This window comes from Neolamprologus multifasciatus, chromosome 20 (genome assembly GCF_963576455.1).
Source record: "Neolamprologus multifasciatus chromosome 20, fNeoMul1.2, whole genome shotgun sequence".
Lineage (NCBI taxonomy): Eukaryota > Metazoa > Chordata > Actinopteri > Cichliformes > Cichlidae > Neolamprologus > Neolamprologus multifasciatus.
This window is the reverse complement of record NC_140458.1, coordinates 32,243,080-32,356,261: the sequence shown is the minus strand read 5'-3', so window position 1 is coordinate 32,356,261 and position 113,182 is coordinate 32,243,080. Positions and strand designations below refer to the sequence as shown.

Genomic DNA, 113,182 nt, shown 5'->3' with positions numbered 1-113,182 from the left:
TCCAGATAACCGGTGCTGCTAAGTCTGGAAATGGATAAACAGCACGCAGAAAGCAATGTCAAGTAGGCTCTAACACGAGTTTCAAAAATATGTAGGTCTAAATAAAATAGTTTTTAAAATGCATATGCAAAACCTGACGATGACAAACGGAAGCATAAACATGTGACATTGAAATAAAATCGCTGCTTTAATACAGAACTCCAAAATTGATTTTTAGAGACGTTTTTTATATTCATCATTTCTTTGAAGAAGCCATTAAAACGTATTTTCTCACGTGTACAAACGTCTGCTTTAGATATTAAAAAAATATTTATGGTATAAGTTGTATTTTTAAAAGAAAATCGGTAATAGAAAGAAGAAAACGGTTTATTTTTTTTCCTTTTTTAAAAACACGTTTTCGTTGCGCAATAATGAATTGTAACATAATCAAAGAAATACAATTTATTTCTATTTGTTTATTGAGTTCGATTTTTGTAAAGAAGTAGAATAATATATATGTAAAAAATGCCAAATACATTTCAACGAACGAATCAGATATTTACACTGTGACGCTGAAATTTAGTGACATTAATTATGAACTGCACGAAAAGAAAATAGAAGTTATTCTGCAACCACTTGATGGTCAAGTGTGTGCAGATTAAAACATCGAAAACATGTCTTATTATTTATTACATAATTTTTAAATTTAAATCAATATAACAGATTTGCAGCTCTATTTGACGGAGAACGTCAAATAGCTGCGTTGTTGAGTTAATGTTCCTCGTCTCATCTTCTTCTTCTTCTTTTTCAAGATCGCAGCTTCCATTTTACCGTGTGACAGTCTGTATGATTTGTCTGGCACTGGCACAGATAAACAGACGCACACAGGTCTGTAATCCTGAGGCTCCAGACAGGACCTGCGGGTTTGGCAGCGGCTTCCGTCTCCAACGCATCAAATGAGAAAACTCCTGACGCACAGGAGGTCTCCGGTAGCCCAAAACCTTTCAGCTATATATTCTTGACAAATACTTGTAAAAGTCTCCAGAAGAAGAACAATTTTTTTTTTTTAAATTTGTACTTTTTTCACGGAGTGTCTCTCAATAAATCAGCCTGTTTGGGGAGTTCAGGGAAGGGTTGACAGCTGCAAAAATGATAACCAGTTAAACGTGATAATATTTCTCTGTTGCTGTGATAGACTATAATAGCAGACTTAAAGAGGTGATAGATAGATAGATAGGAATTGTTGCCTGATAATAAACATTCAAATTGATAAAAAATAAAAAAAACACATTTTTTATCAATTTTTTCATGTAACCTTTTTTTTTTAATCAATTCATAATAATCACATTAGAGAGCACAGATCGCTGCCTTGATGAAATATATATATTATACTGATGAAATATTGATGAAAATATAGTTCTGATTCAAATCAGAAAACAATCAGTTCCTATCTGCTGAATTCCAAACCCCCTGGTGCAGCACAGCCCTTTGTTCCTGTCCAATCAGATACAGCTGTACAAGCCAAACTCCACAGGGATAGCGGAGGTCAAGCTCCCAGCGGATGCTCTGGCCCATCCTGCTACTGGTGCCCCGAGGGCCTGGGCACAGTGCACGACCCCCAAGACAGCCACCCAGACACACCATTCAACCACTGAGTTCATTGAAGCCAACATGGTGGCTCAGCTCTGACTCAAACACTTCACATTTGCTTTTATTGTGAGTCAGAAGATGCTGCAGATCAACATCCATGACATGCAGTGGACACAGAGATTCACACTTTTACATTTTCCCTTCTCCAACCTGGAAAAGATTACTTAAGACGGGATCTTTTTCCATAAATGCACAAAGTCGTCACTGTGTGACCTGAAAGGCTTCACGCAGGTGAAAGTGTTCCAGTTTTTTTCTCAACAGATGGCTTCCAGAGAAGGATGAGTCGGTAAATGAAAAGAACTGTGACACATCTGAATCAGACTGTCACAGCTCTGCTGGGGAAGAACAGACCAGCGTGGCAAATTAGACTGAGTGGAGTTCCACCAAAAAGGACATCTGAGAATTCTGCCTGTTTATAAAGAGAAAAAGCAAATGACCTTGGGGGCTGAAGTGGCTGCATAGAAAATAAACTGTTTGGAATTACTCTGCACATTGAGGAATAGAAAGCAGCTGCAAAAATCTGAACTTACTCACTTGATTTCTCAGTGATTTGGAAAAGCTTTCAGCGGGCATATTACACTAACCTCTAGGCTTAAAGTGCAAAAGCATGAATCGTAATGTTTTCAACATGTTCTCCACATTCTTAAAGCATATAAATTGTGCTGCTGGTGTTCCGAGCTATGCTCAAATAGGGTTTTTTTGCATCGAAATGTAGGGAAACAGCCCTGCTACAGACAAAAATAAAATAAAACTAGCTTGTTGCAAACTCAGATAAGTTGAGTTACGTGACAATGGAGCAGCAAAGTTTAAGGGGTTTAGGTAATGGTAATGAAAGCTGCCGTGGGTGAGTGGTGCTCGAGCAGTCCAGTGAATGACACACTGGAGGCTACGCTTGCACCAAGTTTCAGAAAATCTAATTTATGGCCACTTCGCAGCAGCTGGATTTGCACTTCCGACCAGGGGATACTATTACCAAACACCACGGAGAAGGCTGATGGATATGCAGGGCGTTGGAGTCTTGGTCTTGTTATTTTGCCTTTTTCTGACACACTAATACACTGTATATTTACAGAGACGTTCACTCAAGCAGATATGCGCTCACAAAAGTGCACGCTCGTCTAAAGGTTATCACACCTCAACATATTGTGTGCCCTTGATTTGATTTGAATTTTTCCCATTAAATATCCTTGCTCTTACTTTCCCCACTATGTGTAATTAAATTCTCAGTAAGTGGGTGGCACTGAAAAGGAAATAGCACATATTTATATGCAACGTGTCTCACTGAGTAATTTAGAACTAAGTAACCTAGAAAGACTTAAAGCCTGACAGCTACAACATTAGTAACACTTAGATCTGTGCTCTGGGGCTACCCTAATGTCTATAAATTGAAGACTGACTTTGAAGTCTGAAACGTACTAAAAACTATCACTGTTTAGTGCTATTTGGTGAAGAATCCGATCTTTTTCCCTTCCTCCATTCATTATTCAGGGAAATTTGACAGTGCTGATTATAGGTATGAGTACTTTTTAGTCCAGTCCATAAAATATTGACTCTGTGCACAGAAAAGTAAGGATTTTAAGCCCTGCCATGGAAAGTCTAGTCAGCTGTGACCATAATTATTCCCCAAGATCCACCGGTCACTGCCTCTGTGAGAGTGTAATCTTACAATAGACCTTTCTACGTTTGACAGTGTTGTTCTCCAAGAATAATTATGTATCACCGACACTAAATTTATTATCCGATGTGCTGAGGTTTATAAGTTTGTTGATCAGATAATCCCCAAAAAGACATGTACAGTCATTTAGTCTCAAATTTCAAATGTTCAAACAATTTCACTCCTCAAAGCAACAGTTGTTGCAGTTTTGGACTGGTTAATCCTCGGTGTCTTCAGTGGTACTTTTAGTCTGATGGTTTGTTGGTGTAGCGTGGAAAACAAACCCGCTACACTACATATTTGTCAAAGGTCATTTGACGAATGCTAGGCTAGTGGAAATGGCCACTATGCTCTCGGTTTGGAGACCTGACAATGAACTCGGAAAGGTCAACCACCCCCCAGACTGCTTCCCCTCTGGCCTCCAGTCTCCACTATCCAGTCATTGCCTGGGGACCAATCACCCCGGCTGCCCTCTCTGTCTCTCTTTCCCCCTTTCCCTTCTTGTTCGCTATCTGTCTCCCTCACTCTCACTCTTGCAGTCCCTCTTTCTCTCATTTTCTCTCTCTCCAGGCTCTCTTCACTTAGTCCTTTCAAGAGCTCCCTGTGTCACCAGACTGATTAAAACAAACACTGACCCTATTTTGCTATCTAATCCAATTGTGCTCTTTTTCTTCTCACCGGCCCTGGAGCACGCAGAGTATTAAGTGTCCTGGGAGCCACAGGGCCCCCTTCTGTGACTGATCTTAGATTTCAAACACTCAGGAACATCACATATGGTGGGCAAAGAGTAAATAAAGTCTTATTAAAATCAATTTTAGCACTCGTGCAAACAGGATTTCGCGTGTATCTTGAGTAGGATTCTTCAATTGTTGTCGTTGGTGAAACTGTGCCTGACTGTATACATTTGGATAGTTAGTTGTGAACTGAGGTAAAAGTAATGAGCTTCAAGCCTTGGTTTGAGCCCTGCTGGTGAGGTTTGTTGAGAAAAGACTGCTGCTTATTGTTTTATTAATAAGGGCATGTTGGTCTCAGGTCAGGGCTTTACCTTTGACCCTAAGGAAAAGACTACAGAGAACCAGCTTTTGAGAGTCAAACAGGCCACTGTGCTTATTGAAGTCTGTGTGTGTCCACGAGCTTTAACAAACCATTACATTTTTAGGACACTATTAATTCTTATTGCCTTACTTCTAGGACTTCATGTATAAATTTGCTACTTGTCCTGTCGAGTTCCTCGCTCTTTAACTGTGGTGTCAGAAAATATTTCTTGCACATGAAAGCCATTTGACTTTTTTTTAGTTAAATTAATTTTATGCTATAGAGACAGCCTATGAGTGTTGTTTGTTTTGTTTGGCTAGCTTCAGCACTATTGTAGATATTAGATATCGCTGTGGATTTTAATCATCATGCTCTGAAACACAAAACGAGTCTTCGCAGTCGGCCTGAGCATTAAGAGCCACGTCGCAGTAAAGTAAAACAGGGTTTATGTGCATGGAAATGCTGCGGGATGACGGTAGTCCATCTCACGGAGCAGCATACGGCTTGTCTCCAACTGTTGGGAGCCGGCAGCAACATGCTGACACTTTAAAATGGGTGGACTCTCAAGCTTCAATTTCATTACATCAGATCATCATCCACAGTGACATTAATGATACCATCTAGTGGCGATCAACAGTTATGTCAACTATAATTTAATGTCTTTTCATTTCACCGTTCATTCTGTGCTTGAGGGCTAACATAAGGTACTGCACTTTACCTTAGTTTAGAATATAAACATTGGACTTTTGAGTTTATTGCATTGATTCAGGAGCTTTACTTAGACATTACATTACATATTAAAAGGTTACATGGCTTAATGCTTCACAATGACTCTTTTCTGAAATATGTTTAGTCTCACTGGTAATGTTTTATTACGTTTTCAGATCAGCCCTGTTACTAGTAATGAAGTGATTTTTTTTAAATCACTCTACTGTATCTTTATTTTGTGTCTTTTACACATTCGTATCCAGTAAATATGTATAACATAGTTGTGTTAAATGTTAAACACAGAATGTGCCTTTACACACTTAAGTAACGATGAAATTATATCATCAAAATTCTGCAACTCCAAATTATTTTTGCTCTTAAGGTTGGCTCATATATCGAGAGCTGAGAGTGTAACAAGCAGGCAGCCAGACAAATGGCCTGTCAAACAGGCACCTTCACTGTATGGAAACCAGCTTTGATTATAGCCAGAAAGTCTTTCGTGGGCTTTGTGAATTATGGCCAATTACCTTTACTCTCTTATAATAATCATTTGTTTTCCCTACTGTCACAAGCAGGACCTTGGAGTTGCTATTACCTAAAGCTTCAGTGGGCGACTACAGGTTGAAATATATGGCCATAATCATTCCCACTAATGGTCGTGCAGCTCAAAGCAAAGGCAGTATTTTTTTTTTCTTACAGAACCCAGAACTGTACATCAAACTCAGAGACCAGCGGGATTTTATGGCCAGGTCATTTCTCCCTTTACTCTGTTGTTTATGGTTTTAATGGCAGACTGTTGCCAGCTTTCATGGCTGCAGTGGGTGATTTTAACTCAAAGGCAAAGTGCTGCTGACCCCAAAGTTAAGCATCTTTACAGCAGGAATGACACTCTTGCTTAATCACTTGAATCATTCTGTCAAAGCAGCAGCTTGTGGATATAACAGAGTTATAACCAGCATTCAGCTTGGTAAATGAACTGGTACTTATCTGGTGCCTTTCTACTCAATTTGAGCACTCAAAGCTCCTTTACCCAATCAAACACATTCATACAGTGCTTTTATCTTTATCTAAGCGCTTTTATCGAGCATTCACGCATGCATCAGGGGCAACATGGGGTTCAGGTTCTTGCTCAAGGATGAAAGGAGGAACCGGAGAACGATCCACTGACCCTCTGATTGGTAGACAAGCTGCTCTACTGCCTGAGCCACATCCACCTTCTTGTTTATTGTTGGTCAAGATGCTAAATAGGAGGAACACTTATCAGTGAGTACTGGTATTCTAATCGATTTCTTCTTTACGATCATATCCATTATGTTATTTAACATTTGGTATTGAGGGCACTATTTGTCTTCACTTTATAACAGTGTGCATATGTGTGTGCTTGTGTGTGTGTGTGTGTGTATCTTCATGTCAAAATGGGCTGCTAGAGACACCTACTGTGGCAGAAAATTACTGCAAATATGGTTTTAATTAATTTGTCAGGTGTTAATATGTGTGTCTGTGACTTTGTCAATTTCATGGTGCAGCATCAGCATCATCAGCAACAACAGTCACAACGATTTTCAGGTCTGTAGTTGAGATCACAATAAACACTGAGTTTCAAGGTAAGAGTGGTCTGACCTGTGAAAATGGAGTGAACGTTAAAGTGAACTCACCCCCACCTTATGAAATTCTCAGCACACCAGCTTTCTTTAAAAAGCATAGATTACGTTTATAGACTCTGTAAAGAAAACTGGTGAGAGAGAGATGTATCTAAAGACCCCGGAACAACTGCTAAGACACTCATGAACAGTGTTGGTCAAGTTACTTGAAAAAATTAATCAGTTACTAATTACTGATTACTTCCCCAAAAAAGTAATCCCGTTACTTTACTGATTACTTATTTTCAAAAGTAATTAATTACTTAGTTACTTTTTAAAAAACACAATTTACAACCTGAATAGGTGATAAAACAATCGATCTTTCAGCCCAATTCTACTTTTTCTACATAATCATCATACAAAATGTAATCAAATGGAAAAGTCTCTTTTTAAAACTTGTTTTATTAGTTTTAATCTTTTAACTTTATGCATCAAGCAAAAATTTAATTATATGCACCATTCTCTGACTGGAAGAAATTTGTTTAATATTTAAACCTATTTTCTGCACATTCCAGCACATAAAATAATAAATTTTGTGTGTGTTTACACTCAGTCTTTCAAATAGATGCAAGTAAAACACAGCAGAAAATAAATAAAGTCAAAGACTAGCGGTCCTGTTGCTCTATTTTCACGTGTAAAGCAGGAGTAAGTTAGGCGGAGGTTTACCCTGGTGCAGGTGTGCCGCAGCGGTCAGTGGAAGAATCCGCGAGTTTCTCTGTGAATTTCCCATTACGTCGTAGCTACTCGGTGCTTGCTTGGAAGTTTAGGGGTTTTTTTTTCGCTGTAAAAAGAAGTTTTCTTCCCACGCACAACGGACACTTATGGTCGTGTCCAAATTCATGGGCTGCTTCCTCCTGAGGCCGCATTTGTAGACCGATTACGTCACAGCGACGCGCCAAAGGCTGTCCAAATTCGTAGACTCCTCCGAATGCAGCCGACAAATGCGTCCCCCTTTTCCCCGAATTTGAAGGATGGGTCGGGTGTGTCCTTCTTGGCCCACCATATCCCAGAATTCATAGCCCAGCCAAACTCCAGTTTCCGGCAATGGCGGCCGCTACTAAGTTTTAAAATTACTCTTACTAATCTTTCTGGGCCACAAAATAAACTTTAAACATATTTTCAGGCGAGAATGTGGGTTAGCTCGTTGATAATTACAAATGAACACAAAAAACGGAGAAAGATTTCGGGGTCCATTTTCGATTTTCGTGCCGTGGCGCTGACAACCGGAAATACTCTGAATAAAGGGCGGGAGTAGATCGAGAAGGCTAGACCGTCCAATTGGACCCGGCCCACGTAGACCGCGAAGGCCGGGTCCTCAGGAGGATGCAGCCCATGAATTTGGACACGACCAATGTTTTTGTCAGTTTTTATGGAATCAAACTCAAAGTAAGGTCAGTACTTCCACGCTTTAAACGCTGCACGCTCATACTCTCTCCTGCACTCGATATATAATCCATTGTTGAGCTGCACACAGCTGTTGTCACTAATGTCGCACTCGCTTACGTCACTGTCATGAGACATTCTCGCAAAAAAATCACGGTTTTAGTAACGCAGTAACGCAGCGTTCCTACGTGAAAGTAACGGTAATCTAATTACCGTTTTTGCAATAGTAATCCCTTACTTTACTCGTTACTTGAAAAAAGTAATCAGATTACGCGTTACTGCCCATCTCTGCTCATGAATGACAAACGAAGAAAAACAGTTCTGCTGAAGAGACACCTTGTAACCAAGCTGAAGCGTGCTAAGATTATAGAGAAAGATTATGCATACAGGAAGCATGTCCTTTGGTGAGTAAACTAAACTAAAACTCGAGCTCTTTTGCCACAGAAACATCGCTTGTGTTTAGAAAAAGGATGGGAGAGGCATACAACAGCGTCCCCACAGTGAAGAACAGCGGTACACTGTAATGTAATGTAATATAAAAGTATTTTACTGTGTATTTTACAGTTTTGTACTGTTCTTCTAGCATATCATTAAATTTACATAAATAGACTGTGATTTTACATTTCAAATGTAAATAAACGTAAAATCACTGTAAATGTAATAAAACATAATTTTCTTGTTTGTTAAATGTATTTGTCTGTACATATGCACATTTAGATTGTTAAAATAAAATACATTCACAAATGTATCATAATTTCACAAATATTTGTCCATTATTTGAAAGATTGAACTGTTAAATTCAAATGTAATGCTATGGAAAAATATATAAAATGATTCTTATAAACTTTTTTTACATCAAATAATTATTATTGTTATTGTTATTTAGGGCGATCGTGGCTCAAGAGTTGGGAGTTCGCCTTGTAATCAGAAGGTTGCCGGTTCGAGCCCCGGCTCGGACACTCTCGGTTGTTGTGTCCTTGGGCAAGAAACTTCACCTACTGGTGATGGCCAGAGGGGAATTGTAAAGCGCTATATGAATGCAATCCATTATTATTTAAGTTAACTGTATATTTCTGTACATTTAAGTATTATTATTCATATTGCCGCATTCATTGACCTTTTTTATAGGTAATTTCATTGTTTAATCACATTAAAATGTTCCTAATTTAATGTTTAAAAGCACTTGAAAAAGGCAAAATCCCATGTAACATTAGGGTGGCTGTAGCTCAGGTGGCAGAGCAGATCAGCCACTAATCAGAAGGTTGCTGGTTCGATCCCAGGCTGCCTCCTGGCTCCTTGGGCAAGATACTAACCCCATGTTTGCCTACTACTCGCCTCTGTCAGTGCGCCCCAGGGCAGCTGTGGCTACAATGTAGCTTGCCATTGCCAGTGTGTGAATGAATGAATGAATGTAGCGTAAAGTGCTTTAGCTGTGTTGTCATTACTGAAAATAACCATATTTTCATGGGAAAGTTATTTTATGGTATTATTTTGGCGCCCCAGCTGCTGGAATATTACTGTTTTTTTAGGATTTTTTTTACAGTGTAGGAGTATTATACTATGGGGCTGAAACTGGGAATCTCATCAGTGTGGAAGGAATGATGAAGAAAAAAGGTAGGTGAAGATTTTGAAAGAAAACTTCAAGCAGGCAACAGCAAAACTGGGTCTGGATGATCCCTTTGACTCAAAACATACTTTGCTTCTGGTCAAGAACTACCTGCAGAGGACCAAAGTGAACATTGTTGACCAGCCTGCACAAAACACTGACTTGAATCACATTAAAAATCTGTGGTGTGAACTTTTTCCAGTCACCTTTCTCACTCACTATGTATTAACAGACCTCTCTGCATTGAATCATATCTGTTATTAACCTCTGTCTCTCTTCCACAGCATGTCTTTTATCCTGTCTTCCTTCTCTCACCCCAACCAATCACAGCAGATGGCCCCGCCCCTCCCTGAGCCTGGTTCTGCCAGAGGTTTCTTCCTGTTAAAAGGGAGTTTTTCCTTCCCACTGTCGCCAAAGTGCTTGCTCATAGGGGGTCATATGATTGTTGGGTTTTTCTCTGTATCTATGAAGCGCCTTGAGGCGACTTTTGTTGTGATTTGGCGCTATATAAATAAAATTGAATTGAATTGAATTGAATTGAACTGCAGACCAAAGTTCATGCCAGAAGACCCTCAGATCTGGAGGAGCTCGAGAGACTCACCAAAGAAGAATGCACCTGAACTGCCCAGGATGTGTGAAAGACTTCATAAGAAGGTACAACTGCTACAAATGTAGCCTGTTATCAGGAAAAAGGGTACACTATTAGGGTCAGGGTGACTAATATATTCTGAACCTGGCAGTTTTTGGCTTTTGTGCAACTTTTTTGTTTCTGTGTGCAAAATAAAATAATGTAAGCATAAAAACAAACAAACAAACAAACAAACTCAGATGTTTGGAATTTGAAAGTACGTTTTAAAAATGAAAATTTCTGCCTAATAATTATGTCCTCATTTGTAACTTGTAACTCTTCATGTGAAGCATCTTAACCTGGCACAGACTTGTGTGTGTGGTCTGTGAGCTCATTGACTTCTCATTGCTCCATTATCTTTGCTTTTAACCTTTGCAATGACTTTAAGGTCCAACTACAAAAGAAACACCAGACTGCAGTAGAGACATCACGATTTTGCCACCCTGCATTCCAATCAATAAGGCAACAAGGGGTGAAGAAAACAAATTAAATGAGGTATAAGAAGAGGGTGGGGTGAAGGGAGAGCGAGACGGGAGCGGTCATAATCGATGGCGGCCGCGGTTGGATGACAGCGATGAGGTCGTTTATCTTTGTGAGAGGGAGAGAGAGCGGCACGCAGAGAGGGAGGGGCTAATAGACCAACCTGTCTGCTGAGAGAGCTGGCAGCTGGCCAAGCTTTGTATGAGGGCATCTGAACAACTGCGCTATTTGTCACAGTGACTGTTGGCCTTGTTACTGATGAAGACATGCATCTGAACAAGGACAGCGAATCAAGCCGAAGAGGCGGGTACGTCAGACATATTCTTGGCTAAAATATTCAGATGAAGCAGCCAGTAAAAAAAAAACAAAACCAAAAAACATTTGTTCATTTCCTATTGCAACTGTATATGCCTCATTTGTGTGCACACAGATTTGCTCATTAGTGTCACAGCAGATCATGGAACAACGCTTTGCTGTAGCCTTCTCTCCTATTTGAGAATCATTGGTTTTGGTTCTTGTTTTCTGATCATATTACCATATTAATTCCCCTCTAATCCAAGCTTTTTCAGATGCACTCTTTTTGGTCACCAGCAGTAAACACATCCCTGATTCGAGCTGTAACATGCTATAATCCCAGAACAGTTTGCAAAAAGGCCTTGAAGCTGGATACTCTGCAAAGCCTGGCATCTAAAGCTTTCTTTTAAAGTACTGGTTTTGTTGTAACTGCAAATGGTTTTAGAGATGATGTCTTTGATTTATGCTATGGCCATACCTACATGCCATCTTGGTTATTTTGATGGCTTTAAATTTTTTTCTTTGTCCTTTCCGATTATCCTCAGTTCTAAGCTCTGCAGACTTGGAAATACAGGCTTTTATTCACCCATATCTGGGCTACATTTGCTGGTGCTGTCTTGGTTGCCACTCCCTGCTGCAGCCCAGATGGCAGTGAAGCCCTCCCTCCACAGCAGAGGTCTCACCAGCCTGCCTCGACAGCCGGAGAGGAGATGGAGGGAGGAGCGAGGATTACGATGGTAATCGTTCTGAGACATGAGGAGAATTGCGCAAACCTGTGGAAAAACACCAATCAATATTTGAACATTTCTGATGTTGTTGAACAGCAGACTCAATAAAACACTTGTTAAAATCATCTTTTGATGATATTGCATTAATATGTGTAATATTTTCTCCATTCACCCTCCCATTTATTCAACAATGCAGACATAACAGGACACTAGCTGTATTGTAGTTATTTAATTACCTAGTTTATCTTTTCACATTGCATGGTGCTTTCACAATTTTAACCAACAGAGGGCACAACAATATCACAGTGGATCTCCCAGAATCATAGAGAACACACTGGTCACTGGTCACTGGTCACTTAATTAAGTAAAACGTCTCAACTGTGTGTTAAGGCAAATATCTAATCAGCCAATCACATGGCAGCAATCCAGTGCATTTAGGTATGTAGACATTGTCAAGACAGATAGCCAAAGTTCAAACCGAGTTGGGAAGTAAGGTGATTCTGGTGGCTTGTTTGTTGGTGCCAGATGTGCTGGTCGGAGTATTTCAGAAACTGCTGGTGTGATCTACTGGGATTGTTCACGCACAGCAATCTCAAGAATTTACAGAGGATGAAAGGAAGAAAATATCCAGTGAGTGGCAAAAATGAAAATCCTGAAAAATTGATGTCAGGTGTCAGGAGGAGTATGATCAAACTGCTTCGAGCTGATAGGAAGTCAACACAAGAACATATCTCAATACATCTCAGTAGATGGGCTACAGCAGGGGAAGATTACACCTGGTGCAACTTTTGTCAGCTAAGAACAGAAAACTGAGGCTCCAATTTACCAAGGCTCAACAATCTTTTGACGGAAGTCTGGAAAAACATTAGATGGGCTAATGACCCTTGAATTCTGCAGCAACATTCAGGTAACAAGTAAAATGTTGATGTAAAGAACGTGAAAGTATGGCTCCATCCTGGACTGTATTAATGGTTCAGGTTGCTGGTGGTGTTCTAATGTGTGGAGGATATTTTCAGAGCATAGAATCAGCTAATCATAGTATCATTTATATGTCACATCCTAGCTTAGTATTTTTACTAACCATATCTATTCCTTTGTGACCAGAGTGTACCCATCTGATGCTTCCAAAAGGATAGTGCACCATGTAACAAAGCTCAAAATTATCATTACACAGCTAAAATCAAGGAGAGCAGAATGATGGCACAAAAACTATGACTTAATTGATAAGAGACAATACTGCACAATGTATTTTAATAATTTAAGGTATTGCCCATTGAGTAAATATTGCACTTGGCTGGAACATTACACCGGAGAGAAATTATTGCAGGAAGAGGAAGTGGAGGTAGTGGTAGTGGTGATGGGGAGGAAGAAGTGAGGGTTTCATTATTGTTATGGCACTTGAGAACAGCCTGTTTCAGTCTGCTGTCCTTTATTTTAGGAGCCTGTAGTGCAACAAGGGGGCAGCAAGTTGAGCAGGTGAGAGCCATGCTTTCTATGGAGGAGTGGAAAAAGGTGACCAGCAGCTTTTCGCAGGTTATTCTTCCTGAGCTCTCAGGAAGTGAAGTCACTGTTGAGCAGAGATGGGCGCGTTACTGTAATCCGATTACTTTTTTAAAGTAACGAGTAAAGTAAGGGATTACTATTGCAAAAACGGTAATTAGATTACCGTTACTTTCCCGTAGGAACGCTGCGTTACTGCGTTACTAAAACCGTGATTTTTTTGCGAGAATGTCTCATGACAGTGACGTAAGCGAGTGCGACGTTCCTGACAACAGCTGTGTGCAGATCAACAATGGATCATATATCGAGTGCAGAGAGAGTATGAGCGTGCAGCGTTTAAAGCGTGGAAGTACTGACCTTACTTTGAGTTTGATTCCATAAAAAGTGACAAAAACATTAGTGTCCGTTGTGCGTGGGAAGAAAACTTCTTTTTACAGCGAAAAAACCCCCCTAAATTTCCAAACAAGCACCGAGTGCGCTATGACGTAATGGGAAATTCACAGAGAAACTCGCGGATTCTTCCACTGACCGCTGCGGCACACCTGCACCAGGGTAAACCTCCGCCTGCTTTACAGGTGAAAATAGAGCAACAGGAGCGCTAGTCTTTGACTTTATTTATTTTCTGCTGTGTTTTACTTGCATCTATTTGAAAGAGGGAGTGTAAACACACACAAAAAAAATATTTTATGTGCTGGAATGTGCAGAAAATAGGTTTAAATGTTAAACAAATTTCTTCCAGTCAGAGAATGTTGCGTATAATTAAATTTTTGCTTGATGCATAAAGTTAAAAGATTAAAACTAATAAAACAAGTTTTAAAAAGAGACTTTTCCATTTGATTACATTTTGTATGATGGATTATGCAGAAAAAGTAGAATTGGGCTGAAAGATCTATCACTTTATCACCTATTCAGGTTGTAAATCGTGTTTTTAAAAAGTAACTAAGTAATTAATTACTTTTGAAAATAAGTAATCAGTAAAGTAACGGGATTACTTTTGGGGGGAAGTAATCAGTAATTAGTTACTGATTACTTTTATCAAGTAACTTGACCAACACTGCTGCTGAGCTTTTTCAGTTACTGCTGAGGTGTTTGCAGTCCAGCAGAGATGAAGATAGCCCAGAATTTGTTGGTTGGGTCCCAGTCTGCAGCGTTCGTCCTTAACTTTGCTTTCCTGATGTTCAGTGTCAGGTTGTTCTCTGAACACCAAGCTGACAATTTTAGGATCTCTGTGAGCAATCTCGCATTCTAGGTCACTCGGTGCACTGGAGAGTTATGGCAATGGCATCCTCAGGAATATGTGTTGAATGTGGTTGTTGAAGACAGGAGGTTTGATATGATGTGAAACCAGCCTTTCAAAGCACTTCATCACCAGAGATGTAAGTGCTATTGGGGTTTAGTCACTGACATTGTCATTTTTTTTATTTTACAGAAATTATTTTTGCAGTCTTTTGTTGGTGAAGATGTGATAGTTGGTCAGCACACACTTTTAGCACCTTCTCCTGTCAGGACCGGTCTTCTTTGTGTTCCCTAACCTGACCTGGCTCATTTAATGTTGTAATTGTATAGAGAGTCTGGGCTCTGGAGTGTGGAAGGGGCTGAAGGAACGAGACTGGGTGCTGCTGTGATTCTCTCAGTGTCTAAAACAGTAGTTCAGCTCCTCTGTCAGTGGGGTTGCCGAATCCACGGATGTTGTGTTGCAGCCACTGTGCGATATCCTCCCTTCCCTCCCACAATCACCTCCATTCAAATTGCCTCCACAGGACCAGATCTCAGTCCAACAGAGTGTGTTTGGGATGTGATGGAATGGAGATTTACATATAATCTGACAAATGTGCATTTTTAAGCATTGCTCTGAAACAGCACTGGCTTTACATAAGCTTAGAGTATTACCCACCACAGTCGACGCAAATAAGAGCCTGGACTGTGAAGCTGAGGAGAAAAATGAGGATTTCTTATATTGAGCCAATCCAAAAATCCTTTAGGACTTTGAATAATAATGCCTGATGAATTTAAAAGAAACACACTATTATCTGTAATAATAGTAAAACAACTTCCTGTTTTTGTGACATCTTTACTTGACAGCTCATTTAAAGCACTGTCGGCCATGCAGACCAGAGGCAGAGAATCATGAATCACCCTGTTTGTGAGCAGTGACCTTTAAAACAGGTCCATTAGGTGTTTATTCATGAACAAAATAAGCCATAGGTTTTGACGCTAGAATTGAGTAAATTAATGCCATGAAAAGCTGAATTCATATTACTGATGTGACATATTGACAGCACAGGAAGTTGATTATGAAACCTTGATAGAATAAACAGTTGGTATGACATTAATCCATTTGGGTATATGAGCTTACTGCAGCTTACATTCTTAATTGTCCTACAGCATTTACTGTGGTTTAGGCTGGTTAACCAAGACAGACATTAGCAGCACGGGGAGTTTAGTTAATACCGCTGTACAAAGCATCTCCAACAGTATCCAGACACACCGCACACCCACAACACAGTGCACGTACATACACTCACAATCTCCCCAGGGAGTATAGTTGTTTGACATGAATGCAGTGGACACGGTGCCAACATTTTCTCCAGTCTTTTTTGTTACAAAAAAACAAAAACGATGCATTTTCTGCTCCTTTAAGTACTGCAGTGCCCTCCTGGCACACATCACCATGGATTAATCATTGTGAGGTGGCATAGAAGTGTCAGTACAGTCAGAGGTGGACTTTTCACAGGCCACTGACTGGGTCAAGATGGTTTTCATATCATAGTCCCTGTTTACAGTGATCCTCTGGTTAAAATGGTTAATATAGTAGTGCTGCAGCTGTAGAAATGGTTCTGTATTATGTGATGTTGCATAATAAAGCAATAGGCAACCATCACAAAAGTAACATGGGTTAATATTTTGCCTTTTAGTAAGACTGTTCTGTTTGTAGTCTTTTTTTAAAATTTAGGAGGAACAACCCTGGACCTAAAGTTTTGTTGTTTCTATCCAGGCAACAAGCTCATGCGTATTAAAATCAACAAGGGCCAATAGGTTTCCTGATGATAAGGCTCAGTGTACAAGTTGGATGTTTTCCCTGTTTTTATATTTCTTTTAGTGTAAAGCAGGCGTCCCCAATCCCAGTCCACGGGGGCCGGTGTCCCTGCAGGTTTTAGATGTGTCCTTGATCCATCACAGCTGATTTAAATGGATAAATTGCCTTCTCAACATGTCTTGAAGTTCTCCAGAGGCCTGGTAATGAATTAATCATGTGATTCAGGTGTGTTGACCCAGGGTGAGATCTAAAACCTGCAGGGACACCGGCCCTCGTGGACTGGGATTGGGGACCCCTGGTGTAAAGCCCGAAACAGTGAGGCTAACTGTCTATTGGAGAACCAAACAAGGAGGATAAGTGTTTACATAAAATTGTTGCTGTGAGCGCGTTGTGCTGCTGAAAGAGGCCACAGCTATCAGAGAATACTGTTTCCATTAAAGGGTGTACATGGTTTGCAACAATGCTTAGCTTGGTGGTACATTGCAAAGTAATATCCACCTGGATGTTGCTGTTAGTGTCCCAGGTGAACATAGGTGAAAGCTGCATCTTTGGAGATGCTCTGAGTCATCTAGCTCAGCGGTCCCCAACCTTTTTTGCGCCACGGACCGGTTTATGCCCGACAATATTTTCATGGACCGGCCTTTAAGGTGTCTCGGTGTAACGTTAGACCCAAGAAACATATGCTGGAGCGAATATGTTGACAGCAGAACTTTTATTTGATGCTGTGGTTTTATTGACTGGGACACAGACACTCCCGCTCTCTCTCTGCTGTCACGTCCGCTCCTCCTCCGACTGTCACTGCCAACATATAAAGACACACAATCACTGTCAGATCCCAGCACACCTGTTCACCCCGCCCCTGCGCCGCCCCGGGAGCTCACTGTGTCACCCCTCCTCTGCAGCTGGCCAGAGACCACACCCACGCCACACTGGGATAAATACAACAAAATAAAACTAGTACCAGTACCGAAAAAAAGAAAATTTATTCATAACACACGTGAAAAGACCAAGGGAAACAGAGTAAACGATAAAAACGATAACAAAATAACGCTGAAAACCGATAAAAACCCTGAAAACTATACATTTCACACCTGAGCCTCAACTCTCGCGGCCTGGTACCAAACGACTCACGGACCGGTACAGGTCCAAGGCCCGGGGGTTGGGGACCGCTGATCTAGCTGTCACAGTTAGGCCCTTGCAAAACTCATTCAGATCCTTGGGCTTTTTGTCGTGCTTGAAGCAATTGTTCAGCTGTGATGTTGCTTTCTGTTTGATCTCAGTAGGTCTAAAGATCACCTTTGGTGGAAGTTTGTATGGTGTAAAAAATATGAAATCTATATTAAAAAGGTTGAGTTCCACTAGAACATCATTTTTCAAAATTACATGTATGTTGTAAAAATTTAGTGCATCAATGAAGAACAAGTTTGGCCCACTGGTGGAGCTTAAATGCTGAAGCAGCTTACATGAAACTTGTGAAAAGACTTAGGGGACTTGTGCCATGTTCTGCTTTTTTTTTGTATTACTGTTCTTGGTATGGCCATTGGCACCAATAGAAGACTAAAGTGATGTATGAAAAGGTAGAAACATTAGATGCCCATACAGCTTCACTGCTTGGCTTCTAATTAGGCCATAATACTATACTGCCGATTGGCTCAAACACCCTTCACACAACTTGCACAACATATTCGACAGAGAATACAAGGGTTGATGCAGTAATCCTGCTGACATGATAAGCTGTTTGATCTATTTTCAGCAACCCCTGCTTTCCACACACCCACAGACATGCTATGTTATAGGATACCACAGAGAATAAGGCATGCATGGTAGATGCACTAGAGCCATAATCTATGAAGTAACTGTTGTGAGCGAGTGCAGGGGAAAAAAATCACAAAAGAATTCAAGCAATATGAAACTATCGCTGCATTTTAAACAAGCAAAGGGCAGCACATAAGGACCTGCAATCATCAACAGCATGAAGCAGTGGAAAAACGAACAGGCGTGATTTTTCCTTACAGCTGAAGGTTTCTCTTGACAAGAGGTTGTTTTCATTGTCTATTTATATCATGTATTCTTCTGGGAAGCAGCAAGGCTTCTTCATATACGCGAAAGAAAAAGAGCCTCAAATCCAAGCTTCTATTTGAGCAAACATAAATTGTCAAATGATCATGCACCATCATGAAACATCAGAATGAATCTGTCTCACAGCTAAATCACTGCAATTGATTTTTCCTCCCCACATTCATCACAATACTCATGCCTGTCCTCTTGTGGTCATGACTTTGGTGTATTTTTCTTTATCTCTGGAAGAGCAGTGAAGCTTTAGCAGAGTGCTAATGAGCCTCTTGTCACCTGAATAACACGGACAGGTGATTAAAGGGAAATAGGCAGAGGCAGGTGAGGAATACAAATGAGTTATTTTTCCTCAACAGTGTGGTGATGTTGGACGAAAAAGGCTTTACTGCAGAGTACAGTTGCCCTGCAGTACACTTCTTTCAACCTTTTCACAGACAGAAAGGCAGCAGTTCAGTCAGACTGGCTGAATTATCCATCCCTCCTCATTTGCTCACCTCTTTCCAGTGTCTGCACTCTCACACCCAAAGGGGAGTAGGAAAGGTGTCAGCACACTAGCAGAGTTGAGACTGCACCATCAACAGCAAAAAAAAAGGGGGGAGAGCAAAGAGACAAAATTGAATCGTAAGTCCCGACGAGGCTGAGCTGCACAGAAACACCCCCGGAGACGTGGATCACATTTTACCCGCTGGTGCTCGTCAGCATGTTTAATTTGTGACCTGGCAACTTGGTTCTCCTGAGGGTGGAGGAAAGGAAAGGGCTGGTGCTCCACTCACAATACTATCTATTATATAAACGTCACCTTCATTCACAATTATCGTTCAAGCTGAACAAAACCAGTACACCTAATTGAGCAGTGGAGTGGGTAAGCGGGTTATCTATCACTTGCTCAATCCTATATTCACATTCAGAATAAAATCAATATTTGATGGGGCGCTCTTTGTAATTTAGTACAAGAGCACTGAGATGAAATTGCAGACGGTCTCTGCTTCAGTGTGTCTCAATTTTCTGGGTGTTTAGCAGTTCATCTCCACAGAACTAAACCCTTATAAATGATCTTAAAAGGCTCAGTAAATCACAGTCCAATCAGGTGGCTCATTACCCCTCTGTTCTGTGCTCTAACTTAACAACATGTGAAATATTAAGGCCGTATCCATCGGTCTCGCCGCAGCTTGTCCCTCACCTGCTGTCTGTGCTGTACATAAAAATAACCCGGCGCAGGGTTGACATGTTTGAGATCAGAGCTGTAGTGATGGCGAGTCACGTTCATGCCCATAACATAAATTTCTCCTTTGCCACTATTCGTCACATATGAAATGTGATTTTCATCTAGTTATTTAAAGCCATCACTGAGAGTTATAGCTTGTGTTTATTCATGAAGCTTTAGGGGATTAATGCTGCACTAGAATTGCAGCTACGACAGGATGCGGGAGGACACTGTGTCTTCTGTTGCATAATTTAAAGGTGTGATAAACTCTATATTTACGAGTCGAGTCACACATCAGAAGCAATGAAGCACAAGCAGGAAAATCAGTCCTGCAATAAGTTTTTATTTTGTAAAGTGGAGGGATGTTATACTATACTTTAGCGGGTCATTCACTGCCGTGGTGCAGAATGCCAGTAGGTACTCGAGAGGAGGAGGCTGGAAAAAAAGAGAAAAGAAATGAAAATGCTCACAGGGTGAGTAACCATCATATGATCAGTTGTTGCTATGGCAACTGATCCCAGCAGCCAGCCCTTGGAAAGTGAGTCACATGAGTGAATTGAAGGAGACAGGAAGCATACTGTGCATACATGTTGCCAGTTAGATGCGGTATACTTGTGAGTGAGAGAGGGAGGAGAGGGAAGGGTGTGTTTTGTGTGAGTCTTGTGATGGAAGCAGAGATTATCCCGAGGTTAGCACGTACAGAAGGGTTAGACTGTCCTCCACGTTTATTCCTTTTAAGGTTTCTAATCATAGGGTGGACTATGGTGCATGTAGTAGCATCTGAGAATAAACACCTGAACTGTGAAAACCCAACATATATCTGGCTCTATGGGCGTATTTTGGGTTTGTGATAGTTAATAAACTGTAACTGTATCCTTGTTTAACTCACAACTCCCAGACACAGGAGACGATGTTACCAAGAGCATCTACCCGACCATGTTGTCATCATCCAGCAAACTACTGGAATGAAAACTAGATGGTTGTGCAGCAGACCTGTCTACTGTATATGTGGTGGTGGGGGGCGAGCCACCCAGTGAGGCAGAATAAATTACTAGTGTCAGAGAGAAAAATGACTCTGCCATCGTTTCACACCTATTTTAATTGTGGGTACACATTGACACGCCTGTTAGGTAAGGACCAAAGACAACTGAGCAGTGAACTGTGCCAGTTAACTTTAAAGAGTGTGGGGAAAAATCTGGCCCTATGCATTAATAATAATAATAATAATAATAATAATAATAATAATAATAATAATAATAATAATAATAATATGAAGACGAAGGCAATTTGCACATTAGCATATTCAGTCAGTTCCTTTGATCCATCTGATTAAAGGCTACCTGTGTGACGCCCCTATTATTAACATCCCGGGACCACTGCAGATGTTCGGATCAACTGCTGACGTGCGCACGAGCGGATGAGTCAAACCTGCGTCAGACACCGTCGTGACTTACCATAGTAATTTCTCCATCCTATTGGGGGGGTGATTTATTCCACAACACAGTCATAACCACGTGGAAACCAGAAGCGTGAGCGGGTGTGTTTTTTCAGATCTAGAGAACATTACATAGAGAGACAAACGGTTGCAATAAATTGTTACCTGCTCAAGTTAATGTGATTATAGGAGCCCAAACTTGTGGCAGGCGCCGAGCTCCTGCGTCAGACTTTACGCACCATGCGCCCTATGTGACTGGAAGCTGTGATTTTGCATTTCTTTACGCACAGAGATGGTGCATACGGAGACCGTGCCTGAATGAAGCTAGTTTATCGTACGTTGGATGTATGTTATCACAGTGAGTCGTTCTAACCGATTCTACACACAGCAAAAGGTAAGAAACGCAGTCCGGTAACCATTTTCGTGTTATTTATTAATGCATTCATGGTGTAGCTCTGAGACGAGTAAATGGTTTTGTATTGTCGCGATGCACTTGCACAGTTGCAAAAACATCCTACTTGAAGTCATTTAACAGAGAAGAGCGACAGCTTTCAACACATCACCTGACAAATGGTGGCTTCGCCGCGCCATTCACGGTGTGCGTCGTTTATTAATCCCCTGCGCTTGACGCTGTCGCGCCATGTGTGTCCAAATTTGACTCAAATATAACAAATTCTGCGGGGAGGCGGATCATCTGCTGACTTACATCGGTGCCTTTTGCAATTCCGCATTTTTATTATAAGGTGGCTGGTTTGACCTTGACAAGGTATCAGAGGTTATACCCACTCGTTTACTCGTGCTTATGACCACGGGCCTGTGTAAAACGTGCCAGAAGGATGCTTGAACATGGCCACACAGGTGATGTTCTGATCCCACCTTCTGCCTCTTTGTTGTTCAGGAGCGATGGCATCGTGCCATCTAACCAAATGCAACAGTGACACCATCTTCTATCCAGAAATGACTCAAATCTAAGATCTGCAAGTGAGACAGTTTGTGATTGCTGCCTGATTGACAGTGCAACAGATCCCACCACAAACTGTCACCTTCAGTATTCCCACTCTCTCCTCCCCTCTGTTCTGTCACAGTAGCTCTGTGTTATTTGCAGCCGTCCTTCAGGGCATATTATGTCTGTCCATTTGAGATGGTGAGAGGAGAGGCAGGCAACCACTGATGCTGCAGGGATGGGATTTCAATTTTGCAGGAAGAGCCATTGCTTAGCAACCACACTAGATAAAAGTGGAGCATATCTTTGTAGAGAACCTGCGCTGTTACATCATCAACACAAAACTGTCTGAGGAGAGTTGGGAATACAGTTCCAGGAAGAAGAAGCAGGAACAAGCATCTGCCTCTGAGGAGGCAGCCACACACACGAGCCACAGGGGTCTATTTCCATCACTCCTTTGGAAAGCAAATGCTTTAAAGTCTGCAGCACATTATCCTTTGCATGAATGTTCTGTTTTCTCTGCAAGCACAATCATTTTTCAAAGTATTCTGAAAGAAGCAAAAACACTTCTTGTCACTTTGTTTCCCTCAGATGGTGATTGACGACTGAGTCATAATCTGTAACAGTGTCTTGCACTGTATGTGAAGCCCTGCTGTCTCTGTAATGCACCATCTGTGTCAGCACATACTGTGAAACCCAGAAAATTGCTGTGTACTGCTACAACAACATCGAAAACTTTCACCACACGCTATTAGTAGGTCACAGTGGCAATCCTATCTGCCATTCGTGTCTAACAGACCACCATCATCCCAACCCATAAGTAGAAATTAGGCCAGTTTGTTACTAACTATACCAATGTTTCCATTCGTTTGGAAAATAGGGCAAAAACATCATGTGGACATTCTTGCAGGGCTCCAGGTTGCAAGTGCCAAAGCTGCAGCTGAGTCAAAAAATAATTTTGTTTTGCAAACATGCACACTGTTGTTTCACACCTCATTCAGAGAGTGTGTGGTGATGAGTCAGTATTGTGCAGTTGTAGACCGCTGTGGGAAAGGTCACCGCTGTTCTGGGATCTGTTTCGAGCACTCCGAGCTGCTGCGTGTCGTGACTGCAGTTGAGGAATTTGATGTGCGTGCTACTGGTTCAGACTTTGGATGGGCTTAAGAGTCTGGCCGGCTGGCAACTATTCTTTGAGAAGTCGCTGTGAGAACAGGACCGGCTCTGATTTCAGTCGAGTGCATCTGTTTTTTAAGATTAGACGTTTTGTCTTCAGATCAAACACCTCTGGCTTCTATTCTCTGTTCTTGAACTGCCAGAGTGAAAAGTCAGATCAAACTCATCCCACACAGCGAAACAACAGCAAAAGAGGGGGTAGGAGACAGGGGGTCTGCCTTCAAGGTCTGTTTTCATTCATCCACTACTCCTTTAGCAGCTCTTTTGGCATTTACAGCAAAGAGTAACTTTCTCACAGTGTCTTCACGTGATTTTCACACCAGTCTTTGAAGGTCAAGCATGTCAGTTTGAGCTTTCATGCTTGCAACCACAAATTTACATTTTAATTTTAAAAGAATTAGGTTGCTGGTGTTTACTGGGTTTCCCACTGTGTTTTATAGCAGGAGTAGGTCACCGACACAAAGACCAGCCCTCGTCATGTGCAGTGCAGCTATTTCACTCAACACATTCGGTATAGTTTAAGGCAGATCTTCACTTATTTTACTCCCTTTTTTAAATTTTCATGATTTTTAGTCATTTTTCCGATTGAATATCTGACTAAACTGCGGTCAGTTTAGGTGAAGGTAAACAAATGTTTGTGGGCAAGACCAGACTAACCATACCACTAATACTCAGACGCTTGAATCATCAGTGACTTATTATAACATACATACAAGCTGTTTTTTTGTTTGTTTTTTACTTTAGCCTCAGTTGATTACAAATGTAGCTGAGTTGCTTGAGCTGAGTTTTTCATTGTCAAAAAAGCTCAGGACATAATTACAGTAAAACAAGTGCTTGCCCTGTTACACAGTGTCTTTGTGGGGCTAACTGTGGAAAGATGACCCCACTAGATTTCAGACTAGTTCTGCTGCAAGCAAAGGTGTTGCAGGAATATGCAACAGTGGGCAAGTATTCCTGCTCTTGTTTGGTGGATGTGTCTGAAGTGTTAATGATACTGCTTCTGCTTCCATAGAAAACCAAAACATGAAGTAAACAGGATGTTTAGTGCATAAATGTCCATCGTTGCATATGAGAGTGTAATGCTAAATTTGGGTTTGTTATTAAATTACTTAATATTTATAATAATGTGACAGCTGGGATAGGCTAGGACCCTTGTATGGATGGATGGATAGGCTAATATTAGCGCAATTCCAAGAGACTCACATCTTCTGGAAAAAAGTAATGGGCCTCTGAAAAATTAACACAAGAATTTATTACAGCTACACTGTGCTCGATCAGCATCAAAAATGTTCAAATAACATGTAGACAAGATTTTGAAGTTGTGCAATAAGAAGAAAAGTATACAGACACTAATAACTGATGAAATTTGCTCAGAGGCCTTAGTTTTACTGCTTTTTCTTGAAACCAGTAGTCACACAGACAGGCTTTATGCTGCTGGTCATCCTATTCACATGACCCAACTTTAGTAAAATGGGCCCTGCTGTGAAATGGATTGTGTTTCAATCTTTGTACCTCATTCACTATAATGAATTGGATTACTGAAATGCCTCATGGCTCTGAAGTGCTGCTGTTTTTAGAAACGTTTTGAGTTCTGGAAACTAGTTGAAGCAACATGCTTTATGTCACGTTCCATTAGTGTGGCTCCTGAATTGGGCTTGTGATGCTTTATAGGCCTGAAATTAGCTATTTTTTAACAGTAATTTTTCTTCTTTATATTCTTGAATTAATTGCATTTTTTTTAAAAAAGAAAACCATGATGCCAGTTTTAGCTTGATTCTGGCTGCAGTTCTGTACTGTATGATTTTCCTTCTGTAAAATCTTCATTGTGCAAAATTCACAAAAAACATTGCTTTAAAAAAAAAGAAGAAATAATGATGGCTGAACAATTACCAGAAGGATTTTTGTACATAAAATATCATCATATCAATCATAATGAAAGGTTAGATTAAAACTTTGGGTTTTTTTCTCTTTGCAGACCTACTAAACCACAAAGGTCATCCCCTGGAAACTTGCCAGCCTCCATCCATTCTCTCTCCTGGCTCTCATCTTCTTGCTTCTGTCAACGCCCTGGTCTCGCAGCCATGCCAAAGAATACCAAGGTTACTCAGCGGGAGCACAGCAATGAGCCGGTCACTGAGTCAGTGGCCGACCTGCTGTCTCTGGAGCACCCCATGGACTATAAGAGCAGTCAGATGAGTATGGGTCTAAGTCCTGGCTCTACTGCGCCAGTAAAGGCCCTGCTGCCATCTCCTGACCCAGATGCAGAGGATGGCCGACCAGCATGGAACAACAAGTTGGAGTACATCCTGGCCCAGGTGGGCTTCTCTGTGGGTCTGGGGAACGTCTGGAGGTTTCCCTACTTGTGCCAGAAAAATGGTGGAGGTAAGTGGATGAATACGTGAATTTGGTTTGTGTAACTACAGGGTGGGCCATTTATATGGATACACTGTAATAACATGGGAATGGTTGGTGATATTAAAGTCCTGTTTGTGGTACATTAGTATATGTGAGGGGGCAAACTCCTCAAGATGGGTGGTGACCATGGTGGCCATTTAGAAGTCGGCCATCTTGGATACAACGTTTGTTTTTTCAATAGGAAGAGGGCCATGTGACACATCAAACTTATTGGTAATGTCACAAGAAAAACAATGCTGTGCTTGGTTTCAACGTAACTTTATTCTCTCATGAGTTATTTACAAGTTTCTGACCAGTTATAAAATGTGTTCAATGTGCTGCCCATTGCGTTGGATTGTCAATGCAACCCTCTTCTCCCACTCTTCACACACTGATAGCAACACCACAGGAGAAATGCCAGCACAGGCATCCAGTATCCATAGTTTCAGGTGCTGCACATCTCGTATCTTCACACCATTGACAATTGCCTTCAGATGACCCCAAAGATAAAAGTCTAAGGGGGTCAGATCGGGAGACCTTGGGGGCCATTCAACCGGCCCACGACGACCAATCCACTTTCCAGGAAACTGTTGATCTAGGAATGCTCGGACCTGGCACCCATAATGTGGTGGTGCACCATCTTGCTGGAAGAACTCAGGGAGCGTGCCAGCTTCAGTACATAAAGAGGGAAACACATCATCATGTAGCAATTTCAAATATCCAGTGGCCTTGAGGTTTCCACTGATGAAGAATGGACCCACTATCGTTGTACCTCATATACCACACCAAACCATCACTTTTGTTGTTCCAACAGTCTTGGAGGGATCCATCCAATGTGGGTTAGTGTCAGACCAATAGGGTTGGTTTTGTTTATTAACTTCACCATTCACATAAACGTTTGCCTCATCACTGAACAAAATCTTCTGTGTGAACTAAGGGTCCTGTTCCAATTTTTGTTTTGCCCATTCTGCAAATTCTGTGCACCAATCTGGGTCATCCTCGCTGAGATGCTGCAGTAGCTGGAGTTTGTAAGGGTGCCATTTGTGAGTATCTAATATCCACCGAAGGGATGTTCGACTAATGCCACTCTCCAGTGACATGCGGCGAGTGCTACGCTGTGGGCTCTTGCTGAATGAAGCTAGGACAGCCACTGATGTTTCTTCATCAGTGACAGTTTTCTTGCGTCCACATTTTTGGCAAATCCAACACTGAACCAGTTTCACAAAACTTAGCAAGCAGTTTGCTAACTGTAGCATGGCAGATGGGTGGTCTCGTAGGGTGTCTTGCATTGAAATCTGCTGCAATGACCCGGTTACTGCGTTCACCAGATATCAACACAATTTCAATCCGCTCCTCACGTGTTAACCTCTTCGACATGCTGTGAACAAAGAGAAACTTGTAAATAACTGATGAGAGAATAAAGTTACGTGGAAACCAAGCACACCATTGTTTTTCTTGTGACATTACCAATAAGTTTGATGTGTCACATGAGCCTCTTCCTATTGAAAAAACGAAAGTTTTATCCAAGATGGCCGACTTCTAAATGGACACCATGGTCACCACACATCTTGAGGAGTTTACCCCCTCATATATGCTAATGTGCCACAAACAGGACTTTAATATCACCAACCATTCCCATGTTATTACGGTGTATCCATATAAATGGCCCACCCTGTAGTTTGCTGTCTCATAGAACTGGAATAAGTGGCCAGATGGGAGCAGTTAACAGCACTCACTGTTTTTATATTTCATCCTTTCCTTAAGCATGGTATTTGTTTCCACTCCACAGTCCTGCCTGGAAACTATTTGCTCAAATATGAGTTGAGTAACAATGTTCACATTTAGTGATTGCCATAAAAGTTAATTTCCATCACATCACAGACAGAAAAATGTGAGTGATTTCAGCTAATTTAAGTCCCACCTAGTTAGGTAAGTTTATTTATTCAAGAAGTCTCATTAAGGTTAAGCTCTCTATTACAAGAGAGCTAAGAATAAATTACATGTACACAAGATCACAGTAATTAATCCCGTCACTCAAAACAGTCTCCACATTCAGACGCACGAACACAACAATCAAAAGTCTCGTAAATATTGTTGAAGCTTTGAAGTCCCTGTGAGGAGTGGATGTCTCTGTCTTTCAGGTGTGTTGTAGCTTAATCCTGTGTACTCAGCACTAGAAAAAGTGTGGGTAGGTGGATGGATATGTGTGCATGAATTTGGTCTGGCTGTCTGATAGAAGCAGAAAAACCTTTTTTGTGACCAAAGTTGGAGTAAATAATATTTGCTGGGTTTGGGTTTCACTTCCTATAAACAGGCCACCCATGGTGAACATGTATCCTTCAGGGTGCTGAGTAATGTTAACAGGAGGTGCCAAGCCAAGGCTGTTAAAGTGATTTTTTTTTATTAGTTCTGTAAAATATTTCATTAAATAAGTGGCCAGATGGGAGTAGTTAACTTAACAGCACTCACTGATTTTTTTTAACCTTTAAGCATTTGTTTGCTCTCCTCACTCCTGTCCGTAACCCGGTGTGTGCCTGGAAACTATTTGCTCAAATATGCTCACGTTTGATGATTGACATAAATAATAATTCTACTTTATTTGCTGTCATAAATCCCTCATTTCCATCACATCACAGAACGAAATATGCGAGTAATTTCAACTAATTTATCTCCTGTTTTTACACTTAATTGGTTGAGTTTGTTCATTCAATAAATATCATTGAGTCTAAGATAAAGAGCGCTGAGAAAAATTGCACAAGATCACAGCAATAAAATTCATCCACATAACCACAATAATTAAAACTGTCATAAATGTTATTAATGCTTTAATGTGTCTCCGAGTAGTGAGTGTCTCTAACTTCAAGGTTTGCTGCAGCTCAGGCCTGCAATAAGGTGCAAGAAATAGTCCAAGTACAAGAATTCAGTCCAGAGCATAAGGTGTCAGAGTCATTTGTTGTGGTTGCCTTGTTTTGGTTTAACTGCCTAGTTAGAAATTACCATTGCTGAGCAAGATATTCAGCATAAAGTGATGTAGGTCAAGCCACAGCTCTTCAGCAGATTTTAAGATTTTAATGCTGAGTGACAACTTAGTAGAGGTGGGAATCACCATACATCCCACGATACGATGTTATCACAATACTTAACGCACAATACGATATTATTGCAATTTTTAAAAATATTTTGCGATATTCAGATTCTGTACATAAAGGTAAACTTCATCAATATTCATTTTATCTAACATCAAAGTCTCACACTCAGTCTTTCTCTCATTTCAGTTTTATTGTTGACAAACTGAACGGTTTGTATTACAGTCTAGTCCAACTTAACTGAATCAACCATCTGGTACAATTATAGCTATTCTGAACCATGCAGTTTATGAAAACTACTATAAAAAAGTTTTAAACTTAATTAAAATAAAACATGTCTTAAATTAAAATAAGTAAACTGTCATGTTTATTGCTGCCAAAAAAAAAGTTAAACACATTTGGACAGTGAAGGAATGTCAGGATTCTTGCTCAGAAAAAGGATCAACATGCTCTGAAGTCAGAGTTTTTTGTAACAAAATATCGATTTCTGCTGTCCCTGTATCGATACATTATTAGCAAACAAAATATCACGATACTACACAGTATCGATTTTTCCCCACCCCTACAATTTAGCACATGGATAGGTCTTGTCACATCATATTTTTATATTATTTACAGATTTTTATATATATATAATCATTATTGAATTTAATTGAATTCAATGTTATTTCTATAGCACTGATTCACAACAACAGTCACCGTATGACACTTTATGTTGTAGGGTTAAGACCCTAAAAAGCCAAAATGTAAAAAAAAACTAGTGGTTGGATGTGGTGGTGTATATGCACACAGAGAGTGAAAAAGTGAAGAAGACATGCTCAGTGCATCCTGGGCAGACTAAGCCTATCACAGCATAACTAGGGGAAGGTTCAGGGTCACCTGATACAGTCAAAACTATAAACTTTATCAAAAAGGAAAGTAAGCTTAAAAGTAGAGAGGGTGTCTGTCTCTTGAATCCAAACTGGGAGATGAGGGGAATGAAAGTCAAATGCTCTGTTTCCCATTCTTCTTTTAGAAACTCGAGGAAAAACCTACAGTGTAAGAACAAGGTGCTCTATTAGGATAATTACGGTATTGTGAGGTCTTTAACATATGATGATGCCTGATTATTCAAAAGTTTGCATGTGAGGAGATGGATACAACACACTCTCTCTGGTCCCAGTTACTACCCTCGCTGTAGTGTTCTGGACTTTTCAGAGAGCTTTTAGAGCAAACATTGTAACAGTCCAGCCTAAAAAGTATCGACTAAATGAAGGATAGACGTTTATTGGTCAAAATGTGCTTGTAATGTCGAGCTGAGCTGGACAGTAAAAATATTGATGCACAGAGTAAATAGTGTGCCTAATATTGAGCTTTGAGGGACACCATATAAGTCATCTGGGGAAGTGATTAAAAACAATTAGCAGCAAGAGTTTGAACACACAGACAAATGTGATTTTAATGAGCCGTTTGCAGTGACGATTGAAGCACCGTGTTGCTTTTCATCTCGTGAACAGCAGCAGTTGTAACAGTTATTGTGTAAAGCTTTGCTGTTGACTGATACATTTTATTATCTTATTATAGGTTAGCTTCCAGGACTTGGGACAGACAAGACAGCAGCAGTGTTTCCTGTTGCATCTGACACACACACAGACGACATTAACCCAGTTCCTCTGCTGTAGTCAGAGGGACAGTCTCGTCAGTGTTTCTCAGATTTAGCCAACGCGCGCTGTCAGCAGCTACAAGACGAGGTCGTCTCCTCACCGAGACGAGGGAGCTCCGAGAGGTCTGGCATAATGTTGCGAGATCCTCCACTTTAGGCTTTGTTTGCTTTTGTAGCAGATTTCTCAGCCTTGTCTCTCAGGTGATTTACTGGTATTATGATGAGATGAGATGGTGGCGATGACTGAAATGGAGGAAGTCGAAGAGTAAATATTAATTTCCTTGGCTTTCAGGCATCGTGAGTGCTTTGTGTGGGAGGTGTGTGTAGAGAGGGTATTTGAAACGTGTGATAACAAAGCGAAATCTGAGTATGCGTGCATTTGCTCATATTAATCAGAGTGTGTGCATATTTGAGCACATTAATGAGTATCTGTCGCCGCTGACGCTTGACTTGGTGGGAGGTGCTGCATTGTCTTGTCTGGGCTTGTTCCCATGATAATGACAAGCTGTCTCTAATTCTTTTTATCAAGTTTTCCATCACTTTCTTCATATTTTGAGTCAAGCCTTTCATGACAAAGACACATTTTAGGCTTACGTATTTCACCTGGTGTTTTAAAACGAAATAATATTCATAATTAATTTGTGTTGTTGAGCTCATGCCTCATGGTGAAACCTACTATTTGCAATATGCTTGAGTTTGTCTTTACAGAAAAAAAGAATAAAACAACTCGAGTTTTAAATAATGTTTTGAATGCAGTCATACTTGGATTCATTTCAACACAATTTAACTGTTTTCTCTTATAATCAAATGCAGGATAAACTCATATCATCGCCGCAGTGTTCAGCAAATATCACTCATTTCTTTAAATTTGCAAATAGGGACTACCATTTGCCAACACACTTAAATATATACGAGACACAGGAAAATACATTTGTAACAAATTTAAAAAAGGTTCAGTAAAGCATAAGTTTTACTACTAGACTATTAAAACTTATGCTTTAGTGTACCTTGGCACTGATTCTCAGAGTCTCTTGAACTCTACAGGAGGCGTGAAACACTTCCGAAAGACATTTCCTCCTTTGGCGTTGTGATGATGTGGAGCAAAGTGCAGGCTGGCGAGTCGATTTAAAGTCTCCCACAGGTGGTCATACAAAACCAGCATTCATTGTGTTTAGCTTTTACTTCAAACTGTTTCTCTTTTTAAATTAAGAAAGAAATCGGTACCATATTATCTGACCAAGAACCTGCTCATGAAGTCCTGTATCCCTAAATATGGGGTTTCTAGTGTGTTCTTCATATATAGTGGTTTGATATCTTGTCAAAAGCATATAAATAGTGTGGATTATCACTGGTTTGGCTCAGGTGAAATGTATGTAAGGAAAAACAAAAGCTAAAGCAGTCATCTCGGCTGTTTTTGTTTTTATCTCGCCACATTTTCCTTGTTCGTGTGTCTGCTGCCCGACGTAGACATCAAAAAGAGCTCAGCACATTAGCCACTTCTCCACGCCACTGTGTAACACGACACTGTGTTCTTGTCTTTGTTCCCTTTGTCTGCTGCTACCTCTAATAGCCACTTCCGATGTTATCAGAAATTTTATTTGAGTCAAACGTCACCGGCGTTTGTTTTTAGTCTGAAAACAGGCGTCTCTCTCTAGCTTTCCATCGCTAACCCATCCTTTGAGTGGTTTTGTCACCATGGTGCCCCTTCATTTCTTGACGTAAGCATGACTGGACGTGACTTGTTTTCTGTGAGTGCCTGCTGCTCTCCCCGCATCGCTCCCCCTTTGTGAAAATGGACATGGAGATATCAGACAGAATGAATGGAAGTTAAAAATGAGGAGTGAGAGGAAGAAAAAGAAATTGTGAGGGGCATTGAAGACGAAAAGAATAGATTCCAAAAATAGGATCCGAGAAAAGAAGAGAGAAAAATTTAACAACATCCCCTCTGCTGCTTTGAGCTTTTGTCCTTCGCTGTGCATAGATTTAAAACACACAAAAGAATCTGTGCATGTTGCAGCCAATTATCCTCCCCCTGCTCCTTCTCTGTCTCTCTCAGGTGCATACCTGGTGCCATACTTGATTCTTCTCATCCTCATTGGCATCCCACTGTTCTTCCTTGAGCTGGCGGTGGGTCAGAGGATCAGGCGTGGCAGCATTGGTGTGTGGAACTACGTCTACCCAAGGCTGGGCGGCATCGGGGTTTCCAGCCTGATGGTAAGTGGGTTATGTCGCTTAACGTGACCTCCGATTCACACTCAGTTTACATGTGATAAGCAATGACTTCACTGATGCCTGTCACTTTTAACTTGCAACCATGTTAGTGGCTCTGTGAGGACATATTGACGTCAACAACACCTCCCTAGAAATGTTTCTGCATGTAGGGTTGACGCAGGCCACAAATATTGTGATTGGTGTGTTGGTGATTCCTTCTGTGCTTTTACCCTTTCACCGCAGTTTTTGAATTTATCAGTGAGAGACTAACAACCAAAGCCTCATTACAAAGATTAATAATCATAGTAGCAAAATAACAACAACAACAACAACAATCTTTATTTATAGAGCACATTTAAAAACCAGCGGTATACCAAAGTGCTTAACATAAGAGACAGAGAAGTAACACGAGTATTATAATGCCTTAGCAAAGTATCAAATATCCTCACAGGTCAATGCCACTAATACACAGGGGTAATATAAAATGCATATCAAAATAAAAACATAATAAAAGCACAAGCCATAAAAATATGTATAAGAAAAAATAGAATATGTCTAAAAGTCAGGTGCGAGCATTAACAAGCAGGAAAGGCGAGATTAAACAAATAGGTTTTTAACCGTGATTTAAAAGATTGGATGGAATCAGACGCCCGGATCACAATCGGAAGGTTATTCCGGTTATTTACTCTGGTAAATAAAGACTCACAAATGTCAGCAAAGGTTGCTGAAACAGGATGGATGTGTGGAAAAACATTCCAGCGTTTTATTTGTTTCATGTCTGGCACTGCAAATAAAACATGACCACAGACTAATTAACATATAATGCACCGGGGGCGATGACGTCGGCCACTGAAATCGGTTACGTTGTAGGCTTTGCAAAGATACCCCTCAGAAGTCAAAATCGGGACTTAGTGGTGATCCATCCAGTAATGATGTGGACATTTCAGGTCAAACCACAAATGTCTCTGTCACGGTGGCAATAAAAGAAAAATCAGAGGGGCCGTTCTGGTGAGTTCATGAATGCCTGTATGAAATTTCATGAATTATTCATTTTTATTAAATTCACAAGGTCGTGATTTTCTCAGTTTTGCATGACGTTCACTCTATTAAAATAAATAAATATAAATAGATAATACTTGTGCTTCTCTCTCTAAATTAACCCAGTTAAATAAACATTTAGCTGCCTAACCACTGGACCAATGCAAATTTATTTATGAGCGACTAAGATTTGACGTTTTACTGTTAGTGGAAAATTTGGTGACATATTTTTTCCACCTCGTAGTGAATCACCGGACTGTAAAACAATAAATAACAGATGATGTTCCAATCTAATGGTCATTTTATGATATCTGAGTTGATCTTTTTTTTAATTATTATTAATTTTACTCAATTATACATCCATAAAAAACCAATGATTAATAAAAGTAGTGAGCCTTATTTATGGCTGCTTTATTTAAATGCAGTTGAGTATTGTGCTTCTTTTGCATCATGATTGAAACAGCCTGTGAAGACATACAAATGCGTTTAAGACCAAGATCCACTTTATACAACTGTGTTAAAGAATGATTTTCATCACTTTAAATGCTCATTGTTCTCTAAGACTACAGACATGCTGTGCCGGACTCCCTTTGCCTGCTCATATTACTTCCTTTTGTTGCATTAAAGAGAGCAACATGCAAAGATCAGCGCCGATCGCTGTCACAAACTATTCCCAGCAGCAGCAGAAGTAGTGACCCATCAGTGCTACCAGCTTAAAATATAGCCAGTCAGCAAATGAGTCTGTCGGTCTTTCAGTTTGACTCTCTTCCTGATAGTGATTTCATCCATCCAGTGCAAAGCCGGAGATGGAAAGACCTGGCCCGGGGCAATGAGGCGTGTGGCAGCTCGGATATGGCAGAGTGAGATCAGGAGCTATAAATACCTCCTCATAGAGGACCCGAGCTTTAGCTGCTGAGAGCAAACAGCTCAATAATTTATATGCACTCTAATTTAAACTGTGTGCTTTGCATCTACGCCATGACTCAAGAAAAAGAGTCATGGCATAAACAATCTGGGTTTGTGTGATTTGTTTTTCACAATGTTAAGTGTTGCTGTTTTCCTCTTATTTTTCTTCAGGTTTGCGGCTTTGTGGGCCTCTATTATAACGTGATTATTGGCTGGAGTATCTTCTACTTCTTCCAGTCTTTTCAGTATCCACTGCCTTGGGCTGAATGCCCCATCCACAGAAATGGAACTCAAGCCGGTGAGTGAACACCACAGTCCACTAAATCACTAAACAGCTGCAAAAGGTTGAACATAAACGCACAGCAGAAAACAAACGTCCACATGAATGCGATTTTGTTTTATGCCCCATGACACCGAGTACAGAAAAATAAATAAATACGAGGTTTCCAACGAGGTAATTTCACATTCAGTAATTATAGCAGGAGATGCAGACGCGGCACTTAGCAGGATGCCTTTGCATTGAAGCAGCTTTCTGCTGCGGCTCTGTGATCAAGCAGGAGTGTTTCGGCAGACATCTAGCAAATAAGTGTTTGCGCTGTCTCTACTGCTGGGCCGGCCCTGCGCTTCATGCTACATGACAGCTCGGTTGCGGCACTTGTCAGACCGCATGACCCGTCTGAGGGTCAGTAGCTCTAATGGCTGGCAGCTGGTAGTCTTTGGGGCACACGCAGGTTCTGGCAGAACAAAAGGCATCAACTTTCATTAGCCTGAGAGGGCAGGATCCTGACTCTGCTCATGGTTGTAAAATCAGTGGGCATGTAGTGATGTTAACTATTTCCAAAGGTGGAAAGCATTGTAACTAAGCAGGTTTACATAAATAAATGCGATTTAATTTATTTCTACTTTATTTTCCATTTTACTGCAACAGAGTATCAACATAGCTATATTTAAATATTCTGTAAAAAAGGAAAATTATAAACATATAGTGATGATTTTCACTGTCAAATAATCTCCTGATTATTATTTTCTAAATGACCCATTTTGTTCTCAAAGTGCGAAGAAAGAGGTTTTAATAGGTTTTCATAGTTTTGAACAGCTGGAACCTGTAAATGTTTTCTGTTCTTTAAGCAGTTGCTAATTAATTTTATGCCAGCTGACTAATCATTACCTTACAGGTTTTTTTTCACTCCTGTTCCTAATTAACAGGCCATTTTAAAACACTTTTTGTCACTTTTTGCATGTACTTGAGAACGTGAGATGTGTGTGTTTGTGTGGTTTGTTTGTGGGGGGATGAAACAAAGGTCAGCTGGCCAGGAATCAAACGGCAGACACCACAGTTATGTGGCGTGTGCACATAAACCATTAGGCTATTGGCATCTTCAATTTATTTTTTTGAGTTGTTTTCATTCGAAACAGTGGGAGCGCCGCCTTTCAGCTTGTAAGTGCAAATTCATTCATTAAAAGAGTTTTGCCATGAAATAAAACCAAAAACTTGAAATATTTGCCTGTAAATTATGAAGAAATTGCTTATTTTGGAAAATGCATTTTCTCCTCAAGGAAGTAAAGAATTTCCTTCAAAGTAATTATAAAAATCATGAAAATACTTCTTATGTAAATGCATTATTTATAAGATTAAGACTAACAATAATTTTCATACTGTGTTATTTTTTTGTAGCTACTGCTACTAAATTTCCATTTCTGGCCTTTTGCAAATGATTTTATTTAAGATAAAACATCTGTCAGGTTTTCTGTTCTAAAAGTACACTGGATGCATTTAATTATCGGTGTGCTTTTCCCTCCCCGTCTTCCCGTTTGTTGTTGTTACAGTTGTGGAGCCAGAATGTGAGAAGAGCTCAGCCACCACTTACTTCTGGTACCGCCAGGCTCTTAACATCACCAGTAGCATCGACGACACTGGAGGTCTGAATTGGAAAATGACCCTGTCCCTGCTGGTGGCCTGGATCATGGTCTGCCTGGCTGTCATTAAGGGCATCCAGTCCTCTGGAAAGGTACAGGGTTCCACTGAGTTAACAAAACAAGGCTTAAACCTGCTAACTATTGAAATTAGGATTCTGATTTCAGTCATACGCAACACAGACCCAGAATAAAGCCCACAAATAATTTGGAAAAAACAACAACTTGAAATTTCTATTTTTATTCAGTGATTCATCCTCATCAGAGAATGTTTGGGGTTGTTTTTTAGGCGAAGGTAAGATGCTAAGCCTCTTGTCTGCACTTGTCTGTTTTGGGATCTCATCCATATTATGGAAGAAAGGAACATGCAACATTAATAAACTTAAACTGAACCAAACAGAAAGTGTTTCAGGATGCAGATGGAAAATTCTTAGTTTGGCAACAACTGCAACAACATCCTGTAATCTTGATCCAGGGAATGAGTCATACGCAACAGCAGCATCCAGCTCAGCGTCTCAGTAGGAAAAAGCACAACAAAGAGCTGATCGCCAAGTTCTGACACACTATTTTAAACTCTAAACTTGGTGATCTAATTATCATAGTTCTGTAGCGATTCCCTGAAATGCTGCAGGGAGAAATATTTTACTTTAGGAATTCATCTTCATGTTTCAGTCCACAGATTCAGTGCCAAGCAAACACAAAACACTGTGTGTGTGTGTGTGTCTTTGCACATCTTCCTCTATGTGTAAGACCTCTTAATGCATATCCATGGAAACACAGTGTTAAAGTACTTGACTTTCTCTCTTAGGTGATGTACTTCAGCTCTCTTTTCCCGTATGTGGTGCTGTTCTGTTTCCTGGTGCGAGGTTTGATGCTGAAGGGAGCAGTGGATGGCATCGCTCACATGTTCACCCCTAAGGTGAGGGACCGTCAGAGTTCATTTGACCACAGAAAAAAAAGGGAGCATTTTCAGAACGTATTTATGTTGGACTACAGACTAAAATCTGAAGCCTTCTCCTCTCACGCTGCTGACAAGTGACACTCTAAGTGACATTTGGTCCACCAGGCTGTTCAGCCATGTGTGGCTGATGGTTTTAGCATCACGTACTCAGATCCTCTCACAGGAAAATGTCACGAATGCCCATCACTTGTTCTGTGTTGGGTTGATAGCTCCCTCTAGTGGTGAAAGTTTATGACAGCAAAGTGCTTTGTAGTACAGGCAGTTTGGTGTTGATAAAATTATTCAAAAAAAAGCCAGATTAGGTAGTGGAAAAGGAAAAGTGAAAAGTAAGATCAGCATCCTGACTTATTGTGAAAGAAAATGCATTTACATTATTATGTCAATTCAATTCAATTCAATTTTATTTATATAGCGCCAAATCACAACAAAAGTCGCCTCAAGGCGCTTCATAGATACAGAGAAAAACCCAACAATCATATGACCCCCTATGAGCAGCACTTTGGCGACAGTGGGACGGAAAAACTCCCTTTTAACAGGAAGAAACCTCCGGCAGAACCAGGCTCAGGGAGGGGCGGGGCCATCTGCTGTGATTGGTTGGGGTGAGAGAAGGAAGACAGGATAAAGACATGCTGTGAAAGAGAGACAGAGGTTAATAACAGATATGTCCTTTGTAGGATCACGTAATGTGCATTAATTTGGGGACTGATTAGCTTCAAAATGAATATTATAGTAGAGCTGAGATGAAGTTTAAGTTTTCCACTTACAGTGAACAGGACTAAATGGTAAATCAACTGGTTCTTATATGGCACTTTTCTACTAAAGCACTCAAAGAGCTGCATGCAGCATTCACCCATTCATACACGTACATTCACGGCTTTCTATCTGACATTCACACACGTTCATACTCCAATCAACAAATGAGTATCATTCCCAAGGACGCTTATTCATTCACTGGAGGACATGCAGCAGGGATCAAACCACTAACCTTCAATTAGTAGATGACCTGCTTCTGATTTATAGCCGCCTCACACATAAGCACATCCACTTTTCTCAAACTATGGCAACAGATACGTACAACTGATTTAAGAAAACTCTCTGTAGAGGTTTCCCTTAGTGTTCAAGTACAGTGTGGCTGCTGTGTTAACTTTTTGAATGGCCAATTTAGACTTAAACCCACATAACATGGTCAAAAATCTGGGATAAAAAACTCCAAGCAGACTTCATATTCATCATGGAAAAGATGGAAAAGATAGTGTAGTCAGTTCATGTATTTATCTTATGGTGCTGGACATGTTCATTTAAATCATCCAATGAAAACACGTGATATGTTAAATATATGAAATAATAATATTCTGGAGATTTTTAGAATAAATATGAAATATTATCTAAACTCTTTTTGTCTGTCCAGCTGGAGAAGATGTTGGAACCACAGGTGTGGAGAGAAGCAGCTACGCAGGTCTTCTTTGCGCTCGGACTGGGCTTTGGCGGCGTCATCGCTTTCTCCAGTTACAACAAGCGAGACAATAACTGCCACTTTGATGCCGCACTGGTTTCCATCATCAACTTTCTCACCTCCATCCTGGCCACTTTGGTAGTGTTCGCTGTGCTGGGGTTCAAGGCCAACGTCATGAACGAGAAGTGTGTCGTCGAGTAAGTGCGTCGCGCCGAAGCAAACGCAACCTCGGCGATCTCAGATAGAAAACTAACATGTTTTTCTTCTTTGCATCTCCAACCCACGTGCAGGAATGCAGAGAAGATCCTGGGCTACTTAAACACAGGTGTGCTGAGCAGAGAGCTCATCCCTCCTCACATCAACTTCTCCCACCTGTCTTCCCAGGACTACGCAGAAATGTACGCAGTTATAAAGACAGTGAAGGAGGACAACTTTGCCCAGCTGGGCCTGGACCCCTGTATCCTGGAGGATGAACTGAACAAGGTCAGCGGGAATAAATCTTCGAGGCAGAGATGATAATCTGATTGTATATCTGAATGAAATACACGAAGGATAGTTTAGAGATTAGAGAAAAGTGGCTGCAGGTAAAGCTAAATTATTATTAAGGAGACCAAAGGATCCTTTTATGTTGTTAGCCAGAGACAAATTTGCGTTAGCGTTACCAATGAGAGTAAATGTACTTTATTATATTATTATATAATGAGTATAAAGTAGCTGGGTTGTTATGAGCTGCTTAATAACCTTCAGGTTGGGATTTTATTTCATGATCAGTGACTGTTGTGATTAACTCTCTTTTTGGTGCCAAACCCTTTTAAAGTGACCATAACTCCATTGCCATTTGTGCTAGAGACAAAATGCAGCAATATTCAATGTATCATCGTAGCTCAAAGCATTCATAAGGTACTGCTGTCTTCAAATGGTTCCCTAAATATGAGAATTGTTTTGTAATTTTACAGCCAAAAATGACAAAATAAGTTCAGGCAGTCTGTATGATACTTGGGTGATAAAGCGTACAGAATACAGCAGATTATTTCGTTTCGTTGGATCATTGTGGGTTTTCAGGTCTCTACGGGCATTTATTTGGTGTAAGTGGATAAAAATGAATATTGCTATGCAGCTAGTTTAGGCTATGAGTTGCACTCTGGAGAGTACCCTGATGCCACTACATGGTTACCTGTGAATCACTGGTTTAGCCTGATCCCCTGAGCTCAAACTAGTATGTTACTTTGCCTCCCCAGCTACATCAGTTTAATTTAAACCCTCAAATTCATCTTGCTACTCCTTACTTTACAGATGATTTCCGCGCTAGCTTGAAAATGACCTTGTTAGATTGAGTCCAGAGGCGATAACTCATCTCTGTGTTATGCTAATATGCTCATAACCTGCCTGGCTACCTCTGTGTAGTCTCTAATGTTGTTAAAGCTTTCCAGTGTGCCTCTTACTAGTTAAGATCACTGAGTGGCCCCTGGAAATATTGTCAAGAGCAATTGCCTTGCATAATTTGATTGTTGGTCTCTGTTATGTTGTAATTTTAAGCTTAGTGCACTATCCCGCTCAAAGTGCATCTTTATGAACTCTTTATAAATCGCCTCCGTGGCTACACTGCATAAATAATGTTAAGTGGGCGATATCTCTCCATCTTCTAGGCAGTTCAGGGCACCGGTCTGGCGTTCATCGCCTTCACAGAGGCCATGACTCACTTCCCTGCCAGTCCCTTTTGGTCCGTCATGTTCTTTTTCATGCTGATCAACTTGGGCCTGGGAAGCATGATCGGCACCATGACCGGCATCACCACACCCATACTGGATGCCTTCAAGATCCGCAAAGAGATTCTGTGTGGTAGGTGCTGATTCTGCTTATATTCTTCTTCTGTCCTTTGATGATTCTAACTCAATATTTCCTCTCGCCTCCCTCAGTGGTTTGTTGTATCATAGCCTTCCTGTTGGGGTTGCTGTTCGTGCTGCGTTCAGGGAATTACTTTGTGGCAATGTTTGATGACTACTCTGCTGGTTTGCCCCTCATTGTGGTGGTGATCCTGGAGAACATCTCTGTAGCCTGGATCTATGGAACTAAGAGGTAATTTGCGCAGATGTGCAAAATGATGACTAGACCCTCATACTGCAGCATAGTCATTCTTTCATTCACAAGAAAACATTGACCAAAAAACTCCCCGTTTTACTCAGAGTATATTTGTTGAGACATCGTTTCTACCTTGCTACAGGTTTATGCAGGACCTGGAGGACATGCTTGGGTTCAGGCCATACTCCTTCTACTTCTACATGTGGAAGTTTGTGTCCCCTGCTGTCTTGGTGTTGCTCATCTGTGCCACTGTTATCGAGATGGCCGTTAGTCCTGCAGGATACAATGCCTGGGTAGAAGCTGAGGTCAGTAATCAGAAGCACTGAAGTTGCTTGACTGAGAAACATTTGACCAAATCCTCCCTTCTTGCAATTCATCTAATTTTCTCTCCTCACCTCTTCTCATCTCTCCCTTCGTTTCATTTGATTTTGTCGGCCATCCTCATTGAATTCTTTTGCTTTCAGGGCTCGGACCGTTTCCAAAGTTATCCTCCCTGGGCTTTAGCCATGGCCTATGCCCTCATTGTCGTTGCCATGCTGCCTTTACCCATCGTCTTCATCGCCCGCCACTTCAGCTTAATCTCAGATGGCTCCAACAAGCTCTCCGTCTCCTACCGTAAAGGTATGATGAAGGACATCTCCAACCTGGAAGAGCAGGACGAACAGCGTTTCATCCTCAGCAAGAACCCCAGCGAGGCTCCTTCTCCCATGCCTGCCCACCGCGCTTACCTGGGCCCCGGTGGCACCCAAGAGATGACCAACACCAACTACGGCACCAGCACCAAGACGGGCTACCAAAACATCGGCTCGCCCGAGTCTGAGCTATGATCCACTGACGTAAAAAGTCCCTCCTTTAAACCCCGGCCCTGCTTACAGAGAGGGAGGCAGTGGGTGTGAAAAAGGGAGAGAAAATTCACTTGCAGCATTCATCACACCTTAACCCCCAGAGCAAAATCCCTCTATTCCCCTCATTCTGCTCCATTACCCTTCACCTATGTTTCTCATCGTCTTGTGCTGCTAATTGCACGTCAGTCTCATCCATGATGAAGAGCTCATGGGAACGTGAGACCAAACAGATATGACAACCATCTCTATCTGCCAGGAGATGGGGCGGAAAAAGAGCCAAATGAAATATAGAAGAGTCCAAAGGCTTTGTCGGGTAACGAGCTCTGGTTGAGGTTAAGGTTTTTTGTAATGCTAACATAATTTACATTGTAGTGAACTGTAATGTGTGCTCATCAGTTCGTGCTTCTTTTAGTTCACCTGGAAAGGATTGTTATGTGTGGGGATAGGATGGAAGGAGATGGAAGAAAAGCACTCATCTTGTCCTGATCTGCATCACGGTATGAGACGATTTCTTATCTAGAAAATGTGTCAATAAAAAAACAGTATCTAACAATTGATTCAAATAGCGTAAACAGTGTTACAAGCACATTATATCTTTAAGTTTATTGTGCCTATCACACATCAGCAATAATAACCAGTCACAATAGTGTCTTCATTCAAATGTGGATCTCCTTCTATCTTGTTTTTCCCCCACTGATGTAGAATACTGTACATATATGTCGTGCAATAGTTTGAGATGTCACCGTAAATTGTGCATATACACTGCAATAGTGCAAGTCAAGGGGCGGCGTTTCGCCTCTTCACGCCATGAACACAGAAGCACAGGCGCCTGCTATCGTTAGAGCATCTCTGAGCCTTAACACAGAGCAGCACTTTCCTTTCAAAGGATCCTTCCCCTCAGCAAGCACTTCCCACTGTCTCTGTGCAGCTCCAGACCTAGATGGCAAAGACAAAGCTTTTCCATTTTAATCAATTGTTTTAATCATGCTGTTTTAATTAAAGCCTTAGAAGGGCAGCAGCGGCAATGCACGAGCAAGAATAAGCACGGCGACGTGTGTTTGATCAGAAGGCAGCTTCATGCTTGTCTGTCTCATTGTCAGAAAAGCAAAATGCAGAGGAGGAATTGGAAATGTGAGTTTCGTATCCGTGGGCACGTCCAGATGCGCAGGTGTAATTGTGCATGCGCAAATGTGTTGTCTGCCACTGAATGAGAGCTGCTGGTGACCCTGCCTGTTTAAAAATAGAGCTGCGTTGCCCAGGGGAAGCCGTGGCAACACACCATAGATACAGATCCTCTTGTGATGTGGAGGAGGAAGAGGAGAGCAGACACCTCGCTCTGTCTGCTCCACCTGCACGGCTGTTTGCTCGGTTACACAGACGAGACATTTTACGGTTGATGCCCTTCAAGAATATGTTTCTGATGTTATACCTGTACATTGAATAACAGGTTCACTGCCATGCTGTGCTGTGGATTAATCATATGTCATCCCTGAGTGGATGGTATTTTATGTTCCGACTCAATTGTACATTCCTCGAATTGTGACCACTCTATAGAGATATAATTTCACAAGCACCATAAACTACACCTCGATGTCTTTTTCTGTGATCTGAGGTGTGAGAGTGAAACCTTTTTTTATTTATTTTATTGTGTAATCTCAAATCATAGCATATTTTTAGAATTATAATGTGGATATGTACTCTGATATAAATGTTTGCAGTGAGTGGTAATACGTGGTTTAACCACTGGGTGACTCTGCTGGCCAGCAGAGGAGCCAATGACACTGTCCTGTGGCCCCTCCCTGAAACAACACCAGTACTTGAGACTGAACAGATGTAGTGTGAAGCACAGTCAGCCACATTGTTCGGTGCCTGAACAGATTCTGTGTTGTCTGTTTGCCTTAGGCTTTATGAGGGTTTTTTTCTCCTTGATTATTTTATTATTTTATCATGTAGAGTTTTCACCAATGTTCCATCATATTAATTTGCACTTTAATTAGGGGGAGACCCTGGAGTTGTTTGTTAAGCACACGTGTAAACAAGAAAAGAGAGCAAAGTAAATATAGGGGCCAAATAGTTTAAGATGGCTCAACAGAAATGCATGACAAGGCAAAAACATCTAGTCCGCTGTATCTTCTAAAAGACATTTATCTTTCAGTGCAAAATGATAGTATTTTAAATCTCATCATCTTGTCAAAAGTACTATGTAAAAAATTGCCCTGTCATCCCTTTGTGGTAGCCAGTAGCAGAGAGGTCGTATCACCCTGCATCCTATTTTGCTAAGCAATCCCTATGATACGATGGGCAGTACCCCCTACAGCATGGCTCTTGCTTTTAGTTGATGACCTACAATGGCTGTGATGCATTGCTGACTGGTATTAAGACAATACAGCTCAAATCTATTGCCCTGTCTCTCAAATGATGCTTCGTCTTTCATTCATAGAAACCATGAAAATGAAAGAGTTTAATGAGTGAAAGTCTGCATTAAAGGAAACATGATATAGGGGATAAAAAGTTACAAAAGAGTAGTATTAACATCTGTAGATGCAACTTAACTTTGCTAAAATGCAGCTGACAGGGCCTCCTGTAAAAACTGTGCATGAGAACTATTTGTGATGCAAATGGCACTTAAGCTGAGGTAAAGACACTTAACCTGTATTTAAAAAAAAATAAGTTTTGGTTTGGATAAAGCACATTTTGGGTAAGCACAAAATAATTTTATGTCAAAATAAGCAACAAAATCATTGTGAATGAAAGGGGCGATGAAACGTAAACATCATGTCAGTAATATAGCTGTGATTGCTGCATCCTGCAAGACTCCACTAAAGCATAAAGCTGCACACTGAAATAAATCCTCATAAAAAATTAAACTGCACCATAAGTCTACAAAAGCACCTGAAGCTACAAAGTGATATGCACAATGCATAGATAACAATGTTGAACTAATGCTAATGCAGTGGGTCCTATATGAAGAAAGCACAACAGCAGGCAAGCTTATATTTTTCTCTACAATTAGCAGCGATCGGCGCTACTGGCTGCAGAGTGGCCGTAATATGACAAAGCACAGCTGAGATTCCCTCTAACAATAAAAATCACCGAAACTCTGCAGCAAAGTGGGAAAATATCTTCTCTGGTCCAAACCGTATCGATTTCTTACCGAAAACAAAGATTCCAACTCCAGGGTCTCTTTTGTCTACGTGTTAACGAGGTTAAGTCAGTTCAGTTACTAAGATGAACTTCCCAATAGCAACGTAAAAGTACATTTATTTAACCGTGCAGATAATCTTTATGTGACCAGCCATAGTTATATTTATAGTATTTAAGACAGTGTATTTACTCTGTACATATCGATGTACATTCTGATAAATTCACACTGAATATCTATAGTAAGAGTGACAGGGTGTATACTTGAGCTGTAAATAATAAATGTATATTTTGAGATATTTTTTGATTTTTTGTACTGTCAGTGGTGTCACTTTGGTGTCTGTTGGTTTCTGGTGTTTGTGTGTGGTCGTTCTCGAAACTTAGCCGAGTGCCTGTGCATACGTGTATGTATATATCAGCGTGTGTATGTGAGTGTACGTGAGCGAGTGAGCGTGTTTAAAGTAAAGGTATATGTAGCTTTTTGGTGTTTAAATGTGTGTTTTTCGCCTCTCTCAGTGTTGTGTGCTGCTGACCTAATCCAGTAGATAAAATCCTGATGTTACAGTCAGCTGGGACCACTGATGTAAGCAATCTCTAGTCTGTGTTTCTCACTGGAACTGCGGTGGCTTCCAGCACTAAACTGGCAAAACACAAATCAAGATGAAATGTCTGTCTACAAGAAAGAAGACAGAAACTTTCATTTGTTGGTTGAAGAGCATTCAGATCTGTACAAACATGATGGAGGGAACAGGAAATTAAAATAACCACTTTTATTAAACAGACCATGACGTGCGTCTCATTTGTTCTGTTGTTTATGCTGAAATGACTTAACACATTATGTTTATAATCTATAGATTCAATAACGGCAAAAGGTTTGTTCAGAATAAATTAGATTGTAGTGATGGGTGAAGGAAAAAACAATATTATAGACTTGTGAGGCTGCTATCTGTCGAAATGCATATCCTGTGTCATTGATCATCCCCACCACGCATTTAAAAGTTAATATATGCATATCGAGGTCGATTTTTTCCCATCCGTGTACAGTTACTGTGGCTTAAATGAGGACGTTAATGCCAAAACTGTGTGAGAATGAGGAGCAATGACGCTTTTACCGTGTTTTTAGGGGATGAACTTGTTTACTTGGTAGTAATGCCACAATATTAAGCAGTTTTAGAAATAATTATCCTTTAGGAAAGATGAATAACTTACTAAAAATGTCAAAATCAAATGCATACGGTTCGTAGACTGTTCTTGTATCTGCCAACCCCATGATAAATAATCGTATTAGTTTTCTGTAACCTGGAATGTTTTATAGTTTATTGCCCTGGCTAACCTCGAAGCTTTTCTCATGTGGCTTCATCTTCCTGCAACTAAACTCACTTCCAGCTTTGGCAGACATTTGCCTTGAAATGGACCCCAATCTGTGATCTCACACATACACGTGAAGAATGGTCTACCAGGCCAGGCTGTGCAAAGGAGTAATAAGCCAGCACTGACATAAGATTCTCCCACTGCCATGATGAAGGCTGCTCCCACTTGTAAATCCATCATATGATAGACTTATAACAGCGTGTCAACAAGGACTTTTCACCTGCTGTTTCCTGCCGTCGCTTTACAGCTGCTCAAACAGATTCAGAGTTTATATAGCAGTGCAGTCAGATGGGACAGAGACACATCATCAAACCAGCAGGAGTCACACAGGTATTAAAATGTTCTTGCTCCTATTTCTAACACATGGCTCTTGATGCATTCTCATAAAGTCCTCACTGCTTGAAAAACAATCTAAAAAGGAGTATAGAGTCTAATTGTTGCTGCCATTCTGCTGAGTAGTGGATTCAATAATATGCCACTCCAAGCCCAGGGGCCACTTTGAAGTCTACAGAGAGACATTACTTTAATTGATATTGGCTAGCATGTACTTTGTGTCACGATAAAGCAGGGACTGATGTTTCTGCAGCTGTTATGTTTTTGGCCACACTCGCTGTGTGCGTGAAAGTCAAGCTGTTTGCCTTCCACACTCAGTCACACGCTTCCTTCCTTGGCTTTCCAGTGCACTTTGAAGAACGTCTTCCCATTCTGTCATGTCGTAAACAGATCATTTCCCGCCACAGTGTAACACGGGAGACCCACAAATAGGCTGTGATGACTTAATAATGCACATACAGAGAAACTGTACGTGCACGCGCATTGATGGGAATTACACCAGCAGAAGATGTTTATCTAAAATCAGCGCACAAAGCCAAGACGCTACTTCCCATTTTCCCACTGCCACCTGATCCGGGAAAAGACTGTCTACGGACATTTTTCACACTTCAACCGGCATTTTCCTGGCAGACTGAGTTTGCGTGGGCAGAGATCCATCAGTCATATTCTAACAGGCGCTTTCAGCTACTGTCAGCTTCCACCGCAGAGGCCAAATGGTCCTGTGCAAGGCCTGTTAAGAGGACCGGCCGAGGGGCCATGACGGCTCATTAGTGTTTGACCAGCTCGTTGCACTGCAAACAACGCTGAGCTTTAGCAACACTGACAGTAAAGAAGGCTACACAGGCAGTATTTTCATCCAGTGGAGGTTTTTATTTCTTACTTTCTTTGAATTCAGCCTCTTAAGAGGTTTTTAGAGACCTCCAGCTTAGAACAATTGTATTATTTAAGCTACACATATTACTAGAATCTATTTCACACACTTATTTCTTCTCTGTTGTAACAAAATCTTAAAATGATTCACAATTTGTTGCTACAATGAGGTCAGTGAGAGATAAAGCCACATGTATTCTTCAATCTAACAGTAATGTTCAAAGCTGAAAATTTAAACCTGTAAGGTGTAATTTATAATTGGTGATGACCCCAACCCAAGCCCTAAGCCTTTGAAATCAGAATGTCAGTTTTGCTATTTTTTAATTGTCTCAAATCTTGACAAACAGGAAGTAAAGGAAATAATCGTCGTTACCTGCACAAATCTAAAGCATTTACTGTTTTTCCAAAAAGAAAAGTCAGTTCTGCTTTTCTTGGCTTGGACATCATAGTGAGCCAATAAAAAAAGTGGAAGAATTTGCAGCTCTTTGATTGTCCACCTCAGACTGGGTTAAATAAAAAATAAAATAAAATAAAATAAAATAAAATAAAATAAAATAAAATAAAATAAAATAAAATCCTCACAAACAGTCACGTTAAAATGTCCAGCTCCACAGCAGCCATAATCAGGTTTGCAAAGAACTGTTGGGTTTCCTTTGCTCGTCCCACCCTTTATAACAACTGTGACGGTGGCTTTTTTTCTCACTGTGAAACTTTTCTTAACGTTTGAATCATCATCATCACCACACCCATGCCCAATGGACTCTAAATTGGACGCCTGTTAGGCTTAGCCTCCATTAATTCAAATAATTTACCCTTTGATAGGGTTGATATACTTACACACACACCAAAAAGTTGTGTTTTGGTACTTTAGTTATTGTATCCCTATTATCAGCGCCTGTGTGACAGCCATAGTTTCTGAATTCACCTATCCAAGCTCCATAGTCAGCTAGCGACATGTTAATCCAGCCTTTCACCCAGTACTGTGTACCTTCAGGCTCTGCAGAGATCCAAAAAACAGTTGCTGATATCCATCCTCTATATACAGGGTGTGGGACTTTATAACTAATGTGATGGTAAGGAAAAAGGGGTGGCTGTGGCTCAGGTGGTAGAGCAGATCAGCTACTGATTACAAGGTTGGTGGTTCGATTCCTTGCTCCTCCAGTCTGCATGCCAAATATCCTTGGGCAAGATACTAACCCCAAATTGCCCTCCGATGCGTTCATCGGAGTGTGAATGTGTGTGAATGCTTATTAGTTGCACTTGAGTTTAGACGTGATTGGGTGAATGAGGCATGTTGTATAGAGTGCTTTGAGTACTCCAGGAGAGTAGAAAAGCGCTATATAAGAATCAGTCCATTTACCATAAGAAGAACGCAGAGTAGCACACACTCTCAAAATGTAATACTTTGATATATTTTATGCACCTCTCCTGCCAAATCGCTGTCTTGTTTTCATACAACTGTGTTGGAAATAATTTGTTCTATAACTTTTTTTAAACTTGTCAGTCTAATTTCATCATATTTAGCTGACAGGCGCAGTTAGCTTCAAGCCAACACTACACAGACTAATAACAATAATAATAATAACAACAACAATAATAATAATAATAATAATAATAAACACTTTATTGATCCCGTGGGGAAATTAATCTCTCTGCATTTGACCCATTCACTCAGTGAAGCAGTGGGCAGCCACTAAGCAGGCGCACGGGGGAGCAGTGTGTAGGTAGCACTCTGAGCTGTCCCTGCCACTGATTGAGGATATTTGGAAAATTCTGCCTTCTGGGTTGTTTATCTTTTAGCCAAACACATGATTGACAGTTTTTAAAAAAGCAGAGATTATACTGATGCTGAATTTAACCTCTTCGCACCTGCAGTGCTGTTTCAACAACTAAGTAGGAAACGTAGCCTCAGACAGAGATTAGGAGCAAGTTACAGAGTTCACTTCTTTCTGACATCTTTCACAAAGCATTCTTCAACACCTGAAAAAAGACTTTTATGTTGGAAATCAATGGAATCCCCCTTCAGTTATAAGGGAATAAATAAATACAGTGTTACAAAGTCAGGAAATCAGTTTCAGTTACCGGTTTGATGTCTGGAGAATTATAATGCTTTAACTGATGTCTACCAAGTAAATTGGTTTACAGCAACACTTAAAACTGATGTCTAAATATATGCATATATGTATATAAAGTGATGAAGGATAACAGTCATAATTAGCTGTGAGACTATTTGGACACAAAGAAACAGGTAGAGCAGGTCACAAGAGGCAGCTGTTTCCACTCCGTTTGTTTTTTCCTGTTGGATGAGCAGCAAGTTGAGTACAAGGCTTCGTGCTTTGGTGGGAGAGTTGGAGAGGTCAGTTATCTGACGCAGATAGAAGGGAAGCAGGAAGTAAGGGGAGAGGTTTAAGAAACACCCAAATTTAATGTGCATCACACCAAATAATTTAATGAGATAAAGGCAGACATGTGGAGAGGGAGAAGGATGAAAGAAATAAAGGCAGAAACTATGAAGAAATGTTAATGTAATGTTGTTAAGCAAAAGATCTCATAGACGATGCCTCTCAGAAAAACCTCAGAGCTGTGGGGACAGGAGCCGTTATCTCGATGCACACTCAATCACCACGATGCTTGAGACCTGGACACCAACTGAAAACCAACTTTCCTCAATAGCAGCATCATCAGCCCCAACTGTGAAGAGAAGAACAATTCATATTTACCTTTGCACAGAAGCCACAAATATCTCGAGATGAACAATCAGAGGGCTGTTTTTTCAACTACAGCATTGTAGCAACGCAAGGCAGAATGTCCTGCAAAAGCTGCGAGGTGCATATAGAAAGCTTAACATGTAAACACGGGAAGTTAAAAACAAAAACAACACTCAAGTACTGAGAAATTTCTCCCATACAGTTTCCTTTTTTAGCATTTATGCTCACATTCATCTTCGCATAAAAGCTATCTGTATCTGTGGGGTTGAAAGGTTAGAGGTAAACAGGAAGAGTCTTTGAATAGCACCAGGAAGCAAGAGCGAGTGTAGAGGTGCCAGGATCCATCAGAGGCATAAACAAACAAGCCCATAAACCAACACTGGAGTGGTCAAATCAACAATCTGGTACATTTTGTAAAAAGAAGGAATGACACTGGTCAGCCCCACCACATCAAAAAGCTGGAAGACCACAGAAGACAGATCCGAGAATTATTTCCAGGTTAGGAAAAACAGCTTCACAACATCTGCACCAGGTAAACAGCACTCTGGAGGTCAGTGTCAAAGTCTTAAATCAAGTAACACCTTTGTGAATAGAAATACAGCAATTTTACAACAAGGTAAAAAACACTGTTTACACTCAATTATAAAAAACCCAGATTAGACTAAAAGAGTTTGCACTGTTCTGGAAAACAATCTTTTTGAGGCTCATAAAACGGGAGACTTTGTGCAAAAATGGTTGTAAGTCATAAACATTTAATGTAACGCACTTATGATAAACCCTTTGATTTAAAGCTGAAAGTCTGAGCTTTAATCACATGTTAGTCGTTTGATTTAAAATCCACTGTAGTGGTGCAGAGAGGAAAAACTACAAAAATGTTTTATTGTCAACAAAAACGTAGATTGTATGATGCATACTTTCATTTCTTTGCATACTTTAATTTCTATGCAAAGAAATTCTTTCTTTTAATTTCTTTGCATACTTTAATTTATTTGTAGTCCAATAGGACTACAAATAGACACCCCATTGTGTCTATTTGTAGTCCTATTGGATTTTCTCTCAGGCAGCTTGATTTCTGTTTAACAGATTGCTGTGAAGTTGATCAACATTTGAGATATTCCTCTCGAGGAACATTTCCCTGGTAAGTTATTTTTAGAAACAGCATCCAGCTTTCGGTCTTTTTGTCGTCTTTTTTTTAACATTAAAGAAATACGATAATCTGTGGAGAGCGCAGTTGAAATTGCATTAACAAAGACTGTATTCAGCTCTAGTCTAATGTATTCTACGGGGGCTCCGGTCCATGACCCTAACTGAATAAGCTGTTAAGAAAACGAATGGACGATATCTAAAATTGGTTGCAATTTGCGCAGACGTTTGTGGTTCTTAAACGATGCGTCCTAAAGGATTTTGATAAAGTTTTCTTCCACAACCAGCTGAAGGTTAGCGGAACCAATGATTTATATTCCTGAATCACTGGATTAAAATTCGAATTTCTCTAACTGAAAGCTAATCAGCCTCAGCGTTTCTTTGTGTTCACCAGACCGGTGAACAGAACACGATGACAATGTGAGCATCTAAAACCCTCTAGGTCTCTTCAAACACAGCTTCAAGTCACATAATCCACAATCAAAGCAGGATACCTGACATAACTACGATCAGAAAACTAACAATTCTTTGACAACTCGTTAAGAATTTGAAGGTAACACAGCAGTTCATAAAAGGACGATGTTGATGCCTCAATGACTCTCTAGCTACCTGTGAGTGGGTGGGGATGGGTGGGGTGGGGTAGGAGGTTATCACTAATGCATTAGGCATTTAATGGCCCAGTCAAGAGGGATAATTGCACCGATTCAGCCATTGTGTTGGAGTGCAGCTCTGAAACACCCCATCTTTAATGCTGAAGAGCAGTGGGCACTGATTAGAGCGCCGCGAGAGAAAGAGTGTATGTTCTCATTCTCTAACTCCTCATTGATTTCAGAATACAATAAAAGCTTCATTATGCATTCCTAATGATGTACTTTGTACTTTGAGGCTGAAAGTACAAAGCGTTTTAACAAAACTTTGCAATATGTGAAAAAGAAAGATTTTCGAGGAGCGATAAATATTCATACGCTCCAAGTGTTTACTTCTATTATCCATTTGTTTAATTCTTTCCTTTCAGAAATTCAGGAAGTGTTTGCATGGGAATAAATCGATCCAGCATTTCAAACACTTGACAAGGCAAATGCACATGCTAATAGCAAAGTTATTTCCCGCCTGTCTTTTGATGTAATAATGGTCGAGCTCTTACAGAAGACATCCATCCTCTCTGAGAGGAATCTCATCTCCAGTGACATGAATTTACTAATTGGCAGCATAGAGCTTTAAGCTGTCCAGCAAACACTCAAACTTCTAGAAACTTCCCCCTTAGTTAAGCCGACTTAGATTCACAAGAAAAAGTCTTCTTGGAAACAAACTATTGTCAAACTGTTTACAAGGACAGTCCGACAGCTAAGACGAGGGTGGGCTTCTCAGAAAAGCATTAAGAAGAAGCAGGGTTGTTTTTTTTGTTTCTGTTTGTTTTGTTTTGTGTTTTTTTTTTTAACCAGCTGGCGCAAATCCAACCAAGCCATTTGTTGAAGGCACATTATTGAGACGTCATCCTTTTCCAGGGCAGGAACATGACCAGCATGTTTGATTGTCAGGAAACGTGAGGGGTGAAAGGCTGAGTACACACAGTGTGTTGTTTTCTCATGTAACAACTACTAATGTGTGCACGCTTTTTTGTACTTTACGTAGTGATTCTTTTTTCACAAATATCTAAAAGCTAAATATGTTAAGTCTATATTTTTAATATTCTAATATTTAATATAATATCTTTTAAAGAGACATCCTGTGTTTGATAACTATGCTTATTTCCATTCTTCCTGACAGTTGACAGACTGTGTGCCACTCCCATTTACGAACACACATATATAACACCATGCATCTAGCCCCTAATGCATGTAAACTGGCACCTTCATTATTCACCATTTATTTATTTTTCCATATAATGAAGATGATCCTTGATGAGCTTGTAATGAATGCCCGGGCCTTGCTCTGGCTCCATGACTCATAAGCTGCAACTTGATCACTTATTAAGATGTGAATGCACAACATCTGAGCCTCGGGGGAAATAGAAAATAGCAATTATAACTTCTGTGATATAGTGGATGTACGAGGACACATGCTAAGCAACAGCGATAAAACCACACTGATCAAACCTTTTGTTTTGGTATTATTTCAGTCACATGCTGTTAGCGACTAACTTAGCTGTTAGTCGCCCTTCCTTTTGAAGCTACATCCAGTAAACTTCATCTCTGTTAGTGCTCAGTCATAACACATTACATCCACCCCCAGCTGAGGATAAGTTGAGCCTTAATCAGGCTTGAAAGCCTGCCAGCTAGAATTCAAGTACCAATTTAAATCAAATATAATGTCGTTTCTGATTACAGAGGGTGTTCAGAGGGTTTGTTGCTGATGGTTTGAGCCATGTTTGTTGCGGTTAGAATAAGAAAAAGACATAAAAAAAATTTAAAAAGAGCCGTGGCAAGAGTGGGAGTCTGATTTACAGTCCGCCAGGGTCAGCACTGATGGAGCTGTAGATTCAAAGGCCAATATAAATGTTCTTTCATTCCTGGTTCTACTTTTTACACTAACGCACACGCGCACAAACACACACATAGACACAGGAGAGCAGGGAATGCTGTCCATTAGTGACCTACAAGTGGCCGGCCTTCTGCCAAACATAATGCTTCTGTTGTGGGGCTGAACTCCCTTTAGGGTAGTTGACTGAGAAATAATTCTCCTGCTCTTCACAGATCATTACTTCTTCATCCCTGCTCACATGGTTGGACTGCTTTTACTTAATATTTAGCATTTTGTTCTTGTGGCTTTTCAGTTTAAGGCTATTATGATAGTAACACATATATTTGGTCTGTGAGGTTAGACTCCAACCCCCTCGTGACCTGAAATATGATAAGTGGAAGAAAATAGATGGATTGATGGCATCACAGCTGAAGACAGATCTGATCATCCTGATAATTGTGTTTTATTACAGTCTGGCTCATGTTTCTTACACCATCATCTCTATTCATCAACAGTCGAACACTAGTTTATCACGAGCTAGCTTTATAGCTTAAAAGTTATTTATTCTTACTAGCCTAATTGGAGAAGATGTCTCAAAAAATACTCATTTTTAAAAGCGCTACAGAAAAATAAGGATATCTTTAAGTAATTGACATATGACACGCATCTTTTCCTTTAGTATTTACTAGAGATAGACCGATCCGATATTACGTATTGGTATCGGTCCGATACTGACCTAAATTACTGGATCGGATATCGGAGAGAAATAAAAAATGTAGTGATCCATTAAATATCAAAAAAGCACCTCACAAAACTTGCGACATGGCGTAAGGAGCAGTATAGAGGCTGTGGCCTGCGGGACCTGTCGGGGGTCTGGTTGAGTATTTGTAGCCTCGCTACCAAACCAGCATTTCATCTCCGAGAAAGTTATCCCAGAGAGAAGTAAAGCAAGTGTGTAAGTTCATCTCTGAATGTTTGCAAAGCATTTCAGCGTTAAGCTTAACAACCGATATATGGAGTGACTGCCTCTTCTCTCTCCCTCCCTCTCCTGCTGCTACTTCAATCATGAAACTGATTAATTATCAGCTGATCGTCTTTTCTGTCGCCAGTCCGTCTCTCTTGCTTGTTTTTGTCCCACTTCATGCCAGAAAGAGGAAACCAGCTGCTGAACAACAGCAGCACGTTTAAGCTTGATAATCTGTTGTTAGAATTTATTTAATATTACTTTCTACACCAGGATCTTTTTCTATGTAGCTGAGGCTGGTAACTGTGCAGGGGCGGATCTAGCAAAGTTATGCAGGGGGGCCGATAGGGCATGAACAGGGAAAAGGGGGCACAAAGACATACTTTTCTTTCTTATTCTCATTTAAAATGTCTCGCTTTTAATAAATGATTATCTGAATCTAACACCCAAAGTTTTAATCTTGTGTAAAATATATAGAAGTCCATTACTGTATATAGTAACTATTAAGTCTAATATACCCTAGTAAGCTATAGTACTTTTTCCTTTGGGAAGGTACCATCTGTGCAGTCTGCAATTCTGTTGAAGAAAGATGTTGAATCTATTTAAATATTGTAGAAAAATAATTGATTTCTGTGCATTTTTTCACACTGCATCAAATTAAAGTTGATTACATCGATTAAGCATCATGAGGTGGAGGGTGGTTCCCTTTTTTTTTTGCTGGGAGTTTGCAACCCTATTAGTTAGGTTGCTTACTCTTTAAAATACCAGAATAGGGAGGATGGAGCAGGTTTAGGTTTATTAGATTGATCAGTATTGCTGAACTATGAAATATTTTGGGTGCAGTGTATTTTTTGCATACAGGTGTAACAGAATAGCTTTAGTGTTTGTTTGTTTTTAAACTTGAGTATGAACTTATACAAAATGCAGCAAGATATTTAAAAAGTAGTTTTATTGATTAAAAAACACTATATCGGATTCATATCGGTATCGGCCGATATCCAAATTTATGATATCGGTATCGGTATCGGACATAAAACAGTGGTATCGTGCCATCTGTAGTATTTACTGTGCTACTATATACCAAGATACCATTCTAAAAGCCATTTTATTCTTTCGAATATAAGATAATTTATAGGAAAAGACAGTGTGATAAGTTGTGTCTTTGTGTCCTCAGTGTCACAACCGTACTGTGACCTAAAATAAAGATGTTAGTAATTTTATTTCATTAAGATTTTAATTTCAAACCAAGCACTAAAGAAGCAGCAGATGATAATGATGATGGCGTCTCTTGGGCGGATGTGTAGCTTTACTGTGCATCTGCTCGAGCTCTGAAAGGCAATTTTGAGGTTGTTTTTAAAGTGGCATGATGCTTGAACTCAGAAAGTAGAGAGAGAAACGTTGAAAAAAGAAAGCTGAGCCCCAAAGCGCCATCTGCATAGCAACCATAACCTCAATACCAACCCTCTGAGTGTGGTGCAGCTGCTTTGGATTCTGATGTGTTTGATATGGCATCGTTGCAGACATTCAAAGCTGCTTCAACTGTTTTTGACAAAAGAACTGAAACAATAATTACAACATGCACTTGTGATCTTAAATTGCAGAGATAGGTAAAAGTATCTTCTGAGCCTGGAAACATTTTGTCACTCAGAACAGAAAAGCAAACGCTTGATGTCTCGTAACCTGAATAAATTCTGCAAAGGTCAGTTCAATCAATTGATCCAGTCCTAACTTTTCACATGCTTTAGTAATGATAAATGGCCTGTATTTGTATAGTGCTTTACTAGTCCCTAAGGACCCCAAAGCGCTTTACACATCCAGTCATCCACCCATTCACACACACATTCACACACCAAAGAGCTTTTAGAATTGCTGGACCACCATATGCCAATAATGATGCATAATTTAAACATATGGCAAAAGAGCCTTCAAATAACATTAGTAGTCACCCTCTGCATTACATACACGTAAAGCCACATAAAAAAGAAGAAGTATATTATGCCTCCAGGCAAAATAAGTCAGGATGGTTTCTTTTCCACGGTCTTGCACCAGTGAATCAAACTGTGAAATGGCTCAGGCTCAGCCTCTCTCCATGGAAACTGGGCTCAATATTGTCATGACAACCTTCAACAAAGGAGGAAAAAAATCATGGAAGTAACAAGGGGAAACAGTAAAAAGGCCTAATCAAGGGTGACAGGACAAAGCCCAGTTTCCATCTCTGACTGGTTTTCCTCTACTGAGCTCATCTTATTTCATGAATCACATCCTGATACATGTCACTCATCTTTCTCCAAGCCCCCCTCCAATGCTGCATCACTAACGTAGTTATTCAGGTACGGGAAAACTATCAGTTACTAGCAGGTGACTGCTTAGTGTGAATATAGTCATCAAAATGCAGCATTCAGCAAATGTTCCAGCTGGGCAATAGAGACATAAAACATAAATTTACAGAGGGCTGTTAAAGTGATATTTCCCCATGGAGTAAGTGAGATCATTTGTGTTGTATGTTGTAAGCATGTGGCTTTTGCGCTGGTGCAGTGACTCCAGTTGTAATATATGAACAGTACATTCTAATATGAAGCAAAAATTACCAGCTCTTACAGACAGTAACTAGAAACAAATAACATTCATGCATCAGTCACCCCATGCACCTCATTCGCCCACAATATAAAAAGCTTAACAGCATCTTAGAAATAAACTGAATTCTGGTGCTTCTTTAAATTGTGCAACTGGCAGCAGTGAAAAAAAAATCTAAAATGTTTAAACAAGCAAAAATGCATCTAGTTGGCACAGAACCAGCCAATCTCTTCTCTTTAATATTTAAAATGTGGAGTCCATTAATAAATCCCATTTTCTCTGGGAGGCAGTGGTTTTAATAAATATAATGTAAAAGCCGGCCTCAATCCCACATAAACAGGAAATCAGGAAAATTGGTTGACTGGAATCTGCTGTATTTACTAAAACACAGTTTACAGGAAAGTATCTTCTCTAAGTGTTTTTGAACCTATTTCAGTTTCTTTTGTCTCTTCTATGTAACATATTAGCTACTGTTACCACTTCCTTTCTTACCTGCACTGTATCACTGGCTTATTCTGCATTTTAACAGTCACTCAAAATCTGAGCACTGGTCAAAAGTGATTTCACCATCAGAAGGCTTACTTCAAGTTACGTATGCAGTATAAATGTAAACAGCTCAGAAATGTTCTTTAGCTGAACTAAACTACCGGCTGGGTTTCCTGCCAGACTGGTTTGTCAGTGTGGTTATCTAGTTTTTTTCTGGTTGGGTGGTTGGTTGTTTTTATACTTGTACTGTGCTTTTCTCTTCCTTTACTTGCTGAGTTGGCTGTGACTCAGGGAGTGGAGTAGGTTGTCTGCCAATCAGAACGTTGGTTGTCCAACCCCCTATCCTCCAACCTGTACCTCAAAGTATCCTTGGGCAAGATTCCAAGTTGTCCCTCAATGCATCAATCCAAGTATGTGTGTGGGAACATTAAGTTTTTTTTAAAAAAGTGTTGTATGCATGGGGCTTGTAGTAAGAAAGCACTTGCTCAAGTGAGCTCAAATTGAATAGAAAAGTATTATAAAAGTAGTAGTCTATTTACTAGAGCAGGGCGATATGACCAAAAATATTTATCACGATATACATTTGAAAATTTGCGATAACGATATAACTGACAATATAACTGACACTAGACAAAATGCTTTACAACTCCACAACTTTATTAGTGTAAAAAAAAAAATCAATGTATTTTCACTTAAACAAGCAGCTGTTTTATGTGCATTAAAGTCATATAAAAATTTAACAGTGCAAATGCAAATTCCTTGCAGACAGTTTAACCAAAAGGCATTTCCAGTGGAAACTGACCGACATATCCTCAGCATAACCATGTATAATATCCACAAAACTTAAAAAGAGGTTATACACACACAATACCATAATATTATGTTGAAGCACAGTACTATCACTCCGCGAGGCTCCGCCTACGATAGCCGTAATGCTCAGACAATCCATTAAGCGGTGCGGGTTCGTAGCTTAGCAAAGTCGTACTAAAACATTTGACAGATTTTCGAGCGCCGTGTACCACAGAAAATCGTTTCGACGTCAGTAAACACAACCAGAGTTCATGCATAAGGCACACGGGATTATAAAGGGCAATGTCGATTTTCGGAAAAATCAAAGGATTTATTTTAAGTGTGCTGTATTTTCCAAAACTTACGGTAATAATGACGGCCCGCTAGCATGCGCTACCAAAAATAGTGCTTTGTTATGTATCTGACAGACGAAAGCTAAACCAGTTCCACACCACTGGAGTTGCAGCATTTTTACAAACCAGTTCTGGTTCATCTGTTTCATTCTACGATCCGCTTTCGCCCTTCTCATTCTCCGTCTCCGGCACGCTTTTTCCACCATGTGCGAAAACAAAGGCACTGCTCATGCGCGTTTTACCCATGTTCTATCGCGATGTTTCATTTTCTTCTCGTTGCCCGATATGGCCCAGCCCTACTATTTACCTTGCACTTTTAGAGTATCTTAGTCTCTCTCTTCTCACACATAGCAGGAACACACACATGAACAACAGGAAACTTGCAAGCTAAGAAACATTCAACCACACTTTGCAGCTAAACACCACTATAAACAACTTTCTAACGAACAAGCAGACTCAAAAAAAATTTCTTTGATTTCTCTTTCGATCTCGTTATCTCAGTCTCACCATTTCATCTCTCATTTCTATGTCAGTTTTATTCAAAATAATTGATCGTTTTCGCAATATTTTTAACAAAATCCTCCAAACCACAGCAAATGGAAAATTGTTTATATGACTGCATGTTTCTAGTCACAAATGTTGTTTAAATAACTGGAACTCATTTCAGTCACATCCAGTAGTCGTGCAAGTGTACGTAACTTCCACACTTTTTAATTTCTGTAAAACTGAGATTAGGAAACATAATAACAGCATCATCTTCATTTTGTCATGCTTCTTATCTCAGTCTAACCAGTCTCTCAGTCCTCAGAGCTTTTAGTAAAAGACGGTGTGTACCTTTTTTATGAATACATGCCTTCTTGTTTTACACTTACCCATGACAACTTGCCATCCTCCCTTCCTTTGTTGCCACAGTGCTTTGCATTGCATTGCCAAGCATCAGTATGTTTCCCATGTGCAACGACAGTAATGACGATCATGCTGGGCTGAGGTGGATGCATGTGTGTCTGTGAGGATGTGTGTGATAGAAAGAGTGGCGCTTCTTGCATGTGGCACACAGAGAGAGTTGGAGATGAAGGCAGCCGAGCAGTAATTAGCGTTGCCTGTCATACCAAATCTCCATGGAGACGTGTTCTGTAAGTCATCTACACCTTTGGTACATAATCGTGGAAGCTCAGGAGAGCAGGAAGCACAGCTGTGACTGCCGTTACACCACTCTGAACAAGCACAGCATCAACCTGTATAGTCTGGTGTTCGCTCTATAAATAGCCATACAGTAGAGGTGCTGTGATGACACAAACTTTGCAATGTGCAGTGGGAAGAATATGTGGATGCAATGCAAGCTGTGAATGAAAATAACAACGCACGACGCTCAGTTTATCTTCAACATCTGGGAAGAAATTGATTTTATTTGATTTTCTGCATATAAATGCATGCCTACATGGTTAAACATCACACCCACACACTCAAACAGGCACGCACACATACACACATGACATCTTACCGGGTTAAAAACCATCACGGTCACCTATACAGTGCATACCGTGGAAATGTTAAACCAGTCGACTGTAATTGACCGTCATATTTGAGTACACGGAACAGGGAAAACAGGAAATGAGGCTTAAAAGGTGAATTATTAAAATAAGCTTTCATTGGTCAACAGCAATTTTAACGTTGCATCCACATGAACAGACAAGAAAAGAGCTTAATGACCTAGAGTATTGCACTGTGCTACATACATACAGCTGTGCTTATATATTACAAACATCTGCATCAGCATAGAAAGATTCTAATGAAGGTAAAATGAGCTTTCCCTTTGTTTATTTAACATAAGGCCACTATGGTAGACCATGAGGACTAGATTATAAGTCTTGAAAAAAGATATGTAACAAATATGTAACAGAGTTTTTACAATACAAGTAGAAGTGTTAACTTACCAATTGAATTACACTACTGCACACATTTAAACTCCATTACTCAACATGAGGCACAAGTGGAGATGATGATATTGTACTGTATGTATCTTTACCAACATGTACTGAAAGTCTTTTACCATCTAATCTAATTGAGTCTACATTTGGTCCTCACTCAACCAGTAATGATACATCAATTGTGTATAGCTAATGTAACAGACAGACAATACTGCTCCATTGATTTTCTTTTCTTTTGTTAAACTCTTATTGTACAAGGATTTACAAACAATGTGTTTCCTGGCCGGGTTCGTATCACGTCTAGTCCCTGGCAAAGTATCTGCATGTTTCCATGTGGTTGGTTCTAAAAAGCAGCAGAACAGAGACCACATAATAAAATAAAATAAAAAAATGTGGGTCTAATTTGTTGACATCGATCAGTGACTTCAAGTTTCCATCTTGTCCTTTTTCACAGTAGGTGTTTTGCTGTACAAACCTATATTCACAAGCAGATTTTCTCACTCCTTATACAATGTAGAGGTTTTGCTGATGTGTGTTGACTCCCAAAATAGACACACGATAATAGAAAGTAACATGGTAACGAATGTAATAACACATAAAAAAGGATGTTTACAACAGACTCACAAAAGCCCCTGAAAACTTTCTTTAAGTTTTAGGTCTGTAAAATTTAATATTCACAATTACATTTTTTTTTTTAATCCAAGTTGACTAAGAGTGTCTTTCTTGAAAACCCAGATTATCGAGTGTGTGGCTTCAATTTGAATTATAGTGACCGAACGCCAGATTCAGATTCAACTGGTGCACGGAAGAATGTGATATCACACTTTCTCGACTTCAAATCAGGCAGAGAAGTGACCTTAACGTCACTTTGGAATAAATCTGTGATGTTTTTTTCAGAGCCTTGGAGTCAAGCTATGACATATCCACTAAATAAAATGCATATGAATGGTAGCCATTTTTTGGAGTATCATACAATGCTTGAGCATGCAGTACATGTAAAATGCTCTCTAACATGTAAGTAAGTGTACATGTGATAAATGTGCTATGCAACTTAAAACAAAAGTTCTCATCCTGAATTCAAAGAATCTCTTCAGCAGTTCATTCAGGAAGGGACGTGTACGCCACTGAGGAAATCACGTTCTTTCTCCTTTTCATAGCCAATCAGCATCAGGTCAGAGTGGTGACCTCCGGCTGAGCATAGTTTCCCGTGGCAGCAAGGATGTCTTTACAGCTCTCTGTCAGGAAACACAAAGGACAGAATGACAATGAAATATAGTGACTTAGCATAAAAAACACTGAAACTGACCCAAGCGAGTGTGCTATAACCTAACAACAACGGGGTCACCACCCTTCCCTCCATTATTAATTAATCCTAGGAAAGAAGAAGCCCTAAATGTTGATACATATAATAATAAAAATAAACGTATTTCTTGACTAGGGATGCACCGATACGATACTGGTATCGGGTATCGGGGCCAATACTGTAAAATGTGTGTGTACTCATACTCGTAAAAGTTAACCGATACCATGAACCGATACCAACTTATTTCATTAATCAGAGGGTGGCTTGTCATTTCTGTTGTAGTTTTTTAGATTGGCCACTAGGGGGCCAATTATTATTTTATTTATTATTTATTTAATAATAATTATTTATTTATGTATGTATTTATTTTATTCCAAACAGAAGTGTTTATTTATTATTCTGAAAGCTCGAGACAGTGCCAATAGTTCAGTGATATTTTGTAAAATTACAATGAGGAGACTCTGCAATAATTTAACAGAAGTGCTTATTTTTCACTTGAAATTTTTTTGTGGTCATTTTTATTAAGATTTTATTTTTTATCGGCAGGGAATATAATAAAACCTGTCTTCCAATTCATTGCATTTGTGTGTGTGTGTGTGTGTGTGTGGTAGAAGTATCGTTTTTTGTACTCTGTATCGGCAAGTACTCAGATCCAAGTATCGGTATCGTATCGGTTTGAAAAAATTGGTATCGTTGCATCCCTATTCTTGACTATTAAAATCTTTATTTTCAACAACCAACAAATCAGTTAATATTTTAACTCTATTTCACAGACAAAAACAATACTTTTGTTTGAACTTCACATGGGAGCCAGATGTTTCACTGTGACCATCCGTGTTGTTAATGGAAACCTATTAGTGGGAATCATATCTGAGGAATCACTTGGGAATATGGCGGCTCGCTTGAGCTTGGAAAACCTTCCTCTTCTCATCTATATAGCTTCCTGCCACTTCCTCTTGCAGCACTTGAACTGTTTGCTACACTATTATGCACACAAACGGGTGGTTATCTCATCACAAATACACAAATACAATGTGCTTTTGAATCCCTGTGATGACCTTAGTCGCTGCAACAGCGCTGTCTTTTTGTCCTGTTCCTGATAACCATCCAGGCATCTTCAGGCCTGCATCCATCTATCTATTCCTCTAATTACAGCCACACTGCCCTAGTGAAATATTAGATGTACCTTTATATCCTGTAACCCTGTAATTCACCAAAACCATCTCCCTTTACCACATAGCTTTAAAAAGCGACTTTCAAATGTTGGCTAACAAATGAGTTTTTTTATTTTTAATTCTGCACTGAGCACTAAACACTGAGCACTTCTTGCAGATAATGTGCACTAAAATGTGTTGTGTACGTGTGACATAATCCACTGTAACAGACTGGGATATCATTATGTACATACTCACCAGATACCAGGCTAAGAATTGAATTAACCCCCCCTCCCCTCCTCTCTCTCACACACAGATTTGTATTAAGGTGTTCTGGCTTTTCTCAGCTTCCTATTGTTTTTGTCTCTGTGACCAGAATAGCGCTTACATGGTGACCTCATGAGCTGACCAGACAATTTTCCATTATTAGAAAGCTCAGTATGAAACCGAGGTCGGACAGTTTCACCCCATTTGTGTCATTTTCATTGTGTTTGTGAGGCTGTACATTTATATAGTGACAGATTACTTCGTCCCCTGAGTAAACCTGTCCACAAACATCACTTCTTCTCGTTTAGGACAGATTTAATTGTGCATGCCATTATAACTAGCACCAATTTACATCAACATCTTCAGGCACTGACAAGTTATTCAGGAACATTTCTGTATAATGAGCTGTTAAAAAAATACATGGGGTGTACTCTCCTAGGAGAAAAGCTACCATAAGTGCCCCAGTTATGATAAACCCTGGTAGTGAAATAAACCTCAGCAAAGTGCAGGGTTTCAGCAAAACACCTTCAGCAATGTTGGACTGTTTGCACACAATTGTCAGGATGTTGACTGGATAGTGCTCAGGGTGTCAGGAATCAATCCACGGCTGCCAAATATAGAGCCTCTTCTCATAAGAGGCTTTTGGGTAGTTTGGAAAGCTCATGAGATGCAGCGGTCATTTAAGCAGACAGAGATGGCAGGGTGACAGCAGAATTACAGCAACTTTGTCTCACCCTCACCCCCCATCTTCTGTTTAAGAATAATAGCGCTGCATTCAAATGTGTAGCTTACACGGTTATGTGTGCTGATGTGATCTAGAAGTCAATAAATAAATAAATAAACAATTCAAGATTTTCATCTTGTGTCTTTAACTGTATCATTTTTTCCTCACATGCTAGGCTTGGTACCTTGCGAACACTTGTGCACTAATCCTAACCTGAGGACTAACCGTGCACACAGAGAGATTGATGATGCAATTAGAGCTCAATTGATTTTCTATTGATCTGAGTGGTAAATAATGGTTAAAACAGGATTTACTCCCTTAGAGGTGAAAGACAGGTGTTTGAAGGGTCCTGTGAAACATTCGTTGTGCTGTTCATCTCTCTGTTCTTTTTGTTAGATCAACTAAAAGCACAATTTATGATGATTATTGAAACTTTGCTACAAGTAACTACTGATGTTTTACATTTCTTAAACATTTGTGTTTTTGTGTGTAATTTTTTACAGGTATTCATATCTTGCACGCAATGCACACTCCATGTACTGTAGGTATGAAGTTTAGAATAGCTTATAAGCACCACTGAAAGCATCTTAGCATCTTAGCCTTGCTAGCAGCAGGAAACTGTGATGGCATTATCTGTCAATCACTCTGTCAATCAAACTCACACTTCAGGTGAGACAAAAACATTCATCCCACAACTGTACAACATCTTTCCCAAAAAAATGGTAAAGATATTCATGTTCCCCTCAGGGCTAAATATTTTATAAAAGAAAAAAGAAAACATTGCTCCTCTTTTTCCCCCCCTGTATGTCATGGATCCTGGGCTGTTTCCTGAGCTTTGAATTTCTGTTTTGTACAGTCTTTGTTTAGCACATGTTTCCTACATGATTCAAGATTAGTTGTTCAATCCAGTCTTTCGGTTTCTTACTATTATTTTTGCTTTATTTTGCAATCTAGTTTCTGTTTGTCGGCATGGTTACAGTTTAACTTTAATTCCTGCCCCATGTCCCCTCATATCTTGTTGTTAAGCCTCTCTATGTCAGGCGTTTCCCATTTGTTACTTATTTTGGTTGCTGTTGTGTTCTTGTTGTTGTGTTTTGTTCCTGCTTGACTTCCATTGTCTCATTATCTTTAAATAGCTTCAGCTGTGTTTAGTTCCCCACCTGTTTCCCCTTCCCTCGTTGCCTCTTGCATATTTAAACTCTTTGATCTTTAGTAATTATACTTACTATCATAGCTAATTTATAATATAAGGTTTAATTTTAACATATAAGGTCATAATTTTACATATTAGCATAAAACCAGGAGTTACGTATGGATGCAAAAAATTGGTATTGTTAAAATTTTAGCATGACGATGTTGAAAATAGTCAATTGTCTCCATATTTTAGAATAAACTGTGTAGAAAAATATACATGCATGTACTCCATAAGTGAAGTTAAGGCTAAAGCCAGCAAGGGGTAATGCTAGTCATTGCAAAGGAAAGTGGAATTGTTTGTGAAAATGATCCTACTTTTCTTTTGATTTTTTTTTTTACCCCAGTTAACACTTTTCCAACAACTTTACTTTGTCAGTTGATGCTTTAACATATCTTGAATATGGCAACAGGGGTCCAATTTAGAGTAAAACAGATACTGACAGATAGAAGTTATTTCTGTGTGAGTATGCAGCATCCCTCAGCTTGTCAGTCATATCCAACCCGCACTTATTTTTTCAAATCAACAAGGTAGTGACAGCCAAAATGCTAAACTTGGAGCTTCATATCTGGCTCAAATGCAGCATGTACTCACCAGTTTGAACGCTGGGGTTCTCTGAGGTTAGGAGGAAGCAGGTGCCCTCTTTCTTATTCTTGTCTCGGCCTCGGGAACACCGCAATGTCCACTTTTCGCTGGGGGACAGCGGCTGGGTCAAACTACAGCCTTCCTCATCTGAAAGGGCCACATTTGCATCCCCGTTCTGTTTGGAGTCTGGACAGGAAGACAAAAATACATGCCAACATAAATGGCAAAGTTGATACAGACCCGAGGGCCCACACAAAGGCAGACAGAGGTATATTGCACAAAACTGGTATTTTTCTGTGATGAAATCCAATTTGACTCAGATGCTAGCAGAGGTAATTTAATCCCGGTACGTTGCTGTCATTGAGACTAAGTGCAGTTCATCTGTCAAGCAAACTCTACAAAACCTACAAAGTACAAGACTTGAAACACGATAGCTCTTTGTACTACTACTACAGTGCAACTTAAGATTAAAAGGTCAGTTTTCATGGTTCACACATGATGCATAAGTTTGTCCTCCAACCTACTGCAAGTGAATGGATGGGGTTTTTTGGTGCTGCCAAGAACAATTTTAAGTAATAAAATAATCTCTCTAGACTGAAACACTTTTTTGCCCCCACTACTCTTAGTGAGGGCACAAAGAGAACATTTGTCAGGAAGCATCTCCAGTGAAACCATGTTACTGCTTAAGGTTAAATAGTGTGTGCTTCAAAAACAAAACTGCCCCAGAAAACCTGAGCACGTGAAACACCGTCACATGCATGGTAGCCACAACAAATGGTTAGTGAGAAAACATACCTCTGACATTTTAGAGAGTTTAAAAATTGTACTGTAGCCTCACCTGAGCGGTTCCTACTGATGTTCTCCTCAGGAGCCAGTGGACACGTGTCACTCTGAGTACTGTCTCTGTGCGAGTTTGTTTCTGACTTCCCAAACGAGGCTGAGTCAGTTGGAGCATCAGGGTTTGGGTTGTGCTTCTTCTTCTTTTTTGGCAGCTTCTGTTTTGCCATAGCCAGCGAGTAGTACATCCCAAAGTTATTGACGATGACGGGAACCGGCATAGCAATGGTCAGCACCCCAGCCAGTGCACAAAGCGCCCCTACCATCATGCCGAGCCACGTCTGTGGATACATGTCTCCATAGCCCAGTGTGGTCATAGTGACCACTGCCCACCAAAAGCTGATGGGGATATTCTTGAAGTGTGTGTGATTGCAGCCTGTGGGGTCATTAGGCTGGATTCCAATACGCTCAGCATAGTAAATCATGGTGGCAAAGATTAGCACACCTAGCGCCAAGAAGATAATAAGCAAGAGGAATTCATTGACGCTAGCCCTCAACGTGTGACCCAGGACACGCAGGCCTACAAAGTGGCGCGTCAGCTTGAAAATCCGGAGGATTCGAACAAACCGGACCACACGGAGGAAGTTTAGCACGTCATTGGCAGCTTTGGATGACAGACTTTTCAGAGCCAACTCCAGGTAGAATGGTAGAATGGCCACAAAGTCAATGATGTTGAGCATGTTTCTGATGAACACTACTTTGTCTGGGCAGGATATTATGCGCACCAGAAATTCAAACGTGAACCAGACTACACAGATGCCCTCCACGGTGAAGAGGATTGGGTTGGTCACTATTTCGTTCCTTGTGATGTTCTTTGTCATGTTGCCCTGTACAACATGCTCCGTCCAGTTTTGCACTTCGTAGAAGGCATCGTGGGTCTCCAGGCAGAATGTGGTGATCGACACCAGGATGAAGAAGAGAGAGGCAAGTGCAACTCCCTGGAGGAGAAAGATAATGACTGTTAATCAATACAATGTTATGTCAACCCACAATTAGTGAACAGCCAGTATAGGGTTTCTAAAGCTCAAACCACCGTCTGCATGATGTGTCCGTGCTAGAAACGAGTTTTCAATTAACACGATATATAATAAGACCTCTTTTATCTTCAAACTTCAAAGTTTAAAAAAAAAGGATGTGCCAATCAACTCTCGTGTGTTGAAGGATTTTATTACTGGGGGAGGTAATGAGCGTCAGTTGACTGACAGTATGCAAACACTGTATTTATGTATCACTGGAAAACTTAATGATTTAAGTTTGTTGTGACTGATCATTGCCTGTGAAGCGGTTTCACATAGGAGGATAAAAATGAGCCCTCAGTATCCCCAACTATACTGACTGAATGCAAAAAAGCAGGAAAAAAATAAAGAAAAAAGCAATATGACACATACTAACAACCAAATTATATCTGGAATCATTTCCAGAGGAATATTTGTCCAGTAGCTTGACTAATGCAGCAGCAAGATAGCTGTGAATTAATAAAGTTAACATTTATACTCAAACAATTTCCCACATTTAACAAACGCAATTTTTTAAACATGTCTCCATGTAAAATTTTGCCAAGTAAACTAAACCCGAATCCAAAACATTCACAATCATCCACTAATCATCTGTGTAACTGAGATATGTGAAAGCAAAGGTCCTAATGAGTTCACGTATGGCTTGCTGGCATGTGCTTTGATAATTACTTACAAGTATTTTTTGAACCAAATGCAAGCACATGCAGTGTTGGGAAGTAACGGAATACATGTACCGCCGTTACGTATTTACAATACAAAATATGAGTAACTGTATTCCGTTACAGTTACCGTTTAAAAAGGTGGTATTTAGAATACAGTTACTTTGTTTAAATAAATGGATTACACGGCGGTACTTCCCTGTTTCATATTGTGGCGGGTCAGGACTGTTTGGGTTTTGTTTGACAGCTACGTTCTGTAGTTCCAGGCGGCAGCGTTAGGGTTGCCATGGTTACAGGGTGACGCTCTCTCTCTGCGTGTTTCCTGGGTGAGAGAGGCCTTTTTGTTGTTGTTGTGCTAAGCTAATAGGCAGAATGCTACCGGCATAGCTCTAAAGAATGTAGCATCATAGGCAGTGTAGTCCGTGCTGCAGGGAGAATGGACTGCCATACCTGTTAAGCCAAGAAGAGTGCCTGACGAGCCCAGTTGTAAGTAAGCTATTAAGACTCGACTGTACACCGTGTTCGTGTTTTCCTCCAAAAACAATAAGTTCCGTTGGAGCAGCCTTTCAACGCCTCTCTCTGTCTCTCGCTAGCAAAGTTGACCCAGACAACAAAGTAAAGCTAGTTTTCGGCTACGAGCCGACACAGAACCCACCATATTAGCCAGAGGTCCCTTTACTACGGTTCGGAGCCGCGGACCTTCAGTAACAGTAATAAATCACAGCAATAGTACATTCATGTAGTTCTAAACAGCATGATAATATATTAAGTAATCCAAAGTATTCAGAATACGTTACAGAATACATTTTGGGGCATGTATTCTGTATTCTGTAATGGAATACATTTTAAAAGTAACCTTCCCAACACTGAGCACATGTTATGAATAGTTAAGCTCAAAAAATAAAAGCTCACAGTTAGTCATCCAGTCCAAGTGAAACCCTCCCTCAGAAACATCAGACTCATTATTCTACCACTTTGCCTCCTCAGGGCATGCTATTTACCTGTCAGGAAATAATGGTTCAGAGGTGGCATTTTCTTTATGCTTATTTGAAAATGCTCTTTGTCTGTGGGAGAGCGAGGACAATGTTCTCAGAGAAAACAGACCAATTTAACACCAATTACTTTCCATGAACGCATAGACTGAACCATGCTGACAGAAGACGTGATTCTAATAACGCTGGCTGAGACGGGCACAAACAGCAGGGGGCGATAATACAGTAACAACACCACTACCTGCAAAAATAATATGAACAGTCTTTAACATATCATTTTATTTATTTATTTTTTACAACACAAATCACTCTATGACTCACAAAGGAAACAGAAAGGGAAAAACAAGCAGAGTGTCCTGATGCAAAACTGAGAGGAGAGAAAGCTGAACGCTTTACAGCCTCCACACGTGTTTTAGAGCATGTGTTCTGCATGCAAGCCCTCCCTTATGTGAAAAATAGGGTCAAATAGCTTTTATGGTTGCTGACAGGCAAAATGAACAACAGCATTCACCTGGCCCAGCACAATGGCTGTGCGCGTCTATGTTTGTGTTAACGCTGTGTGCTTACTCATACATGATATGTCTTTATTGTTTACTGATACCTGGGTAAATTGTGGTGCCTCTCCAGCCTTTCTAACCTTCCAGCTGGATAAATATGTAACTGGAACTCGCATGCACTTTGCCATTTTTTCTCCCTTGAGGGAATCTCACATATGAGTCAGCTAAATCACATGTGGAAAAGAACAAATACTGCACTGAAAGGCTCAATGGGGACATTAATTCACAGTGGAATTAGACTAAAACAATAAGAAGTGGACATCTGATGGAGTTGGAGTAAACTTGATACTGCACACTTAAAAAAAACAAACCCTAAATAGATAAATCAACATGCATAACACATTGTGTAGCTTGTAACCACTAAAACCTTTATATTTGTCCCTGTAGAACACTGAGGTGCTCACTGCTTTGATCCCCTGGGAAGATGACGCCTGAGGCACAGGACTATTGGGAAGGCGGTAAAAGCAAAACTGCGCCCCAGGAGGATCTCCTGCTCTGCAGGCACGTTTTCCCCAAACATCATCAGCACTAACAGTGCTCATTATGTGAGAGTCACATCGCAGATCGCAATGAGACAAAAATGATGTTTAACAATTATTTTCTTTTAGTGACTGAAACTAAGGGGTGTAACCATGTCAACATAGACTCCAATAATAAAAGCTTTTAATTTCTAGAGGACATTAATTAAGCGCTAATTTATCTCCATTCATTGTATCTAGCTCACAGACATGCATACTCATATAAAATATATTTTCAATGTGTCGTCTCTTCAGTGCTTTCCTATTAGAAAGCTTTTGCAGACAAGGGCCAGATTTAAAGCCGGCACCAAATAATTAAGCTTCTCTTCCACTTTTACAGCACCTCATTTTCCAGGCTCAATTAATAAAACATGGTGCCAGCATTTCATCAACCCCCTCTGGACTTCCCATTGTCCCAGTCCCTCTTCACGTGCTGTATGAGGGTCTCAAATGTTAACCCTGAAAGGTGGAGCTCCGAGTAAACACCAGACGAAACCTGTTATAGGACAACAGCGCAAGAACTGATTATAGGTATAAGTGTCAAGATAAAAAGGCCTAATAATTTTTGATACCAACACCATAATTATATGATAAAGCTAAAAAAAAATACCCCGATAGCTATACATTTGCCGGAGCTAAAAGTAGCTTTTCAGATGCTGCTAGTTTGTTTGAATGTCTCATAAAAGGCTCTCACTAGTCATCTCCTTTCATCTGTCAGCAGTGAATTATATCAAGAGGATGTTGGAGTGGTGGTGTTTGTGGTAGCTCAACCAAATTGAAACCCTGGCTTCCCGCCTGAATACAAAGTTAGCTTTGCATAATGGAAAGGCAACAGAGCTTACTCCAGTTTCTTTAGTGGGGGGTAGAAAACTTGCACAAGATCTATGCTTTGTAATTACACATTTACACAAGCTGCTGTACAATAACTCTACCTAAATACAGCAGAATACCAAACTGAATAATATCAACCCGTTCTCACTCCCGAGGCGTAACACGCAGACGTTTTGTCACTTCCCGCGGCGTTCCTGAGGAACGCAAAAGGAGACCTTCGGCGTTCTTATGGTACGCGGCGGGTTATGGCTGAAATCCAGTGCAATGACACTCCCGCGGTAATAGACGTTCCAGCCCTGTATTCCAGCCCTAAACCTAACCTTATCCCTAGCCCTAACCATAACCTTTTTCCTGATCTTAACCAGGACTTTAATGATGTTAAATAGCGTGTTTCTAAGCGATTTGAAGAAAAAGAGTGAACATGTGTAGATTGAGTCCACACGGTTCTCATATTTCCTCATTTTTCCAAGGTCGTCATTTAGGAACGTGGTGGGTAGCCGAAAACGTAATATGTTGACGATTTGTCACCTAGCGTAAAATGTTACGCTTTGGGAGTGAGAACGTGTTGATAATATCCAATCGATCTAACTTTAAGTAAACGAGAGTAACAGGGCTTCCAAACCATTACCTTATCTCATTGCTCTCTATTCCCATCTATTCATCCTTTCTTCCCTCCTCTCATCTCCTCTTATTCAATCATGGGCATCCCTCTCTTCTCTTTCTTTTTCCAGGTACTCTCTGGGGGCCGTAATCAGCTCAGGTGACACAACACCTGCCCCCATATTGAGCCTCCTCCTCCCATTAACTCCAACAACTTCCTCCTCCTATGTTAATTCCCTTCCCTTCATCCATCCATCCATCCTCAACATTCAATACTTTGTCATTTCACAAAAACCTTTAATGACACATTGTTAGTATAATTGAGTGAGGAGTAGAAGACCATTATTTGTAATGAGGAAAGAGGCTGCACTCTCCCAAGCAGCTGTGGAAGTCATAATGGAACAAACTACGCAGAATTTCCACCAGGTTGTACAGAAAATATCTAACTGACTAAAGACAGGCTTGTGACAGTGAACATTTAAAGATCCTTTCAAGATCTGTTGGAAGGATCTGCTTTGAATAATAGCTGCTGTCTGATGGTTTCATAAAAGTTCAATTACCTGGTTATAAATTCTTAAAACTACATCTACGTCTCTTCCCTCACCGAAAGACCCAGAATATATAATGTGAAAAGCTCTTCTCAAAATAAGAAGCCGACAGACTTAACTACATATTCATTACTTCCATGCTAATTAATCTTTTGTGATATCTATCTATAGATATAAATAGATTCTAGATGCTATTCTTTATTTAATCTGAGGGTAGAAAACACACATCACACATCAGCTGCTGTATCAGGTCATTCCTGAGTTCTGAAATTTGTTCCTTTATGCACATTTTCATGCCGCACAGTGTTACCAAAGACATCTTCTACCCAGCAGTAGAATTTAAAATCTGTACGTGTCAAACTGCAGGTACAAACTAATCACCACAGTGAAACTCCATCATTAACACCAATCATCACGCTTTTAAGTGTGGAGGTAGTTTCATTTTGTGTGACTCTAAATTCACGTTAAAGCACAGAAATATTCAGATGTCCCAGAAGCGTTAATACATCTTGTTGGTGCCATTCCTGAACCTGTTGAAAACGGGGAAAAATTATTCCTCCTTATTTATCCTCACTTGCAACAGGGTTTTAAAATAAGATAATGTTTCATCATTAGTCAGATCCAAATGTTGGCTGCACACATCTACTGATAATCTATTTTTTCCAAGTACCATTAATTATTCTGGTGAGTATAAATAAAGCTCGCACTGGAAGCTCGCAGCCGAGTGTGAAGCAGCGGGAATGAGGATCAGCACCTCCAAATCTGAGGCCATGGCTCTCAGCCGGAAAAGGGTGGAGTGCCCACTCCGGGTCGGGGACGAGTTCCTGCCCCAAGTGGAGGAGTTCAAGTATCTCGGGGTGTTGTTCGCGAGTGATGGGAGAAGGGAGCCGGAGATCGACAGGCGGATTGGTGCAGCGGCTGCAGTGATGCGGACGCTGTACCGGTCCGTCGTGGTGGAGAGAGAGCTGAGTGTAAAAGCGAAGCTCTCAATTTACCGGTCGATCTACGTCCCTACCCTCACCTGTGGCCACGAGCTGTGGGTAGTGACCGAAAGAACGAGATCGCGGATACAAGCGGCAGAAATGAGCTTCCTCCGAAGGGTGGCTGGCCATCCGGGAGGGGCTCAGAGTAGAGCCGCTGCTCCTCCACATCGAAAGGAGCCAGCTGAGGTGGTTTGGGCATCTGACAAGGATTCTTCCTGGGCGCCTCCTGGGGTGTGTTCCGGGCATGTCCCACCGGGAGGAGGCCCCGGGGCAGACCCAGGACACGCTGGAGAGATTATATCTGGCCTGGGAACACCTTGGTGTTCCCCCGGATAAGCTGGAGGAGGTGGCTGGGGAGAGGGAGGTCTGGGCTTCTCTGCTTAGGCTGCTGCCCCCCGCGACTTGGCCCCGGATAAAGCGGATTAAGATGGATGGATGGATGGAGTATAAATAAACATTTTTCTTACAGCTGAGGAAATGACTTTTGAAGAGACTTTTGGCTTTGAAAAAAAAACCTAACCAAACAGAAGGTGCTCCTGTGGTATAACAACAGATCAGCAGTCACTTTGAGTCCTGTGGTTGTTCAGGAGCTTGTGATGAGCTTAAAAGGGTCTGACAGCAGTCAGTTTATTCAAATGCCAAACAGTTTATCCCACAACTAAACAGAGCTGGGTACTGCAGCCAGAAGCACCTCTACAGGGAAGAATCTCAGGGGGTCTGACACACGCAGTGACAGCTACTCGTCTCATAAAATACTCAGTGTAAAGAGCGCAATCACATGACACAGCCTGACTTTACAGCTCTGTGCATGTGCATCATGGCCCATTCACCTGGGGTTAAAGTGAAGTCTACGATGTGATATTTGTTATTTCTATGCATGTAGGTGACTGTTTATCTCAGTGAGTAAAGCTTCCAGTATTTAAATGTATGTGTATAGTTTATTTAAGAGCTGACATGACATCACGTTTGTAGTCCAGTAACAGATACTCAACGCAACACAGTCACCTTGTTGGAGTGATTGCCATAAGGACTCTTTACAGCCAAAGCACTGTGAGGCCAAGCGAGCTGTATGCCAGAGCTTTTTATTTTTCAGCTTCTATAATCTTGCTGGGGTTGAAAGTAAATGGTAAATGGCCTGTATTTATATAGCGCTTTACTAGTCCATAAGGACCCCAAAGCGCTTTACATATCCAGTCATCCAGTCATTCACACACTGGTGATGGCAAGCTACAGTAGCCACAGCCACCCTGGGGCGCACTGACAGAGGCGAGGCTGCCGGACACTGGCGCCACCGGGCCCTCTGACCACCACCAGTAGGCAACGGGTGAAGTGTCTTGCCCAAGGACACAACGACCGAGACTGTCCAAGCCGGGGCTCGAACCGGCAACCTTCCGATTACAAGACGAACTCCCAACTCTTGAGCCACGAAAGCTGAGATCGAGACAATATTTAAGTAGCTTAATAGTTATTTGTAAATTTTGAATCTTTCCCAGTTATTTCTGGCCTGTCTGAAATACTTCCATTACCTGCTTCTTGTTTTGCCATAATGGGGATAAATTACATCTATTCGTGGTACTTTTGCTCAATTTTAAACATATTTGTGCTTAAGTGTTTCTGTGTGATTCTGCTTGTTTCTGCTATTTGTATGAGCAGAAATGCTGCAATTTCTGATGACTTTTCCTGACATTTCACCTCTGACACTGTCCTTATACCACTGTTCAGACCAGGGATGTAACTGGTAATGACTGCAATCTGATGACAGCTGAGCTGCTGCCGTCTGCTGATCAAGGCCGTACGATCGTACTCAAAGCTCCAATGGTTAGTGACAGTTAGAGCCTTTTCAACCAACTGCAAGAATAAACGGACACTTCAATTGTTGTTGTTGATATATTAATGTATCGATAACATTTATAGTGATATATTCTATTTGTAATAACTGGGTATACTTATATAAAGTAAACTTCTGATGCCACATATTACTATTTTCATACATGCAACTTTTACTTTATAGTCAAAACTTGTAGGAAAAAAGTAAGAATCGAAAAGTGTGACTTTATGTTGCTACATTAATTCAGTTTGAGGTTTGTTTTTATTAATCTGCAGCCATACCCTCGTATGGTCATGAGCTCTGGCTAACGACTGAGAGGAGACTGCAGATACAAGCTTTCTCCAAAGTTTGTCTGGGCTCAGCTTTAGAGATCAGATGAGACGTTGAGTCATTTGGGAGCAGAGCCACTACTATTCCACATCAAAAGGAGCCAGCTGAGGTGGTTCAGGCATCTTATTAGGATGTTTGCTGGACGAGGTGTTCCAGACATGTCTTACTGGGTTGAGGTCCCAAGACACACTCGAGAGATGATGTGCCTCTGTTGGCCTGGGGTTGCCTTGGTGTTTCCCCACATGAGCTACATGAGGTGGCTAGGGAGAGGAAGGTCTTGGCTTCTCTGCTTATGCTGCTGTCCAACCCAGCCATGGATGGATGGGATTTTTTCTTTGTCTCCTGCTGAGATTGCTTGACATCATTTGAGACATTTATTTTATTTTTTATTATTTTATTCATTTTAACTAAACAAGCCAAAAAACATTGAATACTATATCATCGCTTTGTATAGTTGATGCAGAACAGTGATTTGTAAAGACACATGCAGCAGGCACAGAGAACGTCACATTCATTTGGAGACATGTTTTGAATCAAATGGAGACCTTCTGTCTTTGGCTTGTGCTCTGGGTTGCCACTTGATCAACTGTTTGTTTCTAGGCTGATATATACAATAGATATTTATTATCTCTACTATTTATCTTTTTTACAGCACAGCTTGGTAGATCTGAGAACTGCAGAGCTGATAATGATTTGTGGATTGACCACTCGTTCATTTAATGATATGGGGAAAATATTAAGTAGTCGACAGCAACGGAGTAGAGAGACACATTTGAGGTTATTTAATACATAACCCGATATCAACAATCTAAATATGGGGCAAAGAGGATGCTGAGGATGCCCAAACCTGGATTGGATGGAGTCGACGTTTAAATGGAAATTAATTTGTTTTGTGTGTTTTTTTTTTATGTGGTTCTCTTTTTACACCTGAGTGTAAAAAAACTACCACTGACACGGGTATAGATGCATGCATATCATCTTTTCAGCCACCTTTCTCATAAGTGACATTTGTTGACTTTTGTAAACTTTAGACAACCAAAATGCCAAATTATGGGAGAGGGGACAAGAGGATAAAAATGTTGTTCAGTCCAATGGTCAACCTTTTAATACTGCAGGTGCCAAAAAGACAATCCAAGGTCACTATGCGTGAGCGTCCAGACAGAGCAGAGGTCGCCAGAGGGGACAGCAGCCCGGTCCCAGCTGGGAAAAGCAGAACAAGGAGCCATAACGTGACACACAACAGGCAGCAGGCTGTGCATAAGTGCACAGCAGCTGGAGAATCCTATCACAAGCATCACCTCCAGCTGTTGAACATTACACTCTGTTACTAATATGGACAGGCTATATGCAGAAACCAAAACAATGAGCCTTCTGAACAATCAGCAGCTCCAAAGGCAATGACAGCAGCTACTACCGAGGTTTTCTTAGAATTCGTGTCACACTTGTTCACGTCTGCAAGCCGGGACGTGAATGAATTAATCTCCACTCCTCTCCCGGCTATCTGGAAAGGAGTGATTCATTACCAGATATTTATAATTAATAGATTCATGGAACCAGAAATATTTGACAAGCTGGTAGAGAGCATGCATAAAATGAGAACAAATTTTTAAGGAGATCTAAGGAGCAGTTCTAACATTTATTTCCAAATCAATTAAAAGGGGCATTACGTCACCTTCAGTTTTAACTACCATTCATTTCTGATCAGGGTGTGTTAGCAGGGACACAAGATAAGATCAGTGACACGGTGCCTCCTCCACAAAACAGAATATACTTAATAAGGAGGTGGAGAGATCTGCATGGACAAAATCAACCAGTGTTGTAACATCTAGCAACAAGTCACAAACAGCCAGCACCTACTCTGTGAACACTCGAAACATGTGGATAGCATCAGTTGCACATCTGATGCCAAATACTCCACCAAACGCCTTCCTTCTATTTACAACCACCGACACACTACATCTCCAGCCAGCTGAAGAATATGGGATGTGGTTGAAAGCTCTGGCACTGACCTTTGAGCAAAGACAATCCTGTTCGTATCTTAAAATATTGACTGAAGTCATTCCTGACAGCTGAAATTAAAAAAGAAAAAAAACCTGCACATATATTTGATGTCGGGATTTCAAAAAAATAGTGCAAAGTCAATCCTTTCAAATGTCAGAATGCATGAAAATAATCAATCAAACCCTTTCAAGTGTCCTCTAATAGCAGCCAGTGAAAAGGAGCCTTTGGCAGATGTATGAAATGTGCAGATGCATTAAGTTAAAAGTATTATATCAATGCGGCTTTTAAAAATAAAAAAAAATCTGCATCAATAAATGAAATAAAAAATATACTGAAATATATTTTCAGTAATGCATATTTATTTATTTATTTATGTATTTATTTATTTATTTGTCTGCAAAACAAACTGTGTGCAGGCATCCCAGACACTGAACTGTTTTCAGCAAACAGCTGAGAACTGAGCAGAGTAAACAACCAGTATAATCACACAGGATTATACCTCTTTCACTGAGACCGGTGGCTGTTAGAAAGGCTCCTTAACAAGGCTGTGCTGCTTTGATGATGTGCAAAAAATCAAATCCTGTGTTCAGTTCACAGAGCAGCCAGGAGAGAGGTGTTGGCATTGTGAAAGCTGGTCCCAGAAAGCTTAGTGTTTCACTCAGAACACACTTTTATTATTTGTCAGCTGTGCATCGAACTCTGGTCTCATTTCATAACCAGTAATGTGCAAAGCTGTGATCATCAAGCTGTGATGTGATCGATAGTTAGTTCAATATCAATATAGTTTCAATTATATAGCATGAAAACACAAAAACAGTCTCCTCATGGGGGCTTTAAAACAAACTGAGTCATGGTATGTAATCTAGTTTAATGTCACTCATTAAAAAAATATATCTATATGTATATCTGAGACAAAATTCAGTCATTCAAACAGGAAACTCAAAATGCAGCAGACTTCAAGAATCCCACATCAGTCTGTCGCTTGGTTTACTGATATTAATTGATTTTTGCCTCTCTGTGGGAGAAAAATGCAAAGCTCTTTTCTGTGGGAAAGACAGCTTTAATTGTTCACCACAGATTAAAAACGTGTAGCCCATTACCACAGCGGTAATTAATTATAGTCAACAAGCCTGGAACTAATGAAATATTGCATTATGGAAGAAAGCGCTAGTCTAAACTTAATGCTGATGTCAAGTCTAACTGTCACATGTCACAAAAAGAAAAAGGATTGCAAAGAGATGTTTCCTCAGAGCCTCTTTATACATGATATAGAGACTCTCTGGATATAAAATCCTATTATGAAGCCTCCAGCTGAGCTTTTTTTTAGTTATCTTAGATTTCTTTTGAAATCAGACATCACAAGCCAGCGACCGACTGACAGTTAAACTGAGGGACATGATGCAAGTTCATAGGCAAAGAACTGTGTGTCAGTGACCAGAGATGGGCAGTAACGCGTTACTTGTAACGCTTTACTTGTAACGCTTTACTTGTAACGCTTTACTTGTAACGCTTTACTTGTAACGCGTTACTTGTAAAGCGTTGAAAGTACAGAAAATAGGTCGTGTTGATGTTATATTATTTCATCATTGTCTGTATCTGTATTAAAGATTGCTGATCTTCTCCACAGTCCATTGACTGTGGTGAGTTGTCTCTGCTGATGAAAAAATATGGGTCTAAATGTGCTGCTGCCCACTTGGCTGCATAAATCAACCAACAGAGGGCAAAGCATAGACTTTATAAAATATGGATGTAACGCGTTACTTGTAACACGTTACTTGTAACGCCTTACTTGTAACGCCTTACTTGTAACGCGTTACAAGTAACGCCTTACTTGTAACGCGTTACTTGTAACACGTTACTTGTAACGCCTTACTTGTAACGCCTTACTTGTAACGCCTTACTGTAATCCGATTACTTTTTTCAAGTAACGAGTAAAGTAAGGGATTACTATTGCAAAAACGGTAATTAGATTACCGTTACTTTCCCGTAGGAACGCTGCGTTACTGCGTTACTAAAACCGTGATTTTTTGCGAGAGTGTCTCATGACAGTGACGTAAGCGAGTGCGACGTTCGTCAAAACAGCTGTGTGCAGATCAACAATCGATAACATATGAGTGCGGGAGAGAGTATGATCGTGCAGCGTTTAAAGCGTGGAAGTACTGACCTTACTTTAAGTTTGATTCCATAAAAAGTGACAAAAACATTAGTGTCCGTTGTGCGTGGGAAGAAAACTTATTTTTACAGCGAAAAAACTCCCTAAACTTCCGAGCAAGCACCGAGTAGCTACGACGTAATGGGAAACTCACAGAAACCTCTGCCTACCCTACTCCTGCTTTACAGGTGAAAATAGAGCAAAAGGACCGCTAGTCTTTGACTTTATTTATTTTCTGCTGTGTTTTACTTGCATCTATTTGAAAGAAAAACATATATTTTATGTGCTGGAATGTGCAGAAAATAAGTTTAAATGTTAAACAAATTTCTTCCAGTCAGAGAATGTTGCATATAATTACATTTTTGCTTGATGCATAAAGTTAAAAGATTAAAACTAATAAAACAAGTTTTAAAAAGAGACTTTTCCATTTGATTACATTTTGTATGATGGATTATGCAGAAAAAGTAGAATTGGGCTGAAAGATCTATCACTTTATCACCTATTCAGGTTGTAAATCGTGTTTTTAAAAAGTAACTAAGTAACTAAGTAATTAACTACTTTTGAAAACAAGTAATCAGTAAATAAGTAACGGGATTACTTTTTGGGGGAAGTAATCAGTAATTAGTTACTGATTACTTTTTTCAAGTAACTTGACCAACACTGTCAGTGACACAGGGACACAAACCCTTTCACTGTCTGCACACTGATTGGGGACCACAGAAAAATAAATTCCATAATGTAAGACTTTAAGCTATGAAGTCATCGGGATGGTTTCAACACTAAAAGAAATGAGAAAAAAATGCAGGTTTAAGGCACTTTAATGCTGACCTCACTTTTCAAACCCAGAGGCTACATCCATATTTTATAAAGTCTATGCTTTGCCCTCTGTTGGTTGATTTATGCAGCCAAGTGGGCAGCAGCACATTTAGACCCATATTTTTTCATCAGCAGAGACAACTCACCTCCCAATGGACTGTGGAGAAGATCAGCAATCTTTAATACAGATACAGACAATGATGAAATAATATAACATCAACACGACCTATTTTCTGTACTTTCACCAAAAACAGCAACAGAAATGTGTTATTTATTAGAGGTTGTTGAAAGTATTTAAACCTATTTGTTTAATTCCACTTTAAACTGATAGACTGAACAATTTAGGACGAGCTTCTGGCTAAATGACGGCCCAAACATAGCCTGTATACAGTGGGTAAAATACGTATTGAAAACATCACCAAATTTCTAAGTTAATATATTTCTAAAGGTGCCACTGACATGAAAATCTCACCAACTATCTAGTCCACACATACAAAGAAATGAATCCATGGATGCCCATAGTTAATGTGTAATAATGAGAAATGATACAGGGAAAAAGTATTGAACATGCTTACTGAAACGTATTTAATACTTTGTTACAAGCCTTTGCTGGTGATGACAGCTTCCTGTATGGAGGAACTCACATGCATTTCTCAGGTACGATTTTGGTCCATTCTTAGAATCCCTTTGGTGAGAATTTCATGTCAATGGCACCTTTAAATGTATTTAATTATAAAATTGGTGATGTGTTTAATAGTTATTGTATTATAGTATGTAAAGAAGATGGACATAGCCACCATGAAACCCCATAATGATTTGTGTATTCTGATTTTAGCCTCTGTTGTTGTTTGTTTGGGGCTTCTTCTTTTCTTAAAAGAGAACATGACCATTTTTAGATTCAAGGACGGGACTGATCAGCTAATGCCCGTACCATAGCCAGTATAAAACATGGATGTGGCTTCAGAAAAATTAAGCCAATGCAGAAGTGCCGCAAGTTATATTCTATATGAAGACCAACAGATGATGATAGCTGTGATTACAAAAAGATTTCTGGTCCTATATAACTGTATGGGACAACAGTTTTCCACCGTAACATCTGTAAAGATTTTCCTGCCATGTTTTTGGGCTCAGCCACTCATTTTCAGTCACACTGACTGAAATCTACTTTAAAAATCGTGGTCATACCATGTTTCAAAATCAAGGGGTCATCTGTGTGCCTGGAACTGCGCGCTCATCCACTAATGCCCTTTCAACCACAAGATCTTAAAGAGCGTGCAGTTTCACAGTCAGACCTGCCTAGTACAAACCTAGCACATTCTGGAGTCATAGTTTGAATGGTGACCGACTTGTATCGGACTGTGAAAAGTGTGGCACAACCCATAAATGGGGACAGTTTGACCGTTGACCCTCAACACAATCATTTTTTTTTTGTTTTTCCCCCCAAACAGAGAACTTTGTCCATGCTAGCCATTACAAAGAATGCATGTTTAACACACTGGCTTCACTTTTTAGGACAAGTTCATCACATACATTCAATGTAACCAACAGATCAACAGTTCAATAGTGCAAAAAAAAAATATCTGCAATTTTATGTACATATGAATAAGTATTAGCTACTTTCAGCTGCTCCCTTGTCACTACTTGTTACCACAGTAGCTCCACACGTTTAATCTGGCAGTTTTACACCTTTCCTGATGCAACCGCAAAGATGATTTGTGTCTTCAGCTGGAATAGAAGCAGTGACCTTTCATTCGCCAAGCGGATGCGTAATCCACCACGCTATGGAGCCACTTTAATGTGAGTGTAAACACTCTGAAAATTAGACCTGAGAGTAAACACACAGCAAAGCTGCTACGCTCAATGGGGCAGCCCTATAAGATCACGTGGTGTCTTTGATGGTGCTAACATAAAGAGCCAACATACAGGTGGCTACTTTTCTTCAGTAAATCGAGTTGAAAACAGAAGCTGAGAAGAACCTGAGGAGAAATTCTTTCTTGGTCTAACATAAACTGGAGATGCATAAAATGTTCCCAAGGGACTGCACTCTGTGAACTCGCAGTATAGTGGCCTCATGTGCTCGCTTTAAAAGAGCTGCATCTCCAGTCTTGGTTGATCCCAAAGAGGATGTGGCTTACATGATGGACAGATTAACTTCCCTCCAGTTTTAAGGAATCACATTACCTGAGATGAGCTTAGAGGCTCTCTGAAATAAAAAGGCCATAAAGGTAATGTGAGTCCCTCAAAATGCAGCCCCACATCCTTTCAGAACGCATGCTCTCAGAATGCACACAGAGTAAACATACATATGTGAAGTGGCTGGAACGGAAATGGATAAAGATTCTTATCCATTTCCATTATCCGCCTCCCTTCTGCAATATTTCAGAAAGCTTCACATGTAGATCTTTCACAAAACTTCACAAATCCTAATTGATTAATTTACAGCTATTCAGCGGTGAGAGACAGACGTGATTAACTGGCAGGCGCGGCGCAGGTCATCTTCAGACGACACCGACGCAGTGGCAGCTGTGACTCAGAGATGTGGGCTCCTCAACAGCGACAGCCTGCGAATGCCACCTGGACGAGAAGCTAAAATAAACACTATTTGTAGTGTCGCTGGCGTGCAGCGGGAACATTATTCTTCGGCAATGCTGTGAGAGTGTTTGAACAGACTATTCAACCGCACAAACAGACAAATAGAAATTAGAGTTAGCATGAGCCCCTCTCCTTCCTGAGCTGAATGTATTTTTCTTTCTGCCCGATGAAAGCTCCTGGCCTTTTGCCAAAAAAACTCTTGCAAATGATACTCGATACTTGCTTTCATGTTTACTTCAATAAGCATCCTGCTTTTGTTGCTGAGCCATTAGCTATAGCATGCTTTCAAAATGTTTACAACAGGATGATACCCCCCGTGGAAAGATGGGAACCTTTTTTTTTATAAACCAAATCTGATAAATAACTGAGATCTCTGTTTTTTGTTTGTTTTTTTTAACTGATATTATGCAGATCTTTGCATAAAACCTTACTCACATGTCACTTAGCATTATGAAGTTGGCAAAAGCACAGTCAAGTTTCTTAAAAAAAAATGTTAACAAATGATTAGCTCTTTTTTTTATAGCTTTTTTATAGCACTAGTGTAAGTACAGCAGATGTCCATCTACTGATTAATACGATGTGATTTACGGTACACGGGTCTATGCTTCTGCAGCCTTTTAAACACTCATCCTCTGAGCACCTTTTGAGTGCAAACCTTGAATAGGATGTGTGGGAACACTTCACCGGCTCTGTATTCCTGTCATGAAACAGCATTTTTGCTATTTTCAGTATTTTGCCACAATTTCGTAACGTATATTTAGGGGAGAAAAAAAACGTTATTCACATGATTGAAACAGATGTTTAGTCTCTCATAGAAAATTCATCTATTGAAATGCATTTTTGAAAAAAATGAATTTCTTGTACAGATCAATACATAAATATGTAATGTTTTATAGCTATTAACAGCACAACAAATGTGTGGAGAGCACAGTAAAAGGTTTGGATCCTGAAGAGCTCAGGTCCTTAAAAAATCCACAGTACTTAGCATCGCTTTTTCAGAGTGAGGCATCATGAAGCTTTTTGTGTGTTGTCTTTTAAAACGTAAAATGTTTAACTCGTGGATTTTCATATGCTCTGCAGCTTTGACTGATGTAGAGATCTTACTTTTTAACAGATCCCTGCACTTCCTAACTTCCAAATACTGCAGTCTGTTTCAATTTCTTTTTGTTTCTTCGTATGATATCTAACAGAGACAGACCTCGAGCTCTAACTGACCATTATTATGTACACTTTGCTTTGACTGCCTTTTTTGCCTTCAGAATCGCTTTAATTCTTCGTGGCATAGATTTAAACAAGGTCCTGGAAACATTGCTCAGAGGTTTTGGTCCATATTGACATGACAGCTTCACACAGCTGTTCCACATTTGTCTGCTGCACATCCATGATGTGAATTTCCTGTTCTACCACAACCCAAAGGTGCACTGTTGGATTGAGATCTGGTGACTGCGGGGGTCGTTTGAGTACAGTGAATTTATTGCCATGTTCAAGAAACCAGTTTGAGATGATCTGAGCTTTGCGACATGGTGTGTTATCTTTGCTCGAAGCAGCCATCAGACGATGGGTACGCTGTGGACACCACGAGAAGCAGCCTGAGGCAGGAGAGACCCGTGCTTTCATGTTGTTTATGCCAAATTTGGAACCTACCATCTAAATGTCACAGTATAGATTAAGGCTTGCTAGATTAGGCAACATATATTCTGTTTTATATTCATCAATGTTAGTGATCCTGTGTGAACTGTAGCCTTAGTTTCTTGTTCATAGCTAACAGGAGTAGCACCTGATGATGATGTAGCCTACCTGCCTTCAGGTTTGATGAGTCTTGCATTCAGATACGCTTTTCTGCTTACTTTGGTTGTAAGGAGTGCTTATTTGAGTTACTGTTGCCTTCCTATCAGCTTGAAGTAATCTGGCTATTCTCCTTTGACTTCTGACAACATCTCAGAGAAGTGACTGGATAGACTGTCTTTTTCATGTCATTCTGTGTAAATCATAAAAAGGGTTGTGTAGGAAAAGCAGGTCATCTTTACCATGTTTTCATGCTTAAATGCACTGAGTTGCTGTGAAATAGCTGAATAGTGTATATGTCTAAAATCTTAGTAGATGTCTGTCTTGGACTAAAGCAAAAACACTACAGCATTTTCATATATAACTGTCTCAAAAGACCTAAAAGCATACCAAAGGACTCCCCCACCCTCAGTGAAGTTCTGAAAGACATATTTTCATTTGCTTTTTGCAGCTTTGGATGTTTGTTTGTTTTTTTGTTAAATGTGTGATCATTTTAACTCAGTGGGGTTCAAACAGTTTCTTAAATGAACTCACGACTACACAGACTCCTGCACTGTGTGGTGTAAAAACTGCAGTGTAAGATAATAAGAAATGCTTCTTAAAACTGTAGCTGTCAAATAAAGAGTGTTTGAATGATGGGCTAAAAAGATTTTTTCTTTGTGTATTGTAGTAGATGTTTAGAGTAGCAAAACAGAGAAAACATGTACTGAAGAACAACGCTAGAGCAGATGTTACAGTCTACTGCTGAATTTGGCTGCAAGACTTTGCTCCAAGCCAGATGGGATTGGCTCCAGCTGCTCTACCAGCCTGAATTGGAGAAGTGGAAGACAACAGATGGATGTACTATAAAGCCTGACTTCATAGCACAGAAAACTCTCCAAGGTCACTCTTAGCACACTTTTTGACACAAAAGAGAGCTTTCTACATACTTTTGTCAATTTATTATTTCAATCTATTCAAAACTTGTCAAAGAAAAAGAATATTAATCTCTAAACTATCATTTATAATTAACTTGTAATTGTGTAAGACTAGTCGTTGGATAATGTTCCTTTACTAAAAAAACTATATTTTTAACAGTCAGTGAAACTAATGTTAAGATATAAACTTTGGCCTGAAAACTGTCATGTCCTAAAAACAGACAGAGAAGGCGCAGACTGGATAAATGCAGACAGCTACAGCCACGTTACAGTTTACAGGTCTGCGGCTGCATCAGTAGCTGCTGCAGCCTGACTGGCTGACACCTGTTGATTTGGACAACATGTGCGCCTTTTTTCCTAGTTGGAATGACACAGCGGGCTTTTGCGGACGCACTCTGACATGTGGGCCGCCTGCTGAACTCACCCTGGCTGCTCTAGATGAATACGGGTCGTCAAACAGCGCCCAGATCTTTGGCTGCCAAACTTCGCGGCAGCCTCTCGACCTGTCGGGGACGTCTTCGATGCCGAACCTCCTCGGCATCTCTCTCTCGTCGTCGGTGTCATCTGGGTCGGGCGGTTCAAATATCTCCAGGGCCTCCTCCGCGTCCCGGTGCTGCCGGTAGGTCATCCAGCAGCATGGCTCCACGTCAGTCTCGTCTATACCCCAAAACGCCAGCTCTTCCTCGAATAGAGGGCCGCAGACGTCAGCCGGGCAGTGCAGCTTGCCTGTCCGGTAATAGTTGAGCACGTACGCAAAGATGCCGGGGTGTCTGTCGAAGAAGAACTCGGTGGCACTCGGGGACGCAATGTCTGAGTCGGAGCTGACCTGCGACTCCGAGTCTGCTAGCCATGCCAGGCGCGTCCCCGGCAGGGTCCTGAGGGTGCTCTTGTAGGTCTCGTGTCGAGTGCCGCCTACGTTGATAATAATTTTATCCGAGTCTTCCCCCCTGGCCATGTCTTCCTTCAGACATGATTTAGACGGAGGTTTGTTGCCCGACTTGCGTCCTCGGTAAGACGAAACACAAACCGAGCTTATCATTTAGAGCAGACCTACTGGCTGTTCGCCCCTGGTTCAAACTGTTGTCCACTGGGGAAAAAAATCAGAAAATTAAAGCAAAGTGAGCCTTCATTTCACACCCATGTGGCTCGTTTATTGCTGATTGTTAAGGTGCATAGTAATGGTAAAGCGCGATGAAAACCACCTGTAACAAAACTCAGTCTGGAGGCTGAAAAAAGCAAAACGCGGGTGGCGGAACTCGATCGGTGTTTGTAAACGTTTTAGTCGAATAGATTGGACAAGGTGTTTTGAGTTGTTGCCTCCAGATGTTATACTTAATTCTTGTCCACGGGCGCAAAGATGTTGGACTTATTTCCCGTCCACGAAGACATATTATTACCAGGGGAAAAAAGAATATTGGCTTTTACGCATGGTATTTCCTATAGGAGAAAACGCTAAGTCAGAAAACATGTGACGATCATCTCCCCCTTTTATAAAAAAAAAAAAAAAATCCAAATTCTGCAGCGCCAAAATCAAATCCACAACTAATATTGGCAACTTTTCTCGTCCCTGCTCGTGATTTGGAAGTCAGAGATTGATCCACCGGTCCAGTCCATCTAATCATGCAGTGAAAAAATTGACTGATTTTTCCTCCTCAGATGTGGTCGTCCCGCGTGCCAGATGTGGGGTTGTTTTCCAGCTGAGATCTGTTGCTTCTCCACAAGTACCCTATATCTTTCCCTAGCGACACAGCCCGGTTGGATGGTGCGCTCAACTGGCTCAGCAGTTTAACCCTTTGTCTGCCGAAGCCTGGCGCACTATTGAACCACTCCCTCTAATTAGACCGAGAGGATGGACTGGTGGTGAGGTGTGCATCTTTGTGTTTGTGCGTGTGCGTGAGAATGAAACTCGGTTTAATTAAGCACGTTTACGCTTTGCAGCCTTTATTGTACATATTCAGCTCTGAGTCATCATGGGGACTCTGATTTGTCACCACACCTGTAATTGTGTAGCGTCACATTAAGGAAGCGTGCCAAGGGTATAAAACGCAAACAGCCAGGGGGGAGAATAAACTACTGTGTACTGTAACGCAGAATACCTTTATTGCATGGCTTTACTGCATGTTTATATTATAGTCACACAAGATAACCAACTTAAATTGAGTTAATAAGATTGATCACATGCCCACCAATATCCACCAATTAGGTGGGATTATTATCAGGAGTGGCCTCAAGGTGGTGATGATTCAGATTCTTTTTATTTTTCGGTTGTTATTGTTACAGTGTACAGAGTGCTCCAACAGGTAGTGCTTATGGCCAGTGGTTTTAGTAAACTAACGTCCTGATTTCGCCACCTAGAGGATCATTCAGTGAACAACATGTTTAAATGAGTTGCTTAGTTTTCAGTGAGTGTGATTTGTGTGCAGACCCTTTGACATAAAAGTACTAATATTACACAGAGCTGACAACACTTGCAGTATACAATAAAGTCTGTTTACTGTTTACGGCTAAAGGCAGTTAGCACAGCTCTATGAGGGAAACATTTGTATAAATCTCTTCAGAGAGAGCTGCAGAAATATGCAAAAGTCTGGGGCGGAATATTAAAACTGAAAATATGAGCAAATCTGGAGGTGCTAGAAAGATGTAAACTTGCTATATCTCTGCAGTCTGCAGCTATCAAAGTGTGATAAACCGGCTGTGCTTGTTGCATTTTGGGTAATGCAGGCAAGAAAAGCATGTTTGTTATAAAACAAAATAAAAGTAGGTTTGGGTTGGTTTGTTTTAACCGAGGTGCAGCAGTAAAACTGTCTGTCATACACACTCATAGCACACCTACAGTGTGCATGTGTTCAAACTCTTGTTTGGCATCTAACATGTTTTCATATACATTTTTTATGCTTTACCTTTAAAGATGAGAACTTGCCTTTTGTCTATAAAGCTCCTCACAAGTCTGTCCTAGAATGACTCTATCCTGTATCCATCCATCCATTCGCTTCCGCTTATCCTTTTCAGGGTCGCGGGGGGCGCTGGAGCCTATCCCAGCTGTCATAGGGCGAGAGGCGGGGTACACCCTGGACAGGTCGCCAGTCTGTCGCAGGGCCAACACACAGGGACAGACAACCATTCGCACTCACATTCATTCGCACCTAATGGCAATTTGGATTATCCAATTAACCTATCCCCACAAGCTGCATGTCTTTGGACGGTGGGAGGAAGCCGGAGTACCCGGAGGGAACCCACACAAACACGGGGAGAACATGCAAACTCCACACAGAAAGACCCCGGCCTGATGTTGGAATTGAACTCAGGACCTTCTTGCTGTGCGGCAACAGTGCTAAACACCGTGCCACCGTCCTGTATATTACTTTTTAAGTACAGCTTGAATAGGGAAAAAGAAATGTGAAACACTGTCTGAATAAGGTTTGTCAACGATCTTTAACAAAAATACTCATTGAGTACCTTTATGAATTCCAAGCCCAGATTCATCAAAGTCTGAATTTTCTATCAGAAACCCTTGGTACTCTCATTGGTACATGGTTTTAAAGAGAGGCCATTCTCAAAATTATAAACACTTTTGATCATGTGCACCTGTTAAAAAGGTTAGCACTTGTTTATTTTTTATTATTCTTTTATTCCATGTTCAAAAACATATTTATCACAAACAATAATGAAGAGCGATGTGCTTTTATAGAATTTATTGTAGAAAAGGAAACAACATTGAAATCATTTATTTTTACTAAACCGCAGTCATAAATCTTCCCATGAGTGTGATATGCTGAGGTGAATAGCTTTAGTCCACTTCCTCAATAGTAGGGCCCTGGGAGGTTCCTCCTGCCTGCCCGCCGCAGCTTCCTGATGGTGTTGCTCCCTGGTACAACTTTGTCACAACTGGTCTGCACACCTTCTCGAGTTCATTCTGCTGGTGCTCATACTCATCTTTCTCTGCAAGCTGGTTGTTCTCCAGCCAAGAAATCGTCTGGTTGCACTTGTCAATGACCATCTTTTTATCCTCTTCGCTAATTTTACCTTTCAGACTCTCATCCTCAACACTGCTCTTCATCTGGTAGGCATAGGACTCCAGCGTGTTCTTTGCTGCAATCTTGTCTCTCTGAATGTCATCGTCATCCTTGTACTTCTCAGCATCCTGCACCATCCGCTCGATCTCTTCTTTGCTGAGGCGGCCTTTGTCATTGGTGATGGTGATTTTGTTTTCTTTGCCGGTGCTTTTGTCCACGGCGGATACATTTAGAATGCCGTTGGCATCGATGTCAAATGTTACCTCTATCTGTGGAACACCTCGGGGAGCTGGAGGGATACCTGTGAGGTCAAATTTGCCCAGAAGGTTGTTGTATTTGGTCATGGCTCTCTCGCCTTCAAATACCTGAATCAACACACCTGGCTGGTTATCTGAGTATGTGGAGAAGATCTGAGTCTGCTTTGTTGGGATTGTGGTGTTTCGCTTTATCAGAGGTGTCATAACACCGCCTGCGGTTTCAATGCCCAGAGACAGGGGAGCGACATCCAGCAGCAGCAGATCTTGGACATTCTCTGAGGTGTCGCCCATGAGGATGGCTGCTTGGACTGCTGCACCGTAGGCTACAGCTTCATCTGGGTTAATGCTCTTGTTCAGGTCTTTGCCATTAAAGAAGTCCTGTAAGAGCTTCTGGATTTTGGGAATTCTTGTGGAGCCACCGACCAGGACAATTTCATGAATCCTGGATTTATCCAGCTTGGCATCCTGCAGGGCTTTCTCAACTGGGCCAAGTGTTCCCCTGAAAAGATCTGAGTTGAGCTCCTCAAAACGTGCCCTTGTGATGGAGGTGTAAAAATCAATTCCCTCAAAGAGAGAGTCGATCTCAATGCTTGCCTGAGTGCTGGAGGATAAGGTCCTCTTTGCCCTCTCACAAGCTGTACGCAATCTCCTCACTGCTCTCTTATTCTGGCTAATGTCCTTCTTGTGTTTTCTTTTAAATTCCTCTACAAAGTGCTTGACCATTTGGTTGTCAAAGTCCTCCCCACCAAGGTGTGTGTCTCCTGAAGTGGCTTTGACCTCAAAGATGCCAGCTTCAATGGTCAGAATAGACACATCAAAGGTGCCTCCGCCAAGATCAAAGATCAGCACATTGCGTTCTCCTGTTTTGCCTTTATCCAGGCCATATGCAATGGCTGCTGCCGTGGGCTCATTAATGATCCTCAGAACATTTAGTCCAGAAATCACCCCAGCATCCTTGGTAGCTTGTCTCTGGGAGTCGTTGAAATAAGCTGGCACTGTGATGACTGCGTTTGACACCCTTTGTCCCAGGTAGGCCTCAGCTATCTCCTTCATTTTAACCAGGACCATGGAGGAAATTTCCTCAGGATAGAATGCCTTGGTCTCCCCTTTGTATTCCACCTGGACTTTGGGTTTTCCATTATCGTCAATCACCTTGAAAGGCCAGAGCTTCATGTCGGACTGTACGACTGGGTCATTAAACTTTCTTCCAATCAGCCGTTTGGCATCAAAGATTGTGTTATTGGGGTTCATTGCAACTTGGTTCTTGGCAGCATCTCCAATAAGCCTTTCTGTGTCGGTAAAAGCCACATAGCTTGGAGTGGTTCTATTGCCCTGATCGTTGGCAATGATCTCAACTTTGCCATGCTGGAAAACCCCAACACAAGAATAGGTGGTGCCCAGATCAATGCCAATGGATACTCCCTTTGGTGCAGACATTTCGCCGGTTCCTAGTTCCTAGACAGATTTAGAAGACGTTGCATTTAAATGGATAAAGTCCTGTTTTTGATAGTTTTCAGTATTAATAATATGTTTATTCCAATGATATTAACATAAAGTTTGAGCACTTGTCACACCCAAATCAGGGAGCTGCACTTGGACTTAAGAGCACACTCTCTTTGTAATCGTTAAAGCTAATTGCTAGGTAGTAGTTTTACAGTGGTGAGGGCTAGAATTCACAAGACCAGTGAATCTAAATGCTTCACTTAAAAAAATAAGTGAACTATAGATCGGTGTCTGGTTATTCATACGTAGCCTTATTTTAATATTTAAATAAATAAACATTCAGACTAGGACTTAGAGACTATCCTTCATGAGTAAAGACTTAATATCAAGTATAACTGTTACACTGTTGCACATAACTGTTAAAGTTCTGGGGTTTTTTTTAGGAAATGAGTGAATTAGAGTAAGACACCCACACAAAGAAGTCCTCACTGTCTCTACAGTCTAAACTTTATCCAATCAGTGTTGCTACTTACTTTAAGTGGTGCGCTCTCTGGTGCTCAGAAGTTCAGAAGGATATCCTGGGGATGTTTCCTTCGTGTCAGCTTTTGCCTCTGTTTCTTCTGGAGTTCATACCTAGACTGGCTGGGGCTCCTTGCTTATATAGTTACAACCAGGTTTCCAGAATGCTCCCGCCCCCTCCTCCTCAATGACTGAAGTGTTAATATTAGAAACTAATGCAGCTGGCCCGGTGCTCGAGGGCCGGTGAATATTCCAGAGTGAGACGGCAATCTGACCTTCAGCCAGCGGGGCCGACTCAGAGGGAGACAATGTGGAGAATGTGGCAGTAAGGCACATTTAGGAATTGTGATGTGTTATGTTGAAGTGTGAGAACCCATGAATGTCAGTTTTATCCCCAAAATAATCCAAAATATTTACCTACTGAGCCAGAGACTCACAAAAGACCTCTCCTTCATATTCTGTTCTCAGTTTGTCATGGTAAAAAGACTCGCTTTATTGCTGATTTAATGCAATCGTTTACATAGATAGTATACACTTATGTCATTTTGATCACATGAAATATTAAAGTGATCTTGTTGGATCAAATTAAGACGACTACAATCATATGCCTGACATAAAGTCTAATATATATATATATATATTTTGTCAACACACAGCTCATACATTATAGTTATACGTACAACCAGAAGCAGTGGAAGGAAGACAGTTAATGTACTTCTAATAAATGCAGTTTTACAAAAAGGAATGGTTCATATAATTAAGCTCAGCGCTAGTATTATGTTGTTATAAATCATTTAAAAGGCACATTCATATCATGGCCTCAAAGGTACTATCCAGTCAGAAAAACGTCTGGAATTCAAGTGAGCAAATGGAAACTTGGGATGAAACGAGGGAAGATAAAGCAGTCAAAAAGTGTTTCACCAGCTCTCTGTAAGTCTTCTCCAACTTCCTTTTTAGGAAAGACATCAGCTGCTCCACACCCAGACATAAAACAACATCTTAATCTGTCATTAGCAAAACGACATTACTGGATCACAAGACGTGAATAAACAAGACTTCATCCTTTTGTTTATGTAACAGGCAACAGTTCATCATCATCACTGCTATAATAAAAAGGATGACTGGATGTTACCTTTTAGGGCATGTATGCAGATACCATTGAAACGGATTATTTGACGTATATATAAAAACAAACATTTCTAAAATAATCTAAGTTGTAACACAGAGTTTGTTTTGGCTCAGCCTAAACTCTGGCTCATGGAAATGTCACGGTAGACAAAATCGAAAAGGTTTCCTCTGTTTCATTCTTACGGCCATCATTTGGCACTGTGCGTAAATGGGGTAAACAAATCAGCAACCCTGTGATCTAGTAACATAATCTGAAGCAACTAAATACGTGCACATACATCATAGCATGCAAGTAGGCTTTTGTTTAAACACCTGACAAGACATGTAAAATGTTAGTTGGTTATATGTTTTCTACGTGACTTTACTCGTCCTTTTTTTATCATTTAACTCTACTTCTGAGGTGCTTTTAATAAGTTACATTCAGCATAAGTAAAATAATTCCTCCATTCTGTAGCTATTTAGAAAATAAAATAGATATCTCTGTTTGTTGCAGGGTAACTGTGCGTTGAGGATCGGGCATTCTCATTAATACCTGTAGAGAAAAAAACAAAAGAAAAAAAGAGTTTAATTAAATACCAGTTTAAAAAGTGAAAATATGGACTGGTGTGTGATAATAGAAGCAGAAAAAGGCAGGAGCACCTACCGGTAATAATTAGGTTTGAAAGGGCCATTCTTGTTGAGGCCCATGTATTTGGCCTGCTCGTCAGTCAGCTCTGTCAGGTGGGCATCAAAGTTGGGTAGGTGCAAACTGGCCACATACTCGTCTGTGGGAAAGAGACAAAATGTGTGTGATGTGATCTTTTTAGTGAAGCCACAGGGTGGCGACAATGAGCAGCCTTTCAGAGAAGCAGTAAAAACGAATTTGACTTCACAACTATAGTGATCCACACTTGCATACTCCTTATCATTTCTATACCAAAGTAGCACAGTTTCAGTTTAAACAAGGCTGATTCTTACCCATTTTCTTTGGAAGGAGATACACATCCTGTTTGTAACGTCCTTCTGGAGCATTAAACAACTCAATCAGTGCCAGGGCCTACAAAAAAACAGAGCACACAGTGTTTACATGACTCACAATCTGGGGAACTATGTGCCTGCAGGTAGTTTAGTAAGAAGGGACACTGTTATTTACTCGCCCAAGAAGTTACTGACACTGGCTCTAAAGGAAGAGTAGAAATTACTAACCTGAGTTGTTGCAGTGATAGACAACACAAATGTCGGCACTGTGGAGCAGCTCAGATTTAAGAGGCGACCCTGGGAAAATAAAATAATACATGATGTCTGACAAAACTGTTTAGTGCTGAACAAACTCCTGTTTAAACCTAGTTATGAGTGATACAAACACAAATTGTGAAGACTATTAAGGAAAGCTACCTCTGCCAGCATGACGACCCTCTTTCCATCAGGCCAGATGATGTGGTCGACCTGAGAGCGAACCCTCTCCCAGGTCAGCTCGGGGCTGCGCAGGCTTGCCTGAGGACAAAAGACGTAAACACCATTGTGCGAACATTTCCATGTGGCTATGTTAGCATGTAAACAAAGAATAGTGGAACTCCTTGAATTAGAAACATCTTCAATGAATTCACAAAAATTGAGAAGTACAGCCAGGTCCATAAGTATTCATACAATCACACAGTTTTTCTAGTTTTACCTCTATGCACCTCTACACTCTGCATCACAGCAGATCTTAAAACTAAAAAAAGAGAGAATCAAGATGTGAACAAGATTTAATTTAAGAGATTTAACAAAAGTATTACACTAACTGTTTAGGAAATTGCAGCCATTTTTATACACAGTCGCCCATTTTTAGAGGATCAAAAGGACTTGGAGTACAAGCAATTTTGTGGTCATGTGAGGACTTTTCCCTTTTTATTCCCCAATAAATTAAAACAAGATCATTTCAAGTGTTGAACTTCTATTGGTTAACTTTTCATGCTCTTGACTTGAGGTCGTTGCAGAAGGTGAAAGCTGAAAAACTTAAACAAATGTATCAGAGAAAGAGCAAATATTTCAGCAGTCACCAAATCAACAGTCTCAATGAATGCACTGACCACCTCAGTGACAGCAAAAGGCCTGAAAGATTACAGAAAACAACTAACCAAGTGAAAATCACTCTCAAGGAGGTAGCTGTGTTATTGTCAAAATCTACAATCAAGAAACACCTTTATGAATGTAAATACAGTGTTCACAACCAGGTGGAAACCACTGGTGACACTCGAGAATGAGGAAGACCAGATTAGACTGCGCAGTTCTGGAAAAAACATCTTTGGGTGTATGAAACCTAGATGAACTCGTACCGGAATGATGGGAAAAGAAAAGTCTGAAGAAGGAGAGAAAAAGTTCATGATTTCAAAACCATACTAACCTTCGAACATGGTGAACAGGGTTATGGGATGCATGGCTGCCTGCCAGTGGAACTGGGTCACTAATGTTTGTTGTTGTTGTGATTGATAGAAGTCGCAGGATTAATTGTATACAGGGATATACTTTCTGCTCAGATTCAGCCAAATGTTGCAAAACTGATTGAGCAAATTCTTTGATGTCCCAAAGAATGCTGCAAAAACTACCAAAGAGTTTCTCAATTTAAAGAAATGGGAAATTCTTCAATGGCCAAGTCACTCACCAGCAGAGCCAGTTTTGTGTTCAGTTACTGAATACAAAACCTAAGAGAGACCCACAAACAAGCAGCAACTTGAATGAGGCCTAGCAGAGCATGTCAAATGAGAAACACACACATTTGGTGATGTTAATATGTTCACTTCAGGCTGTCATTGACTCCAAAGATTTAAAAAATCATTCTATTTACATTTTTTCAGTGTGTCAGATTATTTTTGAGCTTCTGAAAATGTTGAAGTTTTTATACATTTCCTGTGTGATAGTGAACAGAGGTGAAACTACAAAAACTGTGTCATAGTCCAAAAACTCGCAATCTTTACTGCATGTTTTGGATCAAAGGCGCACACAGAGATGTTACTTATGGATGTTTAAATTGAGATATTAAAGTCACAGGAAATTCAATGAGGAAAAACAAATTAAGTCACTTTTGATCATTTTCAAATTTCATTTTTGACTGAAAATTGAACAACACAGAGAACAGGATGTTTTTTTGTTTACAGGCTCCTTTCTGTGTTTTACTTGTCATTTAGTGCCTAAATTTTCACACATGTTAACCTTTCATTTTCACTTATTTAAGCTCCCCTACTGTTTATTCTAAGTAACCGTGCTTAAGAAGCTTTTTAAATCCATTGGGTATTTGTGGGGTTATTTGTTTGAAGTTTACCACATCGATCTCAGTATTGGAGTGTCCCATATTGCAGACGATGCAGCCATTCTTCATTCGGTCAAGCTGTTCTCTGGTGACGACATTCTTGTTGCCTGCATTTGAAGAAAAACACACGTAAGGTGTTGTTAACAGAGTCACCGAAGAGACAATAAGCCAACGAAAATCTAATTTAAACTTGTGCTGCTGCTATAGCGGTGGAGTTACAGCTGTATCTGTTAGGGGTGGGGCGGGGAATCGATACTGTGTAGTATCGTGATATTTTGTTTGCTAATAATGTATCGATACAGGGACAGCAGAAATCGATATTTTGTTACAAAAAAGGTTTTTGTGCTCTGACTTCAGAGCATGTTGATCCTTTTTCTGAGCAAGAATCCTGACATTCCTTCACTGTCCAAATGTGTTTAACTTTTTTTTTTGGCAGCAATAAACATGACAGTTTACTTATTTTAATTTAAGACATGTTTTATTTTAATTAAGTTTAAAACTTTTTTATTTAATGTAAAATTATATTTTGTTTTAATTTACTTTCAAATTCTTCAGTTGCTGAAGGGGCTGCATAGTTTTCATAAATTTCATAGTTCAGAATAGCTATAATTGTACCAGATGGTTGCGTTCAGTTAAGTTGGACTAGACTGTAATACAAACCGTTCAGTTTGTCAACAATAAAACTGAAATGAGAGAAAGACTGAGTGTGAGACTTTGATATTAGAGAAAATGAATATTGATAAAGTTTACCTTTATGTACAGAATCTGAATATCGCAAAATATTTTAAAAAATTGCAATAATATCGTATCGTGCGTTAAGTATTGTGATAATCGTATTGTGGGATGTATGGTGATTCCCACCTCTAATATCTGTACTGGTGTTCATATTGCTGTCAACACACAAAACCAAAGAGCATCTGTGCATTTTGATTTAAAAAAAATCTGGTTTTCACCCAAAGGCCTTAACTGTAATATTTAAAAAGACACATGCTGAAAATGTTGTGATTATCAAAGCAGAAGTAATGGATGTCACAGCAGGGGGTACAGTACCAGTGCAAGTTATCACCACGTCCATCTGCCGAATGACCTCGCTCAGCTTGACCACTCGGAAACCGTCCATGCTGTGTGGACACGCATATTATAGAAGACCAGATTAGCAAAGAAAGAAAGAAAAAACCCACTGATAATATTCACTTGTTTGTAGCTTGCAATGCACTGGTGAGCAATGCTAAATAGTGAGAGTCGGTGAGTCACCATGCTTGCAGGGCACAGATGGGGTCAATCTCTGTGATGCACACAATGGCTCCGAGAGCTTTGAGAGCAGTGCAGCAGCCTTTCCCCACCTAAAGAGCACAAGACAGTGCACTAAAAAGATCTGCTGGACTTGTTAAAGTCATTCCATCTAAAGGTAAAAACAAAATTTAATAAAAGAATGATTCACCTCTCCATACCCACACACAACCACTTGTTTGCCTCCAAACATAATATCTGTAGTTCTCTTCAAGCTGGCAAAGACAACCAAAGCGACACATCATTGTGACCATATTGCTCCAAATACAACAAAACTTCATAACAGCAACTTTCTTGGTGATTAATTTTCCTCACCCATCGAGGATAGATTCACGGCAGCAGTAAAGGTTGTCAAATTTCTGCTTGGTAACCGAGTCGTTCACGTTCATGGCGGGCACACACAGCTTGCCAGCCTTAGACAGCTGGTACAGTCTGAAAGGACACATGGGGAAAACATGTTCAGGCATATATGCTGGCCGTGAATCTTTCCACACAAACGTGGATGCAATTCTGTGCCACCTTACACTTGGCAGAATATCTGGCTAATGAAGTCCACTGAGAGCTTTGCATATACCGTAGAGTTGCTGTGCCCAGCGTTTGAGCTTTGCCATGCTTTTCAAATATTCTTCCACCATCTAAGCACAGCTGATCAGTAAAACTAACAGAAATGTATGCATTCTCCTGTCATTTTAAACCATTTGCTACACAAAAACCAACATTATGCTTGAGCGTGTAAAACTCCAATAAGCAAAACTAAACAGAAAATAATTTTAAAGCAGTGCTGGTGATTTTTATTTGTCCTTACCTATGACCAAAAAATTAGTCTGTGCATAAAAAACCTGAATATGATTTATATAATGGCTTTTGATACAGTTTCTGCTGACAACGCCATTCATTCAAAGTCATTCATCATGAAATGTATTCACTGAGAGCTTAAATTGCTTCTAGTGCATCTCTATCTCCAAAAAAAAAAAAAAATTAAGGAAATACCAATAAAAAAAAAGAAAAGGGATTAAAAGCAGCTTAGTTTTAAAAAAAGTAAAACGTCAGAGGGCATGTGTTACGTTCCCCTGAGGGGTCTAGGCGGTGAGGGGGAAGTAACAAAAAATGTCCGGGTCAGAAAAAGGAGACAAGGCATAAGGGTTAAATTAAAGAGTTTTATTAAAGTTTCTATTAAAATTAACTAAAAGAGACCGACAAGCCGCTATCACCATTTAAAGAAATAAACAAAACTCTAATGTCAGTCAATAAAGCACAAAGTAAGTCAAAAAGAGAGCAGCTCACTAGCTGTAACCACACTAATGGCACTCTGGCCCAGAGCTCACCTTTCCCTGGGCTTAAATCTCTTTAATTACTGACGAGAGTCAGCTGTGTAAAAGGGAAAGGTGGCAAGTAAGGCAGGAGAGATGGTCGGACACACCCACACAGACAACATCAGGAGGCGGCCCTGCTAGGGCCGTAGCAGCATGACTATGTTGGATAGTTTCTAGATTTATTTTAAACTCTGAAGTAGAGTCGTGTTCAAGACATAGATACCAAACACACTCCACTAAAAGTCAAATCCATGTGTGAAAAGCACAAAATATTTGTATTTGTTGGCTGCTACGTGCTGAACAGTACATCCCAGTTATGTTCAGGTAATTAGAGCCTGTAACTGCCACTGTAGTGCTAATATAAACAAACTATAGTTAGTTTGTTTATATCGTTTGATCATTTTAAAAATGTTTTACACAACTGATATAAAATTCTAATTAGAATTTTTAAAAAATATCCATTAATGATAATTTAAGTTCTAACCAGTGCACTTGTCACAGCACAATGTATTACATTAGTTTGACTTTTATATTTTGTTGTCAGTATATACAGTACTGAATCTGCAAAGAGCTGATGAGTATTAAATGGCTTAAAAACACTGCGACAAGCTTAATTATTTATAATTCATAATAAGCTGCCATAAGCACATGTCTATGCAGTAAAGCAGCGGTCCCCAACCCCCGGGCCTCGAACCGGTACCGGTCCGTGAGTCGTTTGGTACCGGGCCGCGAGAGTTGAGGCTCAGGTGTGAAATGTATAGTTTTCAGGGTTTTTATCGGTTTTCAGCGTTACTTTGTTATCGTTTTTATCGTTTACTCGGTTTTCCTGGGTCTTTTCACGTGTGTTATGAATAAATTTTCTTTTTTTCGGTACGGTACTAGTTTTATTCTGTTGTATTTATCCGCGACAAGGCCGGTCCATGAAAATATTGTCGGGCATAAACCAGTCCGTGGCGCAAAAAAGGTTGGAGACCGCTGCTGTAAAGAACATACAGCCTGGGTCTTACTGACATATTTTATAATGAAACCAATGTAAACCAAAAAGAATTACCAGACAGAAATTGCATAATTTGCAATACAAAAAGGCACGTGCTGCAGATAAAATTTAAACTCCACTAAAGCTCTAGATTTGCGACCTCATCTGACCTGTGAACACCAGTGACACTCTCCTCCACAATGCCCCTGGCTTTTTTGAAGACGCTGGGATACTTCTTGTAAACCCAGTGGGTTAAGTCTCCACCATCATCCAGGATCTATGAGGGGAAAAAAGTCAACATGGAAGATGTGCACACAGAAAACAGCGAGAGACTAAGACAGGCATTACATTCATCACATGACTATCCAGGTAATACCATATTGGCCTGCCAGCCTTCAGTGTTGACACAGCGATCAATACACCACCAGAAGTCGTCCTCTGATTCACCTTTCCATGCAAACACAGGTACCCCTGCAGGAAACAAAGCACACATAATTACAGGCAAAGACAGCATGAGCCACAGCTCCATTAGTGCACATTACACAGTGGAAGGAGAGGTGCAAAGTGCTCTTAAGTTTTAAGCTTTCTTTGGGTTCATCTAACCTTATGAGCAATAAAGCAAAGAAAAATACTTTACTTTATTTTAGATAGTACATAGTTATTTGGAATTACATATTTTTTGTTCCACCCTATTGTTAATAGGCCTCTTCTTGCTTCTTTATTATACTCACCCGTCTCTGCAAGAGCAGCAGCCACCTCATTTTGAGTGGAGTAAATGTTACAAGCAGTCCAGCGACACTGGGCCCCAAGTGCTACCAGAGTTTCAATCAGGACCTGAGAAGGACCAATCAAATATGAAGATAAAGAAAAAAGTAACAGAGATAAGAAGAGAAAAAGATGTCACATTAAAGGGACCGCTGATGAGTAGGATGAGCGGACGTACCGCTGTCTGAGCAGTGATATGGGTACAGCCTACTATCTTCGCCCCAGCTAGTGGCTTCTCCCCCTGGGCTCTCTTCCTCAAGGAGATCAGGGCAGACATGTCTGTGGACGAACAGATCAAGCAGCAGTTAATGGTACCTGAGAGGACACAAAGGCCAGGTTTTGTTTTGGGCGAGATAAGAAGGAAAGACCTTTTCGAATTCAAAAACAAACGATACCTAGAAGGCGGATGTGCAGTGCGTGGCTGTAAAATGGGTACTAACTGAACAACAACGTTAGCAACGGCTGTTGCAACCCAGGTTTTAAGGCTGAACAACACTTGCCAGGCGCTTACGCCTACTTATCTCTCACATGGATAATGTAAAGAGGCAGAAAGACAGACAAGAACAGAGAAACAGCAAAAGAAACCACACCATTACGTTTTGAATTGTGAAGAAAAGATCAAATGAAATATCATCATGTTCCAAATAACAACAGCTTTGGGTCATAAACCACAGACACCAGGTGATCTATATTTTAAAATAAATAAAAGATGACGAACAATGAAGGAATACATATAGTGTGTAACAGTGTAGTTACATAACTACCCTGTTACACACAGTGTTGGGGAGTAACGGAATACATGTACCGCCGTTACGTATTTAAAATACAAAATATGAGTAACTGTATTCCGTTACAGTTACCGTTTAAAAAGGTGGTATTTAGAATACAGTTACTTTGTTGAAATAAATGGATTACACGGCGGTACTTCCCTGTTTCATATTGTCGCGGGTCAGGACTGTTTGGGTTTTGTTTGACAGCTACGTTCTGTAGTTCCAGGTGGCAGCGTTACGGTTGCCATGGTTACAGGGTGACGCTCTCTCTGCGTGTTTCCTGGGTGAGAGAGCGCCTTTTGTTGTTGTTGTGCTAAGCTAATAGGCAGAATGCTACAGGTATAGCTCTAAAGAATGTAGCATCATAGGCAGTGTAGTCCGTGCTGCAGGGAGAATGGACTGTGATACCCGTTATGTGTCTGTGAGCGAGGAGGGAGAAAAAGGAAAAGTACGAGCTGTCATCGAGCAAAAACGGGAGCTGGAAGCATGTAAATATAATAATAACCACTGCAGCCAAGAAGAGAGCCTGACGAGCCCAGTTGTAAGTAAGCTATTAAGACTCGACTGTACACCGTGTTCGTGTTTTCCTCTGAAACAATAAGTTCTGTTGGAGCAGCCTTTCAACGCCTCTCTCTGTCTCTGCTAGCAAAGTTGACCCAGACAACAAAGTAAAGCTAGTTTTCGGCTACGAGCCCGACGTATTAGCCAGAGGTCCCTTTACTACGGTTCGGAGCCGCGGACCTTCAGTAACAGTAATAAATCACAGCAATAGTACATTCATGTAGTTGTAAACAGCATGATAATATATTAAGTAATCCAAAGTATTCAGAATACGTTACTCTCATTGAGTAACGGAATACGTTACAGAATACATTTTGGGGCATGTATTCTGTATTCTGTAATGGAATACATTTTAAAAGTAACCTTCCCAACACTGGTTACACACCTGCATCACGATAAAATCAATATGTGGCCATCTTTTAAAATTTAAACTCCATCGTCCTGTTTGAAAAAAGGATTTCATAAGAAAACTTTAACCTGTTTTGATCAAAGTACAGACAATCATAGGTAAAAATCCTTTCATCTTTGAAATGTCCACAATGCGCCAGTGAGGTCTGATACATACATACCTTGTTCTGCAATTTCAATTTCTCGGCGCCCAAATTCAGCTTGTTTGATGTTCTTCACGCAGAAGTCGCTGCTGCCGTGGGTGTTGACCTGGGCTTTGTCCCGGGGAGAAGTTTCATCATCGGAGCTGTCAGTGTAGGATGCAGCTTACAAATAGAGAGCACAAAAGGTCACTTTTGTGGTAAAGCACACAAAAGAGCCAGTTGTGAAATTTATGCTTTCAATGCATTGTGTAAAAGCTGGAGCTACAGTGAGTATTTTTGTGATGTATACGAATAACTTTTCCAGGTGGACATGCAAACATAACTCAATCAAAGAACTGTTAAGTGAACTTCAAAAAACATACAAAAAATGTTTTGTTTTGTTTTATGTATGACTGAAGTAATTGCTCAGTTTTCAGCAATGAAAGTGAAAGTACCTGAGCTGTAGCTGTCTGTGGAGGACTGCGAGATGGACCGTGACAGCGAGCGGCGCCCTGCCTTGGTCGGATACTTGCTGAATTCCTGTTTGTCCTCTGCATTCGCAAACTGGATCTGCAGAGAGCCAAGGAAAATGTCACACAGTGTAAACGTCAAAAAACAAAACAATCCAGATATTTAGCAATTTGACGTCAATGGGACAAGTGGAGGTCAATAGGACAAGGTATCATTATCATCACATGTTAAAAGTGATGACACTATACCATACACCGTACCATCACACTTCATTAGTTTATGTTTGCATTCATTGTCCTGTTTCTGCTATTATCCTTTCTAAAGATAAATCAGCTTTTTACAGGAAATCACAGGTGGATCAAGAACAAGGGTGCTGATGCTTATTTTTAGATGGTCCCTTGTGATTTATGTTTTGTTCAAATGCATGCGCTTCAGTTATTGTTGGCTGTGATTCATCATGTCAATCCAAGCCTTCAAAGGGCCCAAGATGAAAGATCTGGAAAAAGATAAATTGGATCACCAAACAGCTAGTGGGGCTATTTTCTAGCCAGGCCTTTGATAAAAGTCTAAACTGTTGAATCTCTAAACCAAAGCACTGGAGAACTGATTTTAACTGGTCACAGAACGGTAAATAGACTGTATGAAAGACACAGTTTAGGTCAACATCACAGGCATCTCAGTTACTCAGTGCTTTATGGAAACAGAAGGTTCAGAAATTTTTCTGGTACCTTTTTGTTTTGTTTAATTTTGGCAGAAAAACAACTACTGCAAGTTTAGCAAGCTCGGTAAGTATGACCATTATCTTCCATGGAAGGACCAACAGAAGCAATGTTACCTAAACATTACTATGTACTATCACTGTCTGCCTTTCCAATAATTTCGACCCGTGTCTTTGTGTAAAGTCTGCGACCTCATCCGTGATATTGTGCCACGTGTCTTTCTCACAACACTGTTTAATATCACAACATTGTAAAATGTCATAAAAGCATGCCTTGAAGGCTTGAAGCATTTTCCAAAATACTTTTTTCCATGAAAAATGTTACAAAAAAATGGTTCACTTGACCAAAGTTCATGACACCTATTCAAAGGTCTTATTTCTTGAGCTTTTTAATTCTTCATGGTCTTCACGGTCATGCAGTCGAGGAGTGAGGATTTCAGAAGGATAGATCTTTACACAACTCTACCATAAACATTCACTATGAGTCAGTGATAGATTGTGGCAATGCACAGAATTCCCTCTGTCTCCTATTTAAATCTTCATATCATGTGTTTGGACTGCAAACTCAAGTGCAGACTGACAGAGTTGACACAACACACAGATGAAGAATCCGGGAAGACATGTATCCCAGATTAACAAGAGTGAGTCGGATCACACTCGAGGATGTGTGTGTACACTGCACATACATGAACCTGTAGCTATGTCCTTCAGGTAGAGTGCACTGTTAACAATTATGAAGAGTAATAACGCAACAATGAAACAAAATCAAATTAACAGATTTTCTTTATACATACAAATTTAGTTCTGATGGAACGTTTTACGGGTGGATGCAACAGCTACACATGACTTCACATCAACAAAATCCCCCAAAAAGCTGAGGCTGATTGAATGGGCTAACACCAGCATAATGCACAATCACTAGGGAAAACACCCCAACATAACCATAACTTTAATTCTCTGCTTTTATCCTAATTACAATGATCTTCATTAACTTAAAATGTGTGGTCAAAATGCCTAAAACATCACTAACCTTATTTACTCAGCATTTTAACCCACAACGCCTCTTTCCATGAGCAGTTCACCTGGGCTTCAGAAACCTACCGTGTCGGTATAAAGAAACTCAAGAAGCCTGTGAGACAGGCTAAGCTCAGGAGAGCTCTGCATGTCTCTGTTTTCACAACTGTGAGTGTGCTCCATCTCATATGTTCGCAAAATATGTCAACATGAGTACTTTTATGTTTACTTTGCATCACTTTGCAGCCTTGAGGATTCAACAGACATTTCACACAGTCTCTTGAGCTTTACTACATTGTTCTTTCTCAATATTCACACCAAAATCAAGAGGCTAATCTAATTAATGATGAATTACTCAGCGTTGGTGAAGACAGCATTATGTTTCAACTACGCCTACACGGGGGACCTGTGTGAATAACCTTGGTGTTTACTAGGAAAAATTGCGCTACTCCCTGCAGGTAAACTGAAATTTATGTTTCAAGGGAAAAAAAGTTTCTGTTAACTGCAGGAAGAAGACAAAAACCTGTGACTGCCAAAAAATACCAAGGCTCCTGTGTGTTTGAGCTATCTAGTATCTAGAAGTTCTCAGTGATACATTAGCAGCAACTCACCCTTTCTCTCCCATGCCCATGCCCATGCTTGTGTGCCATTGTTTCTTCCGTTTTCCAGCCTATCTGCCTGTTGCTGTGTGTCCTCTGTGCAGTAGTACTAGGTGTCCCTGATGCTATTATCCCAGAACACTCCCAGGCAGAGCCAGGGGGAGGTTCCCACCTATTATCATGATTTCTAATGGCCAACCTGGAGAGAGAATGAGAGAGAGAGAAAGACCTAAAGAGAAAGGGAGGGTTTATTCCAACCAAGCTTCTCTTTCTCTTCAGTCTCTCCAGTTATGCCCTTGGCAACTTGACGCTAAAATCTGCAGGTTGTATGTTATGCTGAGTTTTTAATTGCTGAGGCAGCACATGCAAAAAGATTCAGGTATATATGTAGATATATATGTGTACTGTTTCAAAATCACATGCACACAAAGTAATAAACAAATTTGCCTCAGCTATTATTTTACACCTATGCTCCTGATTTGCACAACTAAAGAAAACAGAGATTGACAGAAGGAATTAAACTCTGTTTCCATTAGCCTTCTGCTGCATCAATACGTGTCCCATGCAGTCCCTACAGCTAAAAATACCCTTTCTCTCCTAGATAGCAGGCCAGGTCAAAGACTTAAGCTGTGGAGTGTGACTTTCAGTCAGTGTTGTAAGGGCTCAATGTAGGCCTGACATAAGGCGACGCTAGCTACTTAGTCAGACACAGCTAGTGCTCTAAATCACTGCCCTGCGGAAAAGGCATACAGCCTTATCCACATCACATGATCTTTGTATACAGACTACTCACAGTGATTAAAACAGGTTCAAAGACATGTGGCCTGCAATATTTATATAAGTAAAAATGGTGCAGAGACGCACTCAAAGGAGTGAAGTCCAGTTGCAGTTTTCACATCAGGGTACTTCCTTTGGTGTGCAAAGGCAGCTGTTTAGATCAACACATGCATGAACGATTACAGTGTTGTGAAAAAAATACAACTCTACTAATCCTTTCTCCATGACTATCCGACCTTTACATAAGTAAAGAGCATAAGTCCTAAAGCAGTTCACAATCCTAATCTTACTGTCAAGTTGTTTTTCCCCTGGATTATCTTACTGCACTGTTTATTAAGAAATCTAAACTCCTGATAACAAATACTGTAATTAAACTGTACCTGTACTGTACTTAGTGAATGCCAAGGGCAAAACCTAGAACATAGAAAATGGTAAAACTACCGAATGTGCTTTATTTTTAACCTCATGATAACTTTTTCTTCACTGGAAATGACTGTAAATGTGCCAGGTACATTTTATCTTTACATTTTTTCAAAGCACACTCATGTCTGTGTCTTTAGAGATTAATGTGAATGCCGATTCTGGCAGCAGGGCAACCCAAATCATCCCTGCTTGAGCCCCTGCTTCACCTTTAACTTTACCCATTTTCTTTGCTGTGCTGTTTTACCACACTACATTTTCCAGTCTTCGTTACCACTTACCAGGAGGGCAAAAGTTATGTTTGACCTTCATGAATCTCTTCCATAATGTTGGCAGACACGCAGGATGAGAGAGTGAAGCTAAGGTATCATCACATTTCAGATCCTACAAAGCAGCCCACAGGAATCAGATAAATATGATGATGCACGAACAGATTCACGGTGAGCAAGTCCCATTCCCAGGGGGCGTATTACATAACCATTAGATGGATTCGGAGAGAGAGGAGGCAGAGGATTGGTGTTCTCTGACTCATCTGCCCTCACGCTAACTCACTCGTTTTTAATTTGTAGCATTGACTTTGTTTACTCACGTCACCTTTCAATGTAGTAGTTCTGCTGAGTTCTTTTCAATATGTCATTTATTGTGATTTCAATCAGTTTGACACTTTTTCCAGTCATTTACAGTAGTTTCTTTAATCATTCTTCTTCTTTTTTTAAGCAAACAGACTGCTCAGTTTGACACCGGGCTCTCACATTTATTCATAACACAGTGCTTTGTTTTCATAAGCGCAGTTCACATTCCTACAATCCAATATGTTCTCATCAGGCACCCTGAGGCGGCTCACAGTCCACACATTATTGCATTCTGTGAGCTAGCAGCTTGAAGTCTACGATGCTGAGAAAACAGGTGTTTTTATTATTCAGTTATTTGTCAATTATTATAAACACACTTTGGTTAAACTTACTCAATTCACAAATCCAGCCACAAAGACAAGATGACAGGAATAACAAACATACCTAGTGCAATTTTTCCACACTGCGTAATGATACATTGCTTGTAGCTTACTTATGAGTGAGTTTAAGGGCGAGAAAAACCTACTGTTCCTTTAACAAGGTAAGTCGGATGTTTCAGTCTGAACACTGTTTTTTGATGAGCCTTACAGAATTCTAATAAGTGGATCTTTAAGGCATCATACAAAAAAAGTAAGCTCAACCCTGATTACATAATAAGACAGAACTCGAGACCACTTGTGCATTTGTGTTTTTGAGGTGGCATGAAGTAAGTTTACTCCTGAGTGCTGAAATACTCTTTGTTAAAACACATATGAGCCGATATTTTCATTTCATGCACCTGTTATGCACAAATATCTAATCAGCCAATCACATGGCAGCAAGTTAGTGAATTTAGGCAAATACATGTGGCTAATAATAGATGCTAAAGTTCAAAACAATTCACATCGGTGATGTGGGGAGATTTCTTAGCACACTTTGAACACATCGTCTAAATGTCACAGACTGCCTGAGTAATGCTGCTGCTGCTGATGTCCGTCCCATTTATAATACGGTGTAATCATCTTCTAATGGGTTCATCCATCAGTACAACACACCATTTCACAAAGCTCAAATCATCTCAAACTGGCTTCATGAGCATTACAGTGAGTTCAGTGCACTCAAATGGGCTCCACAGTCACCAAACCTCAATCCAATAGAGCTCCTTGGGAATGTGGAACGGGGGAGATTCACATTATGGGTGTGCATTCAACAAATCTGCAGTAACTGTGTGATGCTATACATGATAAATATGCACCTTGCTGAATCTATGCCACAAAGACTTAAGATAGGTCTGAAGGCAAAGGGGCATCCAACCTGGTAGTAGCAAGGTATATCTAAATCTAATCAGGCATAAGATTAGGACCACTGACAGGTGAAGTAAATAACACTGATTATCTCTTCATCATGGCACCTGTTAGTGGGTGGAATATATCAGGGAGCTATTGAACATTTTGTCCTCAAAGTTTAGAAGCAGAAAAAAAATGGAGAAGTGTAAGGATTTAAGCGAGTTTGACAAGGAACATTATGAAGGGTAAACAACCGTTTCAGAGCATCTCCAAAACTGCAGCTGTTGTGGGGTGTTCCCTGTCTGCAGTGTTCAGTATCCATCAAAACAGGTCCAAGGAAAGAAAAGTGGCAAAGCAGCGACAAGGTCATTGGAGGCCGAGGCTCAATGAGGCATCTGGGGGGTGAAGGCTGGCCTGTGTGTCCAATCCAACAGATGAACTACTGTAGCTCAAACTGATGAAAATCTTTCTGGCAGGAAGGTGTCAGAATACACAGAGCACTGCAGGTTGTTGTTTATAGGGCTGCATAGCTGCAGACCAGTCAGGGTGTCCATGCTGAGCCCCTGTACCCCCAAATGCACCAACAATGGGCACATGAGCATCAGATGAATAATTTTCTATGTGGTATAATTTTCTTTCATACCACATGGATGGCAGGGTGCACTTATCTGGGGAACGCCTGGCACCAGGATGCACTAGGGGAGGAGAGCAAACCAGCCCTACGCTGGCAATGTTCTGCTGGGAAACCTTGGGTCCTGCCATCCACATGGATGTTACCTTGAGATATACCACCGAAGCATTGTTGCAGATAATGTACACCCTTTCATGGAAACAGTATTCCCTGATGGCCTCTTTCAGCAGGATAATGCACCCTGCCACAAATAGTTTGAGGAGCACAACGATTTTGACATCTTGACTTGGCCTCCAAATTCCTCAGATCTCAATCCAATTGAGCATCTGTGGAATGTGCTGGACAAACAAGGCTGATCCATGGAGGCCCCAACTCACATCTTACAGGACTTAAAGGATCTGCTGCTAATATCTTAGTGCCAGAGATCACAGCACACCTTCCAGGGGTCTAGTGGAGTCCATGTCTCAGTGGATCAGCAGCAAAAGGGGGACCAATACATTATTTGGCAAGTGGTCCTAATGTTATGACTGATAAGTGTATATGCGAGTATTTAAAAGTGCAAAGCAGCTAACATTAGGTCATAACACAGATGTGTGAATCATAAAAATAGGTGTAGAACACAGGCAAAGTCACCCCCAAAGAACCACGGGTATCAGAAGTCAGAGGTCACCTTGAGGAACTGAAATACATCTGATATTACTAACACAGTTGCCAGACATTATAACTAAAAAGTTCCAGAGGGCTTAATCACCACTCTGTGACACAGTCTCATATGGAAAAACTTCCCTGGCAGAAAAGTCTGCAGAGATTTGAGCAGGTTTGTTCTGAGAAACAGACAAAGAAGCCTCTAATCAGGAGGTCCATGATTATCCACTAGCCGGTACCAGATGCTGTGAAGAGCCACCTCATGTGGGTTTTTGCTGTTTTGTCAGATTATATAACACTCAAGAAACTCAACATTCACAGGTTCTTCTCACAGGTGCACCCTGTGCTGCTTTTGCATGTTCATGATGCTTTTCCTCCAACTAACACTGATGATGTCCTCATTACCTGCACATGAGAACTAATTAAAGACAGATATAGAGCTCACTACACATTAATGTGATAAAAGTTTAGGTTCAGTTCCCATGTTATTACACATTTGCAAATCTCAAGGTTCTGTAACTGTAACTACAGTTTATGGTGGATTTATTTTTTCCCCCACAACACAAGGGTACACCTGATTAAATACCCCCCTACTCAACTGGGGGACCCCACAGACTCAGTTGCGTTAGCCCTCACACAGTAGTTCTGCACTTTGCTGAGATCTTAAATCAGAGGTTTAAGAGCTCAGCTTGGCTTTTAGTTGTTTCCTGCCTGCTGGCATAATGTTGACATTGTGCTTTAAACAGACAGGAAGGCAACTTGAAGACAGATTTTAACAATCATCTTGTCTTTAAAATTATATGTTCTTACCCCAGTAATAACACAGCAGAAGGTATTATTAGAGTAACACTACATATGAGACAGTTAGCAAAGCTTTCCTTAATAGCTGGCTTCTAAGATACATGAATATGGGTACTTTAAATGTTTAAGATTATTTTTGCACTTCCCACCTCACATTGGGATGGAGTGTCCATCATTCAAGAATGCATTAAAGCTCCAACAAAATTCCCAATGACAACTTTGGAGCAGACATTCACACTGCGCCTTATTAACAATTAATACATCAACACAGCACATTACATTGCCTACACTTGGACTTCACTGCAGCACAATGCGTACCAACGTGAAATCCCCTCCTTACTGTGTCTGTGCCCAATGGCAGTGACTGCTGGGAGCATCACGTTTCTTACCTTCTTGACGGATTTCAGTGTGGGGACTGCGGTGAACGCTGCGGAAGTCATTTCTCCAACGTTCATATTCACATCACTGCTGTTTTTGCTGACAGTCAACACGGAATATTTTTCCGCAACGTTTTCGGTCTCCTTGACATATTTCGTGCCCTGTTTAACCTCCGTCTTGCTGTCCACAACTGTGTCTGTCATTGCATCCGAGTGATATCGATACTGTTACTGGAGAGGAGAGGGGGGAACAAAAGCCGGTTCTGGATTGAGTTGAAACTAATACCCTTAGCTTCGCCTTCTTGCTCTCTTGGCTAAAGCTTCGTGGCTTAAAAATGACCGAACCGACGCTGAAGCACTACACCACGGAGCAAAGCTAACAAAGTAGCCCACTTCACTAGATATGACGCTTTTTTTCTCCCTTATCTACTTTCTAAAAGACTCGCACGGCCACTTGCTTCGGTCCTGCAGGTCTGCTGTCATCCACAGACGGCAACATCTCCCAAGGTGAGGGAGGGAGGGGGCGTTTTGTTGAGGCTGTCAGACAAACCAGTGGGCAGTGTGTAGGCGGTGATAAGCCAGTTAGCTCCAGTGGACAGGAAAGTGACTGCTGAATGTAACGGCCCAGGCCTCGCTACCCATAAGAAAATAAATTACATAATTTATTCGTCATTTGTGAGGCTTAAATGTCAGATGTTCAGCACTGCAGTTTTTTCTTTTGCTCTGTTTTTTATGCTTAGTGCTACACTTGACTGTTAATCAGCGTTGCGCTCTTAACACAAGCCCCGCCCACCTTTTAATGATTGGCTGATCGGGGACTAGCGTCTGCAAGCTACAGCCCCTGATTGGCAGAGTTTGCTAATCGCGATGCTTTACCTGGGAGGTCCTGTTCGGGGAAAAGGGGAACTCGAGTCAACCTCCGGCTAAATCTACACGACTACACATGACTACTTTGTAGTTTCAGCTGCCTTACTGAATAAGATAATTAACTGAATTTAAAATTCTTTAAGACTACAGCAGGACCAGAATTCTGTATTTGCAATTTCAAAGGTAATAAGATAATAAAGGCCTTATATATCCTATATTTCTGACATTCTTTATATGGGTCAAGAGTTATTTTCACCAGCCTTCTCAGGTGGGATGAGTCTAGTCTCCCCAGCACATTCATCATATTGATGTGAAATGAGGGCAGCCAACCAGACAGAGTGTTTTCTTTACCATCTCCTGTTTCGTATTATAAATGTTACGCAGGATCACAGACAGATGGCTAGCTCTGATGAATTGCTCTGTTGCAGTTTCTCCAGCTGTCTCCTTACCTGGCCAGATGTCACAGTCAAGCAGAGGGTGTTAATCAAATATGGAGGAATCTGATCCATGGAGTTCAATTGGGGAAAATAAGGGCAAATCACTAAGACAGAGCAGGTGTGGACTCCAGGATTTGTAGGTAGCAGCAGCTTAGTGTGAACTAAACCTGTTGAAGAAAACGTTAAACTCGTTTGCTCTCTCCATTTGCCCCACTGGTTGTCTTTCTGTCACCTTATTTCCCCCATTCCACTCTACACATCACTGGTATTGTTCTGCTGGAGTGGGTTTCCAGTTTCTTTCTGTAGGTGTCCTTTCGTTCCTCCTTGTGCTACACCCCCTCAGTTCTTCCTTGACCCCAAGACCCGAAGGCTCTCTTTTGATTGCATTTCTATACAAGGTCTATATCAGCAGGTCTCTGATGTCTCTAGTGGGCCAGTGTGCATCAATCAATCATAAAACCACTAGAATGTTGGCAGGTAGGTATTTGTAATACCGATCAAATGTGACCTCTAATTTAGTTATTTGGAAGCTACTGTTCACAGAGTAAGACTTACATAGACGTACAAAATGTACTCTCATCAACTTGTACAAACCCTACTTTGCTAGTCAGCATCAAACATCACTGTTACTCTGCATATTAATTAATTCCCCACTTTTTCCTGATATTTTTATACTGTTCAAGGTGAAAAACCTGAACTTCATCCCCGTTTCAGTATATGCAGTGTTGGGTAAGTTACTTTAAAATAGTAACTTAGTTACATTACTAGT

The 113,182-nt window shown here is 40.5% G+C and overlaps 4 protein-coding genes across 6 annotated transcripts; 1 reads left to right on the top strand and 3 right to left on the bottom strand.

The window, feature by feature from the left end:
* Nucleotides 1-21,074: 21,074 nt before the first annotated feature.
* slc6a17 (solute carrier family 6 member 17) lies at nucleotides 21,075-45,602 on the top strand. The gene is made up of 12 exons (XM_085145877.1): nucleotides 21,075-21,428; nucleotides 25,126-25,532; nucleotides 32,329-32,486; nucleotides 34,599-34,725; nucleotides 36,255-36,436; nucleotides 37,150-37,260; nucleotides 38,711-38,952; nucleotides 39,046-39,238; nucleotides 40,402-40,594; nucleotides 40,672-40,831; nucleotides 40,977-41,139; nucleotides 41,299-45,602. Exons 2-12 carry the CDS (start codon nucleotides 25,232-25,234, stop codon nucleotides 41,659-41,661), a joined length of 2,193 nt encoding a protein of 730 aa, XP_085002003.1. The 5' UTR covers nucleotides 21,075-21,428; nucleotides 25,126-25,231; the 3' UTR covers nucleotides 41,662-45,602.
* A 10,743-nt stretch (nucleotides 45,603-56,345) lies between these two features.
* Nucleotides 56,346-89,553, bottom strand: kcnc4 (potassium voltage-gated channel, Shaw-related subfamily, member 4). The gene is made up of 4 exons (XM_085145243.1): nucleotides 86,411-89,553; nucleotides 66,863-67,799; nucleotides 66,034-66,210; nucleotides 56,346-62,034 (listed from the first exon to the last, which is right to left on the bottom strand). Exons 1-4 carry the CDS (start codon nucleotides 87,023-87,025, stop codon nucleotides 61,967-61,969), a joined length of 1,797 nt encoding a protein of 598 aa, XP_085001369.1. The 5' UTR covers nucleotides 87,026-89,553; the 3' UTR covers nucleotides 56,346-61,966.
* A 110-nt stretch (nucleotides 89,554-89,663) lies between these two features.
* On the bottom strand, nucleotides 89,664-92,567 carry hspa1b (heat shock protein family A (Hsp70) member 1B). The gene is made up of 2 exons (XM_085145242.1): nucleotides 92,233-92,567; nucleotides 89,664-91,711 (listed from the first exon to the last, which is right to left on the bottom strand). The coding sequence occupies exon 2, from the start codon at nucleotides 91,691-91,693 to the stop codon at nucleotides 89,774-89,776; it is 1,920 nt and encodes a 639-aa protein (XP_085001368.1). The 5' UTR covers nucleotides 91,694-91,711; nucleotides 92,233-92,567; the 3' UTR covers nucleotides 89,664-89,773.
* Nucleotides 92,568-92,686: 119 nt separating this feature from the next.
* Nucleotides 92,687-111,697, bottom strand: ahcyl1 (adenosylhomocysteinase-like 1). 3 transcript variants are annotated; one of them, XM_085145245.1, is made up of 17 exons: nucleotides 111,122-111,694; nucleotides 103,275-103,389; nucleotides 102,859-103,002; nucleotides 101,137-101,237; nucleotides 100,925-101,027; nucleotides 100,570-100,664; nucleotides 100,364-100,470; nucleotides 98,220-98,336; nucleotides 98,056-98,119; nucleotides 97,869-97,957; nucleotides 97,665-97,735; nucleotides 96,627-96,721; nucleotides 94,721-94,819; nucleotides 94,532-94,600; nucleotides 94,304-94,382; nucleotides 93,990-94,110; nucleotides 92,687-93,878 (listed from the first exon to the last, which is right to left on the bottom strand). In XM_085145245.1, the coding sequence occupies exons 1-17, from the start codon at nucleotides 111,311-111,313 to the stop codon at nucleotides 93,872-93,874; spliced, it is 1,668 nt and encodes a 555-aa protein (XP_085001371.1). In that variant the 5' UTR covers nucleotides 111,314-111,694; the 3' UTR covers nucleotides 92,687-93,871. The 3 variants fall into 3 exon arrangements, with proteins under 3 accessions (XP_085001371.1, XP_085001373.1, XP_085001372.1); XM_085145247.1 differs by lacking the exon at nucleotides 111,122-111,694 and adding an exon at nucleotides 105,634-111,112; XM_085145246.1 differs by lacking the exon at nucleotides 92,687-93,878 and having other exon boundaries at nucleotides 93,986-94,110; nucleotides 111,122-111,697.
* Between the last annotated feature and the right edge of the window lie 1,485 nt (nucleotides 111,698-113,182).

Excerpts from the sequence above, each read along its gene's own strand:
- slc6a17 (XM_085145877.1), top strand. The coding sequence starts at position 25,232 with ATGCCAAAGAATACCAAGGTTACTCAGCGGGAGCACAGCAATGAGCCG. Across the intron at positions 32,487-34,598 it reads TCGGGGTTTCCAGCCTGATG|GTTTGCGGCTTTGTGGGCCT; the intron begins GTAAGTGGGTTA and ends ATTTTTCTTCAG. Across the intron at positions 34,726-36,254 it reads CAGAAATGGAACTCAAGCCG|TTGTGGAGCCAGAATGTGAG; the intron begins GTGAGTGAACAC and ends TTGTTGTTACAG.
- kcnc4 (XM_085145243.1), bottom strand. The coding sequence starts at position 87,025 with ATGATAAGCTCGGTTTGTGTTTCGTCTTACCGAGGACGCAAGTCGGGC. Across the intron at positions 67,800-86,410 it reads ATTCATCTAGAGCAGCCAGG|GGAGTTGCACTTGCCTCTCT; the intron begins GTGAGTTCAGCA and ends TTTCTCCTCCAG. Across the intron at positions 66,211-66,862 it reads CATCAGTAGGAACCGCTCAG|ACTCCAAACAGAACGGGGAT; the intron begins GTGAGGCTACAG and ends CTTCCTGTCCAG.
- hspa1b (XM_085145242.1), bottom strand. The coding sequence starts at position 91,693 with ATGTCTGCACCAAAGGGAGTATCCATTGGCATTGATCTGGGCACCACC.
- ahcyl1 (XM_085145245.1), bottom strand. The coding sequence starts at position 111,313 with ATGACAGACACAGTTGTGGACAGCAAGACGGAGGTTAAACAGGGCACG. Across the intron at positions 94,601-94,720 it reads GGGTCGTCATGCTGGCAGAG|GGTCGCCTCTTAAATCTGAG; the intron begins GTAGCTTTCCTT and ends TTATTTTCCCAG. Across the intron at positions 94,383-94,531 it reads CTATCACTGCAACAACTCAG|GCCCTGGCACTGATTGAGTT; the intron begins GTTAGTAATTTC and ends GTTTTTTTGTAG.